Below are 144,179 nucleotides of genomic sequence, written 5' to 3'. Positions count from 1 at the left end.
TATTTCCCTCTATAAGAGGTCTTGAGATTGGTTCTTGGATCTCACCAATATTATAATTATCTACTTGTTCCTTTCTCTCTAATCTTAGGATATTCTTTAATTTCCACTAATAGTGGATTGGATGTATCAATCAACACGTCTTTAATAGATTTTGGATCTTGATCTCCTTGCTTTGACTTGGAAGATACTATTTTTTCTGGCTTGATTGACACTGGGGTCACTTTAGGATTTTATTCCTAAATGGTGACTACTATTGACATTATAGTCATGTTTGTTATTAGTGATATACACTTATTTAGATTGTAAGTATCTATCAAGCACATTTTACACTTAACATCTTTAACCAAACATTTCAATATTTGCCAAGTTCTATAGTTGCTATCGAGTCCAAGGGACAATTTACAATTTATGCTGAGTAGTCATTACCATGGTGATGATCAATAGTATAAATTGAGCATCTTAATGTATGCCAAGTTTATTAGTGAAAACTAAGTTGTGTAGTGCTTACCGAGTTCATAGTTGATGTAATGTGAGTCTAGTGTTAACTAAGCCACCCAGTGTTAACCAAGTGACTCGGTTTATATCGAGCTATGCAGTTAGAATCAAGTGACTTAGTCTATATGCCAAGTTTCATAGTATTTGCTGAGTCACAAGTGTAGACTGAGTTCAAGACTACTTGGAAGTGATCAGTATGGACTGAGCTTCTACATCTATTGAGTGCATGACAGTGTCAAGCATTGATAGTGGATGTCAAGTATCAAAACCTCACCAAGCTAGTCTTCAAAACTCGTGGTCCTGCAGTTTGGGTGACTTTGTAATTTTTGTGTAAACTTGTATTGTGGCCAACTTTGTAATTTATAATTGGATTGGTATATATGTAATGTATTGTATCGCATCCAATATATGGTATGAAGTAATGTAATAAGTAGAGAATAGCAGAAGAGAAAATTACAAAGGCTACAATAGTATAAGGAGCAGCAAGGATTTATCTGTCACAAGGTGATTACTACATTCAAAGGAAAATCATTTAGCAAACCAAGTTGCAGATTAGAAACCAACTATTGTTTCATCCTAACAAGTGGATCAGTCAAATCCTTTCACAAGGTAGACTTAACACTCTTATGTAAATCTCTTTATCGAGTGCATGCTTCATTGTATGTTTGTAAATCCTTTTGCAAGGTGGGCCTAACAATCCTTATTGGTCCTAACAAGGTAGATCATCAAAAGTGATTATTGTAAGCCTTAACAGGCCAACTTTATACTGCAATACTAAAGCTTGTGGGTATCATCCCCACCCCAATTTTACTTTCTATTTGGAAGGTTTTTGGGTCCCCAAATTGTGTGTCAAAATGTTATGAATACTTTAATGTTTTTAGTTTCTCATGCATGCAATTATTTCATAATACTGAGCATGAAGGATTAATTGCTAATTAAGGATTAATTTTTATTGGTTACTAATTCACCTCTCCCCTCTCAGTAATTTAACCTATCATAATATTTCCAACAATTGGTATCAAAGCTTTGTGGTTCTTAGAGAAAATTTTAACAGCTTGAACAAAGATCAAAGGCTATGGAGGTATTTAGACTTGACAAGACTATTAATAATGAGAAGCTAGATTTAGAATTGGCTATTGGAAAAATCAAGAAAGAAAAAGAGCAACTCTCTCAATCCCTAAAAAGAAGAAAAGATATTGCAATCCAAATGAATGATCAACTCTACATTGAAGAAAGAATTGAAGACATTCATTCAAGCAATTCAAATGAAGCTAATGAAGCAATCAAAGAACTATTTGAAAAGAATAGTACTCTTTAAGAAGAAGTAAGAAAACTAAGAAGAAAGCAACAAATTCAATCAGTAAGATTGTGTGAAGTCATGGAAAAGAAAAACAAGATAAAAGAAGAGATAGAAAGAAAGAATGATGAAATTCAACACTTATCCCTTTAGTAGATAGACTTCATTGATTAGCTCACCAATGCAAATAAAGAGAACATAAATCTAAGGTCATAGAATGAAATATTGTAGAATGATCTAAACACTGAAAGAAAAACCAATGAGAGGATGATGAAATCTCAAGCAGACATGAATTAATTGAATGAACAAAGCCAGATCATAGACAAAAATGAAAAGCAAGAATTGGATATATAGAAGAAGGTGAATCATCCAAGCAAGGAGCTCAAAAGAATCAAAGACCTACTTGCAGTCACTGTGGTAAGATAGGTCATACATCAAACAAATTTTGGAGCAATGGGAAAGCTAAATTCAATAGAAAGTGCTACAATTGCAATCAGCATGGTCAAGAAAAATGAATGCAAAGAGAAACCTAAGCTTGAAGGTAAATGTCACTAATGTAAGAAGAATGGGCACAAATCCTCAAAATGCAAAACTAAGATATTGAACCTATCAAAATAAATTGTGAAAGCTATATTTGGTCAAGACTATAATACTGGGTGCAAATGTCATTACTGTGGAGAATTTGGACACATTGGAATGAATTGCATGAAAAATCACATGAGGACAAGAGATACTACTAGAAGATGTTTCATTTGTACAAAACTTGGTCATCTTGCCAAGAACTATATGAATACTGGAAGAATTAAAGATGAAAAGAAGGCCAAACTTGATAACATCATAAATCAAATGAGAGAGCAATGGGTTCCAAAATCTTCTGAGAATGCAAGTACAAGCAATGATGATAATGTCACTCAAGAATTGGGTGACTCCACCATTTCCACTTGATCTCTCATAAGACAACTAGAACTAGGATTCTAAAGATATATCACATCAGTTCTAGTTAGCAAAATGAAAGATTCAAATCAGCATTCAAGATGCAAAGGGATCACAAAGTAAAAGATGTCAATAATTATTGAGTATGGTTGTAGACCTTACCGAGCTAGGTTAGGTTGTAAGACCTTATCGAGCAAGGTCGAGAGCTATTATATTTGTTGTATGGTTACTGAGTCATGGAAGACTCTGCTGAGCATTCAATGCAAGTGAAGTGGATGAAAGTTTTTAATTTGAGAAAACAATTGTACCAGGCATTTATGGCAAAATTTGATGAAAAAGGGTGAAATCAAGTCATCTCTCACTATGAATTTTTGAGAGCTATCTGTGTAGAGTGAATATTAGATCATTCAAGTGATTTGAGTGAATTATTATTGAAGGATTTTCATTCTGTCAAATCCTATTGAGTGAAGATGGCATCCACCAGCATCAAATCAAAGAAAGGTTCTAAAATGTTAGTTCAAGGCATGGAGTGGAAAGCACCAAATTAAGTTGTGTCCTACTATTGTAGAAACCCTAGATCCGAGTAGAGCTTAATCATAAGTACCACCAAAGGTATTATTGATAAATGATATCCATTCACATTTTAAGTGTGTTATTTAGGACATTGGAACTTTGGAAATGGATAAATCTTTAAAGGAATTATGCATTAATGGTGTGTTGAAACTGAAACATCAACACCTTGAAACAAAAGGTTTAACTCACATTCTGCATATGCCACGATATTTTCAAATAAAATGGATAAGATATATTCTTAGTCATGTGCACAATGGTCAACTATGGTTGGAATAACCTATTTTGATAACCAAGAAGATGATCCACGAGATCATTGGTCTTCCTATGTTGACAAAAGTGAAAATGACCAAAACCCTAAGTCAAGTCAAACTGGAGAAGAAAACCCTTGCCGAGTGGGATGGAAGGGGAATGAAGATCAGTTGTGTCATAGACATGGAACTCAATTTTGGGATACATGTCATCACTCACAAGATTTATAGTTTGAGCAGATTGAACAATGTGTTGTGTGAAGCAATGGATTTAGCATACAAGGTGGTCAAGAATAGCCTATCACTTGACCTTGCCAAATTGATGTTGAGCTAGTTCAACAAGAACATGGAGAGTATAAGCCATTTCCAAGAACAATCCTTGTAAGTTTGGTTCACTTTTAACTTGTTTATTTTTCTATGTGAAAATTTTTTTCCCATCTAAAGGTACAGTAGTTTGGAGGAAGGATGTACCTATTCTTTATCAGATTAATGAGTATATAGCTAAAATGGGAGAGATCTATGTAATTATTATGGGAAACTACTTGGATGCACTCAAAGAGAAGATGAATAATAGATTTAGGATTCCTAAGAAACTAGTGATGATTACAAAGATAATGTTTGTTTCATGGTTGATAGTGACAAAGTATATATTCAAGCAGTTAGACTGAGGACAATATGGGTAAAACCTCTTGGTTATGCAGTAAACATAGATGAAACCAAGGACATTATTGAGACACTAATTAATGATCTTGTTGACCCTAAAACTATATACTTTGGCACCTATGACGAGGCAAAGGCTAGAATTGAACTTGAAATCAAACTCCCTCAGGCAGTCAACAATGGATAGAAGAGAATTGCCAAACTGAAAACTAGTTCCACTCTTCTATTGATTGAAGGCAAAGGAGATGATATTGAGGAAGAAGAATAGGGACATGAAGCTACCTAGGAATATTTACCAAATGTTCAAGATACTAAGGAGAATGACCCAGAGATAATTGCTATAGTAGTCATAGCCTCACTTCCTCATTCTCCAAGAAAAGCATTGAAAACATCAAGCATGGAGAAAGCTTCAGCAAGATTGATTGTTAGAAACATAATTAGCACATGCACTCAATAAATTTCTACACTTATCCAGCTCAGTACTTCATTGATTGAAGTGACAAGCACTTCATCTACTGAGCAGCCAACACTTCCCTCTACATCAATTTTGGTAACTCTAGGTATTTCTACTATTGGTATTTCAGCAATAAGTGTAGTATCTACCTTTTCAATGAGTCCTACCATTTATATACTTGTTTCCATCCCTAGAATGCAATTAATAAGTACAAAGATAGTTGAGACCAAGTTTTAATCAAGTACAAAATTTTTGGGTAAAGGAAAAGAGAAGGAAGAAGTCATAGATCTTGATGAGGAGATTGTTATTCCTAATTGGGACATCTCAAATCTCAATCCTAATTAGATGCACATTTTTGGAGAAATTATTTAGAAGAAAGGTAAGTAGCAGAGGCTTAGAGAAGAAAGAAACAAGGAATTCCAAATAATAGAAGATGCAAAGAATATCCTTGTAGAGGCTCTAAACACAGAGGTTGATACTTCTCAACCAATTTTGAATCAATTAGTAGAGGTAGTCTAGAAATTCAATGATGATTTGAATGGACAAGAGAAATTGTTGCAAAGAGCTAAGAATAAGTTTGAGAATAAAGTTTTGGAACTTATTGCTCAACAAATTTCTATCCATCAAGTAGAATTATCTACTATTCTAGGCTCACTGGTGACCTCCTACAACAATGTATCTTTACTATTTGGTAAACTCTACAATATTTCAATTTTCACTAGTTAAATAAGAGATAAACTGTCAAAGATTGATGAAGATCTGAAGGTGAGTGCACAATAGTTGCAACGTAACTCAATCTATAGCTCTACCCACTACAACAAGATCATATGCCTAATTGATATGCAAGTAGAATTGCTAAGAGAAGAAGTAAGAATAAGAGCTACATTGATAAATATATAGGACATGATTCTCCCAAACATGGATGCATTGCAAAAACACATTGCACATGCTAAAATGCTCATCCATGACAGCAACATCTCCATTGCAAACCACATGATAGAACTGCCAACAGAAGTGCAAATTACATTGCACACATGCAAGGTGTTACAAGAGAATTGGGACAAGACAATGGCATTAATTTTGAAGGTACGTTTAGATTTCTTGTCACATTTTGGCATTATTGTATAGTATATATAGCATACATCTTTGGAATTAATGTCAAAAAGGGGGAGAAGATGTATATTGTAGATAAAATGTATATTGTGTAAAGGGGAGAAGATATACAGAAAAGAGGAGAAAATATATATATCAGATGTGAAAAGATATATAGTATACTGAATATTTTGTATGGGGGAGCATTATCATATTATTCATGTATAGATAATTAGAGGTACATCTCTTATAAAACCAATTTTTTGAAAAATCTCAAAATAGTAATACTCTACCGAGTCAGAGATATAAGGTGATGGATAAAAGATGTTCTTGAATATTTTTTAATTCAATTTTAACTGATAAGTGTTTTTGTCACTGATGCCAAATGTGGAGAGTGTTGACATTACAGTCATGTTTGTTATTAGTGACGTACACTTATTTAGATTGTAAGTATCTACCAAGAACATTGTATAGTTAACAATGTTAACCAAGCATTTTAGTATCTACCAAGTTCTACAATTGCTATCGAGTCCAAGGGATAGTTTTATGTTTGCGCCAAGTAGTTACTACCACGGTGATGATCAACAGTATAAATTGAGCATCTTAGTGTATGTTGAGTTTATTAGTGCAAACCAAGTTGTGAAGTGCTTACCTAGTTCATAGTTGATGTGATGTGAGTCTAGTGTTAACTGAGCCACCCAATGTGAACCAAGTGACTTACTTTATACCAAGCTCATAGTGATAGTATTTATTGAGAAATGTAGTCAAAACCAAGTGACTCAGTTTATATGTTGAGTTTCATAGTATTCATCGAGTCACTAGTGCAAATCAAGTTCAAGACTACTTGGAAATGATTAGTACGGACCAAGCTTCTACATCTACTAAGTGCATGATGATGCTAAGCATTAACAGTAGATGTCGAGTATCAAAACCTCATTGAGCTACTCTTCAAAATGTGAGTTCCTACAATTCGGCCAACTTTGTGATTTTTGTGTAGAATTGTATTGTGGCTAACTTTTTAATTTTTTATTGGATTAGTATATATGTAATGTATTGTATCACATCCAACATATAGTATGAAGTAATTTCATAAGTAGAGAAAAGCAAAAGAGCGAATTACAAAGGCTATAGAAGTATAAGGAGCAACAAATATTTATTTACCATAGTAAGGTGATTACTACATTCAAAGGAATCTCATTTAGCAAACCAAGTTGTAGATTAGAGATCAGCTACTATTTCATCCTAAGAGGTGGACCAGTCAAATCCTTTCACAACGTAGACTTAACAGTCTTATGTAAATCTCTTTACCGAGTGCATACTTCATTGTATGTTTGTAAATCCTTTTTGCAAGGTGGACCTAGTAGTCCTTATTGCTCCTAATAGGAAAAATCATCAAAAGTGATCATTGTAAGCCTTAACAAGCTAACTTTATAAAGCCTTAACAGGCCAACTTTATACCATAGTACCAAAGCTTGTGAGTATCATCCTCACCCTAGTTTTTCTTTCTGTTTAGAAGGTTTTCGGGTCACCAAATTGTGTGTCAAAATGTTATGAATGCTTTAATGTTTTACATTTCTCATGCATGCAATTAATTCAAAATACTCATGAAGGATTAATTGCTAATTAAGAATTAATTTTTATTGGTTACTAATTCACCACTCCCCTCTTAGTAACTTAGCCTATCATAATATTTCCAACAACTACCTTTGTCTGATTTTATTTGTCTTCAGCCATATTTTCTACAGTTTCTATAAACTGTTCAACATCACTATATAGATCTTTTATACTTTCCAACTCTATTTTCTCATCTTCTTTTTCTTCTTCCTTTGTAGTTGGTGCCAGCAATCCAAATTCTTTCTTCCATAGCAACTTACTTTCTTGAACTACTTCCTCAATTTTGTTTCTCAAAATTTCATAATCCCTTGTCTTGGGCACAAACTTCTTGGCATAATCCCTTAGGGCTATAGACATATGTGTCCTTTCTAAATCTTATGTTTTTTGGGCTAGACTTGTTTCCCTTATTTTTCTCTCAATAGACAATGCCCACTTCCATTTGGAATCCATTTTATTATACAACTTCTCTAGCAATTATTTGCCTAACTCTAAAGGAGTACACTTCAAATTTATCATCATATCCAAAATTTCTTGTACCACTTTCTCTTTGTCACCTTTATCTAAATAATCATATTTTACATGTTTAGATCCTAAAAGGCCTTCTAAACTTTGAATTTTTTCACATACTTTGTCTATATCTTGAGGATCCCACCTAAGAACAATCTGAAATTTTCTCAAATCATCAATTTTTTTGTCTTTCTCCTTCATCATCGGGCTTTACAATCAGCTTCCTCCTTGGTCTCTTCTTTTGACCTTGCTCGGTCTCTTTAGACTCTAGTTTCCTTTTCTTTGGATACTTTCCCTTTATCAGCTTAGTGATCTTTATAGTTCCTTTCTTGGGCTAGACACTTGCAGGTTATGTTGTCTTTTTACCTTGTCTAATGACTCTTCTTTGAGAAGTAGGTGGAGTAAACACTTTCTTCAAACTCCTCTTAACCTTAGGATCAATAATTACTATCTTCTTGCCTTTTAGTTCTTGAGGCTTGGAAACCACCAATTATTTTCCCTTAGACTCATTATCTTCTTGATCGTCTTTACTCTCTTGGTCTCCCCTTTACCTTTTGTGATTTGCAAGGGTGCCTCACCAAGTTTTCCCTCTAAATATTCAATCATTTTCTTTCGCTTTCAGTCCATCTTGGGAATTTTTGTCTGCATCATCATCTTTATATTAGCAATTTCATATGTGTCGAATGGCTCAAAATTCTTATATATTTCTTTTGATAGTAAAGTTATCATACTTGGAGACACTTCGTCAACATTGACTTCACATTGCATAGGCCTCAACCATGCAACCCTTGGTAAAACTACTTATGCATAGGTGTAGTCAGTGTCTACCATGAAAAAAATGTGATCATAACACTAATCCACAACCGACTTAAGGATTCTTATCACGTTCTTCATCTTTCTATTGAACTCATCAAAATAACCATCTGAGATTGTTTCAAAATTCTAACCCACTTGCTTATGTAACCATTAACCTACTTAGTTGCAAGCCTGTTCTTATCCTATACTACTTCACCAGTGGTGGGAAATGAATTTTATACATAAAATAATATGCATAAAAAAGTGATCCAAACTTACATGAATTATTCTTCTCATTCCTTATGTCTATTGAATTTTTTGCTAGTTGAACCAACTACAACTCGTCCAAATCATAGTTGTGGCTCTTCTTGATAATTTTGTAACCCAAATCAATAGATACATAGGGTACAATGTTCAGTAAGCTTGACTAATAGAATTTATGAGCAATTACCCTCACTACAAACTTTATACTAGGATCATCAATACCATCAATTAACATCTCTCGACCATTCCATTTTTCCTTTATAAGTTCCTATTACATTCCTAGCTAGACATATCATAGTCTTCACTCAGTCCAGGGTAGGATAACCAGTGACTTGTTGAATTATCAATTTTTTTATCTTCACTAGCCCATTTCCTAGCCATAACTTCATATCATGACCTTTTCTCAAAAATGTTTTGATCCATTCAACCTTGAAAACTTTTGGGAATGATAGGGTACAAGTAAGCCCTTTCTCGACAACTACCCTATTCTCTTCCTTTGAAACTCTATTTTTACATAGCTTGTTGTAAGCATTCCTCAATTCAAAATTTCCAATTTCTCATATCTTGTATATGTAACAAGATCACATGTTGTGTACCATGATAACATGCAGAGGAATAGATGACAATGTGCTAGATGAGTCTCCAGTCATCACGATCTCAAGATAATCCTTGAGCTCAGATGGGGGGGCATGTGTCATTTCTCACAATTTGTGTATTACTATCCTTCAATGCTTCCTTTCTACTCACATATGCAATAGATGTCAATTCGAACTAGGTTTTTGAAACTTAAAAATAATTTCACAAAGCAACCAAACTTGGTTTAAATATGTTTCACAAACTTTACTTACTTTTTTGATGTCACCCACAAGATATTTGCACACTTCTCCCAAATTGCTCTAAATCTCTTGGGAATCTCTCTAAAAACTCTAAATCATTTGGTGAGTTAAGAAATGAACACAAAATTCACTATATACCCTTAAATAGTTGAAATACCCTTGCATTTATTGTTGTGTTTGTATAGTAGGTATACGCATAGCGTATGATAGCTGTCTTAGCATCCAAAGATAACTTGGTGTTTATTCTTCACTCACTAGCTTGTTAGATATACCAACTCGATCTTAGCTTCATTTCAATTATCAATCACATCTCGGTCAACATTGTGACTCGAACCTCGGTCACTATAGACATCAATATTGATGCTCGGTATCAACTATGCTTTAGCTCGGTATATGTGCACTTTCTTGATTCATACTTTATAATTGTCCTAATGCATCTTATCTCATGTAGATATGGACTTCACCTCATCACATGTTAGGAAATGATGTATGATAAATCATTTAAAATATAATCCCTCACATACCTTCTTTTCTTAGTTCAAGGTAGTGTGATCACTTGATCCATTGGATTGGTTGATCTCTTCTTCATTATTTTTATTGTTGTTTCCTTCTTCCTTCTTTTTCCATGTTTGATTCATCTCATTCCTTGCCTATTCTAAATCAACTTTTCATTTTCCTTTTTTTTGTTCATTACTAGGTGTTGGTGCTTAGGTCCTGTAGTTCTTTCTCACATGTCCAATATTGTGACAACTATAAAAAAGTAAACTTTCATTCATCCAACTCTTGGATTTACCTCTAAAATGTGTCATGATGCAATTTACTGCAACATGACCATACTCACCACATAGCTAACAATTGTACCATGTTTTGTAATCCCATCTGATTTTGTTTCCTTTCTTAGGTGCATTTTCTTTCTTCGTAGGTGTCCAATTAAGTTTAGCCTTTGATCTACATTATTGAGCTCTATGTTCATACTTTAGACAATTGTAGCAATGTCCTTCAAATCTAGGTGCAATTGGTATATTGCTAGCTTTGGATCTACATTCATGTGCTTGATGTCATTGATTCTTGCAATTTAAAAAAATACCAATGAATTTAGGCTTAGGGTTTTGCATAGTAGTCTTCCTTCAACAAATGTTTGATGTATGACCTAGCTTTCCATAATGATAGCATGCAGGTTTGTTCTTTGTCTTTTCATTTCTTTGTTCTACACTCTTTGATGACTCTCCTTCCTTAGAAGATGGCAGGTTCTTGGTATATCCTAGTCTAGATGTTTCATGGGGTCTTCTCTATGATCTCATTAGCTCTTTATAATATATCACAAACTCTTTAGGTTTATTCAACATTTCAAAAAATTATTTTTCATGTTTCAGTTCATTCTTCAGATGCTCATTCTAATATTTTAGATTTGCAATTTCCACATCCTTTCTATTGAGCTCTTAAGTTGTAAGGAGTAGCATGTTAGCTACGTTAAAATAATTTTGAGAAAGCCTTTGCACTTCAATTTTCTTTTTATCAAGTCTTGTAGATACACAACTTTTTTCCTCTTCAACTTTCTTTTTTTGCTTAGTCACTTCACACAATCTCACTGACTAGATTCAATGTTCTCTCTTTAGTGCTCTTACCTCTTCATTTAGTGTGTTGTTCTTTCCAATAGAGCTGCTATTGTTGCATCATTCTCACTGGAATTTTCATCATCAAGTAAACCTTCAGTTTCTTCTAATATTGCGCATCATTCTACATGATTTCCAAATCTTTTCTTTTCTTTAGGGATTCCCTCAATTCTTTTCTTGTTGATTCAAGTTGATGTGTTATAAGTTGTATATCAAGCTTCTGGCTTTCAATAATCTTTCCCAGCTTGTAGGCCTCCATCTCCAAGATCTTGTTTATCAAGTCATTAGACTTCTTCTAAGAGAACAAAGCTCTAATACCAATTGTTGGAACTCTATTGGAAATTAAGATATTGAGAAAGGGGGGTGAATTGGGATCTAAAAAACTTTTAATCTTCTCAAGAATCATCAAACTAATAACTTTCACCACTAACCCTTATCTCATCAATATCATAGATCATATAAACATCTATTGCAATGATGTAATAGATATAATCTACTAATCAAAACCATAAACATAAAAGTAAATGATCAACACATAACACAAATATTTGGTTACCCAAAAACCCTCCAAGGTGAAAGTAAAATTGGGTTGGGAATGAGACCCACAAATATTCACTAGTGCAATAATAAATTTTGCTTGTTAGGGCTACAATTTTGATCAATTCTAATGATCTACCATGTAAGGGATCTTCCCTACTAAGAGCTTACAAGACGTATTTAGTCTACCTTGATTAAAGGATTTAAAACTTACAACAAAGTAAGCACTATGTTAGGATATCTACATATGCCTATTAGGACCACTCTATTAAGATATTTTCCCCGATTCACTCTGCTAAAATGTATCAATACATGATCCTTCGGTTAGCATTATAATGGTTCATTACAGATCTCCTCTTTCCAATGTCTAATCCTTCTTTGATCTGATATGACTTTGTTCTACACTTCACTACTCTTCTTGGTCACTCTACCTTGCTTCACTTTCAAACTATTCTTAAGAATCCAAACTTTTCTTCTCACGCATACACTTTGAGAATTACACTAGATATTGAAATTAGGGTTAAGATCCTCCTTATATAACCAACTAGAAAAGGTTCTAGATCAAGATTAACGATCCATATTTCTCCCTTTCATCCCTTAAACCTTCCATTTTTTTAATTGGTTAAAAACCTTTTATAGGGATTAATGATCCATCTCAAAACATGTAATCAAATCCTTACATTAGTCCATGCTCATTAAAACATGAAATAAGTCAGCCAAAAATTACTTACCTTAATGTTTGTGTAATTCCAAATAAATATGTTAAAATTGGTTCACTTGGCACATGAACACTCTAACACTCAATCATGACTAGTTCTTCATGCTATCCCTCAGCTTCTGAATGCTCAACATTCACTGTATAACTTGGCATGAACTAACTTTGTGTTGCTCAACATAAACTGACTTATGTCTTACTTGGAATGTATAGGGGCACTCGGTGACCATAGAATTGCTTGGCAATAATAATTTCTTGGCCTTAACTAAAATATGAACAATTATAAATACATTTATTGGCCTTAGTAGGATGGCTCAATCACAATGATGATTGATCAACACTACCAAATAAATGACTAAGTGTTTAACACTAATAGACAACAAACTATAGGGATTGTCATATAACATATTAATACAAACTATAGTCACAACTTATAGTTTGTGTCATAAAAATTTCTTCTAGTCACAACTTCAAATTCAATTGCTTCCCGTACTCACTTTTGTCTAATACACATTAAATATTAACATGAATAAAAGATAGTAAACACAAATTGTAGTCACAACATCCAATTTGATTCACTACAATTGCTTCTAGACACATCTTTAAATAAATTTCTCACTATAATCACTATTTTTTCAAATTTATGCTACAAAATCATAATCATCCTTGCACAAGTTTGGCAGAGATCTCTTGCATATAAAAAGATGATTATTTACAAAGACTGGAACTCCCTTATATAGGAAAAGGAGTGAGAGAGAAATGGAGAAAAGGGATGGAGGGACTCAACGACATTGACTAAGTCAAATAAGAAAGAATATTTATTGGATTACATGACTAAAGATTCATGCAATTGGGTTACATATACATGGATTACATACAACCTATCTTCAAAAGCTATAAAGCTAAAAAATATGTAAACAAGTTCCAAGAAAATGTTGATTCAATCTTTACATATTGTCAACAAAAGTCTTGTATTTTGTGATGCAATTATAAAGTTTTAGCCCCAACTCATAGTGTTGTTAATGTATGTGTAAGATTCATATCAATTGTTATGCTTTTATTGATGTCAAGCTTTAATTGGTTAGACATTATGCTAATTCAATAGAGTTCCAATTCATTTGGTTGATGAAGAGGATTTGAAGAAAGTATGATGTTGTAAGTGTTGAAGTGTATGGTATTCAATGGGAACTTAGATGAGTTAGACTCTGACAGTATAATGTTAGTTTGATTGCTTTACATGATCTCAATATAAATGTATAAGAAAGATAGTATAGTCAGTAAATGAAGGGATGCAATATTTATTGAGCTACTACAACTTTCATTGAGCACCCGATAAAGAAGTGAAGGAACATAGTGTTAACTAGAAAATTTCAATGTTAATTGAGTCTAATATAGACCAAGCAAGATGTAATGTTCATTGAGTCTGAATAGGAAGAACAATTTTAGAAAAGTTTTAATCTGAGGTTGGCATTTGATGAAAATTAAGAATGTTCAAGAAGTTTCAAGGATAAGGACAAAGTTAGTTATGAGATCAATGGCTAGATGAATTCAAAGAATATCTGATGAAGGATATTTATCAATTTTAAGATGGAGCATAAGGTGGAATTTTATATCCTGAGCATCTAGATTCAATGAATTTGAACCTAATATAGATCTATGATTGTGATTAAGCGAAAAACATGGAAGACTCTAGAATTGCAAAAGTTTGCTATTCAAGAGATAAAATGAAAATTTTATTGTTGTTGATTTATTATTTGATGTTTTTGATGTTGGTGACTAGAGTTGAAGAAAGAATAAGGTGAATCAAGAAGAATAGTATTCTAAAGATCAAGCAAAGCATGTGCTAAGTTGATGTGTGAAGTGAGTGAATTGGCTTGTAAGAGATTAAAAGAAAGAGATTGGGTGAAGTGAAGATCTGAACAAGAAAGGTGTAGTGCTAAAACCTAATAGAACATTTCATTGTTACTTTATTATCATTTTAGCACAAAAATATCTTAACTAAGTAGACATAATAGTCTTTTGATATCCTGTATGGTAGTCTTTTGATATAATAGTCTTTTGGTAGACCTAATAGTCTTTTCATAATATTTTGTAAGTCCTTTAAAGCAAGTCACTCTTTAGAAATGTCAAGGAGCGTTAAGGTTTAGATGATCTTTGGTGTAAATCCTCTAACAAGGTCACATAAAAAATGTGTATGTAAACTTTAACAAGGTTGAATCCTAAAAAAGTTCACTTTGGAAGAGTGAAAATATTTAAGCTATCGATTCCTAGGTGGTTTTTCCCTATACAGGGTCTCCACATTAAATACTTGTGTCTAAATGTGTCAATGATTACTATGCTACATGTTTATTTTATGTTAGCTATTTAATGTTGCAACTTAGTATAAGTTGGATGTTTACTTCGATACTTAGTGAATTAAGGAAGAGTAAGTTGATAGTTTGATCCAAAGGTTTTATAAATTTAAATTGTGATGTTAGATTGCATTACCAAGTTAACGATCTAGAAGTTTAAGAAGTTCAAGTTGGTGAAAAGTATTTTTAAGCCCTGTACAATAATTGGTTATAAATGATTCAACACCCCCCTCTTGATCTCAAATTGGTTTTGATGATTGAGTGTCTATAAACTTAAGTCATTTACTTAGTTCATGTTGAATAAGTAGCATATGCCAAGCACAACATGTATAATTTAGAGCATGTCGAGTCAACAGTAAGTGTCGAGTCACTCATGTGCTGAGTCACTCAAATGCCGAGCAGATAGTATATGCCAAGTGATTTAGGAGCCAAGTAAGCAATACATGTCGAGTCATTTAGATGCCAAGTCACAATATTGAAATCAATATATGCGAAGCATTAGGGACTTCAGGTGTCGAGTAACACAATTTGTCATAGTTGTTTGTATTTGCACAAACTACCAAGTAAACCATTTTTTTAGCCAACTTATAGATTGAATTATGATATTTTGTTGATAAGAAAAAATCTTAAGTTGACATCTCTATGTATTACATGAAGCCAATCACGTAAAAGGAAGGTTTAAGTGGCAAAATGGGTAGATCACAACTGTTGATTCACACATAACCTTAATTCACCTAGGTCTTCTTAAGGAGAACAAACCATAAAATTTCTATGATAGTGAAAGGGAATGTATAAATGATCAAGGAGATTTTTTCTTGTGCAAACCAAGACATTCATGGTGACCAAGGTATTATGATCTGAAATTGCATTGCAGAATCAGTTAAAGGAGAATGGAGGAAGGAAATAGTGAACAATAGAGAGACAACTGATCTAGAAGGATCAAGTATACATCAACTTAGAGGTGAATTTTCATCAAGAAACAAAGTGCTAACCGCAGGATCAATGCTGAGACACTCTAATAGGTGAATCAGTTAAATCTCTTAATAGAGTAGTCCTAATAGGCTATATTTAAATTCTCTAACAAGGTGCTTACTTAAATGTGAGTTGAAGTCCTTTAATAAGGCACACTTTTAATAGGGTGTTGAAATCCTTTAATAAGGTAAGACCTAATAGTCTTTGTAAGCCATTAACAAGGTAGATCATGGTTCATGATCAAATATTGTAACCTTCATTGGATACACTTTATTACTGTAGTAGTGAAGATTCATGGGTGTCATCCCCACCCCAATTTTACCTTCTCATTGGAGGGTTTTTGGGTAATCATATCTTGTGTCATATATGTGAATGCTTATTTTTTTACATGTTTTAAATGTACATGGTTTACATGGTATTATTGAATATGTGAGATGGATGTGTGGTGAATATTTTATGGGTCAAAGTTTCAAGCATTGATTCACAACTCCCTGCCCCCTCAGAAGTTTACCTTTCCTATTGTAATTCCAACAATTGGTATCACATCCTAGTTCTCTGAAAGAGAAGTTTTACACCTTTGAGGAAAGATCTTGGAAATGGAAGTCTACAAGTTGGGAAAGATCATTGAGAATTAGGGAATTGAAATACAACTCATTCTACATTAGTTGAATGAAGCAAGAGATTATCTAAAGAAGTCATTGAAGAGAAGGAAGGAAATCACCATTGAGGAGAATGAAACACAATACAAAGAGATGGATACTACTAAGCTATTTGCAAATGGAGACACCAATAAATTTGATGTAGCAATTGCAGATCTAATGGAAAAGAATAGAGCCCAAGCTGAAGAAATCAAAAATCTCAAGTTAGAGCAAGAATCACAAGGCATATTACTATGTAAGGTGACCGAATAGAAGAAGAAAGTAGTGGAAGGCAAAGCCATGATTGAAGATGACAAAAGATTTTTGACCATTAGATTGGAGAGAGATCATCAGAGGTAACTAGGATTGCTAACATGCACTTAGAAACTTTGGGTCAGCTAATGAATGTCAACCATGAACTGAATACCAAGGATATTGAGATAACAACACTAAAGTTTCAAAATGTATAGTTGAGAAATGTCCTAAAAGGAGAAAAGGAGTTTGTTGAAAGTTTCAATAAACCTAATGAAGCCATCAAGTACTTTGAACAACTAATGAGATCCCTAGATCTAACAATGATACATCTGAACCAGGATACACAAGTACTAATGGAGGAGAATCATCTAAAAGTGCTGAAGAAAGAAGCAACAAAGGTAAGAACTCTAAACCTATTTGCAATAATTGTGGTAAGAAAGGACATACTGCCAATGTGTTTAGGAGCAAAACTATAAATCAAAACGATAAGCAAAAGAGCATGGGTTACTACCATAAGTGCAACAAACAAGGCCATCAGGCACATGAATGTAGAACCAAGAGCATGCACACTCAAAGATTTGAAGGATATTGTTACAACTGTCAAAGGTATGGACATAGAGCTTTTGAGTGCGGATCCAACCCAATATGGTCATCAAACAAACAAGAAATGTTAAAGAACAATGGAAACTTTCATAATTGGGACTATAATACAAGGCATAGTTGTCATTATTGTCAAGAGTATGGACATATTCCTAATAACTATATTAGAACACACTTCAGGGTTGACTAAAAAAGTGGTTGAGTTAAACCAAATGTTTTAGTTGTTTGAAGACTGATCACATCAATCGATATTGTCCAACAAGGTCAAAGGCACCAAATTGTGAGTTCAATAAAGGAAAAGGCAAGGCAAATATTGAAAATGTTACAAATGAAATGAACAAGACATGGAAGAGAAAGGAGGATTGTTGCACATCAAATGGAGAAGGGATCACTTCACCCAATGGTTCAGGTGATCACACCTAGTCAAACTAAGGAATAAAGAGGTATTTGGGACTGGTATTTAAAAGTTATAACACACATCATTTCCAAAATATTTAGTTCTAAAAGGATTACATAAGCATGAATAAAGATGCAAAGTGTTATTAAAAATCAAATAAAAATCTTTAATTTTTGTCAAACTTTCATGTTACTACCGAGCATGAAAAGTTTCCTATGGTTACGAGTGAAATTCTAGTGAATGTTGAGCCAACAAATTGGCTGGTTGATGCCAAGCTCGTAATGTTTGTTGAATGAATGGAAAGACAAGTGGATGCCAAGTGAGCAATAAATTAGTTGACGTTGAGATTACAACTATGTAAGCACTTAACATTAATTGCAACATTTTAAAGGGGTATTTGATAAATTTCTTCTCATTTAACATCTTTCAAATTTGAGAGAGAGCAAGAAGAGCTAGAGGCGATCTAGAAATTTCATCCGAAGCATTAGTAGGAGATTCAAGTAGTTGTGTGACATCATTTCGTCAAGATTTATAAGGTATTTATCGTGCACTAAGCTACAATGTTTCGAGTTTTATAAACCCTAGATTTGTAAAATTGCATCTAGTTCTTCAAAAGTAAAAGGTATAGAGGGAAAAGAAGTTTTAAATGTTTATTTGGTTAGAAATGTAAAACAACCTATTTTGGAGGCCATTCCAGACATAGCATACAAACAAGATCCCTCTAGTGCGCTCTTTATGATACCATCGATAGTTTTAATGATTCAAGATGTCAGAAAGTGTTATAGTTGTAAGATTGGTAGTATTGGTGACATGGAAATTAGAGAAGAATTTGGAAAACTATGTGAAAATGTTGTTAAGGGAAGAATTCAAGATTATAGAAAAGAAAGGGTTAACTCATGCCCTAGATTTCCCTAACATTTTCAAAATTGAATGGATTAGGATTGTCTTGAGTAGAATTTATGATAGTTTAGTGTGGTTAGGTAATGGGCCAATAAAAATCACAAAGAGAATAATCCATAGGGTAACAAGGTATCCAACCCTAGATCAACCAAATACTATGAGAACTGAGTCCAAAGAAGTCAATGAAAAGAACACGAGAGTTGTATGGAACAAGAGAGGAATGACCATAGACACCAACATAGATCCTCTAATAGATTTTGTAGTAAGAGTAATTGCACATAAAAATTTTCAATCAAGCAAATTGAATAGTGTACCTTGCATTGCATTAGATAAGGTTACAAGATTGTGAAGAAGGATCATACATATGATCTTGTCGAGCTCCAGCTACAACAATTGATTAAAAACCTAGGAGCAATAAGGAAAACAAACAGTGCTTACTATAAATTCAGAGCTATTTTGGTATGTATCTTCTTTTATGTTCAAGAAATGTTTCCAACATTTGTTATTGTTGTATGGAAGACAAATAGGTCTATTGCAATTCAAATAGGAGAGTTCATTGAATAGTTAGGTGAAAATTTTGAGTCAATAATGACTAGTTACTTTGAGGATTTCAAACAATCCATGAAGAAGAGATTAAGGATTCCAGTTTCATTAGTGGAAAGATATCATGATGATGCTTGTTTCCTAGTTGATGTTGATCACACATTTGTTCAAGCAACAATTCGGCTAAGGCCATTAGGTTATGAAATTAATGTTGATGAGGCCTCTATAGCAATAACAACATTACTTGCAAAAGAAGTAAACAAAAATGCCAAAGCTTTTGGTAACTATGAGTTGACCAAATCAAAAATTACTATGGATTTGAAGACTACCCCCATCATCAAAAAGAAGGATAAACTGGTAAAGAAACTATAAGAAAAATTTGGTGAAAGTTTCTAGAAAAAAGATGAAAAGGAAGAGGATGAAGAGGAAGAAGACACTCATATTCAAGCATAATTTGCATTGGCACAAGGCTAGGGTGAGGATCAGGAAGAGGAAAAAACATAAACTATAGAAGGTGCCAAGGAAGAAGAAGCCGAGTAAGCACATATTTCCACTGATCAAAAAGAAGAGAAAGTTCAAGGCACAAGCAGTGACAAGACCTAAGAAGGTTTCTAAACCAAGCCAATCCAAACCAACAACACCTACCACAAGGGCCAGTACATGTGTTAGTACAAAAACGGCTAAAGAGAAAGCCAAGCATACAAAGGAGGAAGGTGGAGCACAGAAAAGACCAAGGAGAAAATATATTGCCTAGGTTGAAATTGGTGAGGAAAGAATTGAATCTAATGACAATAGCCAATTCAAAGTGGTGGGTCATAATCCATCTTCATATCTAGAAAAGTTATGTGAGAATGTTAGAAATAATGTAAATTAATCAGAGTTTTCTCATATTGATTTTTAAAATATTGGAAAAGTTGAAAAGAATCAAGTGGAGGAGGCAATATATTCCGTGATGGCCAGTTTAAAGAAAGCTCCTCTAGAGATTGCCAACTCCATGCCTAAAAGTTTATATGAAAGAGTTGAGCAAAAATGGCATTATTGTTTGAACTTAGAAAATAAAATTAGGGAGACATCCCTCGTTCAAGTTATTCTAGAACTTAGTAAGGCACAGATAGATAAAGTCATAAAGAAATATGTTGTTAGATTTGTTCCTAAATATAGAGCATTCAACATATTACAGAACAACATAGAAGATGTTGTAAAGAAGACCACACAAACATGAAAAATTACATATGGGCTAGCCATAGTCAAAGCAGGAGAACAAGAACCTATTGAGGTTAAAGATGATGAAGATGATTACACTAATGAAGGCACACTTGAGGGAGAAACTTAAATGAATATAGATTATCAGGAAACAACTGAGAAAGGGTAAAAACAAGAATAAAGTGTACAAGACACAAAAATGCCAAATGTCAGCCCTCCATAGATAATAAGTGTAAGTACTAAAATTGTCATAGTAAAGGATGTTTCTGATCTCAATGTTTAGAGCATTAATCCCCTAATAGAGGAAGACTTGAAAAAGATACTTGATCAATCTATACTATAGGCTAAATTGTGTACCGAAGACTACAAGGGAGGGGGTGAAAACACAAGAACCACCTACAATCATCCCTCAAGTCACTAGTTTACAACCTTCACAAAATGTACCAGAAGTTGCACCAAAAAAGGTTGAGACAATTAGAGAGGATAAGGCAGAGACATAGAGTCAAACAGGTTAGGTAGATGTACCTACACCTGTAGCACAAGATCCAAGTACAACTACAATCAACAAGGTAGAAAAGGACAAGCCTGAAGAGCCACATTTGATAGCCCAGCTAAAGGAGATAGAAGCAATTCAGACATTGGTAACATTATCAGTATCTGGAACTCCTTCCATTCAAACTCTTCAAAGGTCGAGCATAGATGCAACACCTTTGCAATTCTCAATGCCAAGTCCTAGTTCATCAAAGGAAGAAGAGGTAATAACATATGAAGATGTAAGCCTAGATGAAGAAATTTTTTTGCCAAATATTATTATGCAACAATAACAATTGAGCATATGGGTATACTTCAAGAATCCCTAGTAAGAAAGAAACATCAAGAATTGCTTAGAAGGGAGCATAGGCGGAAGAAAGCTTTGCTTGATATAAAAGACACCTTCTTAGATGTATTCAATCTGCCTACTCCAAATGAAACAAAGCCAATTATTGAACAATTGACCAACATAGTGGAAAAGATAAGTGATATAGACCTTGACACTAATGAAAAATTATTAGAATAGTCTGAAAAGAAGTTTCAACATAAAGTGAATGAAAAGATATCTAGCGATATAGCACTTACACAAGTTGCATTGGTAACTAAGGTAGAAAGTGTGAAGAAGGTACTCGAGGATATTTTCTCTCTATACACCAAACTATGTAATCATAAACTCTTCACTGAAGAAATAAGGAATCACATCCTGAGCTTGGAAAGTCAAATGTAGTCATCTAGAGCCAAATTGTCCATGACTCCAGCTCAAAGTGAGAAAAACTTCAAGACCCTATTGCAAACCTAGAGTTAGTTAGCAACACTATCTACAAATGAAGCCAACATAAGGGCTAAACTGATAAGCATCAAAACTACATTGACTCCTCACATGGAGATTCTATATAAGGAGTTAGGCTATGCAAAAACTCTTACGAAGAAAGACCCCAATCTTTCTACATTAGATGGCCTAGTACACCTTGTTGCCAAGCTAGCCATCCAAATCAAGTCTCTGGAGGTAGCTTGTGACAATTAGGATGCTGCTCTTAAGATTATTCTTGAGGTCCATGAATCTTTGTTAGACAAACACACCATTAGTGTATAACCCACTGACATCACTATCAAAAAGGGGGAGTAAGAGCAAGCATATAAGAGCATGCATGAGGGAGAAATCATGGGAGAGCAAGAGTAAAGGAGGAGTAAGAACAACAAGAAAGTGAAAGAGTATCAATTGAGGCAAATCTACTCAACAAGAGACATTTTGGTTGCAGAATATAGAACATAACAGATAAAACAACTCAGGGGGAGTTATAATATTTTTAAGGTATAAGTTGTTGCAAAATTTTAATATTTTTGAAATTTTGTATAGAAGCCAACTAGTTATGTTATGTTATGCTCATAAGAATAAAAGTATTAATGCATGACCAAGTTTCACTCATGTCAAAGAGGGAGATTGTTGATCTCAAATTGGTTTTAACAAGTGAGTGTCTATACACTCAATTCATTTACTTAGTTCATGTTGAATAAGTAGCATATGTTGAGCACAACATGTATAAGTTAGAGCATGCCAAGTCAATAGTGAATGTCAATTCACTCGTACCGAGTCACTCAAGTGCCGAGCAGATAGTATAAGTCAAGTAATTCAGAAGCTAAGCAAGTAGTGCATGCCAAGTCATTAAGATGCTAAGTCACAATATTGAAATCAGTATATGCCAAGCATCAGGGACTTCAGATGTTGAGTAACACAATTTTTTCATAGTTGTTTGTATTGGCACAAACTACTATTTAAACCATTTTTTAGCTGACTTGAAGATTGAATTACAATATTTTGGTGATAAGGATGAACCTTAAGTTGGAATCTTTATGCATTACATGTATCCAATTAGGTAAAAGGAAGGTTTAAGCAGCAAAATGGGTGAAACACATCCATTGATTCACACCTAACCCTAAGTCACCTAGGTCTTCTTAAGGAGAAAAAATCCTAAACTTTCTATGAGAGTGAAAGGGAATGTATGAATGATCAAGGAGAGTTTTGCATGTGCAAACTAGGACATTCATGGTGACCAAGGTATTATGATTTGAAATTGCATTGTAGAATCAGTTAAAGTAGAACAAAGGAAGGAAATAGTGAATAGTAGATAGACATCTTATCAAGAAGGATCAAGTATACATCATTTTAGAGGTGATCTTTCATCAAGCAACAAATTTTTAACCATAGGATCAATGCTAAGACATTCTAATAGGTGAATTAGTTAAATTTCTTAACAGAGTAGTCCTAATCGGTTGTATTGAAATCCTCTAACAAGGTGCTTAATTAATTGTGAATTGAAGTCCTTTAACAAGGCACACATTTAACAGGGTGTTGAAATCCTTTAACAAGGTAAGACCTGACAGTCTTTATAAGCCTTTAGCAAAGCAGACCTTTCACAGGGTAGATCATGGTTCATGATCAAACATTGTAACCATCATTGGATACACTTTATTATTGTAGTAGTGAAGATTTATGGGTGTCATCCCCACTTTAATTTTAACTTCTGATTGGAGGGTTTTTGGGTAATCATATCTTGTGTTATATGTGTGAATGCTTATTTTAGCTGTACATGGTTTACATGGTATTATTGAATATGTGAAATGGATGTGTGGTGAATATTTTATGGGTCAAAGTTTGAAGCACTGATTCACCACACACCCCCACCCCTCAAAATTTTACCTTTCCTATTGTAATTCCAACACACCCCCACCCCCTTAAAAAAATCTAACAATTGGTATTAGAGATGAGTGCTTGAAGGAAGAAGTTTAAAGGGACTTAAGCTAAAGATCTGAAGGTGTATAAGAGAGAGGTTCCAAAGCTTAACAAGGAGAACTTCTCTTCATGGAAAAGTAGGATGAGGCTTTATCTATATGGGATTGGTGACAATGCACTATTATATCAAGACAACTAATACACCCATCACATTGGTCCTATGATGGTTGAGGAGATGAACTAGAAGAAAGAACACAACAGTCTTATGATTGAGATTTCTTCCACATTGAAAAATGTTGAGTTTGATGATGTCAAATATTGTGGTACTGCTAAAGAAATGTGGGACAAATTGATACTTGTGCATGGTGGAGATCAGAATGTATTGAGACCCAATGAAGAAAGTATAAGAGACAAATATGACAAGATGAAGATGAAATATGGAGAAAATATTGTTCAGTATCTCAAACAAATCAAAGAAGTCATGAGTGATATCAAAGCTACTAGAGGAGTCATCAGTAACAAAGAAGTTGTAAGTAAAGTTCTTAGAACATTGTTTTTTATTTATAATATAAGAGTATCTTTTATTCAAAAATCCATAGATATGCTTGGTAATGAGCTTACTCTTGATGGTTTAGTTGGTCATTTGAATGCATTTGAACTAAGTAACTTTGATAATAGTGTGCCTGAGATTGAGAATGCTTTCAAGTCATCACTAAACATTGGAATTTCAAATAAAGAAAGGAGAAGTAAGGATGAAAGTGATTCAGATTCAATGGAAGGCATAGATGAGATTAAAGAACTCTATGCAAGGAGGCTACTAAAAGGTAAAGGAAAATTCAAAGGTAAACTACCTCTAATATGTTATAAATGCAATGAAGTTGGTCATATTATTCCTATATGTCATAAAAATAACATGAGTGACAAATATCACAACAATAAGAATGAATACAAAATGAACAAGTACTATAAGGACAATGGGAAGAATCCATTCTATATTGCTAAGGAAGAGCACCCCAAGTCAGAAATGGATGATGAGAATGAAGGAGTAGAAGTGGCATATATTTTTGTTAAAGAATCTCCTAACGAGGAAAGGCATGAGGAACAAAAGGCTCGTATTTCTCATGTTAGTAAAAGTGATACATGAATTATTGATAGTGGATATTCACGTCACATGACTGGTGATGTAAGTAAGTTTGATGATTACAATAAACTTGTCTATGTTTATATAGATAAACCTTCTGTAGTAGCTAAGAAATAATAGAAAGCTATTGAATATCTATCTACATTACCCAAGCCATGGACATAATGACTCAAGCTGAATGTAAAGCCCCAACTGAGCTATGATAACGCTGGAGATCACAGGTTTGAACTTGTCTTATAAAAGTATGTGAGAAGGAATTATTCACCTAACAAAATCATTAGAGATAAGAGTGTTGGAGTCATGACAAGAAATAATTTGAAGGATAATACTTGTTTGATTATTGAATTTGAGCCAAGAACTATGAAAGGTGCACTTGATGATGAAGATTGGGGAGATTCTATGAAAGATGAGTTAGATCATATTGAGAAGAACAATAAATGGACATTGGTGCCAAGACCTACAAAAAAATAATGTAATTGAAACCAAGTGGATTTTTATAAAAAAAAATTGAAGGAGAAGGGAGAATTTTTGAGGAACAAGGCCAAAATTATTTGTAAATGTTTTTCCCAAGAAGAAGGAATTGATAATGGTAAGACCTTTGCACCTGTAGCTATATTGGAAGGAGTCAAAACTCTATTGGCATATGCAACTTACAAGAAATTCAAGGTATATCAAATGGATATTAAACCTTCATTTCTTACTGGAATATTTGAAGAAGTATTTATTGATCAACAACCAAAAGAATTTGTAGAGCTAAATCATAAGCACTTCATATGAAAGTTGAACAAAGCATTGTATGGACTGAAGCAAGCACCGAGAGCATGGTATGAAAGCTTGCATTCATATTTGATCAAGATTGGGTTTGTGAGAGCAAGTGAGAACAATAGAATTGATATTGTACATACAGTTGGTATTGTTGCAAGGTTTTCCTCTAATCCTAAAACACACATGATTGCAATTAAAAGGATATTCATATACCTAAAGGGGACATAAGACTATGGATAGTCTAGTATAAATAAGAAGGTAATTTTGAACTTAGAGTTTACACTAATGTTGATTGGTTTGGTAATATTTGATAGAATAAGAACTAGTGGTGGAGCTTTCTTTTTAGGAGAAAGATTGATTACATGGTTGAACAAGAAATAAAGCTATATATCATAGTTTATAGATGAATCTGAGTATGTTGTTGTTGTTATTAATTATTCAATCATAGTTTGGATCAAGAAATTATTGGAAGGAATGCAAGAATAATTTACCAAACCTATTATAACAAGTCAATAAATAATCCAAGAATCTTATGATGCATTTGAAAACCAAGCACATATCTATCAAGAATCATTACTTGAGGGAGCAAGTACAAGATAAGCAAGTGAGATTGAAGTATGTGAATTCTAAGAAGAAAATTGCAAATATATTCCAAAAGAGACTTCCTAAGGATGCATTTGAGTATCTGAGAGGTAAGTTAGGGGTTCTTTCCATATTCAACACTAACTAATTAAGGATGCATGTTGCATCAACTCATGGATGGTTACACACACACACACACACACACACACACACAAGTGCAACAAATATATCCAAGAATCTTATAATGCATTTGAAAACCAAGCACATATTTATCAAGAATCATTACTTAAGGGAGCAAGTACAAGATAAGCAAGTGAGATTGAAGTATGTGAATTCTAAGAAGAAAATTGCAGATATATTCCAAAAGAGACTTCCTAAGGATGCATTTGAGTATCTGAGAGGTAAGTTAGGGGTTCTTTCCATATTCCACACTAACTAATTAAGGATGCATGTTTCATCAATTCAAGGATGGTCATATATATATATGTGTGTGTGTGTGTGTGTGTGTGTGTGTGTGTATGTGTGTGTGTATATATATATATATATATATATATATATATATATATATATACATATGTACATATATATATATATATATATATATATATGTACATATATATATATATGTACATATGTACATATATATGTATATATATATATATATATATGTACATATGTACATATATATATATATATGTACATATGTACATATATATATATGTATATATATATATATATATATATATATATGTACATATATATATGTACATATATATATATGTACATATATATATATGTATATATGTACATAGATATATATATATATGTACATATGTACATAGATATATATATATATATGTACATATATATATATATATATGTACATATATATATATATGTACATATATATATGTACATATATATATATGTACATATATATATATATACATATATATTTATTTATTTATTTATTTATTTTATTTTATTTTATTTTTATTTTATTTTTTATTTTATTTTTTTTTTAAAAAAATTTAGTGTTTTTTTTTTAATTTTTTTTTTGGAGTTGATGCAAGAGTTCACTCTTTAGGGACTATTTCTTGAAGTTGTGAAACCATAATGAAAATGATGAAATAAGTACATGCAAGGTACAAGGTATTACTTCAAGATTTTATAAGTTTCTCATTAGAACTTATAGTTACCTTTGGCATTAATGTCAAAGGGGGAGTGATATACTATATGAGAAAGTCAAAGGAGGAGAGTAACATGAGCAACAAGAGAATATGTCGATGAGAAATAGTAAGTGTTTTATAATCAAACGGGGGGTTCTATAAGCTAATATGAAAAGTGAAGTACACCCAAAGGGGGAGAAATCATCAAAGTAGACACCAAGTTGGAATTGTTGAACCTATTGTAGAAAACCTAAATGAAGTCAAAAAGAAGAAGATTTATTGGCATTTGATTCTTTTATGTTGTAATGTTATGTAATGTAATATCTAATGTTTATTATTTCCATCAATTGTAAAGGGAGAGATTGTTAGCCCCAATGGATAATTATGGTAATGTATGTGTTAGATTCATATAATTTATTATGTTTTCATTGATGTCGAGCCTTAATTTATTATACATTATGCTAATTCAATAGAGTGCAATATCATTTAATTGATGAAGAGGATTTAAAGAAAGTATGATGATGTAAGTGTTGATAAGTGTATGGTATTCAATGGGTACTTGAATTAGTTAGACTCTCATAGTATAATGTTGGTTTGATTTCTTTACATAATCTGAATATAGTTGTATAAGAAAGAAAGTGTAGTCGATGAATGAAGGAATACAATATCAACTGAGCTACTATAGTTATCACCAAAAACCTGATAAAGAAGTGAAGGAACATAGTTTTAAGTAAGTAATTTCAGTGTTAACTGAGTCAAGTATTGACTGAACGAGATGTAATATTCACCGAGTATGAACATGAAGCATAAGTTTAGAAAATATTTAATCTGAGGTTGACATTCAATGAAAATTAAGAATCTTCAAGAAGTTTCAAGGATAAGGATGAAGTTAGTTATGAGATAAATGGTTGGAGAACTTCAAAGAAGATATGATGAAGGAGATTTATCGATATGAAATGGCACACAAAGTTCAAGCTGGAAGTTTATTTCAAGAGTGTTTGGATTAAATGAATCTTCACCTGATGGAGATCTATAGTTGTGATTAAATGGAAAAACCTAGAATGTTTTGGAACAATTTTTTTATTTATTTAAGAGATGAAATGCAAAGTTTATTGTTGTTACATGATTATTGATATTGTTGATGTTGGTGATTGAAGTTGAAGATATAATATAGTGAATCGAGCAAAATAGTATTGTGAAGATCAAGCAAAGGAAGTGTTATGTTGATGTGTGAAGTGTGTGAATCAACCTATAAGATATTAGAAGAAAGAGATTAAGCAAAAAAAGAGATCTTAACAAGCAAGGTGTATTGCCAAAGCTAACAGATTATTTAACAGTTACTTTCTTACTATTCTAGCATAAAAATCTCTTAACTGAGTGGACCTAATAGTCTTTGGAAATCCTATATGGTAACATTCAATAGGAATATTTTGCAAGTCCTTTAGAGCAAGCCACTCTTTAGAAATGTCAAGGAGTGACAAGGTTTAGATGATCTTTGGTGTAAGTCCTCTAAAAATGTCACATTAAAAATTTGTATGTAACATTTAACAAGGTTGGCTCCTAAAAGAGCTCACTTCAAAAGAGTGAAAACATTTGGGTTGTCTATTTCCGGGTGGTTTCTCCCTTCATAGGGTTTCCACATTAAATGGGTAAATAATTACTATGTTGCATGTTTATTTCATGTTACCTCTTTAATGTTGCAACTCAACATAAGTTGGATGTTTACTTTAATACTTGTTATATTAAGGAATGGTGAGTTGACAGTTTAATGCAAAGTAAGAGCTCACTTCAAAAGAGTGAAAATATTTGGGTTGTCTATTTTCGGGTGGTTTTCCCTTCATAGGGTTTCCACATTAAATACTTGTGTCTAAATGGGTAAATAATTACTATGTTGCATGATTATTTCATGTTACCTCTTTAATGTTGCAACTCAGCATAAGTTGGATATTTACTTTGATACTCGGTATATTAAGGAATGGCAAGTTGATAGTTTAATGCAAAGTTTGTATAAGTTTGAATTGTGATGTTAGATTATATTACCAAGTTAATGATATAAAATTTTACTAAGTTCAATTTGGTGAAAAGTGCTTTTAAGGCCTGTAGGATAACTGTTTATAACTAATTCACCCCCTGCACCCGCCCCCCCAACCCCCCCCCCCCCCCCCCCCCCCTAGTTATCAAACAAAATCATTGGAGGATCTAGAGTTCCCATCTTCTGTGAAATTTCATTAACTTTGACTATATGGTGTGACACTTCTTAACAATCTAGTAGTTTCTTGCAATGGACTCTCATAGGTGTTTCGCTAAAAAATTGTAAGTTGGGAACCATTTCATGACTTGGACTCTAAAATCATCTAACTCAAATTCAAAATTGAACCTATAGGTAAAATCCAAAGTCATGTCTTCATTTGTCACCATGTTTTTGTTCTTAATGAGCACTATGCAACCCATTTTCTTTAGATCATTCAAGACATCAATTTCTTGTACCTCTATCCCCAACCTTTCCATTTCTTGCACCTTATGACACATGATCGCTTGCTATTCATAGAACCATTTTTATAAAAGTAATGATGTCATATGTGACCAAGAAATCCAAATCAATTTATGACATTTTGTCTCGTGCACCCACATCTTTGTTCAAGGTTTTTAGTTATTGATTGAAAGAAGAAAGCATATCATTGAGTCTTTCTTTAGTACCTATGAGATGTTTAAGAACTTTAAGGGAGTTCTTTATGGATTTAACTCCATTTGTGATGATTTTTTCAACCAATTCCTTTGTCACTTCAGCTCTCTAATTAACCTATTCCAAATATAGTGGGGTGACAATAGATTGTGAAGATTGTTGGTGAATGATCTCATCAAGGCAAGCATTCTCCAACTTTAGTTGGTTCTTCTCCAAGAGTTCATCATTTCCCTTCGACAAGGTAGAAACTTCATCTTATGCATGCCTTTGGCATCCTACCCACATTTTTTTCCCAACTTCAATTTGGTGAACTAGTAATCAAGGCGATGAAGCTCTTTAGGTGGCTTGTGTTTGAAATAGGAAATATTGTGAGGGAAGTGAATCAATATTTGAAAAAAAATTCCTAAATATGGATATCTTTTACAACCTTAAATTATGCACATGTGAATATACTAAAAAGTAAACATAGCAATAACAAAATCCAACTCATAACACCATTATTTGTTAAGTAGGGAAACCCTGGCCAATGGAAACCCCAGTGGGGATGATACCCACAAAATGATCCACTAATCAAAAGTTGTTGGAATTACAATAAGAAAGTTAAACTACAGGGGGGGGGTGAATCAGTAGTTTAAACTTAAACCCATAAAACTTTCACCACACATCCATCTCATGCATTTAATGAGTAAACTAAAATAACATGTAAGCATTCACACACATAACAACAAATATGATTACCCAAAAACCCTCCAAGTGAGAAGGTAAAACTGGGGTGGGGATGACACCCACAAATCTTTACTACTATAGTAATAAAGTGTATCCAATGAAGGTTACAATGTTTTGACCATAAAATATGATCTACCCTATGAAAGGTTTGCCCTATTAAAGGCCTATAAAGATTAGTAGGTCTCACTTTGTTAGAGGATTTCAACACCCTGTTAGAAATGTGCCTTGTTAGAGGACTTCAACTTACAACTAAGTAAGAACCCTATTAAAGGATTTCATACAATCTGTTAGGACTACTCTGTTAAGAGATTTGACTAAAATCACCTATTAAAATGTCTCAGGATATATCTTATAGTTGGCACTTTCTTGCTTGATAATAAATCACCTCTAAACAATGTCTTCTTGATCCTTCTCGATCAGATGTCTCAATTTTGTTTCCTTTTTTCTATCCTCTATTCTTCTCTAACTGATTCTGCAATTCACTCGCACTTTTAAGTCAGCATGAATGCTCTGCATGTGAACTATCTTCTTCATTCCTTGAATTCCTTACACAATCCCTTAAAGAGTTTAGGGCTTCATCATCCTTAAGAAGACTTTGGTGGCTTAGGGTTAGGTATGAACCTATGGCTTAGATTCATCCATTTTTTTCGCTTAATCCTTCCCATTTTCTGATTGGTTACATGTAATTGCATAGGGAATCCAAATAGAGATTCATCCTTATCTCCAAAATATTGAAATACAATCTTAAGTTGGCTTTAAAATGGTTTACATAGTTTTTTTTTTCCATGACAAACAAATACATCAAAATTGTCTTACTTGGCATATAAAATCTTTGATGCTTGGCATGCACTTTGGCATCCATTATTTACTTGGCTCCTAAATCACTTGGCATGGTTTATCTGCTTGGCACCTGAGTGACTTGGCACTCATTGCAACTCGGCATGGTCTAATATTTACATGTTGTGCTCAGCATGTATTACTAGTTTGGCATGAACTAAGTAAATGGCTTAAGTGTGTTGACACTTACTTGTCAGAACCAATCTGAGATCAACAATCTCCCCTTTTGACATGAGTGTCAAAAACACTTGAATATACATTATCATCTTAATCTCTCAAGCATAACATATGCATGACTCGGCTTATATACAAAACTTCAAAATTTCAAAATTTTGTAATAACTTGTATACCTCAAAATTTAATAACTCCCTCTGAGTTAATATCTATTTTTTAACCAAAATTTTGTGCTCCTTTCTGAGTTTATGTGCCTCTACTAATACACTTTGACTTCAATGCTCTATTTTCTAATACTTATTGTATACCTACTCTTCCTTAACTGATATCTCTCTCTTTGATATATCTCTGCTACTATGCTCTCTCTTTCTGATTCTCTCTTATTCTCCCCATTTGCTTATACTCCCACATATTATTTTTCTTCCTTCATTTTATTCTCCCCCTTTTTGACACTTATGTCAGATGGGCTATATGCTTATTATGTGTTTACCCAAAAAAATTTATGGACATCCATTATGATCTTGAGGGTTGCATCCCAATTATCACATGAAACATCCAATGAATTAATTTGGATTACAAGCTCTGCAACAAGGTGAACTAGACCATCTAAAGTAGAAAGATTGGGGTCTTTCTTCAGTAGAGTTTCAACATAACCTAGCTCCTTATGCAATATCTCCATATGTGGGGTGAGGGCTTCTTGTATGCTTGTCAGTTTGGCTCTTATGTTAGCCTCATCCACTATCAATATAGCTAACTAACTCTGCGATTGAAGCAGTATCCCAAAATGCTTCTCACTCTAAGCTGGATTTGATGGTAATATTGCACCTAATGCAGATATTTGGGTCTCTAGACTAAAAATGTGATTTCTGGTCTCTTGGGTGAAGAGTTGAGGATTGCATAGTTTTGTGTACAATGAGAATATATTCTCAAGTACCTTCTTCACATCCTCAACCTTAGGTCCCAATGCAACTTATGTAAGTGCTATATCACCAGATATTTTGTTAGATTGTGGTGACTGATCAGGAAAGTACTGTACATGCTTCATAAATAGTGGGGTTCGGGGCACCGCCCTGAAAAAAAATTTTGGGCAGTAGCCGACATGGTAGCCGACATATTATGGCCGACATGTTATAACTGTAAAGCGATTTAATACTTGTATAAAAGGGCTTAGGGTTGTGTATTTTTTATAATGTTGTGATACGAAATTGGTTCTTATGGCGGTATTGAGCTGTAAGGGATTACGGATTGTAATCAGGTTGTAATCACTGGATTGTAATAAGATCAGACTTGTTGTTTGGTGGACATATCCCAGGGATTGGGTGAACCATGTTAAATCTTGGTGCCTTGTGTTCATTTCTGTGTTCTATTATTTTCTGTTATTGGTTATATTTGCATGTAGTTTTTATTTCTGTCTGTGGTTTATCCTAACATATTTTCTCATTTACCTTATTTGGAAACATCTTTTCTAACAATTTTAAAAGTTTAGCATTTGTATTAAGGTCTTCATTACTCCCCTTCTCCACTATTTTTGTCAGTTGTTCTATAAGTGGCTTGGTCTCTTCAAAAGTTGGCAGACTAAATGCATCTAGAAAGATGTCCTTAATATCTTGAAGGGCTTGCTTCTACCTATGTTCTCTCCTAAGAATTTATTGATGTTTTTTCCTTTCTAAGGCTTGCTATAGTATGCGTATTTGTTCTAGTGTCATAGTATCTTAATCATACTTAGGAATAATGATTTCTTCATAAAGAGTGATATCTCCATAGTGAATTACTTTTTCAACTTTTGATGAGCTTGGGCTTGGTACTGAGATCTGCAATGGAGTAGCATCTATGCTTAGCTTTTGAAAAGTTTGTGTAGAAGGAGTGCCAAATGTTGGTAAGGCTACCAGTGCTTGGGTGGCAACTTGTTCCTTCACCTTTGGTGTTAGCTCACTCTCTTTAGGCTTTCCCTGGTCTATTACTATGACTTGACTAGTACCTTGTCCTTGTGTTGTAGGTGCAAATGAGTCTATCTGACCTTTTTCCTTCTATTATGCAATGGTCTCTTTCTCTTCTGATGTTTTCTTCCCAATTGTATCAAATTTAACAATTGTATCAACCTTGGTAGATGTAGTTTTAGGCATTTGGATCAAAGGTTGTACATGAGTAACTAAAGGGATGACAAAAGGTGGTTCTTGTGGATTCACCTTTTCCCTTGTAATATCAGTTATCGCCTTCTGTAGTTCATCTACACTAACCAAAGTAGGATTGCCACTAAGTTTTGCTTGCAATATAGATTGATCTAATATTTTCTTCAAGTCTTCTATAGTAAGAGGATTGTTGTTCTGAGCTAATGGATCAGTGACATCCTTTATAGTTATAGTTTTAGTAGTTTTTGTTGTGTCATGGGGAGGACTAACACTTGGCAATTTTGTATCATCCACACTCTATTCTTCTTGTTGCTCAGGTTCAACTATTGCCTTGTCATCTTCTTTCATTTCTCTCTCTCTTCCAACTGTATTATCTTTGTCATCATCTTTAACCTCTGAACGTTTAGTTTCTCCTTTCTTCGCTATAGTTAAAACATAAATGAGTTTCCATATTTGTGTTGACTTCTTTACAATATCTTCAATATTATTTTGTAGAATGCTAAAGGCTTTGTATTTAGGTGTGAACCTAACTACATATTTCTTTACAGCCTTAGCAATTTGTCATTTGGTCAATTTAGGCATTACTTGGGCAAGTGTGGTCTCCCTGATTTGTCTTTCCAAATTTATATAATAATGTCATTTTTGCTCAACTATGTCATATAGACTTTTAGGTACTGAGTTAGAAAATTCTAGTGGTGTTATCTTTAACTTTTCCATCATGGCATATAGTGCCTCTTCCACTTGGTTTTTCTCCACTTTACGTAATTTATCAAAATCAACATGACTAAAACTTAATCAATCTGCATTGTTCTTTACATTTTCACATAAATTCTCAAGATCTGAGAGAGGATTGTGACTCAACACCTTGAATTGGTTATTGTCATCTGATTCTATCTTCTTTTTATCAGAATCTAGTTGTGCCACAGACTTCCTTCTTTGTCTTTTCTACTCCTGACCTCCTTGCTCCTTTTTCTTTGTCTTTTCCTTATCCTTTTGTGTTGTAGCATGTGTGTTGGCTCTAGTTGTAGGTGCAGTGGACTTTGGCTGACTTGGTTTGACAAGTTTCTTTGTACTTTCCACTGGTTGTGCATTTGCCTTCCTTTTCTTTTGCTTAGTAGGAGTAGGTGCTTCCTTGGCTTCTTCTCCCTTCGTACCTTCAATCTCCTCCTATTCTTTATCTTCTCCCATGCCCTATGTCAATGATAGAGGTTCTTGAGATTGATTTCCTTCTTCCTCTTCATCCTCTTCTTCTTCTTCCTCCTCCTTGGCATCCTCTCTAAATTTTTCTTTCAACTTCTTTACCAGCTTGTCCTTCTTCTTAATAGCTAATGTAGTTTTCAGTTCCATGGAAATATTGGACTTTACCATCTCATAATTTCCAAAAAAAATTGTAGTTTTGTCCACTTCCTCTGCTAGTAGAGTTGTTATAGCTGTTGAGGTTTCATCTACATTTACCTCATATCCTAAGGGTCTCAACCATCTTACCCTTGGTGTGGTAGCTTGTACAAATGTATAGTCAACATCAACAAGAAAACATACATCATTATAATGTTTGTCGACTAAAGATACTGGTATCCTAAGTCTCTCCTTCATTGACTTTTTGAAATTTTCAAAGTAGCTAGTCATTAAATATTCAAAGTTGTCTCCTAGTTGCTCAATGTATTCACCAATTTGTACTGCAATTGATATGTTAGTCTTCCATCCTACAGTACCAAATAAGGGGAATGTGTTTTTTACATAAAAGAATGTAAAAATCAATATGGAACTAAATTTTTATCGTGCACTCCTGGTTTTCCTAATTGCTCCAAGGTTCTCCATCAATTTTTGTAATTGTAGTTCTACTAGATCACATGTATGATCTTTCCTAACAATCTTGTAACCAACATCCAAAGCTATGCAAGGTACACTATTCAATCTACTAGATTGATAGAACTTATGTATTATTACCCTTATAGAAAAGTCAATAAGATAATTTTTGATTGTATTTATAGGCATACCTCTTTTGTTCTAGATTGCTCTAGTATTCTTTTCAATCATCTCTTTGGAGTCACTTCTTAGTGTGTTTGGCCAATCTAGGGTTGGGCAACCAATAACTCTATGAATTATTCTCTTGGTAATCTTAATAGTTTCACTCTCTAGCCATAAAGAACCATCATGAATTTGGCTTAGCATTATTCGTATCCATTCAATCTTAAATACATTAGGAAAATCTAGGGCTTGTGTTAAACCCTTTTTCTCAACAATTTTGAATTCTTCTTTCAAAACACCATTTTCACACAACTTGTTGTATGCACCTCTGATTTCCATGTCACCAATGCTTCCTATCTTGCAATTATAGCATTTCCTCACATCTTGTACCATTATCACATTTGGAAAGATCATAAACAATGCTCCAGAAGGGTCTTGTTTATATGTGATATCAGGAATGGCTTTAGACACGAGTTGTTTAACTTCATTACTAACTAGTTGAACATTTAAAACTTCCTTCCCTTCAACATTTTTTGAGCTTGATGCCATTGTGTCAAACTAAGGTTTGCAAAAATTTAAACTGCATAGCTCAACTCTTGATAAATACCTTAGGAAAGCTGATGAATTGGTGTGCGATCACTACTAAAATCTCTTGCAACTACTTTGAAGGAATTTTTGAATCACCTTCTACTTTGCTTGCTCTTTCTCAAATTTGAAATAACAAAAAATGGCCTATAATTGATCATATACCTTTTGAAAACCTTGTATTTAATGTTGAGTGCTTACATAGCTATAAGCTAGGCATTAACCAATTTCAAGTTCACTCAGCATCCTTTGTCATTTCCATCACTTGGCAACTACTATGAGTTCGGCATCAACTACCTAGTCTGATAGCTCGACATCTTCCAACATTCTACTTGGCACATATAGGAAATTTTTCATGCTTGGCAACAACATGAAAAACTTAAAGATTTGTCTTGAATTCCTAACAACATCTTGCATCTTTATTCATGCTAATGTAGTCTTTTCAGTACTATCTTCTTTTGGAATTGATGCATGATATAACCTTTAAATATCAATCCCACATATCTCTTGTTTGCCTAGTTTGATGAGGTGTGATTACCTGACCCATTGGGTGAAGTGATCCCTTCTCAATTTGATGTGTTGCAAACATCTTTCTTTTTCCATGTCTTAATCATCTCATCTCTAATGTGTTCAACATCTACCCTGCCTTTACCTTTATCAAATTCACAACTTGGTGCCTTTGACCTAGTTGGATAATACCTACTAATATGACCAGTCTTCAAATAGCTAAAACATGTAGTTTGACTTAACCATCTTTTGTAATTACCACTAAAGTGTATTCTAATACAATTCTTGGGAACATGCCCATATTCTTGACAGTAACGATAGTTATATCTTGTATTATGATCCCAATTATAAGAGTTATCATTGTTCCTTACCTTTGTTTTCCTGTTTGATGACCACATGGATTTGGATTTTTCATTCAAAAGATCTATGTCCATACTTTTGACAATTGTAGCAATATCCTTCAAATCTTTGTGTATGCATGGTCCTGGTTCTACATTCATGTGCCTAATGACCTTGCTTGTTGCACTTATGACAATGAATCATGTTCTTAGGCTTGACATTCTAATTTTTAATCTTGCTTCTACACACATTAGCAATATGTCCTTTCTTACCACAATTATGACAAGTAGGTTTGGAGTTCTTACCTTTGTTGTTCCTTTCTTCTACACTTTTGGATGATTCTCCTTCTTTAGTGCTTGTGTAACCTAGTCCTGATGTATCATTCTTAGATTTAGGAGATCTCAATAATTGTTCAAAGTATTTGATGGCTTCATTTGCTTTGTTGAAACTTTCAGCAAATTCCTTTTCTCTCTTTAGGTCACTCTTAACTTGTTCATTCTACAACTTCAATGTAGTTATCTCAATGTCCTTGACATTCAATTTATAGTTGGCATTCATCATTTGACTTAGAGTATCCAATTGCATGTTAGAAATCTTGGTTAACACTATTGACTTTTCTTCCAATTTGTTGGCCAAAATTCTTTTGTCTTCTTCAAGCATGGCTTTGTCTTCCATAGCTTTCTTCTTTTTGTTTAGTTACCTCACACAGCAGTATAGCTTGTAATTCTTGATCTAACTTGAGATTTCTTATTTCCTCAGCTTGGATTCTATTCTTTTCCATTAGATCTGCAATTGTTGCATCAAATTCATTGGAGTCTCCATTTACAAAAAGGTTAGTTGTAGTGCCTCTCGTGTTTGTAGTTTGTACCTTATCTATTTTGATTTGAGAGATACTTGATACTCCTTTTATATGTACCTTGAGATGACTTGAGGGTCGAATGTTATACTTTGTTTTAGTACCATAGATGCTTTACTGCTATGTTGTTCAGTTTATCATATTTGCATGTTGATGCGATTTTGAGATGATAGTTGATCTATGAGGATATCTTATTATCTAGTAGTTAGACATATTTTTGATTATGTATGTGATGAATTTTATGCTATGGTGATTTACGTCATTCTTGTCTCTTTTTGCTTTATGCAAATGTGAGTGATGTAAATGGATTAATTGAGTATTTAATGCATTTTTCTTCGGCTATGATTTATATACAATTGTACTTGATTGTGTGTTTTAGTGTGCAAGAATTATATCCCTGGCAGTGTTACATGGAGTTAGTGATTCGGCTATTCATATATTACCAATGTCATCCCTATATGGTTGATGTATCCTTATTTTAATTGTTTAAATTAAAACCTTTCGATGATTACTAAAGCTGAACTCATCTACATTATGTGATTAGACCAGTGAGCATGTTTGTGCATTTAGGCATTCGCATTGTTGCAAAAGTTATTAGTGATTTTCTATGATTTTGGGTTTTCGAGCTTTAAATCTTCTTGAATTTAATTTTTGGTAGTTTTTCCTTAGGTGAATTCTCATTATGAGGAATAACCTATTTTCATTTGGGTTGATTTGGAGTCCAGCTACTCTAACTGGCTATTTGTCGCAATCAACTATTCACTCAAAAAGTGAATAAGTATTGAAAAAAGGATTTTATTATTCACTTCTCACTTTTTGAAAATAGAAATTTGGAGAGCTTTTCTAAAATCCTCTTCTAAAGGATTTGATTTTTGTTCATTATGGGAGCTATGAGCATGGGATTTTCATGAGATCGGTCTCATTGGATCTAGCTCGAGGAGACCTTGCTTTGCTATGTTTTTTGGCAGTATTGATAGGGTATTTATTTTATTATGCAGGTTTCGAATTCTTCCCCTTTTGCTATTAGGTAGGGCCTTCCCATTTTATCGATTTTGCTCCATTTCAAATTTTGTTTTTGGTAGCCATTTGTTAGGAGGCTGAGAACTAGTGTTTCCCTCTATTTTTGTTTGTTGGTTTTGCTCGATTGGTTGGGTATGAATATTTTCCCTATTTTTGTGATGGGGTTTTGGGGTTTTGGACCATTATGCTAGTCATTTTTGCATAAGGTGTTCGAACTCAATTATTATTAGATTTTTGGGGTTTTTGTACCCAAAGGCCAAATGGGTTTTTATTTTGAAGTTTTCCAAATTTTGGGATTTTTACCTCATTTTGTGTGCCGCCCTATTTTCTCGAGTTTTTTTGGCATGAGTTTAATTGTGGACCTAGATGATCTATTTAGATGTTGGTTGGATCTTTGTTGCACTTTTATTGTTGCATCTATCCTCCCGGGTCTAGTTTAGATTGAGTGACTTTATGCTTGTGTTCTCATCCAATCCTTGTGTTATGATCTTTGTGATGGTGGTGGGCCACACATGAGTACGTGTGCATACATTTATTGGGTGACTTGCAAGTCTCAATCTTCCATGGTACTTCTGGAAGTTATGATCATTTGGGTTGGGTTGGGAATCTACATGCCTACGAGCACTCATCATTAGATGAGCATGGGTAGGATAGGGTAGCATATGGAAGGGGCTTCTATCTCATAGCCCGGTGATCATTGTACCTAGAGGGTTGGCAAAAGAAGTTTTAATTAAGTGATAACTAAATAAAACACTACATGGTGATAAAACTTAAGATAATAATCTGTGCTAGAGCCTTTCCGTTGAGGGAGTTGAATTTGCACGTTCAGAGTTTGGGCTTGTCAATGCCAAGCAACTCTCCATGATGCTAGCCCCTACTTAGTAGCTCATTGAGTGTCTAACTAGGACCTGTAGTTTATGCATTGTCTTTGTCTTGGTTTTTGTCATCATATTGTCTGGCATATTGTTAGCGATGGACGTTTGTTTTGTGTGTGTTTTGTTGGATCATTATCTCCATCAACATGATGAGTGTGGACCTATGGGTGCCATTTGGTTGGGAGGTGTAGCTACCTACACCACTACTAGGGATCGGTGTATAGAAGTGGTATTTTTTCCTAGTGCGATTGTTGTTAGATATTTTCACTTCATACTTCAGGTTCCAAAGTACATTTCCTTGTGATTTATGATTTCATTGGAATGCTTGTACATCATGTTTAGATGATGTTAGTTACCATTGCATTTCCTTATTATGATGATTAGCTTATGATAGGTGATGTTATCTACTTTATAGGATTTTCTTATGCTTACTTCTATCATGTTAGATTTCTTTATGCTTATGTTGTAGCATGTTTTAGTAGTGACATCCCTATTATGATATTATTGATGATCTAATCAGTGGCTTGGGATGTTACGCACAGGGGATGGCTAGGGCCCACGATAGTCTTATGATGCTATTGACAGTAGGGAGGAACCACATATTTAGTTTGTTTGTACTACTCATTGTGATGTTATTTCTATTCATTGCAATGTTATTTGTGTTTACTGTAATGTTTCTTTTAGTACTCTGTGATGTTTCCCTTCTATTCTTTTCCTTTTTTATATGATTAGATGTTAGTTGTGTTTCTATTTTTTAGTATTGTATTCAAGTGTTTACACCTTGAATTATGGATTTGATACTCCTCGGTGTGGAGGAACTTTGTTTCTTAGTTTTCTTAGCTTTCTTCTATGTTTTCTATTTTTGTTTCTTGGCATGCTGACTTGGGATCCCATGCAAAATTGCACTTTCTTGTTTGAGATTGCATGTCCTCGTGTGGTGTAGTGGGTTTCTTCACGTGGAGTGGCACTTTTTTGCACAAAACCCTACACCAGTCTTAAGTGTTTTGGCTATATGGAAAAAAACCTCCTTGTGCCACATTGAGCACATCCTCATGTAGAATGCACTTTCTCACGGGGTATGCTACACATCTTCACGCAAAAACCTATCAATCTATGGTCCTCGCATGGAAAATAGGGGGCACCTCCATTGGTTTTTAGGGATTGATTTTTGGTGTTTCTAATACCCTTTGGGTTGACTTAAATTACCATGCTCTGAAAGATATTATATTATGTGTTTTGCTATCATTTTGGCTTTCAGTTTCCTATTATGTGTTTGTCAGTTTAGGTAGTGGTGTTCAGAGATTTGTCGGTTGCCAAGATGATAGTTAAGTCTTCTGTTGTGATCTGTATGATCCGTGTATGATGTGTTCATGTGCACTCATACTTGTAAAAAATTATATATATTGGCTTGCATTTCATCCTTGTTCCAAGGATCTTTGGGTGAGGCATTACATTAGTAGTGTCTATCTCTTTGAATTATGTGTCATTCTCTACAATAGCAATCTTTTTCCTTCTCTTCAAGGATTTCTTTTGTTCCTCTCTTGCTTCATTCAGTTGATGTAGTATGAGATGTATCTCATTCTCCTGGTTCTCAATAGTATTTTCCAACTTGTAGACTTCCATTTCAAGATCTTTCCTTAAAGCTACAAAGCTTCTCTTTTAGAGAACAAGGCTCTGATACCAATTGTTAGAATTACAATAGGAAAGGTAAACTTTGAAGTGGGGGGGGGGAGGTGAATCAGTAGTTTAAACTTTGACCCATAAAACTTTCACCACATCCAACTCATGCATTCAATGAGTAAACCAAAATAACATGTAAAGCATATACATCTAAATCATGTAAATATGTAAGCATTCACACACATAACACCATATATGATTACCCAGAAACCCTCCAAGTAAGAAGGTAAAATTGGGGTGGGGATGACACCCACAAATCTTCACTGCTGCAGTAATAAAGTGTATCTAATGAAGGTTATAATGTTTTGACCATAAAATATGATCTACCCTGTGAAAGGTCTACCCTATTAAAGGCTTACAGAGACTGTTAGGTCTCACCTTGTTAGAGGATTTCAACATGTTGTTAGAAGTGTGCCTTGTTAGAGGACTTCAACTTACAACTAGGTAAGCACCCTATTAAAGGATTTCATATAGTTTGTTAGGACTACTCTGTTAAGAGATTTGACTGAAATCACCTATTGAAATGTCTCAACATAGATCCTGCAATTGGCACTTGCTTGGCTAATAACAGATCACCTCTAGACAATGTCTTCTTGATCCTTCTCAATAAGATGTCTCAATGTTGTATCTTTTTCTCTATCCTCTTTTCTTCACTAACTGATTCTACAATTCACTCTCACTTCTAAGTCACCATGAATGCTTTGCATGTGAACTATCTTCTTCACTCCTTCAATTCCTTATACGATCCCTTAAAGAGTTTAGGGCTTCATCCTCCTTAAGAAGACTTTGGTGGCTTAGGGTTAGGCATGAATCTACGACTAAGATTCATTCATTTTGCTACTTAATCCTTCCCATTTTTTGATTGGTTGCATGTAATTGCATAGGGAATCCAAATAGAGATTTGTCCTTATCTCCAAAATATAAAAATACAATCTTAAGTTAGCTTACAAACGGTTTAAATAGTTGTTTGTGCCATTACAAACAAAATGTCAAAATTGTCTTACTCAACATATGAAGTCTCTGATGCTCAGCACGCACTATTCTTTATGCTATGACTCAGCACCTGTATTGCTCGGCATCCACTGTTTACTTGGCTCCTAAATCACTCAGCATGGTCTATCTACTTGGCACTTGAGTGACTCGGCACCCATTGCAACTCGACATGGTCTAATATTTACATGTTGTGCATGGCATGTATTACTAGTTCAACATGAACTAAGTAAATGTCTTAAGTGTGTTGACACTCAGTTGTCAAAACCAATTTGAGATCAACAAAAGTATCTTGTGGAACCTATTAGGAGTTTATTACATTTGTATAGTGTTTATGTCCTTGTTAGAGGAATAGGCCTTTTTAGAAACCTCAACCCTATTACGAGTTGTTATACAATTTTAAAAGGATATGCAAGACGAGCCTACTTCCCAAACATGCAATTACAATGATATATTCTCTACACAAAGGTATAGACACAAAAACCTTTTGTCAACATTGATATTTGTAATATTTGTTTTGTCCTTTGTAGATTTTTGTTCACAACTTGCATATATTGTCCTTCCTCTTCTCTAACATAAAATTTTTTCATGATATAACAAGTGTATTATCAACCACAAGAGCATTACAAAACTTCACATCCAAAACTCTGTCCTTTATAACAAGTTAGTATGTCCTATTAGCCTTCATGTCTTCACATGTGATCTAAAAATCAAAACTAATTCTTTCCACTTAGAGTTAACATCTAGGATGACATCCCTAAATATTCAAGCAATTATTTTGATGAAAAAAATCCTTAACATAAATTACAATTTCCTTCATTTTTTCATGTTCTTCATGTACATGACTGTAATTGGTAAATCTTGAATAACTATATTTGTACTACTCATAAGGACTTTCACTTATAGAGGTAGTATCCTTATACCTTGTTTTAGCTTCCCTTACATGTGCACATTCCAAAACTACGTCTGTGAAGTGTACCAACCAAAAAGGTATCTTTGGTGACTATTTGTCTACACAACACTTAGACAATTTTTAAGGCTAATTCCTCCAAAACTTAACTCCAGTATTTTCTCACTAAGTATATCATATATGTTTCCATAAATGACAACCTTCAAGTATTTCTATACTCACTTAGCCAATTTTCCAATAGCTTGTCCACTAAAGGTACTACAATTTTAGCATACATAGTTTTCTCATAATCAACAAGGATTCATGAGACAACTTTTTCCTTACATACTAGAATTTTAGATTTATTCTTCTTTGAAAGAAGATTAGATTGATCTTTCTCCTCTTCAAAGTAATATTTCCTAACCATGCTCGCAATTTGAAATCATATTCTACTGAGATTGCTATGGTGGCTATGATAGATATTGATCGTTATTGTATCTCTTTTTCCATAGTGCATGCCTCTGTTTGTATGGATGGAACCATAGGTGCCTATGTGATAACTCTAGCTTGAACATTTTGAATCCTATAGCCAAGATATCAAGTTGGGAAACTTGTCCCTCTTCTAGATCTGGAAAAAAAAAAAAAAGTAACAAAGACATTCTCCAATCTTTCACATTGTTCTAAGGTGACAATAAGAGGAGCCGCAAAAAAGATAAACAATGTTGAAGTATTCACATCAAAAATAGGAATGGTGGGGTTGAATACCATGGAGAAATAGTCCACATCAGTATCTGTTCCAGCCAAGAATGGTTCATCTGGGATGGATGGCTCTTGGTCATTTGGTTGATATGGGGGAGAATATATCACTACTTGTTCTTCCTCATCTAATTCTTTCACTTTGAGAGGAGCTAGAGAAGAATGTGATTTAGGAATGACAATCTTTTCTCCCTTGAGTTTCAATTTGAAACCCTTTTCTAATTTTGAAGTAGATGAATTGTCATTCTTCTTACCTTCAACCTAATATTTCCTTCCCATAGGACCAAAATGGTTGCAATCTACACCTTCTTTCAGCTTGATCCTTTTTAGACCCTTACTTTTCAGCTATGAATTGGTGTTCATTAGGATGGCTTGAAATTGATTAAAAATAGAAGTTGATTCTTTTTGCTACCATTGGATGGGAATAGGAAGAAGCTTCTCATATGTATATTGTGAAATTACTTATCTAAAATCATGTCGTCATCATCAAGCGCTTCTAGAATAGGGACTAGGTCAAGATCAATGATCTGCCACAAAGTAAGCTGGCAATAGTCCATTCTAGCCACATCTACCTTACTCTAAGATCTATCCATACATCCTCCATGTGGTGAATATGGGTAATGACCTCTTCATTCTTGAATTCATACCTTTGAAATCAAAGACCTCAAAAGAATTGAAATTGTTCAATGTTATTAGTTGAAGTTAGGGTTCCATGGCCTTGGCTTTATACAATGTTGTTAAGGAATACTTGCTTATTTGAAGAGGATTAGAGGAGTAGATCCCAAATCTTGGACTATGTTAATTGATTTGATATGTTTGCACTTCCATAAGTTGTCTTTCCAATTCTATGAGGATTATCCTATCATTAGGATACCTTGATAAGGTGTACAACTTTCCTTTGAAGTAGCCAACTCTCATGTAGGTGAAAGTTAAAAATTTTAGAAATAGGCATTTGTGTTGACTCACCTTTTCTCATCCTAAAATGATACTTGAAGTGCTCTTAGAATGCATCTTGTTCCCTTCTGTTGTAGTACTTACTCTATATAAGAGTAAGCTGCTCATAATAGCTCCAGATAGGAACTAGGACCCTACCTCCCTTAGTGGAGAGTCCTAAAAATTTCCACACAGTTGCAACAATGTAAAATAGATACAAATTCGTGTGGAATGAGAGAGAGCTCCTCATATGAGTCAATTCATCACATATTGTTGTACTTATCATATCACCCCAATCCCTCCTTTCAATACTTTGGTAGAGAACTTGTACATCCATGAATCAAACTGATTGGACTCTTTGAGTTCACACACTTTTCTTAGAAGAGTGATCAAGTCATTGACTTCCTAGAAGAAATCAAATCTATGTATCATCTTAGGCCATTTAGAGAAATTTGATCTCTTGTTGGTCAACCACTTGTCATTAGCATGCCTGAGGTAATTATTCTTCTTCAAATTTGACAATTACAAGGAGTTTTTTTTTGTAAGATCTATGCATTTTGGAGTTTCAAGAACCTTGAAGATCTTATCCATCACATCTAGATGCAATTTGAAAACTATCTCCCCATCAAAATCTTTAACCATTCTTGATTTGGCATCAAAATGGTTTCCATGGTCCCATACAAACTTAGGTTTGAGGGTCACCATAGGAAAGGTAGAGACCAAATGAATGTTACTTATTTTGATCTACAACATGACTTGGTTGGAAGATGTCTCAATACTCTGCAAAAAATTAGTCATGTCAACATGACCAATCTCTGTTTTTGTGATCTCATCAAAGAAAGATGAAACTTGTGATGGAGTTGTATGTGCTAGTTCCATGTTGTATTGATATTTCATTTTTCCTTTTCCTTTTGACGTGGATTTCTTGGATATATCTCAAACTACAACATGAAAGTTCCAAAAGGTGAAAACATCATCTGACGGGATTGGGTCCATGAAAGCTTTGTGATTTAGTCATAATGATGGATCTATGAAGGATAAGTGTTCAAAGTATGAGTTAGATTCTTACTGAACACTTTAGAGGGCTTGAAATGGTTGGAAAAACTTGTATTTTGGCCAATAATGATCAAAATTGGGTTTCAAAAGGTGGATTGTATGTAGGAAAATTAGGGTTTTTTTGTTTGAATGGCTAAGAATACAAGTTGGAAGCATATGGATGCATGTAGGGTGAGAGTTTTTATGTTAAAAAATGTGTGCTTTCACCAAAGTTGGGTTTTGGAAGTACATCTACATGTGGAAGGAAACCCATTATTTTTACAATATGTAAATAAGTAATTGGGTTATTGGGTTTTAGAAGTTCAATTATATATTTGGGAATGTGGAGTTTGGATGCGTTTTGAAGATGGATTGGATATGGAAAATGGAAACATTAAGGATATTTACATCCTTTTGATGAAAAATCCAAATTTTCTTCTCAAACAACTAATAACATACAATAGCAAGCAACCAAAGTACAGACAAAAATAATAAATGAAAAAGAAGATCATACCTCTAGTTTTGACTCAATCTAATAAGTTTGCACACTTCAATCTTGCATGCAAATTTGGTTTTGATTTGAAAAACTTTTTACTTTTGCAAGAAAGGAAAGTTTTAAACTTATTTAATAACTTGGAAAAAAAAAATATGGCTTCATTCAAACAAATGAAATAAAAAGAGAAAAGAATGCAACAAATAAGCAGCATGATCAAGAAATGCAATCAAAACTGAAGTCTTACACTTACTTGGAGAGAAAAGAGTAAAACTTGGAGCAAGAAGTTTGAATGTATCTCTCTTCTCCAAAATCAATCTTTAGAGAAAGGTTTGCATGAGTAGATCAAATGCTTTGAAAAACTCAAGCTCTAGCCCTAAATCATGGTTTCCAAGTGCAAATGCATGGACATTTCAATTATGTAAATGATGTTGTGAATGCCTTCTCAAATGTAGATTGCACTTGTCCAAGTATTTTGCATGTTTAAAAGAGTCTCTTCAAAGGCAAATCATGGTTTGAAGAGGTAAACGCATGTGTATAAAATGATGCAAATGTTCACACCAAAAGCTTCTTCCTCCCAATGTCTAAAAAATTGGGGTTCTTTGTACATTTTGCATATACAAGATGGAGATCTTGATTTAAATTGAGCTTTATTGGCCTTTCTATATGCAATTTTTTTTGCAAACACCCAAATTAGGGCTTGAATGATTAGACACATATGTTGGGAATGTGATATAGATGTCCACACCAAAATCTTTTGACTTAAATTGAGCTTTACCAGTTCATTTACATGTTGCATTTTCCTTCAAACACCTAGAAGGTGGTTCGAATAACAAATGCATGCTTAAAATATGCAATGGCAAGTGCACAATTCCAACGTCCAAGCCAAAATTGGGGTTTGAATGGTTGATTATATATTTAAAATATGATTCCTTAGAAAGAACATGCACTAATAAAATTGGATGCCTAAGTGGAGAGGAAAGCTTATGTTTAAATATAAACTTGTGGTGAAAATTGATGTTTACAAGTTCATTTACATATTTAAAAACCTCTCTAATGCAAATCATGGTTTTGAATGCATGTTACATTTTGCATATTTGCTTTTCTATGCAAATCAATGTTTAAATGATGCTTTACATGTTGCATGTTTGTCTTTCCATGCAAATCATGGTTTGCAAATCAAAATGCATGTAAAATCACCCAAACAATTTATTTTGATGAGAAATGAGTAGTTTTGCAAGGCAAAATGTGGTTTAAGAAATCATTTACACATTGCATATTTAAAAACAAGTAACATGCAACATGTAATTGATCCTCTAAACCACAATTTACTTCTTTTTGTGAGAAGATACAAGCAAAGGATGGTGGGGTAGGGTTCATGGGGGAAGTTACATGTGCATAAGACTTGCATAACTTAAAGTTCTAATTTAACACATGTTCATCTGATTCAGTTAAATGAAACTCACTTTATAAGGTCCATTACATATTTACACTAGTATTTTAAATGTTATGTATAAATATGTTCAAAAGTAAAATTTCGACTAAAGTGATTTAAATAAAAACATTAAAGTGTAACTCAACATTAAATTAGATAAAAAAGTGAACTAGATAACTAAAATCACATAAGTTATGAATTAAAAGATCAAAAAGTCCAAGTCTATTACTTAAAGTGATTTTAAGTCATATATTTGAAAAAGTGCAACATAACATCAAATTATAAGGTCCAATGTTTAAAATATGCAATGGGGTTTCTAAAACTCCTCACACATTCACTTAAATCTTAATAACTTTTGACTGACAACTCTGAGTAAGTCTCAAGTTAACTCAAAACAGGGGCATGGACAAAAGCAAGATATTGAAGGAAACAAAAAGATAAACACAATCCAAACAAACACTCAAAAATACAAAAATGACTTTAAATGCCTCAAAAATCAATTATATGCTAACAAACCAAAAATAAAAGGACTTGGTGAGAGTCTTTAGTAAAAAGACTCATTATATGAATTGAGGATGATTATTTGATCAATTTTTGCCAATCATATAATGAGTTACCTTAGAGAAATATGAATAATCAGAAAAATTTCATAGTGTTGCCTCCCTTTTGTGATTAAAAAAATAGACAATACATTTTTCTAGTCACTTTAAGGTAAGTAAATTAATAGTAGTATTCCCACTACCCTTGTACTCCTAACATCATCATCTTTGTATTTGTGCACCTCATTCAAAAGAAATAACCTTCCATCAAGAAGTTGATCTTTTCTTTTTCTCTAACTCGAACTAAGCAGAGACATGCCCAGTTTTGAAACATTTACAACACCTAGAAGGCATACCTTCATAATCAAGCAATTGAATCCAAGCACCAAAAGAAGAGGGAAATAATTAGAGACATCCACATCAACCAAAATCTTGTTATAAGTGAAGTGAAGTATTTCATATGACTCTTTATTTAACATCAAGTAATCACCCAAAACATTACCCACTTCCTCCAAAAGAGAGTCAATCCAAAGATGAAGGAGAAGGAAGATTAGAGGACCTAACACTTTTGGAAGGTTAGAGGGCCTAACACAAATAGAGATCTTGTTAAAAACAAATTAAAAAGGGGTCAACTCTAAATGTCATTGTTTAACAATCAACATAAACTATCTTTCAAGATGAAAAAAAGCTTAGAAAAAATCTTCATCCTATCATCCACATTATTGAACTTTTCAATGAAATGTCCCTTAATTATTAGATTAATTTGAACATAGAAAGAAAGAAGGGGCTCCCAATGCTCTGAATTCCAAGCATATAGTCCTAGAAGACTTGGCAAGAAACCCTGAAATTGAAAAATTAGAAATGGGCACAAAAAACAAAAGTACTATGAGCAACCTCCTTCTTTGTATCGGTGAACAATTGAAGTGCTAAAGATTTACAAACACTGAGAGGATCCCTAGATGGTAGAGACAAACTAAAAACACCATTGACGAAGATGGAAGAGCTAGTTGATGGAGGAAAGGTAGAAGATCTCCCAACAGTAATAGACGATGTAGTGCCTACCCTCGTTCACATCTTTTCTGCAAATTGTTGTTGTTATTATCAAACTATGATGGACTAGTTTTATGTTGATGGATTTATGGTATTGCTTTGAGACTATCAGACATTATGTTATGGATTCAGAGATTATGTGATGAGATCATTTAGACTTTACATTTCATGCATACATGATGATCATTATATTGTTTTCAGCTATGGTTGATGATTAGTTGATGGTTATTATCTCATGTGTTTTATTATGGATACTTACCCCATACTTGCATGTGTATGGTGTGCGTGTTTTCTTATTGTATGGCGTTTCTGATGTGGTTAAGGAAGGGAGTCGTAGTCACCTACTTAGTCGGGATCTACATGATGCACCACTTCCTGTTATTGTTTGTTTAGCTTAGCATTATATATTGTATGTACATGCATAGTTTTTCTGCAGGTTGTAGGTACCGGGTATCGACTTCCCTGAATTGCCAGGATGAGCGTACCCTAGTATACTATCTTAATGATAAGAGAAGGGAGATGAATTCTCGAGTCCAAATCCCAAACTTTAAAGCCAATTGTCCTAGTGAGGTAGGACAAGTATCTGGATATTTTACCCACCGAATGTGTCGGATGACATGATTCGTGATTTTTAACCCTTTAGACTGATTTTGAGTGATTTGCTCTATGATGGGTTTTCATATTTTATTCTTGGAGGTTTATGGTGAATTTTCTATTAATTAAGTCTTAATAAATAGATTTAATTAATAAATTAATTATTTGAGAAAATTAATATAAAATATCATGTTATTTGATATTTTGATTATAATTAATTAAATGAGAATTAATTGAGGAAAAAGAATTAAATAAAAGAAAATTAGAAATTAAAATTAATAATAATAAGTAATATATAAATAATAATAATAAAAGTTATAAAAATTAAAATGAAAGTTATAAAAATTAAAATAGAAGTTATAAATATTTAAATAGAAATTATATAAAAGTGAATTGGAGTTATAAGCTTGTACACGAGTTAACGCACTTTTCTATTTCTCATATGTCAACAACACGGGGGTTAGTGCATCAATTAAGCACATGGTGTCTACAACCCTATGGCTCATCTTGAAGGTTGGAAAAGACCCATGCTTAGTTGGTGACACCTTCCAGCTGTTTCTAGAAGCACTCTAGATGTTTCCTGAAAGCTCTTTATAATCAGGCATTCTTAGAAGCTTAGATATAGCGGTTGGAGTGCAAATTGGAGCATTGGAGGACTCGAGAACTCTAAAGAAGGGAGGAGCTTGCTCTGTGGGTTTCTGAGGAAAAGCGAATTAGCATCAGAATCTGGGTAGATTCTTGTGATTTTACTTATGCTATTTCAGCATCATGCATTCCCTGTCTTCTTCATGTCTTCCATATGTCTTCTAAAGAATTTCATAATTTATTGTGCATTCTCAATATGGGTATATTAATTTATTTGAGAATTTTTATATGCATGGATCTAAAAGAACATGGGGCTAGGGTTGAGATTCATAGTCAAACCCATTAATTTAATTATTGGAAATTTTGGGAGATCAAAAGTTTATGGAGGAATTCTGAAAATTGAAGTTGTATTGTTATATTGTCAATTTGCTTATATATATATATATATATATATATATATATATATATATATATATATATGCTCATATATTGTGATATTATTAATTCTGCATATATATATATATATATATATATATATATACATACATATATATATATATATACATACATACATACATACATACATATATATATATATATACATACATATATATATATATATATATATATATATATATATATATATATATATATATACATACATATATGTATATATATATATATATATATGTATATGTATATATATATGTATGTATATATATATGTATGTATATATATATATGTATATATATAATATATATTTGTTAAAAATTGGATAACATACCCGTGGGTGAAAACGTTTTAATAAACGTTTTAAACCAAATCGCAAATGAAAATTGCATTAGCGATTTTTTTTTTTTAAATAATATAAACATTTTATACATTGAGTCAGGGGGGACGAGACCCACATCCCCCCACTGCGGTCGCAGTGTACCCCGTCGTAGGTACTGCGACGGCAGTGGTACGCAATACCACTAACGTCGCAGGCCCTGCGACCGCAGGGTCCTGCGTACCGGCAATCATATCATATAATGTGTCATTTTTTTTTAAAAACGTTTGCCATATTCAATTTGGCATTAATCGAATTTGATTAATTCAATAATTTATATATTCATATATGTATTTGTATGTATATATTTTAATAAATATATATATAAGTATGTATATAATATGTAAATACGATTATATGTTTTATAATTGTAAATTGATAATTGATTTATATCAAGGCTCATGATTAAAATTAATTGTTCTATTAAGTATATTGAATTAGTGAGGGACATTTGGATTAAAATTATAATTAAAGAATGGAATTGTATTCATGTATAAATGTTCCTTCAAATTCTTTTTCTAAACTTGGAAACGTAAACCGAGACTTTTGCATTTAAATTCAAATTGTAAATTTAGCAAAACCAAAACATGTGTTTGCATTGTGTATTCTTTATGCTATTGTTTTGGGTTTTGGGTTGACTAGTGTTGACCAGTATAGGACGTCTACTAGAGGCTTGGGAGTTATGTGATTGTGATGTCATGATGATGTTTTAATCTCGATCTTTATAAACCCAACCATGGTTATGTGATGGAATGCTCTATGTATTGTTTGTAATTACTGATTGTTATAAGTTGAGATTCTTATGTATGAGACACTTGACTTAACCATTATTTTTGGTCATTGATCAGTTAACCTTGGTTATTTTCTAGTCGCCATGATGGGACTATGATGTGGATTTATTCTTGATGATGTCATGTTGTGACATGTTTGACTCAACCATTTTTGGAGTCTTCGATCAGTATGATTGAGATATATATTTTGGTTATTGAGAACCATTTGATACTTTGATTATCAGTGATACTTCAGTTGCCAGTAGAGAGCTATTGTGTTCATGATTTTCTATGGATGTTTGCTCGTGGAGAATTGATGCTTTTATGCATATTTGATGATTTTATTATGGATTATCTTTTTTGATTTTGAGATTTATGATTCCATGAGCATTAGGGTAGGATATCTGCATGTAGTGACGGGAAGTGGCTTGCAATGGGGGTTGGGGCCCTAAGAGGCTGCCAGGGTAACTCATTGTAAGTTGGATTAATAAGTGATAACATTCACACCTAATACTAACTGAATAAACCTAAAAAGATAAGTGTTTTGTTCTCGCCCATGCCTTGAGTGCTTGTACAGGCTAGGATGGGAGTAGTGAGACGCATGGTTGCGACCTTGCATTCCGTAGTATGCCTCGTCAGTATGAGAGGATACTAGTGGCCACATGAAATCAGTATGGACCCATGGAGTTTAGCTAACTGCCAGGGTAACTTGTACATGATAATTGTGATGACACTTTCCCACTTGCATAGTAGGTTCCTACATGTCATTGTGTGCCTCTGGAGATTAGATGTCAGATTTTGTGTTAGGAACCTTTGAGTTAGTATACTTTTAGGATTCCTGGACTTATAGAGATTTGTGCTATGTGATTTTGGATAGCCTGTTTGGGACTTGAGATTATCTCCTTAGCACGGTGGGAGTGGACCACTTAGGTACCACGCGGTCGGGTGGTAGTGTATTTTTCACTCTTATCATTTTGAGATTCATTGAGACATCGTGGCTGACACGTCCTTCATGATGATGGTGGATATGTATCCTTTTCATTAATGATTAGCATATGTTAGATGATGTTATCTTATGCTTATATTTGCATGTTAGATTACTTTCTACATATGATGTTGTATATATTAGGAGTGACATTCCTACTATGTTAATTTCGATGATCTCCTCGGTGATTTGGAATGTTACACACGGAGGGATGGCTAGGATCCATGATGGTCTAATGATGCTATTAACGGTTGGGAGGAACCGTGCACTTAGTTTATTATGTTTGATCTTTATGATGGATGTATATATCTTCTATGATGATGTATCATGTGTATCATGTGATTATCTTTACTTTGATGTATCATGGATTAGAATAGGATGATGTACCTTATTCTATGTATGTATATTCTTTTGAGCTTGTCATACCCTGTGACATGTACAGTGGATGATTGAGTATTTGAAATGTAATGTATAAACATTGGACTTATCATTATTATTTCATGTGGATGTTGTACTAGATGGATTCATGTATGATAGATGTTTCTAGATGTAATCCAACGTTAAGGGATCTTAAAGAATGTAATCTGTTATGTATGTTATGTTTACTTTCAGATGGACATTGCTATTGCTTCCGTTATTGTGCATTAGTTATACGTGGTGTTTACTTTCATATTAAAAAAAAAATGCTGCTAAACTTAGTGAAATTCTAGGTTAATTCTTTGGATCCCTTGGCGGGGCATTACAGACGACGCATGGGAGGGAACAATTTGTGAGGCAGGGTTGGAGGAAGACACTTGTAGAACTAAGCAAGGACCAGAAGTCACCAATAGCACAAAAGGCTCGTCCAAGGAAAGGAAAGGAAAGTTTGTTTTATAGTCCACAACACCAGTCCTAGGTGTATGGGTTAACATATGGTCACAGTGTATGGGACTACATCATACTCCTTGCGGGAGGTACCTAATTGCACTATAAACGAGGTGTACATACCCTACCCCCCAGTGGGATTTGAACTTGTGACCTCTCCACCACTAGGCCAACTCAAGTTGTACATGAGAGGTTGAAGCAGACATTTTAACTTTCTCAAGACTAGAGGGGAAGGAGATTGTTTCTATTTCTATAAAGACATTATATTTTTAATCTTTACCAAATATTGAATACTATTGCTTTTTCACATTATAGTTTTGGATTTTTTTGTGCCCATATTTCTAGAATATTGTAAGGATTGTTTATTCCTTCATTTTGGACATTCTCTTCACAAGAGTAACAAATTGATTTATTATATTCCAATCCTTCTCATGGACCTAAGACCATATATAAATCTTGAGTGATTTCTTCAAGACATGAATGCAATGTGTAGATGTCCATATTAGCTTAACGAGTTATAAAAAAATTAGTTTAAACAATCCCAACTACCTAAATTTAGTTTAAACAATCCCAACTACCTATTTTTGCCTACTATAAAGTCCATACCTGTTATATTCAAACTAAATCCTTCATCTTCCAAAGAACTTTTATTAAATATTTTATTTATTTACTTTTGTTCCTCACCTAATAATAAGAACTCTCTTGGATATGTTTAGCTATCTGGCGTGTGTGTGTGTGTGTGTGTGTGTGTGTGTGTGTGTGTGTGTGTGTGTGTGCGCGCGCGCGTGCACGTGTGCGTTTGCGTTTGCATTTGCATTTGCGTTTGCGTGTGCATGTGCGTTTGCGTGTGCGTGTGCGTGTGCATGTGTGTGTGTGTGTGTGCGCGCGCGCGTGTGTGTGTGATGTTTGTCAATATAACTTCACATGTTCACTTCTCTCTTTCACAACGTATTGGTCATATATTTCAATCAATTATTATTCATATTTGAATAATTTATCATAACTTCCTATATAATTTTCTTATGTATTTAGACTATTGAAAAAACCATAATGACTATCCCCACCTTTTATCTAATCCCATATGTCGTACACTTGTTTATTAGTCCTTATTGTCCTAGGATTTGATATTTGTGTCTTTATTTTTTATTATTTTTTCTTAGTCACATATGCATGTAGGATAAGCAGACAAACTCAATTTGTATCTTCTATTTGACTCCTTGTATAAATTAAAAATTTAAATTACAAATTTGGCCATTCTTTTCAAGCTCCTAAGTAATCCCAACTATCTTTTATTTTTGAGATATAGGTATTTTGAAGACTACAATCACACAAAACCTTTATCCTATCATTTACTTTTACTTTTACTTTTTATTTCTATTTATCATTTTTAAGTACATTTTTAAAATTAATTTCAAACAATTATGTATAGTCCAGTATCTTATAATTTTTTATTTTCATTAGGTTTTTTAATTGTAGAAGGTGTTGACATACATTCAATGCTCAACTAAAAAAAATTATAAGCTTGATATACCCTTTTGGTCATAATTTTAAATCTTCATATTACTTTGCACTCCTATTTTATTTTTCCAAAATCTTTTATTTAAAAGCTTATATACATTTTCAAAGACCATTCAAATTGTTAAATTGTAAAAAATAATAATTTTAAAGACTTGTTATAGCTTGTGCAAAAACCCTCACAAGGTTGATCCAAACTTCGTTTTGCATGTGCTTGGCTAGTTTTAAAACCATATCTTACACTAGCTGAGATATAAGATTTTTTTATTCTAGTAGTTTTTTAAATGGTTTTAAAAATAATTTTGAATATATGATGTTAACGAGTTAATAAGTTTTTTTTCCAAAGTTGTGATACATCATCTAATTAACTTTCAAACAAAAATAAGTTTCATGTTAAAACTTTTAATTTTTTTAATTTCTTATTATTGCCATATCATTGCTAAACAAAAGATATTTTCGAACTTACTTTCTAAAGATTAGCACTTCATTTTGATTTAGGAAAATCTCAAAATACATTTTCGGAATGAAAAGAAAACCTATATGTTTTGTCCATGAAAGAAAAAATTAAATTGTTAACACTATCAAAATCTGACAGGATTGTCACAACCTAATCGATGCCCAAAGGAGTTGAGTTGTCATAGCCCTCAAAATCCCTGATGTAAGCTTTTGAGGTACTCAATTAAATTAAGCTTTGAACTCTTTAAAACTTTTATATAGCTGTAAAACTCTCATAAATCACTGAAATGGTTGTCACAACTATTTAATAGACTAAATTTTCCTACAGAATAATACAGCTATTAACAGTAACTTGGAGTAACTAAAAAGATCATCTCACACTGATTCGTTAAAACTTACATATCGTATGAATACAAATTCAATTCCAAAACTTTTTTTTACATTGCACTCAATACACCATACAAAAACTAATTATTTTGCACTCAAATATCATGCAAATCTAACAGAAGTTTTTCTAGATATGTGTTGAAGACAACATGTTTATGACCATCCTAGAACATAATCCAGGACATAGACTATAACAAGAGATAGAGGATACATAAGAAAACCAATGGAACTCATCCAAAGTTTATATGTGGTGACGATGCTGCCCATGAGCCCCGTCACTGCAATTGCAATTAATATCACCAATACTTCAGCTGAAAAGTTCCAATCCAATCCTCGAAGATAGACAATGGCCAAGAAAACGCCCAAGCACAATGTATTGTTCATTGTCACTGCCCCATATATCTACAAAACAAGATCTGAACATTGAGAAATCTATCTGAAAATTAGCGTTTGCATGTCAATGTGCATGTGTATGAGATAGAGAAAACAACAGAGTAACATGCAGAACTTAAGCAAGAAAATATATCTGGTATACTGAAACAGCGAACGCAGTGCCCTAAAAGGTGCCCATATTGGCAAACAGAGAGATCCCATGAACAATTCTCGCTTTTCTATTCCCAGTGTCGTCCCCATTCTCAGTTTTCGAACTCGTCAAGTATCTTCATGGATCAAAGAAATTGAAAGACAAGGAAGGAGAAATGTACCTCAGAATAAGTCAAAGAAGCAGTTCGTTTTTTCTTCCGGCTTGCAAAGATAAGTGCTGAAATGGCCTCACTGGAGTTTGTAGCGAAGGGCATTGCTATGAAAGAAATAAAGAAGGTAGGGATGTTTGTGACATCAGAAAAGTTGTCAACAGCGTCCACAAGTGGATCAGCAACGACGCCTGCTATAGCTGCTCCTGCCACAAGTAGCAAAGTAGCTTTCAAATAGACTTTATATTTGCTGCCAACATTTTCACTTTCTCCAGCCGTATCCATCAAAGCTTCTAGTTCTTCCTTACTCTTCTGCAACACCAGATACAGAAAATTGACTAGTGTTAGAAAAGTTCTAGCATAAAACCTTTACTTGAGTCTATCAAGAGTGCCTAGCAAATGCCATTCAATATTATGTAACTAGGGTATACCTTATGAAAAGTGGGTACAATTGAATCCCGATCTGATTGATCAACACTATCAACTGCAGTTTGAATCCATTTACACATGCCATCTCTAAATTCATCTATTGAAATCTGATTATCTTGAACAACATCCAATTCTGACATTACTCTATTCATACTCTCTTGAATTTCATTTTCAGGAGCATCGATTTCAAGACCAACAATGAGACCGCGTAACTCTCCTTTTGTCAAATATCCATCATGATCAGCATCAAGTTCTCGGAAAACTCTGTTTCTCAAGCAAAGATCACCATGGAAGTTAATCAGAACCTTATAATGCTTTATATCCTATATACAATATTCAAGCCAAGAATTAAACTTACCTTTCAATGACTGTCGTATTAGGGTCACCATTATCCTTAACAAGTCCTCCATAACGCTTATGATGCTCAGCTAGAATGGATGATATGATATGTCTATGTTTTAAAAAGTCCAATCGTCTTTTCTGAATCCAAGGTTCCATTACCTGCATTCAAAAAACCCCAAGGCAATTAGAGAAGAGACGAGCCTATCATTACTAGGAGATCTCGGAATTCACTTTTGTTTTAAAAACTATGATAAATTTTAATTTTGTCTTAAACATAAAAGGGCAAAAGAGTTAAGGTTCTAATCAAGCTTAAAATTTATTAACCAGAGTATCCCAGAAAATAACTAGCCGCAAATATCTTGATTCCCTCTCAAATCTTATCGACAACAAAAGTGTAAGACTTAGAATTCCCTTCAGCCCTGGAATTTGACTACTTCCAGTTCCTCTTACTTGGGACTTGGTGCTGATGCCTGCCCAGTTTTGGAGGAAGTGTCTTGTTGTTGACATAATTTTGCTAGAGGCTAAACCAAAGCAAGGCAATAGTCATTTTTGTTATTAAATGTGTTCCTTTCCATGTATATAAACAGATTCCATAAACAAAAGTCAAGGAATGAGTATATACCTAATCTCCGTCCCAAATCAAGATGTTAGATTTATATCTGATGATAGTTTGGTGGAACTGCGTGCTAGAACAAGTTGATAGTTCTGGTTTATAGTATAGTTTGTGCTAGCATATATATAAAACAAGAGCACGTGCTGGTGACATGTTCCTACCATAATGCATTTGTTTTGAAGATGACATTTTAAAAAATATATATAGTAATAATATTAAAGCCTAAATTGTTGAAGAATAATTTGGAGTGTGCACAATTATTAGTCATGGTAATAGTATAGTAAATCTGACAAATAGTGTTGAATAATGTTTAATATTGAAGCATCTATATTTAAAAGTTAACAGACATCTAATCTAATAATATATCAAGTTTAATTAAACAACATTGCAAAATCATATAACACATCAATCTTGTACCTGTCAATTAGCAAAATCTATAACACAAGGTTTAGGTAAACAACATTGTGAACTTATAAAACACATTTTTAAATCTAGTACCTATCAATGAGCAAAATCTATAACGTATTGTTTAGTTAAACAAATAAATAGAAGGTGGATGTGGGTTTGGAAAGTAAGGCAGGCCACCCATCATAGAGAGTCTCAAGGTACAAGTAAATGGCAAGGTAAATTGCTAATGGTAGGTAAAAGACCTTGGATGCAACCACCAAATGTTAAAAAAGAAGTCCGTTTTATGGAGCATAAGAGGGTTTAAATAGTCCTCATAAGCAATATGTGCTGAGAAACTGTATTTTGGAATTAAAGGTAGACATTCTTTTATTACGAGAAGTAAAAATAACTACACACACACACTAGTATAGCAGACAGAATTTGGCCAGGCTCCTCCTTCATAAATGATGCTAATGGGAGGGAGTGGTTACAATGTGCAATCCTAATAAACTGAAAGGAGATATCTATTCCTTCTCTCCCAATTACCTAATTAATTTCACTATGGCTAACTGTTTGTGATGCTTATTCAACGTGTATGCTCCTAATACTTGTTCTATGCATAGGGAGGTTAATAAGATTTCGATTATCATACTGGATTACATGGACCCACTTTGGATGGTGGCTGGAGATTTTAATCCTTCCTTCTTCCCCTCTGGAAAAATGAGGGGGTGGATGGACTACACTAATACCATCGCAGATTTGACAGACTTCATCTGCAATATGGGGATTTTTGATATCAAGTTCATGGGTCAACCTTTCACTTGGCCGAACAATAGGAAAGGGAATAACCTAATTCAATTTAAACTTGACAGAACCCTGGATTCTACCAGATGGGCCATTGGATGTAATTCCACTCTTAAAGCTCTTCCAAGAATAGTTTCAGATCATTATCCAGTTTTCCAAAATTGGATTGACAACCTCTCACTGCACCCCTTCCCTTCCATTTGGAGATTATTTGGAAATCTAACTCAAACTCGAAGGAAGTGTTCAAAAGTGATGGAATACCCCTGTCAAGGATTCTGCAATGTATAGGGTGTCTCAAAAGTTGGACCTAAATAGAAAGAAAGACAAAGGTTGGACCAAAATCATGTTTGGGGGAATTTTCATCCAAAAAAAAGAAATAAGCTCCAACTACAAGCAATACAGAAATTTAATTTCTAAAGGAGATTACTCTCAAACTTACAATATGAAGAAAAAAATTGAGGAAGAAGTGGAAAGACAATCTAGGTAAGGAAGATATTTACTGGAAGCAAAGATCAAGAGCGCAAAGGTTCAAAGAAGGTGACATAAACTCAATCTTTTTCGACAGGTCAGCAAGTAGACACAGGAAGAAGAATGTTGATCAGGATATCAATGAAGGCTCTCAACTGGGAGAAGTGGTTGTGGACTAATTCAAACATGCTTGAGGACGACAGAAGTGATTCACATAACCTCAATGAAAAACTTTAAGTTGTCTCCCACATGGCATTAGGCCGGCTGACAATGATCAGTTCCTTGCTCCAGTTACAGAGGAGGAAGTGTTCATTGTTGTCTTCTCTATCGATGCTTATAAGGGGCAGAGTCCAGACGGATTCTCTCCTACCTTCTTCTAGGAATAGTGGGATATTGTGGGATATGATGTCATGGAAACCAAAAATTTCTATATAACTGGTAAGCTGCTGAAAAACCTTGACAACACTTTCATTGCTTCTAATTCCTAAAACTCAAGCCTAAAAAGATGAGTGATTTCAGACCTATAGCCTATGGAACACAATATACAAGATCTTCTTTAAAGTCTTAGTTAACAGTATTCTTTCTAGATAATTTTATTAAGTGTAACCAAAAAAAAATTTGTTCCTAGAAGGCAATCTCTTAATGTTGAAATATCAACCCAAGAAAATATCCACTCTATGGACAAATGTCGCATGTCAGGTATGGTCCTAAAGCTTGTTATTTCTAATGCTTGTGATAGGGTAAGATGGAAATTATTTGAAGTTCTTTTACAGCTGAGTTTCAATGGAAGATTAATTGACTTTATAAGAGAATGTGTGGAAACTGTTTGTTTCTTTGTCCGTGGTTAATGGTGTTACTAGGGGAATTTTCAGAGATGAAAAAGGCATCAGACAAGGGGGCCCACTGTCATCCTATTTATTTATTATACTTGCAGAGGTTTTGGCCAGAAATTCTCTCAACATGATTTATTTGGGGAGAATCAAAGGACTCAAAGATGCTTCTACTCTTCCCCCTTCTTTCCTATGATAGTTTGTTGATGACACTATCCTCTTTGGAAAGGCTTTGATTGTTGAAGCAAGAGAGTGGAAGGCTTTTCTTGCTGATTATGCAAAAGCCTTGGGCCAGCACATCAATTATGTGAAAAGCAGTATATACTTCTTCAATACCAAAGAAGACCTACAAAACAAAATCAAATTATCCTAGGTTGTCAGAATGTTGCTCTTCCTCATACCTGTTGTGAAATTTTCACACCATCGCCCATTCCAAATGTGGACCCTCTACTTTTTGCTTTGGTAATAGTAGTGGTCTTAGGTTCTTTTAGATGGTCTTAGGTGCTTCTAGTTGGTAAGAGAGACACTAGAAGGACAAAAAAATAACAAAGTATAGACAGCAGATTGGATAAGGAAAAATCCTCCAGGTGTGACAGATTCCACCAGCCCTCAAGGATTCCATAATCCTCTGACCTCCACGATTTCTGTCCCCTCTTTATGGTTTGTAATTCTTTTCTAGCCCTTAAACTCACCCACGAGAAAGTACTCAAGCCACTAGATGAACCAAGAGACATGTTTAGAGGCCAAAATCTCAAAGAGAATGATGAAAATCAGAATGAAGCATGGAGATAAAACATTTAAATCGGGCTTCTAAGTTGCCCAAGTCACCTTGCATTGAATATAAAATTCACCTTGGAAAGGAATGGGAGACTTGATTGCCTTTGAGACAATGAGAAATTTCTATAAAAAGGCGGAATTTAGGGAGACGAGTGCAACTTTGAAGGTACAAGGCAAAATGGTAAGGATGAAAAAGCATAGGAGGAAAATCGTCAAGGCATGGCAGAATCTGCCCTTAAACATAAGTAAGGAGAGGCATCATGAAAATGGACAGATTCATTTTTTCCCCAGATTTGACATGAAGGATGTGAGCTTGAGACTCAAGAGCTAGATGGATAGAGCAAAATTTGGGTGTTGAATGTGAGCAAAATCCTCTTTGGGGTACAATTTCCACCATTTAGAGGAAGACAACTTTTAGTATAATAAAGGATGAGTTCAGTAAAATAAAACCATGAATTGGAAACTTCTTCACAAAACAAAAGGGTGGAGTAAATGAGTTTGAAGTTGAGAAATGAAATGAGGGAGATAGTAAGTGTAAAGCTGAATCATCAAGGCATGGAAAAATATGCCAACCTTTCAGGATTCCAAATTCCTCTCCTTACCTCAATTTTCGCCTTGTGTGGAAGGCAATAATAACTCAACCAAGCTCAAATCTGCATTATGAAAGTGAAAACAAAAGAGAACAGAGATTGAGGAGCATGATATGTGCATTTTTATTGACAAATTTAAAAACCAAGTATAGGCCGAATTAAGAGGGTGCATGATCAGGATTGAATTGAAAAGAAGATAAAGGCAAAATCCTTTGGAGGTGGCGGATTTTGCCACCTTCCAAGGATTATTAAATCTTTTCATCTCCCAAATTTCTGCCTTTCCCTTATCATGATGTAGAATCAAGGTTGGCTTTAGTAATGAACAAAAACACAAGACTGGCAACCAAGGTTTAAGTGGACTGAATTCACTAGAAAAGATGGATCTGAAAAAAGAAAGAGAGAAAGGTGTACGGGGCGAAACTAAGGTTGAGAAAGAAAAATCCTTAAAGCCCTCTCAATTCTGCCTTATAAGAGCTGAAACATACATTAGGCTTGCTCAAATGGCATAGTAAACAACTAAGGTGGGAAGTCCACATTCAATGAAGAAGTGAATTATGGAAATGAAAATGTAGGAAGTGGGGAATCCTCTACACAGGGTGGATTCCACCCCCTATGAGGATTCCATAATCCTCATCCATCCCAAATTTTTGCCTTAGGCTGTTTGATATCATACCTTATTTTCAAGGTGAAATGGTGAAGAAGTGGGAAGGTGAATGAGGAAATTGAAAGGTGGGAAGGTGATGAAGAAGTTGAAAGGTAGCATGAAGGCTTAGATATGGGGACCAAGAGGAATCCTCAAGGGTTGGCGGACTCCACCGTCCCCCAGAGATAAAACCCTTGATCACAAGTGATTTCCATCCCAACATAATGCCTCAGTCAAGAGTAAAACAAGGGTGTGATTTAATTAAAAAATTAATCAAACAAAAGAACCATTATTCCCCCACAGTCAGGTCAGCCTTAGAAGGCGAGAAAAGTGACTAAATAAAATGTTTTAATTGGTTTAACAAGATCAAGTTGGCCTTCACATACGGCATGTCCTTTTGAGATGTAGGTTGCCTATTTAAGGAGGGTGATTAGCATTCATTTCAAGCATCAAATCAAAACAGATTTACCTCTGCCACTAAGGCAGTGATTTCTTCATTAATGCAGCAAATGATTTCCACTGTGGGCAGCAAACTGTGATAAGGGAAAGAGAAATATTCTAAAGGAAGAAATAAATCCTCTTGAAGGAACATCAATTTTGCACATAAATAGCAGTTTCTTCCAAAAATTAGAGGTTTGAGGGTGGGAGAGAAAAAATCTGGGTACGCGATTTTATGAAATTCATTTGTATTTTTTCCAGATTTTGACATGAGTTCATTCATTTCAAGTTCTTGATACAAAATCAGAATTATGAGTATTTACTATTTAGATCTCTAATTTTCTCATGCTGAGATGATTAAATTTTATAAAGGACAAAATTAGAACTGCATAAAGTGAGGCTCCAATTCATTTAAATTTGATTGAATTACTTGAGATAGAGGATTTTCAAAGTGAATTATATCTAGTTTATAATCCAAGGTCTGATCTAAGAAGAAAGAAAATTTTAATCAAATGCCTTTTGCCTCCTTGTTTTGATGTAGAAGAAACTGGAATTTAAATGCAATTTCATTTCATATTTTCTTCACTTCCTTTCAATTTTGTGAACTTAATGAATCTTTCCTTTGTTTTGTGAGGCCATATTCAAGACTTCAAGGAGAGAACAAGCAGATGCTACAAAGTCAACCTCAAAACTTCAATCAGTCAAGCTCGAGGATTTCAACATTGAAAATCAGATTATCAAAAGGCGAATTCAAGGATCAAGACCAAGGAGACAAGTGAAATAAAAATCAACTTATGGCAATGAAAATTTCCAAGAAAGAAAATTGAGAAAATTTGAGAAGATGAAGCAATTTGAGAATATGCCATCACCATTTGGGAATATGCTTGATAATGTTGATATCGAGAGAGATTTTTTCATCACCAAAGAAATGATCAAGTCTACAAAATAAGGATGTCAAGATGGCACCTATTTGTCTTCTACCAAACAAAAGATTCCAATTACACATGGTCATGCAAATTCAATCATATTAGGCCATGTGTACAATTTTCTCATTGTCTCTCAAAAGCATTGTAATTTTCTTATTGGCCCATTGGGTGGTGCCTTCATGTAATTGGTTGATAGGGTGGCAACCCTAATAAGAGTTTGTAGGGATATATCTAGTCCCTTGATCTTGAAGTGATCTTGGCCCTTCATTGTAATTGAACAACCATAAAGTTTAAGGCCTCCTCATTTGTAAAGGGTTAGACACCAAGATTCATTAGAGAAGTTAGTATTAGAAGTAGAGTGGGAGGGAAGACTTGGTGAAATTATTGCAATAATGCTATAAAATTAATTGATGATTCATTGTTGCTCTTCATGGTGGATTATTCAATGTTGCTTTGAAGTATTGCACAGTTTCTATTCCTCATTTAGGATTTCATTTTATGTTAAGTAGAAGTAGATGAATGGAAAATATTCTTAAATAATGATTAATGGTGAAGCTATTGTTACATATTTTTTGGTATTTGCTGATTGTAAGTAATAGTGTAAGGTTAGTCTGGGCTTAATTGCAAGTGTTTGACTTCTATTGCTAACGTTCATTTAGATTGCGCCTTAATAGGGTATTTAGATTTCTTAAATGTAAAGGGTTAGACACCAAGATTCATTAGAGAAGTTAAAATTAGAAGTAGAGTGGGAGGGACGACTTTGTGAAATTATTGCCATAATGCTATCAAATTAATTGTTGATTTATTGTTGGTCTTCATGGTGGATTATTCAATGTTGCTTTGAAGTATTCCATGGTTTCTTCAATTCCTCATTTAGGATTTCATTTTATGTTAAGTAGAAGTAGAAGTACATGACTAGAAGATATTGTTGAACAATGATTAATGGTGAAACCAATGTCCATATTTTTGGTACTTTATGATTGTAAGTAATAGTTTTAGGTTAGTCTGGGCTTAAATAGCAAGTGTTTAACTTCTATTACAGATGTTGATTTAGATTGCACCTTAATAGGGTTATTTGGATGAAAATTGACAATGTGAAAATTATTCTTGCATCCATTGAAGATAGCACTTTCCTTTTCCTAGTTGATACGACAAAGCAAGGTTCCATTAAAGGATCACCCCATCATCAGCATTATCCTACATTCTTAGAGTTAAATGGCATTTTATCTCTTTGCAATTTGTCTGGTTGGAAGTGATTGAAGAAGTAAAAGTTAAGTTGATATCCATTGAATGAATAGTGTAATTCCCTTTGTGATAACAACCATATCACATCGTAAAACTACGTCCACAATAAAGGAACCTTGAGGTTTCTCATTTGATCAAACAATCTAGATACATTGTTTAGCATATGTGCATCCTTATTCAAGAGAGAGTTGGACATTTGGTGTTTCATCTTGAAATACTAAGTATTTGATTTCGCATGTTGTGTTGGAACAAAACTCACATCAATAGAACTTGGCACTAGGAGGACCTAAACAAAGTCCGTTCATGAAGAAAAAACAGAAAATCCATAAAAAAATTGTTTCTCAATGGACAGATAGGTTAATTGATGTTCTTCCATTTTGGTTTGATTTGAAAAAGCAATTGCATCCACTAGGGTTATCTCAACTGGCAGCATCATGACAATGTAGAATACGTGGCACCATTGAGCATAAGGAGATGCATTGTTTGGTATTTCTTTTGAGGGTGGAGTTAGCATTGCAATGAAAAATCTCTTTTTCAGAGGGACATAAGCTTGCTAATTGTGAGATTAGAATCTTAACTCCATGAATTTAATGAGACCATTTGGGAAAAATTAGAAAGCAGATATGGAGGGAATACTTGGCACCATTGTTCATATAGTGCATGTGACTTATCATACTCACAATTCATTTGTCCATCATGTCAAGATACAATCAACCTAGTCAAGTTTCAAATGGGGTGGTATGAGGAATTGTCAAAGGAAGATGGAGAAGAAAGGAGTTAGGCACTCCAGCTGGACATCTAATGAAGAGTGTGTTGCATCACCATTCAAGGAGAACAAATTATAGGATGATATGTTTGAGCATAATGACCAAAACAATCAAGAAGAAGATGAACTTTCACACATTATACCTCAACGGGAAGATGTTGAGAAGAAAAACAAGGAGGCAATTGGATTCATCCAAGAAAGGAAATATGATAGAAAGTGAAGATAAAAATTTGGAAACTCTTAAGGGTGGAGAACTACAAGCAAGTCATCACAAGTTTGAAGAAAAGGAAATCCTTGGCAAACTTCCACTCATGTCACAAGAGGAGGTTCTTGAGGATGAGTTGCAAGAGATTTTCATTTCAAACATCCTTGGATAGGAAGACAATCAAGTGGATGTGCTAAACAAGGAATTACAAGATATCATATAGGTGAATCAAGATATGAAGAACAATTTGACAAGGCACTACAAAACATCATCACTTATGCAATTTTATTTTTTTTATTTTTTTATTTTTTAAGCCGGGAGGTTGAAAGATCTCATGGAAGAATTATAGATGGATTCATAACCAATAAAATTTTAACACAAAGAAGTTATTGCAAATGGCATGATTCACCATCATCTTTGACCTCCAAATATGTTGCCACTTAGATGAAATTTGATGATCCATTCATGAAGATGTTTAATAGTCTGCCTATCAATTTTAAGAGACTATGTTCAATGAGATTCTACATGAAGAATTGCAAGATTTTCCTGAAGAGAAATAAATTGGCATATTCATGTTAGATGATAGAGTTTCAAGTGTACTTGGTGAAGATATGTGAGATTTGTTTGAGAGATGAACAAGTTACTCTCATGGAAGAAGAAAATGAAGAACGGTTTGGATGGGTACTACAATTTGATATTGCATTTGTGCACCTTGAAGAGATATTTAAGGAAGAAATCATCACAGAGTCTCTTATTTTTGAAGATGCACTTAAGGATACTCACAAGGATGCATGGTGCATGGTACACAAGGACAAGACTCCAAAAGAAATATTACAAGGGCTTGATTTCAAAACTGATCTTGCTTTGACTACACACAGTTTCAATGTTGATGCTAGTGGGAGGATTCATCGCCAACTTCAGCCCTAAATTTGTGGATGCTCAACAAAGATTTGAACAAGAATTGCCCTTTGAGACACACCCGGTGTCTCTTTACCTATTTTTACTCTTGAATGTTATGAAAATTCTTATTTTGATTATGGATATTTAGGAAAGACAAATTGCATTTAGAATTTGGATTGATCAAGGTCCCAATGAATTGCCTTAACTGTTGATATTACACGATAAATTTCCTAAGTTTGAAAACAACGAGACAACTTTTTTCTTGGAGTACAACAATAAGTTTGCTAGATTGAGAACCATCACCCAAAGCCTTGTTGATCTTGAAAATCTTGAAAAACAATGTGAGATCATGTATATATTTGAGTCTTTTGAGTGTCATCCCTTTAGAGTCTTGTACATAGTTTGACTAGGTTTATCTTGAACTACTTGGTTCAAGAAGCTTAGTGTACATTTACTTTATGTTGGTATTCGTTGCTTTATTGAACCTAAAATTAATTTGTTATAAGTCAATTGACTTGGGATTTGTTTGAGGGGCCTAGTTAGTTGCATTAGCTTTTTCTTTAGAGCATTAGTTTGTAGGTTTTCCTTGAAGCATTTGACCCAATTTGATTTTGTTAGGAAAGCTATATGTGGAAATGCTTTCCTAATGCCAATTTATAGGGGAAATAAGAAAGATTTCAAAGCCACTTCATCAACATTGAGATGTTGCACAAGAAAAACAAGAACATTGAAAATACAATGGACACAAGATAAACATGGGAGACTACTTTTAACATCATTTTACTTATTCCGTAAGGCAGAGACGGGGCAATGCCCTTGTTTTTTGCCTCAAGGTGCGTCTAGGCGCACCGATCCGGGGTGAAACTATGAAAATTAGGTTGATTGTAAAGGCAATCTGAGCCTATGAGCCTATGCTAGAAACCAGAGTTGTTGTATGTAAATTGTTTACTATAAGACAAAGTTGCTTAGGGGTTTATGGGTGGTGTGTTTTTTCCCGAAAGGGTTTAGGAATGTAATGGGCTGAAATGGTGAAAGTCAGGTTGGTTGTAAAGGCAATCCGAGTCTATGAGCTTGTACTGAAAACTAGAGTTTATTGTATGTAAATTGTTTACTATAATATAAAGTTGCTCGGGCGTTTTTGGGTGGTGGGTTTACTTCCCGAAAGGGTTTACCACATTAAAACTGGTCTCATTTATTCATCTTGTTTTACATCGTATTTTCAATGTTCTTGTTTGTCCTATGCAACATCTCAATGTTGATGAAGTGGCTTTGAAATCTTTCTTATTTCCCCTACAAATTGGCATTAGGAAGGCATTTTTGCATGTAGCTTTCCTAACAAATTTCTTGTTTTGCATAATTGTTTAGTTTTCTTTAGTTTAGGTGTTTTCTTTACTTAATTTAGTTTAGATGGATCCTATTTTGTGTGAAGAGCAAGGTATCATACAACATACTCTACTATGCTCCCAATAGATTTGTTTTGTTTACTTCCTAGATATTTCTAGGAGGCTCTCATGAATTGGAGATTTATCCTAACAACCTTATCTTTTGAAAAGGATCAGTCCTAAATTTGGATGAAGTCATAAATTGTGTTTTAGAGTACCTAAATCTTTCAATTACAACAATTCACTCTCTCTTAATCGTTACGGGTTCTTTGGGATCTCTCAAAGTGAAGTTGAAACTAATGAAAATTATACACCTACTTCATCACCACTGTAGTTTTTCCAAACCCTCTACAAGCTTCACTGCTTGTAAACTAAAATGAAATTTGAAAAGAAAAGGAAAGGAAAAAGAAAAGCAAAGAGAAAAAGAGAAGAAAATGAGAAAGTTAATAAAAAGTAAAGATAATTTGGCTCTGGGTTTGCAAATATCTCTATATCTCTATTGGTGTTGCACAATATAAAACCACTAAAAGCATAACAATGTTTGTGGTGACCCACAACAATAACCTCATCGGGTCTATGGATGCCTAATTGGCATCTAGGCTCTAGCCATCTGATGCTTTTGGAGTATGGATACCACAATAGCCAAGTTTAATGGATCCAAGAAGCTTTCCAAGTTCTTATCGAGCAGGGAATGAATGCAGTTGCGCATGCATGAGTACTTAAGGACAACGACTCTTAACTCAATTTGTGGTAGCTTCCATTTTGAGTGCATTTCCTAGTTGTTTCATAGGTGAAAGTGGAATTGATCAAAGGTTCTTGGGTCCAAACAAATTTTAAACATTTGTGAGGTTTTCACACCATCGCCCCATTGCAAATAGAGAGCCCCTCTTTCCTCCTAATCAGTAGGAGTGCTGGTCTTAGGTCCTTTAAGATATTCTTAGGTGCTTCAAGTTTGTAGCATTTTAACTCCAAATCAGGAAGAAAGAGCAATGTCATTCAAGTTCGTCAAGTTTGGGTTTAAGGAAGCACACGTAAGGATAGATAAAGTAGAGGATGCAACATTCAATTTGGTCAAGTACAATCATTAGAAAAGCCTCCCCTAGCAATTTCACCTTAAGAGAGACATTAGAATAGTGAAACATCACTAAGCATTAACTGAAGATTGGATTTAAGGAAAAATCAAAATCCTCTAAGTATGATGTATTTTGCCAGCCCTCGAGGATTCCATAATCCTCTGACCTCTAGGATTTATGTCCCCTCTTTATGGTTGGTAATTCTTTCCTCACCCACTATCTTGCCCAAGAGGAAGTACTCAAGCCACTAAAACCAATAGACATGTTTAGATGTCAAAATCTCAAAAAGAAAGATGAAAAACAGAATGTAAAATTCGCCTTAGAAAGCAATGGGAGACTTGTTTGCATATGAGAAAATCAAGAATTTCTATAAAAGGGGGAATTTAGAGAGTCAAGAGAGCAAGTTTGAAGCTACAAGGCAAAATGGTAAGTATGAAAGAGCATAGAAGGAAATTTTCAAAGCATGACGGAATTCCCTAGTCTTGGAGGATTCTTAAATTCTCTCCACCACTTAAATTCTGCCCTTAAAAATAAGTGAAGAGAGACATCGTGAAAATGGACAAATTTATTTCTTCTCCAATTTGACATGAAGGATGGAGCTTAAGACTCAAGAACTAGATGGTTGGGAAAGTATTTGGGGGTTGAATGTGAGAAACTCCTCTAACGGGTAGAATAACTGCCATCTAGAGTAAGACAACATGAATTATGATGAAGAATGAGTTTGGCAAAAAACAAACATGAATTGGAAACTTATTCGCAAGATAAGAGGTGCAGTACATGAATTTAAAGTTGAGAAATGAAATGAGGGAGATAGTGAGTGAAGAGGAGAACCCTTAAGGCATAGCGGAATCTGCCAGCCTTTGAGGATTCTAAAATCCCCCTCTTACCTCAATTTGTGTCTTGTGTAGAAGACAAACAAAACTCAACGAAACCCAAATCTGCATTATGAAAGTGAAAATGGAAGAGAATGAATATTGAGGAGCATGAACTGGGCATTTTTAATGGGCAAATTTGGAACCAAATTAGTATAGGCAGATTGAAGAGAATGAATGATGAGGGTCGGATTGAAAAGAAGATCAAAGGAAAACTCCTTTGAGGGTGAGGGATTCTACCAACCTCAAAGGATTATAAAATTCTCTCATCTCCCTACTTTCTACCTTATCCTTATCGTGATGTAGACTCAAGGTTGGCTTTCAAAATTCATAAAATGGTCATAAAAAACATAAGAATTGCAATCAAGGCTTAAGTTGGACTGAAGTCATTAGAAAGGATGGATCTGAAAAATGGAAGAGAGAAAGTTGTAAGGGGTGAAGCTAAGGTGGAGAAACAAAAATCCTTAAGGCCCTCTAAATTCCACCTTATAGTCATAAGAGCTGAAACATAAATTAGGCTCCCTCAAATTGCATGGTAAACAACTAAAGCGCATAAGTTTGAATTCAATGAAGAAGTGAGTTATGGAAATGAAAATGTAGCAAGAGGCGAATCCTTTATACAGAGCGGATTTCACCCCCCTATGAGAATTCCACATAGATTCTCCATCCCAAATTTCCACCTTAGGCTGTTTGATATCATGCCTTATTTTAAAGATGAAGTGACAAGGAAGTGTGAAGGCAATGAGGAAGTTGAAGGGTAGCATGGCGGCATAGAAATGGATCAAGAGGATTTCTTAAAGAAAGGTGACTAAATAAAATGTTTTATGTGGTTTAAAAAGACATTGTTGGCCTTCACATAAGACATGCCCTTTGAAGATGTAGGTTGCCAATATAAGGAGGGTGATAAGCATTCATTTCAAGCATCAACTCAAAACAGAGTTACCTCTGCTAAAAATGATCTCCTTATAAAGGAAGAAATTTCTTCATAAATTCAGCAACTGTTTTCCATGGTGGGCAGCGAACTGTGATAAGAAAAACAGACATATCTAAAAGGAAGAAGTGAATCCTCTTGAATGAAAATCAATTTTGCACATAAATAGCAGGTTTCTTCCAAAAATTAGAGATTGAAGAGTGAGAACAATAAAATCTGGGTACATAATCTTGTGAAATGCATTAGTTTGTACCTAAATTTCAAGAGTTTAACTTCAATTGGAGATGTTCATTTAGAGTGGGTCTTCATAGGGTATTTAAATGAATATTGACAATTCAAAAATCATTCCCGCATCCATAAACATAGCACCCTCATATGTCTAGTTGATATGGTAAAGAAAGGATTGGTCAAAGGCTCACACCATCATCAACAATATCCTACGTTCTTAGAAAGCTTTTATCTCTTTGCAGTTTGTTTGGTTGAAATGATTGAAGTAAAAGTCAGGTTGATCTCCATTGAATGAATAGCATAACTCTCTTTGTGATAACCAGCATATCAATCACATCATAAAACTGAGTGAAAGTTCACAATAGAGAAGGAACCTTGAGGTTTTGTAAGTGCTAGCATAGTCCAAATACATTTCAATTTTGCATGTTGTATCGGAACAAAACTCACATCAACAATACCTACTATGTCATTCCCCTTACTGTCAAGTATGTTACCCGAGCCTTTTAGAGCTCAAACTTGGAAGGAATGCAGAAGAAGCTAGCAAGATGGAAAGGTATACTAATGAGTAGTGTGAGCAAGCTCCAGGTTCCAGATGGGTCACTTCAAGGTATTCTAGATTATTTCCTCTCCTTAATCAAAATTATAGGTTATATGGCAGATAAATTAGAAAGAATTGTGTTCGTATACCAAACAGCCAAGGAGGATTCGACATTAGGAAATGGCTATCGTTTCTCATATTGATATAGCTCAAAATCCAATCTTCCAACTCCTCCTTGCACAAACTTCCTTTTGCACAATCACCTATTTGCACATCACAAATGATGTTGGAAGCCAAAATAAGCTATTTACATTCACTTTTTAGGGATGCAGAACTCAAAACAATATCAAATATGTTATTAAAAATGGCTTGAAATCTGCCCACCACCGAAAATTTTCCTCAGTTCGAATTTCCAACCTACGGGTTCAAACCACCCCCTTCAAATGGAACCCAGCTCGAATTTGGGTCGAACCGGACCAATATTTCGAACAAGTTCAAACCCAAACGTGGTACTGGGAGCAAACCATCGAACCCAGAACCTAGTACTGGGAGCAAACTAGGGAACCCGGGTAACTAAGCTTTTAATATAAAAGACAATGATGATTTATGCATATAACAAAAGAAAGATATGTATAGCAATGATTTTTTGAAAAACAAAGTATTTGAAATTAGAACTAAAACTCTATACACAATCACTAAATTGAAATCAATATATATCTATTATAATAATAAATGCATAATTAGGTTATCAATCGAAAAAATACATAATTAGGTTGTGGTCCCATGAGTAGGAGCTTCCTAAAACAATCAGTAGGTGCAGCTAAGAGTTTTTTGGAGTATTTTTAACCTTAAGGTCCCATGAATTCCATATGCAAGTTTGCTTAAACATTTAAGCTCCAAAATTTAAGGAAGCTTGTAATACAATTAAGTGTGAAATTTAAGTTGAAATTTTAATAGTAAAATAAATTATAAAAAACATTCAATCTACCCAAAAAAAAACTTGAATTGAAGAAATATATATTCCTAATATATGTTTGTATTTCATATTTTTCAAATTAGAAGAAATGACCACAAAATATAAGTGAAGAAACCATTATAAAATATTTTACAAGAGACATAAGTAAAAATAACATAAATTATGAATAAAACTACAATATAAATGAATTTAGTATATTAAATAATTAAAATGGATAAACTTGATTTTCTTTCTAAAATTTTGTTTGGGTGAGAGCTGTTTCTGGAAGCATTTAAATTTTTAGAAGTTTGGCAATTGGCAACAAATCTTCTAAGCTAGTGGGGCAAATTCCAGCGCCCCCCCCCCCCCCCCCCCCAAACCATATTTTTTGTGCCCAAATATAAAGCCCTTAAATATAGGGGGTCATATTTTCATGGAGAAGATTCTGAATAATCCTATAGCAATTTATTTTCTTCTCCATAGGACCTCTTCTTACTTGAAAATAGAAGCTTAAGCCCCTTCGTGGGACCCCACCCTTAGAATAACTATACAAATATTATTGTAAACAAATTACATATAATATTATAATAATAATAACAAATATTGTAAAATTATTCCAGTAATATATAATTATATTGAGTTATTATTTATTATATATGTATTTATTTCTTATGGAAATGGAAAGCTCCTTTCTCTTGATACTTCCTTTGTTTTTAGGTGAGGTTCATTTTGGTTTCTTGCCAAGAATTTTGGGGTCTTGTGATACTAGTCTGCAAATGATCTTTAAAGGAACTTCAAACTAGTATTGGCCTTAGGCTAATTTTGTTTGTTTGTTGCTTCTTCTTGTTGGTAGAGTCCAAGGTGGCTCATTTTAATTCTATTTTATATATATATATATATATATATATGTTGTCCATACTATAGTTTGTAGCTCTCTCTAGGCAAGCAAGTTCTTACACTACTTTTTTGTTAGTTGCTTCTTTCTGTTAGCTGAGTCCATAGAGGCTCATTATGTCTATGATCTTCATCTTTACAAATCATACCATAATTTGTAATTATCTCCTTTTATACTAATATATATTTAGGTGGTGTACCTATTGCCAAACAAAAATGTTATAATTATCTACATGGGTGGATTAAAACTGTTTATTTTTGTATGATCAATAATTAAAATTGTAAGTATTCTTTTTAAATGATTATTCAAAACTCAAGTGGCTTTATCACTCATTGCATTGTCAAAAGAAATAAGACAAAGCTAGTCGCTATATAGTAGTGATATTACAATAGATGGAAATGCAGACAAAAATACAAACGTTAGGGAATTCAGCCAATCTAATTTAATTGTTTCTCATTGGTGGATGCTTTCACTTTTATAAGGGTGACTTTAAGCTACTAAGACTATGGAGTACTATTAGCCAATAGAATAATACATGAATCAATTTGTGTACGAATACATTTGACAAAAATATAAACATTAAGAAATTTGGTCAATTTATTTTGATTCTTAATGCTGAATGCATGATGCTTTGTCATTTAATATATTTAGAGTGCACGCATAAGTCTTCCTATCCTGGCATAAGTCTAAAAAATATTGATAATTATGAAATATGTATGAATATGAAAATATTTTTAGTGTCCTAATTTTTATTTTCCCACGCACCTAGTCATTTTAAAACCTAATATTAGATTTCTAAATTAATAACTATCATTATTTTGATTTATTAGTTTATTAAAAATAAATTGAATATAAATATAGCTTACTTAGAGAAAAAAGTGATTTTAATATTACTCAATAAAATATATATATATATATAATAATTTAATATATTAAACAGTTTTTATATCACTGTAATTTATATTGTATAAAAATATATTAATTATTAGCTAGATAATTTTATATTTATATGTAATAGATATTGATATAAAATATAATATATAATAATATATATTACATGTATTGGTTACTTAAATTTTGTTATTGGCTCTTTCTGATAATGCATTTTCTAAAATAATATTCTCATTAATCCTTGGGCCAATTTTTTAAATAATTAAACAAAACACTTGCCACAATTTTATAAAACTAACTGAGCAATTTATTATATGCATTAGAAATTTTCCATAGCCTAACAATAAGTTAATGAATAATGGTTTTAGTTCAAGTTTTCAATGTTTGACTTAGGATTCAGAACATGCAGCCAATGTTAATCAAACATTGGACAGCACAAAATGGGTAACCTCAATAAAATTGGTAAGCATACACATTTGGAATGAAATTTAAATATTCAACACAGTTTGCCGATTTTGGTGGCGAGGATTTTGACATCATTGAGTTGACTATCAATGTTGATTATGCTTCACTGTGTTACTGTGGACTATTATTTTTTGGTGGGCTACATGCTTGATTAATTGTGGTACAATGTTAAATTTAAGTGTGTCTATTTTGCTTACTTTAGTTGAGGTTTTTATGTTGGACTTTTCTCTTTGATCAGCCTAGTGGTTTTTTGGTGGCTGCTTAAATTTCTCTTCTTGTTTTTTGTTATGCTGTCCTAGCCTGCTGTTTTGCACTTTGGAACGTGGCCCTTCCTTTGCTAATCCAATAAAAAAACATAACACATACATAAAGGGTTTGCCTAGAACATAATTGAACATAAGAACATTTGGAATCCAGTTCAATTGATGTAACCTAAGTCACAAGGTTTGAATTTGAATTTGAGTTCTTCAATCATAAAATTTGGATTTAATTTGGCAAGTGTAAAAAGTTGAAAAAAATCGACATTAAATTTACCTTATATAAATTTATTTATTTCTAAATATAAATAATACATGCACAAAATTGTCAAAATAGATGGACATTGCTATGTAATTAAAGTAAACAACTCAATATTATTTTTAAATGATTTTAATATTATATTAAATATCAGAAAATTCAAATGAAGTTTTGAAAGGGTGCAAATTTGCTCAAATTCAAATTTAATGGATGAAATTTGACATAACCTACGACTTAGGATGCCACTAAGGCCACATTGCAAAATAAAGTGAATGAAATGCTTGCAGCCACTCAAGAGATAGGAATCGTCAAGAGAAATTATTGGGAAGTAATAATTGATGCAAATCTCAATGTTAATCTTGATGCCCTAGGACTGACAAGCAACTAGAGGATCATCTCTACTGATGAGTTTGTACCAAGGAAAATTTATTTACAACTTGACACAAACAAATTTACATAAGTTTGATTGTACCCATCAAATCTCTGCCATCTAGAGATCGAGAGGTTGCTTCTATCTATAAGGTTGCATTTAGGGAGATAAATTTAGGTGAAGAAATCCAACTCTTGCCTTGAGAAAGTTTGACCACTTCATAGCTTCAAAAAATCATAATATTTCCACTCTTCTCGACAAATATAGAAAAATGTGTTGGCGGTATCTACATGCTCAAGACTCAATTTACTTGCACCCGTTTCCAATTAAAACTCTCCTAAGTATCTTTTATTTATATTTTTCTCATTTTTCATTCAATACTATCATGCTATATAATACATTTTATAATTTATATTTTAAGTTTTGATACTTGAACTAAATACTAAATGTTAGCCAAACCTAGCTAGTTGCAAGTTGCTCAGTTGAGCAAAATTGGAGTACATTCACAATCCACATAATCATTTTTTTGGTGGTAAGGAAGTAAAAACCCTAAAATAGATATCCGTGACATTAAATCCGATGCCAAGTTTGCAAATTACAAAAACCAGAAACGTTTTTTGAGGAGAAAATTTGTCCAAAATCAAGCACAATTATTGAGGAGGAAAAATGATCAAAACCAAACAACTCAGATTAGAGTACATTCTCAAGACTCAATTTACTTGCACCTGCTTCCAATTAAAACTCTCCTACGTATCTTTTTATTTATATTTTTTCTCATTTTTCATTCAATGCTATCATGCTATATAGCATATTTTATAATTTATATTTTAAGTTTTGATTCTTGAATTAAGTACTAGATATTACCCAAACCCAACTAGTTGCAAGTTGTTCAGCTTAGCAAAATTGGAGTACATTCACCATCCACTCAACCATTTTTTTGGTGGTAAGGCAGTAAAAACCCTAAAACAGAAATCCGTGACATAAAATCCCATACTAGCTTTGCAATTTACAAAAACCAAAAATGTTTTTTGAGGAGAAAATTTGTCCAAAATCAAACATGATATTTGAGGAGGAAAAACGATCAAAACCAAACAACTTGGATGAGAGAATACGAAATAGATAAATTTTGTGGAAAATTTTATTAAAACCCAACAAATAATTTTTGATGAAAAAATTATAAACCCTCTAGATAACTTCCTTAAGATAAAAATTACTGAAAAATCCAACACAAAATTTGTGAGGAAAAAATTATAAACCTTCCAAATAACTTTTTAATGAAATTAATAATTGTTATAAAACCCAATAGATAATTTTGAGAAAAATATTATAAACCCTCCACATGATTTTTTTTTAAGGATAAAAAATTTATTGGAGAAACCTTAAAAGAGGAATAATTAGAAAAACTAATCCAGATATTTTTTGGGAAAAAATTTTAGAAACCCAAAACCAAATCCACAAGAAACCCATGAGCAAATGGCGCCATAAGTTGCACAATAAGATCCACAAAGTGTAGTTGTAGGAGAAAAAATAACAGTGATTTTTGCTGTCAGAAATCTAGGCTTTTATGAAAACAGAAGTCACAACTAGAGGTAGACTAAATTGCATGGAAAAAAAACAAATCATGAGGTGAGATGAAGTGACAAAATTGCATGTTAAAAAAGAAGATTGTGCATGGGTTAGGGGGTTGAAAATCTCAAAGACAATGCGGCCGAAAAACAACAAATTTATCAATAGAAATATAGTTGAAAGTTGTAGTATTAATCGCCAGCTTAGAAAAGCGACATCTAGTAAAATTGTGTGCAATGAATGCAAAAAAGGCAGAAATTTTGCCCAAAAGTTTTGGGAGGAACAAAAACAATTTTAGGAGGAGCAAACACACGAGTTTTAGATGAAACAAAGACGAATTTTGGCAAACCAAAAAAATTGATGAATTTGATTTGCAAAAAACCCTAGATAGATTTGAAGCAAATTGCAAACAATGTTAAAAATATTTTTCAAATTTAATCCCTCAAATAATTTATACCAAAAATGAAGTCACCACTCTTGACAAAATAATCTGCCCAAAACAAAAACATTAAAATCTCTTCACAAACTCTCAAGAAAACCCTCAATTCTACTAAAAGGTGCCCTGGAAAAATTAACCATGAGCATGGTCCCTCCTATGAGGGAATCATACTCAGACTCTTTCTTTGATACCATGTAATAATTAAAAAATGAAATGAATTGTATTCTCAATAAACACAAAATTGATAAGAATTTTACAAACACTAGAAATATGACTGACTAAAAAGCAAGTTGGCTAAATAAAAACAATGTCTAGCAATAGACCAAATTAAGAAATCTAAAAACTATGACTATATGATCATTAACTAAGGTTCTATAAAAAGTAAAAACAAGCTATTTAGCAAGAACCTAGGATATTAAAAATTAATCTATAAAAGGTTGTGCTAGCATGTCCAAACTGAAACCAAAATCTTAGAGATTTTAACCTACCAAATTCATAATCAGCCAAACAACATCATGTTTGTTTCAAATAATCATGTAGGCAGGCACGTACCCATGCAAACATGTCTCATATAATACAAATTAATAGACAAATATGGTTCCATGTGAGCCAAAATGCTTGGAATTTAAGCTTTTCTATCTCCTTACCATTTGGATCTAAATTTTGGTATTCCTCGAATCCCTCTCTATGGCAATGCATGTAACCTACTTAGTTGATCTTACATGAAGTGTCTAAAAAAGTCTCCAAAATCAAAGTGAAAGATCAACTCAAATTATCCTTTGAAAATGCTTTACAGTTTCCGGAGAAAGTGAATTTAATTGCTCTAAGTCTAAGCCTTTCTCCGATGTAAGTCCAAATACTTTGAGAAGTAAAGATTAAATTATTCAATTTTATTTATAAGGAAATAATGGTTAACAAATTAGCCTTCTCAAAGATTTAATCAAACTCAAACTATGTTACCCCAAATGAGACCAATACCATTAATCAACAATTAAAAGACCTAGCATATAGTTCCTCTCTAAATTTTGGTGTAAAGGTACAACTCCCTTTGTAAAGGTAAATTTTGTTGTAATATAGACATCTATTTGTCTAGATTAAGGGTATCCTCATCTCCCACGAGACTACATAGCAAGACAACTACTATATATGCAATTCCTCCTTTGATTGAAGTGTTATAAATTGTGACAAGTAATTTGGATTGTCCCTTCCTTGGGGATGAAAACCAATTTTTGGCAATCTAATTTTGTAGACCCATTTCTTCATGCTAGATTTGCTCTAAGTTGACCCAAAATTCCAATGAGCATACACCTCCTTGTTAGGCAAGTTGAAGATATTTTGGTATGTTTCTCTATCAAGAGTAATCAAGATTTATTTATCATTTGTCTTGATCATTCTAGTATGGGGTCATGCCTATTAATGCATTCCATGTCCTAATTGACACACTACGTGGCTATTGGTTACCCTATGGCCTAAACTAACCTTCTTTCCACTATCTTTTGAGTTATCGAATGTCTATTACTCTATTATTCTCCTCTAAAAATCATTTAAATCAACATATCCTAACTTTGTGTTTATATTTAGAAAATAGAGTATTTCAGACCATTTAAATGATCATACCTAGATGTTTGAACTTCATGGCTTTGGTCTATTTATTCAATTTCAATCAAGTGCATACTTCAACTAAAATCTACTGCAAAACATAGACAAAACAATGCTAACAGAAATTGGAGAACTTATTGGTTCAGTGATGTCGTTGGCCTGGAGAATTTTGATGCTCTATCTACTCTTCTTCAGCTATTTTTGTTTTAACTTATTGCAAATATGCTAAATCCAAACTATTACAGATTAAGTATTCAATTACAATGACTTAACGAAGGACATAAAGACTTAAAGAAACTACCCAAAATATTAAGCTTCAAGGTGGGGGCTTAAACTTAAGCAACGAGGAATAAAGACTCAAATAGACAAAATGCCAATCAATACTCTAATTACTAAGGCCAGGTTTACTCAAAATACAAGTGCAAAGGGTGTCATGAGTTGAATTTGACAATCTTGAATGAACCTCATGAACATATTCTCTAAGGCAGAAAAAGAGGTGTATTCAAAGACTTCGGTGGTACAAGATAAAAAGGTCCAAGAATTAAAGATGGCTTAAAAAACAGACAAAAAGATGTCAAACTATCTGATCATTAACCTGATGCAAATTGAATAAAATTGTCAGCAATGTATAGCCAAATTCCAAAAAGTTCCATTGTTTCATTTTTCCTCATGCTGTTTTCCTAGTGATGTATGGTCTATTCATTGTCCTGGGAATAACAAACTAATGATGATGCTTTGCCCATCAAATATGTGTTTATTTGGCTCTTCCACTATGTATAAAGGTGTTGGCAGTGATCATTTTAAATGTTTCTCATATATTTTCCATTAGTTTTAATCAGATTAATAGGAGGTTGAGTTATCATATTAGAACATTTTTTTAGATTCCACAACAGATGCTCAAAAATTGACAAATGTGCACTATACTGAGTTGATTCATTCTATAGGTCTTAGTTAGTTCTGGGTTGTGCAGCGATTTGGCATAGATAGGTTTAAACATGTCTCTGAGAGACACATTATATTTGTTGTCATTGTTTGGGTTTAGTTATCTCATGAGGTAATCTTAGCTTCATATTAATTTACATCAACATTTATGTATTTGGTTATACTAGTTTAATAGTGTTTGTTTGTTGTTTTTGTTACTGTTTGTTTTTCTGTTTTTTCTTTTCCGTGTTTTATAATAAGCCCTTTGCAGATTTTGGTAGCTTGTGCATTGGCTACCCAAAACAGTCCCTATGAATAGAAGTAGCACGTTTTCAACTTGATGAACAAAGAGGCACATTAATGCTCCTTCCTTTAAGGCACCTAATTAACTTAGAAGTGTACCCTGTATTTAAAATGGTAGTTCACAACACAATAGCAATCACATTGAAAGATCTGAAACTTAAAGATACTAGTTCTCTAATAATGAAAGAAACCCATGAACAAATCAATATGAATCTAAAATGCAAAAAAGAATTTCCACATTGATTTATGCAAAAGTAAATGCACAGATAAGAAAAATCAGTACTTAATGTGGAATTACAGAGTCAACTATAAATACATAGAAGATAAAATATGAAAAATCCAGATGTGGGAAACTATATGGTTATTTCGTTTGAACATATGTTAGTTTCTTTAATAGGAAATGATATAATTATTTGTTCAAAGAGTCATTGCATAGTAGTGTTGTGCTACATGATTCCAAGCTGAAAAAGAACACTAAGCATATAAAGAATCAATAGAACTGGTGTAACTGTAGACAACTCTAAATGCATAAGAAGTTGCAAGATTAAACAATCCCCTCTTATACTGCTTACATCATCATACAAGGAAAAAGGAAACTTCATGAGGGAAATGAAAGAGATAAGCATACCTGAAATACACAATAAACCAACAACGACAAAAGTGCCACAATACATGCAACCAAAACACTTGCATGCTTTCCTGATTTCAATTTGAAAATCAATGGGATTTGTGCAATAATAAAAGGCACTATAGTTGCCATCATGATCCAAGAAGCTTTGCGAGTTGACTCATCAACGGTGACACCAGATCCTGCCAATGCAGAATTTTTTTTTAAAATGCATGCATGAAAATGTTTCAACATGTTCCCAAGATGGTAAAATATTTTACATGCATCAAGCATTTAAAGAAACAATGAATCTAGCCAAGGGAACTTAGATGAGTTCCAAAGAATCAACCATGTCAAAACATTGATTTAAGTTTTTCAAACTACAAATATTTAAAAATAATCTACATTGAACATGTTTAAAGGATATAAAAGAAAATAGAAAGCCCCACAAAAAAATCATAGCTCTTAATCCCAAAGCTGAAGATAGGGGTTGTCCAATGTGACTTTGAGTCTGCAAAAGTTCTAACAGAGCACAAAATTTTATATGGTATGAGAGGAAACGGTTGCTAGAAAGAAGAATAAAATTTATTTTGCCGGCATTAAAAATTAAAGTTCAAAAGAATGAGATTTGAATTGTCTTCAATGGTTTCTCTTACTAGATTTTGCGTAATCGCGAGCTGAGAGAAAGTTCCATTTATAGGGATTTAATCATGTCTTTTAGTAATTATCTTTATCCTTTCGTTGTCACGATAACCTCAGAGAACAATTTATCTTGGAAAGAAGGGATAACGAATCATTGCCTTAACTAGGATGCACTGCCCTATCTCCTTGGACATGTTCTCGAGCTAAGCAACTTTGAGCAGAAAAATAAATGGCTGAACAGTAATGACAGGGTCTATGGACTCATATGTCTTACTAATTTTTAGGATATTATGCATCATATAGATCACACTAAGAGCCCTTTCATTGCTTGGATTATCATCCAACAATTGTATGGAGACATTAGTTCTTCGTTTGAAAGTGATGTTTCCTTGGAAGACCAAGCTTCTCTAGATGATACCAAGATTTCTATTGCCCCATCTTGCCTGAACACATCCAATCTGGATGATCAGTCTGTTGATAACTCATGTACTGTTACTTCTTCAGAGTTTGAAGTCACTTCATTGAATCCTATGATTCTATGCAATAGGAAGATTCTAGTTTTTCATATTCATCAGTGCTTGATTTCATTATGACAACTTTCAAAAATCAACATGGAGGGACTACAAAGTAGTTTTCAAAGACATAAATCTTATCTTTCTACATATCCCTTTCAGGATTTGGGAGACTATATCCATACATCTTTGGTTTTATTTCTTCCTTAAGGAAGGAATATTGTTCGACAATCATGGAGCATCTTCTACATCTAGTTTCAAGCATCTACTATTTATTACACTTTGTGGAGGGATCTATTTCACTTTCGGCAAGACCTCAAAGTGAAGGATATTGCAGCATAGCCATTGTCATGCAGATTTAGTGTGGTTTTTTGAGGGGTGGTTTTGTTCCCATTGGGTTTTCCCTCTTTCCTCTTTCCTTTTTCCTTTCCTTAGGCTTTTCTCTCCTTAGTTAGACTTAAGGGACGGTGTTAGCGTAACTTGCTATTTTTTATTTTCTTAGATTTTTGGATTTATTTTATGCATGCTTTGTGGATAATTGTTACTATTCTAGATAAAACTGTAGTTGCTTGAATAGTAAACTAAGGAATATTCCTGTTTTCCACTTTTATTCCTTTGTTTTTGTTTGCTTCTTTCTTTGAGGAAGTCTGCACATTGTAATTGTATTAATTTGTAAATTAAGGAAAGAGTATTATTCTTATTCTTGCTCTAAATTTTTCTTCTTTCATTTGTAAATTTGCTCTTTCTTTTATAGCTAGATCAATTGCGAGATGCATGTTAAGCTAGACTTTATATGCTTTTAAACCTACATAAAGTTATAGAACCCAGTTCCTTACACTCCAAAGCAGAATGATGTAGCTAAGAGGAAGAATCAATCATTGAAGGAGATGACCAGTTGCATGCTACATGCAAGATCTTTTCCTTCCAAATTGTGGGATGAAGCAATCAAATGTGGCTCGCATTCATTCCTATTGAAAAGAGAGAGACTTTAGAACCTCACAGAAAAGAATTATCTTTCTTGGATATCCAAATGATGTTAAAGACTACAGACTTCTAGATCTCTCAATAGAAATAGTCTTCATTGAGAGAAGTGTCTACTTTGATGAAAGCATTTCACATACATCTTAGGAACAACATGCCACCACTTTTGTACTTCCTTCTCTTAAAAATCTTAGAGATCATACATATAGTTATTTTGATATAATTTATGGTGCTTCTGAATCTGATTTAGATGAACATAATAATGCATGTGCAGATCCACATCCAGTGCCTAATTCAGCTTCCAATGATGATTTAGACTCCCCTGTGAGAAAATAAAGAACTAGGAGCTTAGCTGAAATATATGATAGCCCTCATGCACTTTCAGTTATTAAGCTTGTCATGCCAATGCATGCCTATGCAGTTCCAGGATCTGAGCCTTTGACTTACGCAAAAGCTGCACGGAATCCACTTAGAGAAGAGGCTATGAATGAGGAGTACAACACCCTCATTTCAAACCAAGCTTGGGACTTGGTTCCTCTTGCTTCCAGTTGCAAGCTTGTCAGATGTAAGTGGGTCTATAGGGAAAATAAAGTAGCAAATGAACATGTGAATAGATACAAAGCAAGGTTGGTAGCCAAAGGATTTCAACAAGTTCATGGTATTGATTATGGAGTTCTTTCTCCAGGAGCAAAAATGGACTCCGTTCAATTGGCTCTTGCCATTGCAGCAGCAAGAAGGTGGGAGGTTGACCACATGGATGTGAAGTATGCATTTCTTCATGGTGATCTTGAGGAGGAAATTTACATGGAGCAGCCACAAGTGGTATCAGAGCTTGGTCATAGGTTTGAATCCTTACATGTTACGGCGAGTAATGTTGGGGGGGGGTGTTTGTTAGCAATGAGCTAGTGTCCTCGCTGGATTCACAACATGGTTTAGCAGCCTCTTGTGTCTTCCTTTCCCATGTTTTCCTTTCCTTAGGTTTTTCTCTCCTTACTTGGACTTTAAGGGAGGTGCTAGCATAACTTGTTTTTTATCTTCCTAGATTTATGGATTTATTTTATTCACGCTTTAAGGACAATTGTTGTTGATCTAAATAAAACTGCAGTTGCTTAATTAGTAAGCTAACTAAGGAGTATTTCTTTTTTTCCACTTTTATTCTTGTTTTTCCTCTTCTTTTTGCTTTGAGGAAGTCTATATATTGTATTTATATTCATTTGTATATTAATTGAAGTGTTTATTATTCTTATCTTTGCTCTAAATTTTTGCTCTTTAATCTGTAAATGTGTCCTTCCTTTTATTGCTAGATCAACTGTGATGTACACATTAAGCTAAATTTTATATGGTATTATAACTCTATAAATTTTACATTCTATCAATGCACAAAATTTTACACACAACACAACCTGTTGAGCACACCAACCCAGATCATCAAGGCATCAAAACAGGACCTCATCCAATCAGCCAAAGTTGTTGACATCTATGACAACCATTAATGACAATAGCAATCAACATGACATTCCGACCATCTCTCCCTTGCCATTGATGGCAACATTCATCAACAAAAAACCAAACAATTCAATATTAGCATTAATATCAGTATTAAGACCTCTTTTCTTCTCCCCCTTTGACATCAAAGACAAAGGCAAAAACTCCCCCTAATAGACCTACTATGGTTCCCTTAAGAGGAATTTGCCAAGCATTGATCCAAATAAGAATGAATAGCTAAAAACCCTTTAATTCTATCAGAGATACTCGAAAGTATCATTGCACAATGGTTTTGTGAAGATATCTGCAATATGCTCTTTTGTAGGTACATATTCAAGTCTTACCTCACTGTCCAATACCTTCTCCCTCGAGAAATGATATCTTATAGATATATGCTTCATTCTAGTGTTGTACTAATTTTTTGGAAATGTTTATTGCAATGTTATTATCACACATAATTGATATTCATCATCAAATGATATGCCAATATCTTTCAAAGTTTGTTTCATCCATACTTGAGTGCAACATGAGGATGCTACAATGTATTTGGCTCTGGGAGTAGATAATGATACATAATCTTGTTTCATACTTGACCATGCAACCAACCTAGACCCAAGGAAATAAGCTCCACCACATGTACTTCATTTTTTGTCAACACATGAGACCCAACCAGCATCAATATAAGTTGTCAAAGTGAAATTTGAGTCCTTTGGATACTAGAATCCAAAATCTTCTATACCTTTCATATATCGAAAGATCCTTTTAGTGCAACATGCAATTCTTTTAGTACTTACTAAAATCTAATTGCTAAACAACCAACAAACATAATGTTTGGTCTAGTAGTAGTCAAATGTAGCAATCCTCCAATCATTGACCTATGCATCCGTGTATCAGCTTTAGATGAACCATCTTCTTTTGTCAACTTACATTGGATAACAATAGATGTGCAAACCGGTTTACAATTCTCCAATCCAAACTTCTTCAATAATTCTCTCACATACTTAAACTAAGAAATTAAAATTTCTTTGTTGTTCTAATTTACTTGGAATCCAAGGAAGAAATTCAGCTCGCCAATTATAGACATTTTGAATTCCTTCTACACATATCATCATTTCCTCCAAAACTATGTCATCAAAACAAATTACAACCACCAAAATTTGATCTGAGTAAACTTTGTAGCTTAATTTAATATCAACATATCCGTTTTGAAATCCTTGTCCAATCAAATACTTGTCTAATCTCCCATACTAGGCACTACGTGCCTACTTTAATTTGTAAAATGCTTTCTTCAATCTGTAAATGGCATCAAGATCACTTCTTGACTTAAATAATTAGATTGCTCAATGTAGACTTCTTCCTTTAAATCACCATTTAGGAATGTTGATTTTACATCCATTTGATAAACCTTGAAATGTTTAAAGGTGCTAAATATATCTAGATCACTTCCATCCGGGCAATAAGGGCACGTGTTTCTTCAAAATCAATATATTTAATTTGAGTATAACTTTTGCAAACTAATATTTCCTTGTTCCTAATTAACTTTCCATTTTCATCCAATTTGTTCCAAAATACCCACTATGTTCTAATTCCATTTTTGTCTATTGGTCTAGAAACAAGTTCCCAAGTTTGACTTTTCTCTATGTGATCAACCTCTTCATTCATTGCCTTCACCCAAATCTGGTCAACACATGTTTCTTCCACAATCTTTGGTTCAATTTACAAGAGTAAATACAATAATACTTGTTCTTGAGCTATTCTACTTCTTGTGATGATTCCTTTATTCTTATCACTAATAATCTGAATTTATGAGTGCTTTCTATGTGCATACCTTAAGGTTTTAGTTGTAGATGTCAAAACCTCCTATCTTTCTTATTTCTTATCTTTTTTTCCTTTGTCATCAGAGTCGTCTAATTTATATTCAATGTCTATCAAGATTTCTTTGACTATCTTCATCAACTTTCACATTCACACTTTCAACTATCTTGTTCAGTCTCTTGTTGTAACATTGATACACTTTGCTTCATGTAGAGTAACCCAAAAATATGGGTTCATCAGTTCTACTATCAAATTTTCCAACATTGTCATCATCTCTCTAACTGTAGCATGTACTTCCAAAAATTTGAAGTACTTTACTGTAGGAGCTCTTCCATGTCATAGCTCATATGATGTGTTTCCATACCTCCTTCAGAAAAGTACTCTATTAAGAGTGTATACTATTGTGTGGATTGCTTCTCTCCAATAAACCTTCAGTAAGCTTGCTTCTATATTCATTGTTCTAGTTCTTTTTAATGAATGATCATGTTATAAATACATCAAATGATGAAGAATTCAATCCATTCGCAAATGAAAGAATCACAAAGGAAGTTCCCATGTATGCATCTATAAAGACTGAATAGGTCTCTCCAAGCACATAGCTTTCATCATATCATCAAAAGTGACATATGAAATGTGACGAACCAAGTGAAGGACAAGAGTTAGGAATTATAATCTCCAAAGATGAAAAAGTATCTCCAACTATGATGCTATCATTATAGAGAGGAGAAACCCCCTCAAGTATGTTTCCCAAATCTGCAACATACGACTCAACAAACAAAGTTGAAATGTCATCCAAGTAATCATCCCACACTGCAAGATTTGAAGCACTACGATCATCACGTTGAATAGTAGATGGCATGTCTGAAGAAGCAAGAGGTGGAGCGGGAATATCAACACTTATCTCAAGAACACAATAATTCAAGTGTCCAAAGGTTACCCTACTTACAAAATTTACCCTTGGTAAAGGGGTGGGTACATCATGAATATTTTCATCATCAACAACAAAATGTGAAAAAGAATACAAGCATAATGCATGAACAACTCGGATAGCTATACATATCTAGTCTCCATGTCTCTAAGGTAGACATAATCAGAAGTAAACTCAACAATTTTACCTTGTGCCCCATGAGTAATTTAATAAATGGAAATGAGATTAGTTGTCAAGGAAGGTGTACAAAGAACATCATTAAATGTCCCCTCTCTCATAGTAATAGAACCTTTCCCATAAACTTGCATGCATGTGTTACCCTTCAATCTATGAGGATTACAAGGCTCAATGGGATAGATGATATCTGTGGGATTTTTATACAAAACCGCCCACACTTAGTACCGAAGTTGAATGATGCGTAATATTCTCAAAGTATAAAGTGATGGCTCCCAAATAATATTATATGAAAAACTACGACACTTGGAATGCAAGTACGATGGAAGAATTGTCAAAAAATATCCTTCGCAATCTATTAGATCTAATAGAAATATGCTCTACACAGATAAAACGGGGAACCTCTAAGGGTAGCCTTAACAAATCTTGCCATCACAACACAATAAAAAAACTCCAAAATATAAATTGGAAAAACTCTAAAAAAAAATTTTAAAAATTGTATTTTTTATGATAAATTGTACTATACAGGGGCAGGTCGGGTCATACAACGTGGTTTGCAAAAAAAATTTGCCTTGATTTTGACTTTCACCGAGTATAATCAAATGTATAGCCAATTTTCACTAAAATGGTCTCTTGAACACAATGGCGATGTCTTAATTGCTAAATGCTGCAATCACGACTGAATCAATCCAAGATTGCATTTCTTGAGAGGTCTTCACACCTTGAAAACTCTAAAAGAGTTTTAGGTGACTCTACAACACCCCTAGGATCAAATGAAAGACCAAGGTAACTTCCACAAGCGAATGGAAAGACAATTGCATTAAGATGCAAGAAATATATTATAAAAAATGCACATGTTATCAAATGTACATAATAGGCCGCCTTATATAGGAAGGGCAATAAGAGACAATGATAAGAACTAGATAAGCTATCACCTACACAAGGCGAAATTGCATGTCCACCAAAGGTGCATCATCCTCCATCATGCAACAAAGTATGTGTCATGATGAGGATGATAATGTGATATATGCACTAAAGGTGGATCAAGATAACAACTATCACCACTTAGAGTGAATTCTCCAACATCATGTGCTTAATTGAGGGGCAAACTCCTAGGTGTCTCAATCACAAACTACTATGCAATGCATTATCCTAAGTAAGCATAATTAAAGTGCAATTAGTGAATATTTAATTACACCAACAATTCTTTTCACAACACAATTTTGCTACGGTGTTCTAGTGATAGATAGTTATCTTTTAATGCCATATTTCTAACAAAAAATTATTGAATTCATCAAAAGTGAACACTCTCTATTAGATCTTGACAACTTCATTTTTGTGTCAACTTCATTCTCAACTCTTGTCTTAAATATCTTGAATTTTTCTAATGTCATTGATTCTCTTAAAAATGCTACTCAAATTAGTTTGGAATAATCAAGTGCATGTAATATCCCTCACCTTGTAAGCTTCTTGTTTTGTATGGACCACATCATTTAACGTGTACTAGCTTCAATAATCAAGTAGATGATTTTTTTTTCCCTCTGAATGTTTCTCGTCTTTTATCCTTCTTGACATCCTTTGTAGATAATGTTATCTAGTTTTATCAGTCTTGGCAAAACTGTAACTATACTTGTTGAACTTATCATTACAAATTGTCGAAGTCAATGTAACACATCCTTTGGTGCCAACACCAATTGTCATTAAGCTAAGATAATAAGAATCTCTTTGTAGCTCCTTCTAGCTCATACATGTTTCCACTTGTTCTTTTCCCAACTAGAATCTCTTTGTAGCTCTTTCTAGATAATAATTTTGGATCTCTTTTGGATCTCCCAACCATAACTCTTGAAATACAACATTATAGCCACTTTCACACATCTATCGAACACTCGAACAATTATGATATAAACCCTTCACATAGTAAACATTGTCAAAATTATGTTTTTCATCAAAAGTAATATAACCAATTCCAACAATCTAAGTGGTTTTATCATCTAAAATAAAACCAACGTCATATTTCTCAAGTTCCACAAACTTACTTTTGTTACCAGCTGTATCATTTGAAAATTATCAATCAAGCATTCATCTCTATTTCTTCTAACATTTGATGCAATTTCAATGTGGTCATTAGATTCCAGGGAAATACTAGAGTAATCAAATCTAGGTTCATCTTTTTCTACGAAAAATAAACAATCTCCTTGATTTGATTTATCATCTAATATACTGGCATTTTCATTGACATAATACGCTTTATTAATTTTTTTTAAGTTACAGCTTTCTGAAAACCTAGTTGCTAAATGACCAATCTTTCCATATCTAAAACATTTAATAGGTAATATTGTATTTTTTTGGGTACCTTTCTTCAGATTTCTTGTAAAGTTTCCCAACTCCTCTGAATTGTCACTATCTAGATCATCTTCTATCTTTGTGACTTTAAAGGCTATTTCAGAATTCCTTTTTTCTTTTCCAGATTTCCTCCTCTCAAATGCAGCAAAAGTGCCAAAGAGTTGCTCTCTACTGAATTTATTTGGATCATAAACTTCCTCAATGGCTGAGATCTTGTTACAATAGCTCTCCAATAAAGTCATCAAAATCTTCTTCATAACATCTTCATCTATTTGAGTGCCTCCTTGTTTTATTACTTCATTTACTACATTATCAACTCTCTGAAAGTAGTTTTCTATATATTCACCTTCTTTCATTCTCAAGTTTCCATATCTACACTTAGCTGTGCACTTCCTTGATAATTTCACTCTAACATTTCCTTCATAGATCTCTTTCAACTTTTCCCAAACTTCATAAGCAATGCTTAATGAAATAACTTTTGTTAACTCAGTCTTTGACAAAGCATTATAGACTACATAACTTGCTTATTTTTCACTTCATAAGATAAAATCTCATCCACAGTAGTAGAACCATTTTCCAGTACAAGATATTTTGTCTCAACAGCTTTCCAATTATTGTAGTTTAGGAAAATAAGGTAATCCATCATCTGAACTTTCAAACAAAATTAATTGGATCCATCATGATGGAGCTTAAAAATTTTGCGAAAAATTAAGGCTTCCATTTATGCAAAAATGTTGGAAATCAAAATACATTGCACCATCATCTGCAGCAATACCATCTGGAGTGGAGGATGAATCAAAGCTAATAACTAAATATTGTAGAATCAGAAATTAATTTCACCAAAACTGTCCTCATATATGTGAAAGAGTATTCTGAAATTCCATAGCTCTTCAGGCCAATAACAGTTAATCTTATACGAAACTAATCAGAGTCTGCTGATAGAATGAGTACTCCCAGGTCTACAGGGGCAAATCATGTACGCTGACAATCATACTGTTAAGAAAAAACATACAAATAGTGCAGCCGACAGTCAAATTAAACAGTATCAATTATTAAGGATTCATTTTCAAATAGTGTTTGGAAGGTCATGTAACAGAAAGAAAGTAATTCAAATCAAGCAATAATTCAGCCATGCTCTATGTATTCAGTGATTAATATATACAGCAGCGGAGGAATTCAGAGTATGTATAGTTTGATAATACTGCAGCAGTAATGAGAAAATATGATCCTGTTAGCAAAGTATAAGGGAGTTGTATATAATGGAATATCAAGTCCATCGTTATTTCTCAGGCAGCGATAATTACCATTATTTGAAGTCAAGAAGTTCTACATAGAACAAACCTCGCAGGAATAACCAGCCACAAAGACAAGTCTGATGATTTCATATGCACATGATATATATTTTTTTCTTCTAAAAAAGCAAAGCTATTCTATATCTGTAAGGAAGAAACTATCATGTTTGAGGGGGTCGTCTTGTTTCCAGAACTCACTGAAAGAGGAGATGTGTCTGATTATTTGCAGATATCATGGAAGAAGAGACTCAAGCCATATGGACCCCTCGATGTACACCAATTTCATATGATGTTCGAAAGTTGCAAGTCAACAATATTGTTCCAGGTATGTGGGATGTGGGATATGGCGGCAGCAGTACAGATCAGATTGTTTCCCGAGCATAAAAATGTCTGGAGAAAAGCAGGCATCGTCGGAAGTTTGGCACATCACAGATTTTCTATTCCAAAGGATCATGTGCATGATAATGGGGACTTCAACATCTATCTTTCACAAGGCTTCGTTAGCGGGGAAACTATGATATTTATTATCGATCATTTTTTAATAATTACCTAATAACATCTTTTTCTTGGCACAGGTTTATGGATGCATGATAGCGGGAGAACTGTGTCATTAATGATAATGGTTTAAAAAGATTAATGTGCAGTCAAGTTATTCCCAGTCCGAGATATTCTGGGTTGCGTCAGGTTCAACACTTGTGAGGTGCACATCTATATGGAAGAGGAAGAGTTCAAATGATAGGAGCCCTTGTCTGTCTTATATAACTTAATTCATGCATGATTTAAGTTAATTCTGTGCAAAAAATTGAGGGAGTTATCCATTAGTTATTTGTTATGAAGGGTCACCTTGTTATAAGGAGAATTTAGTACCCTTTCATGGTTTATAAATATATGACATGTAAAATCAGACAGACCACCGTTCATTATCTTTTAAAAAACTCTCTGCAATTCATGAAACTTATATGATATTTAAATTCCTTCCTTGAAAAGATTGAAGTTGAACTAAGCTCTTGGACAGCAAACTATTGGGCACATATTTCGATATTGTATGAGATAAAATTGTGTTGAGTGGAGCATCAACATTCGAGTGTCATCAATACAAATTTCTCTACAATATAATCAGTAAGATTTTTATTTTCTTTAGAGTTAAATTACTATATAGTTCCTCCTTTGTGATCATCTTTATTTCCTGTTAATAATTTGTTATTTGGATAAGCGGATCAAATTGTTCATTGCCATTTAAACCCGACAAATACAAATATTGTGAAATATTGTTATTGTTTTCTTTATGTGTATCTATTTTGTCCATATAAGGTTTAAAACATCATAAACTGGTTTAAATACGAATAAATACAAAATACTTTGACACATCCTGATAACCGAATTGTTTATAGATTTAATATACATAATATCATAGAGTTGTATGTGAAAACATATAGTTTTGACTCTATCGCTCTTTTTAAATTTCAGCACTGATCATTAACTCGCTCATAATTTTCAATCTATATGCTAGCAACATTCTAATCTTTTTCTTTTAAGGGTTTGATATCTATTTGTTTTAATAATTCACTTTCAATCTTATTTCAGCATTCACAAATGTATTAATCATATTTTTCGGAGATTAATACTCACTATTGGCAATTTAGAAGTTTCCTTGACCTCTTGCCATTTTGGGAAACTGTTTTTGTATTGAATATATCTGCTATAAACGTCTTAAATCCAAGTTTGTTATCCAGGATTAGGTGCACCGGCCTTGGTTTTGCAGTGCCAAAAGTGCAGAGGCTCTAGATCGAATTGCTTGATCCTGTCAAGTTGGCCACAACCGATTAGATATCCCAACATCGAGCAGGCAAGGCTCCTAAGATTCCAATCTGCGGTTTTAGGAACCAACACATCACACACAAGAATTCATGTTTAGTTTGTTGGTCAACATATCTACCTCAAGTGGTTAAGCTCTTCTTCAAGGAACCAAAGCTCTAATACCAATTGTACAAAAAATTGAATAATTGAAGGGTGGGGTGAATCAGTTATATTAAAATAATTTTCTTAATCTTAATTGATTCGGAGCAATCTTAAACCAACAAGATAAGTAAAACGAATATGACCATGAAAGCACATAAAAACACCATACATCATGATCACCAAAATTTAAGTGGATAATAGAATGCAAATTCTCAATTACAAAACACCATCTAAGGTGACACCGATTAAGTTGATTTTTACAAAGGGTGGCTTCACTGCCAAGTTTCCCACTGTATGCAAGCTCGTTGCCAATGGGCCCACTACCCAACTATTATATCCAATAATCAAAGGCTTGTTGCCAATAGAAGAATGATGTAAGGGAATCCACCACGGAAATGATTGTCACCAACACCACCAGAAGAACCATACTATTTGTTGCCTTTGGTTACACACTCTTGCATACTCAACAATATATAGATTTTTCATTTTAGGTTAACATACATCACACACACGTACACACCTACATTGAATAGAATCATCTTTTACTTATACAATTTCATACCTCCATAATCTTCTAAATCAATCAAACACAATTTGAATTAAGTCACCACAAAACATTCTCGTAGTGAAAGGAATGAAACATAGACCACATAGAAACTCCTCGCTCAAAACAACACACTACACATTTACCATGATATTCGAAAAAGAAGAATAGGATTTGCACATTACAATGCATACAATGTTTCTGAAACACATTAACCAATTTCCAGATCGGTCTAAGACCCAATAGAGTGTATCTCATTATGTTGCAACATAAATGGGACCAGGACAAACATGGCTAAAAATAGATGATCACAGTATATCTTCTAAAGCATGCCAACAGAATCACCAAGGCATCAAAACAAAACCTCATCCAATCAGTCAAGCATGTTGACATAAATGGCAACCATTAATGACAACAACAATCAAAAGCATCACACTCCAATATATACATGCAACAAGCACTTATTTCTTATATTATACTCATCAATTTTATTATCCCAACCACTAGGAGAGCTCAATCTCCCCTTCTATAACAACAAAAGACCAATACTTCACCTTTCCCCATCTATCTATATAGTTTTCCCTATCTCAAACAGGTTTTCTATGAAAAATGGTTTGGTAACCAAAAATCACAACCCAACTATTTAAGGCTAACAAGAGTCCCCTCTTATCTACCAACCCCAAAGGACCTTACATCATAGAGATAACACATCATAACGAGGTTCACCATTAAAACAAATCTTGCAACTTCAACCCTCACCCCATCCCATACACGAGCTATGAGCACTAACCTAATCAATTGGCTAGTCATTCCCCTTGAATTTGTTTTGACAATTCACCTCGACTCTGCTGCAAAAGATTGAAAGCGACTTGTTATTTGTAACCAAACTAGACTAGAGTTATAAAGCTACACAATGAGTGACAAAAATTCAATGTCATATCCCCATTTTAAGATAAAATTTTAATAATAATTAGATTATACAATTTTAATATATAAATAATGATAATAAAGTTATATTAAGACTAATACTAAAATATAAAACTAGGAAATAATAATTATTCAATCTATATTATTAATGAAATAACATTTAGTGCTATACTTTAAATAATAAAATTTCAATGAGTAAATAAAGAAATAAAATTAAATACAAGAGAGAATATTGTAGAAAGTATGTTAACTTTTTAAATATAATTTAATTATAAATAATAATAAACACAAATAAGTAAATAAATAATATAATATAGAATAATACAAATTAACTAAATCTAATGAAAAGTCAAGTGATGTTAAACAAATAGATATAACTCATTAAAATTAAGATATAAAAGGGAGAAGAGTTTATTTTACAGAGGAATAAAGAGGAGGAGAAGCTAGGAGTTCAAAAAGGAAAAATGGAAGATGAAAGCAATATGAAGAAAATACGGGAGTGATTTTCTGAAAAGGTGTCAATGATATTGATAGGATGTGAACCTTCAAAAGGGTCATAATTATGAATAGTTGTGACTCTTCAAAAAATATTGTAATTATAAAATATTGAGACTTTTCCAAAGGATTTTAGTTATGAAGTGTTGTGATTTTTCGAAAGGATTATAATCATGAAGTGTTGTGACTTTTCAAAGGATTTGTATTTGAAAGGTTGTGACTCTTGGAAAAGAAGAAACAAAGGGTATATTTTATCCTTTCCTTATAAATAGAAAACGAAGAATTTTAGAAAGCAAATATAGTTGAAATAATCTAGAAGGACTAATTCATTTTAAGGGTTGACTAATGATAGAGCCACATGGATTAAGCAAAGAGGGAGGTAAGAAAGGTATGTTTATGGATTATATTTGTTTAATTATATTTATGAATTTATTTATATTAATGAATCATACTTGTGGATAATACTGTGTTAAGCTCTGGGGTTAGCACCATGGATATTAATGAGACTCGAAGCATGGAGCATGTGAGATGTTAAAATCTCCATTGTCCGCCATGGCCAAGAGTCAATGTGAACTCGAAGTATGCAGCATGTGAGATATTAAGATCTCCATTGTCTACAAAGGCCGAGAATCGATATCAAAGCATGGAGCATGGAGATATTAAGATCTCCATTGTCCACCATGTCCAATAATCGATGTGCCAAAATATTCTAATGTTGTCAACATATGCATATGTAAGTAGCCTTGGACAGAGGATGCCCATCCAAGAAGAATCTTAAGGGGTGCACTCCCAAGAAGGCGACAAGGTAGCTATGAGCTAGGAAGCCTGACTTGGAGACGTCCTTATAGAGGGTGGAATAATATAGTTAGTTTTGTAATTGTTGTGATTCTAACCATTATTTAGCAAGTATTACTTGTCCCAAACTAACCCTAATAGTGGGGACATTACAGTGGTTTCAGAGCATGATCTTGCCATCCTGTAGGGTTAAAGAGGATCTAGAAAAATAATTAATATGAAAGACTAACGTGGAAAGTTAATGACTATTAGAAAGGATTCAAACATATCTATGATAGCAACCCAAGAATTTGGACTAAAAGAAATATATATTTCAACTCAATAGAAGAAATTATCTAATTTCTTGAGAACAAGCAATTTGAGGAAGGGCAGACTGTCATATACCCATTATAAAATAGAATTTTAATAATTATTAGATAATACAATTTTATTAAATAAATAATGATAGTAAAATTATATTAAAAGTAATACTAAAATATAAAACTAGGAAATAATAATTATTTAATCTATATTATTAATGAAATAATATTTAATATGATATTTTAAATAATAATAAAATAATACGATTTCAATGAGTAAATAAAGAAATTAAATTAAATACAAGAGAGAATATTGTAGAAAGTATGTTAACTTTCTAAATAGAATTTAATAATAAATAATAATTCACTAAAATAAGTACGTAAATAAATAATATAACATAGAGTACTATAAATTAAATAAATCTAATGAAAAGTCAAGAGATGTTAAACAAATGGACATAACTCTTTAAAATTAAGATATAAAAGGTGGGAGAGTTTATTTTAGAGAGGAATATAGAGGAGAAGATAGGAGTTCAAAAAGGAAAAATAGAAAAGGAAAGTAATATGAAGAAAATAAGGAAGTGACTTTCTGAAAAGGTATCTATTACCACCCATATTTGTCTTGCCACTGTTATTACTGATACCCAAATTTTACCAAATCGAAGTTGAACTTGAACCTTTTTCCCTTTTACTTCAACTTCAAGTTCAAGTCGGTATCATTTGTGAAGCGCAAAGTCCTCCTTTCGGTTTTCCTATCAACCCAACATGTCCTGTGCAAGGAAGAAGTTGAAGTTGAAACAAGAAAGTGTCGCTTCAACTTCAACTTCGTTTCCCCTTTTTCTAACGGTTTTCTCTTGCTTTCTTCTCACAAGGATTTGCTATGTAAAACAAGCACATTTTTCTAAAAGGTGGCCCCACATTCTTGTTGGATGCCCAAGATGTAAAAGGCAATAAATGCAACAGCTAGGTGGCATGTGTCAAAAGTACAAGTTATTTTCGGGTAAGTAAAAGTAATGATCATCTGGCCTCATTAGAAGTAAGATCGCATGTTGATTTGATGGGGATTATTCAACGAAAATGGTTGAGTATTGTCAAATAAATACACACACTTGATATTAACAATTTCCCACTCTCCATATCTGTCCATGATTTCCCAAAATCTTGTTCTTTAGATTCCTCCCATTTTCTAGTTTAATTGTTTATCTTACCTTGTCAAAGCTGAAAACATCAAGCTGGTATGAATAGAACTGGAGTGCTTGACTTTGCAGAAACTGGTGAATGCATAATTCGACTTTCTCTATATATTTTGTTTTCTTGCTCTTGCTTTTTGATAGGTTTCTTTTCAGCATTTAAGTTTGCAATCCACTGTTAAAACAACTATTACTCTCTTTCGAACTAAGCTTCCTAAGCTTGAAGAGCCCTACTTGTTAAGCCCCTTATCTGAGATTCAGGACACTTTCCTAGTTAATGTAGACTCAACCAAACTGGTAGAAAGAGTTAAGAATGCAGAAGGTGGACCCATATACCAAAAACTCGCCAGTAGTGGTTTGGTAGAAGCTGCAACATTCCCGACTTCCATAGGATGCCCAGAATTGATTGTTGACTGTGCCAATCATTATGACCCTCAGACCAGATGTATCGGGAAGTTCACAGGTGAAGTTTTGGCCAAAATTGATAAGGTTACAGTCAACTCATCCTAAAGGATTCCTCACAAAGAACCTTATGAGCCATGGACATTTGAAGAGGTTGTTCGCTTGTATGAGAAAAAAAGAAGGATTATGATTCTATTGTAGCACAAACCTGGGTTTTAAGACCAGCACTAGGAGGCTCACGGTTATCCAAACCATTGACCACTGAGCATTTTATTAAAGAAATCGCCGACACAATTTTTCTGCTTAATAGAGTAAAAGGAAATGAACATGCCTTTCTCTAGGATGATTGGATGTATCTGTTCATTCAAAAAATTGTTGGAGAGAAATTCATTGACTAGGCAGACTTGATAGTTGAAGGGTTGCACACAGGCCTTGTGGTTTGAATAACTTAGGCCCGTTCCTCATGTCCTCCTTTTAGATTTACATCCTAGTTGTATCTAAAGAATGGGAAGGTCTCCCACATGAGCCTTGGACAAATGACAAGACTATTTACCAATACTATAGAAACCTATAGGCTAAGGAACCCTATAAAGAATTTTGGAGAATTAATGATGTGTTTCTAGGGAAATTGGTTTTCGAGCTCCGAGGTCAAGAGAATTGTAGGATCTCTGAAGAATCTATACATGCTATTAAGATTTATGGTTGTTATTATATCCAATTTCCTAAATTCACTTATATCGGAATCAGAGCCTTCACTGATGAACCTTTTAAGCTGCCTCGCTATTACCTAGATAATGTCATCCTCTCTGAAATATGTAGGCAGCTCATCAATGTTACGGATTTGTCCGAGACTATTAAGAAGACTCATGCTTCTCTGTTTCCTATAGAGATTGGCCACTACAAATGTCCCAATATTAAACAGGCTATTTTGACAAAGTTGGCAATTTCCAATCTGTGCCTCAATGGCTACTTTGCCAAAGAAAACTTTGATTACATGGATTTTACCAAAGAAAACCTCAAACATGCATCCTCCATCAAGCATATTCCTCACTTAGAAGATTATTGGGCCAATTGCTCTGATGAGTTTGAAGTAAGGAGAAGATTGTGGTCAAGAATGATTGTAGCCCAAATACAAGCATTCAAAATTAATCTTGACACCAATGGCATAGAGGAAGGTAATAATGAGGAGGTGGTTGAACCCTTGTTTATTGAACAAATTGAGTGTCTCTCTATTCCTGAATTAGATTGGAACAAGAGAGAGGAAGATGATTTATGTTCTTGGATGAGACGTGTTTTGAAGAGGATAGAAAATTGATTGAAAGTAAAGATGAATCGAGTGTCTACTCAGAAAAAACCTAAAAAGCACTCAAAAGTTAGACAAAGGAAGCTTTCCAAAGAGCTAAATGTTCCCTCTAACTATATCATTGGTGATTCTATTGCAGGTCAAAAGGAAGCTGAAGTTGAAGCATTTGTTCCTCAAGTTCAACTTTAGGTAGAAAAAAAATAAGAGAACTACTCGTTCAAATACCAGAAATAAGAAGGCCACACAAAGCAAAGCAAAGAGCGGAATCACAGTAGACTTGGATTCCTAGAAGCTAAGGCAGTAATAGAACAAACCGTTGGTCCTGATATGTCTGATACAGTAGGAGACCAACAGAAAATGGCTGAAAGAGGAAGTGCACCAATAGATACTCTGGCCTTAATTGGTACCACTGCCACACCTAGAAAGGAGCCTGTGACACCTAAATGGTTAGAAACTTTTTGTAGAAAGGAAGCAAAGTATGGTACCACTCTCCATGCCAATGGATGACTTAGTAAATGCCTTGGAAGATCTTGTAAAGTTAAGAAAGCAAAAACAGAGTCTCAAATCGACTTTGACAAGAACACAAGGTGGTGGTTGGCGAAAATCACCAAACCTTCACTGGATAAACTTCAGGAAGAACTAACACCTCAAGATTATCAGGTATCAAAAGTAGACCTGGGGAAAGGTAGCAGAGCAGTGGATATGAAAATATTTGAGTTATCTAACAAAAAGATTGTTGACTGAGTGTAGAAAGATGCTAAAGACAAGCATGACATGAAAGAAGCTATGGGAAGCATGGCCCAATATATCAATGCCATTCTACACCCAGAACCAAAGCCAATCAATGAGATGTCCCCATTATTGACATTAAGTCCCCAACCAATCAACAGTTCTTAGATAACTTACACAAGTGCAAGGCTACTGCTAAGACATTTGAAGAGTGGGTTCAACCTGTGCAAAATGAAACAATAAAGCAAGTGAATCTTATGAGTGGTACCCAGAAAGAGACCTCTACTGTTGTCAAGAAGATTAAATCAAGCATTGAAGAATATGAGAAAGAAAAAGGTAATTGGGTGAAAAGTATTGTGGATTGACAAAATACAAGAGTATGGTTTGCAGAAGTTTCTCTCTAAGTGCTCGGTAACTTGATGATAAAACTTTCTATGTGATCCGGGAATGTATTGAATGGAAAAATGAAGCTATTACGCAGGGGATAGCTGAAATCAAAGAAATACTGTATGGCCTTGAGGTCATAGATGACATAATCCTTGGCGACCTGAAGTGGTTTCATAAACAATGTGTAGCAGAAGAAAGCAACTTTGTTGCACCAATAGAAGAAAGTAAGGAAGAAAATAAGGAAGTGACTTTTTGAAAAGCCATCAATGATATTAAAAGGATGTGAACCTTCGAAATGGTCATAATTATGAATAGTTTCGATTCTTCAAAAAACATTGTAATTATAAAGTATTGGGACTTTTCCAAAGGATTTTAGTTATGAAGTGTTGTGACTTTTCAAAAGGATTATAATCATGAAGTGTTGTGACTTTTCAAAGGATTTGTATTATGAAAAGTTGTGACTCTTGAAAAAGAAGAAATAAAAGGTATATTTTATCCTTTCCTTATAAATAAAAAAGGAAACATTTTAGAAAGCAAATATAGAATTGAGATAATCTAGAAGGACTAATTCATTAAAGGGTTGACTAATGATAAAGCCGCATGGACTAAGCAAAGAGGGAGGTAAGAAAGGTAAGTTTATGGATTATATTTGTTTAATTATATTTATGAATTTATTTATATTAATGAATCATACTTATGGATAATATTGTGTTAACTTATGAGATTAGCACCATGGATATTAATGAGACTCGAAGCATGGAGCATGTGAGATATTAAGATCTCCATTGTCCGCCATGGCCGATAATCGATGTGCCAGAATATTCTGATGTTGTCAACATATGCATATGTGAGTAGCCTTGGATAGAGAATGTCCGTCTAAGAAGAATCTTAAAGAGTGCGCTAGCAGGAAGACGGCAAGGTAGCTATGAGCTAGGAAGCCCAACTTGGAGACGTCCTCAAGATTGGGGTTAAGTTAGAGGGTAGAATAATATAGTTAGTTTTGTTATTGTTGTGATTCTAACCATTATTTTACAAGTATTACTTGTTCCAAACTAACCCTAATAGTGGGGACATTACAATGGTATCAAAGCATGATCTTGCCATTCTATAGGGTTAAAGGGGATATAAAAAAATAATTTATATGAAAGACTAATGTAGAAAGTTGATGACTATTAGAAAGGATTCAAACATATCCATGATAGCAACCTAAGAATTTGGACTTAAAGAAATATATATTTCAACTCAATAGAAGAAATTATCTAATTGCTTGAGGACAAGCAATTTGAGAAAGGATGGACTGTTATATCCCCATTCTAAGATAGAATTTTAATAATAATTAGATAATACAATTTTATTAAATAAATAATGATAATAAAGTTATATTAAAACTAATACTAAACTACATAACTAGAAAATAATAATTATTTACTCTATATTATTAATGAAATAACATTTAGTATGATATTTTAAATAATAATAATATTATAAAATTTCAATGGGTAAATAAAGAGATAAAATTAAATACAAGAGAGAATATTGTAGAAAGTATGTTAACTTTATTAATAAAATTTAATAATAAACACAAATAAGTATGTAAATAAATAATATAACACAGAATAATATAAATTAATTAAATGTAATGAAAAGTCAAGTGATGTTAAACAAATAGACATAACTCATTAAAATTAAGATACAAAAGGGAGGAGAGTTTATTTTAGAGAGGGATAAAGAGGAGAAGAAAATAGGAGTTCAAAAATGAAAAATGGAAGAGGAAAGCAATATGAAGAAAATAAGGAAGTGACTTTTTGAAAATATATCAATGATATTGAAAAGATGTGAACCTTCGAAAGGGTCATAATTATGAATAGTTGTCACTCTTCAAAAAATATTGTAATTATTAAGTATTAGGACTTTTTCAAAGGATTTTGGTTATGAAGTGTTATGACTTTTCGAAAGAATTATAATCATGAAGTGTTGTGACTTTTCAAAGGATTTGAATAATGAAAGGTTGTGACTCTTGGAAAAGAAGAAACAAAGGGTATATTTTATCCTTTCCTTATAAATAGAAGGGAGAATTTTAGAAAGCAAATATAGAGTTGAGATAATCTAGAAGGACTAATTCATTGAAGGGCTAGCTAACGATAGAGCCACATGGACTAAGCAAAGAGGGAGGTAAGAAAGGTACATTTATTGATTATATTTGTTTAATTATATTTATGAATTTATTTATATTAATGAATGATACTTGTGAATAATATTGTGTTAACCTATGGGGTTAGCACCATGGATATTAATGAGACTTGAAGCATGGAGCATGTGAGATATTAAGATCTCTATTGTCCGCCATGGCCGAGAATCGATATCAAAGCATGGACCATGGAGTTATTAAGATCTCCATTGTCCGCCATGGCCAATAATCGATGTGCCAGAATATTCTGATGTTGTCAACATATGTGAGTAGCATTGGATATCGGATGCCCGTCCAAGAAGAATCTTAAGGGGTGCACTCCCAGGAAGATGGCGTGGTAGCTATGAGCTAGGAAACCCAACTTGGAGACGTCCTTAAGATTGGGGTTAAGTTAGAGGGTAGAATAATATAGTTAATGTTGTCATTGTTGTGATTCTAACCATTATTTTGCAAGTATTACTTGTCCCAAACTACCCCTGATAGTGGGGGCATTACATTCAAACACAATTCATAATATTTACCAACCAGGAGCTAGATTCCACCAAGGCTGCAACATATATTTGACAATAATAAAATTAAATTAAACCAACAATCTCATAAAGCTCGAGCTGCTTATATGACTTCATAACCTCTACTTGCCAGAGGTTGAGGTCCCATGTTCCTAACATTGTGCTTGGAACTGATCATCCTAACTTCCTAGTTCAAATCTTTAACACAAGTTCAATGACCCTCTAAGGATTTCATGATTCCAGATTTCAATGTTCATGGAAGAAATTAATATTGCAATATACACTTCCATTTGCACTCAAAATAAATATTTATTTTCAAGTATCTGTTGTTTCCTTGGTGTATTGGCACCTACTTTTTTGGGTGCAATTTTCCATCTAACTAACAAGTTTGTATCATAATGTCCAATTTTCATTTAAAAGCAGCTGAAATATTTAAAAATAGATACAATACGCTGAATTTGCATTGGCAATGTTTCCCCTTCTAGGTTTTTTATGATATTTCGCATAGTTTTCCTAAAAAGTTAAGCTTTTTCTTTTAATACACCAAATGGAATGGGCTATCAAGTCCTAAGAAGGGTTGTCATGTTCATGTCATGAAGTCTGTGGTATCTGTTGGACATCAAAGACGTTACCTATACCCATAGGGACATGACCCATACAAATGTTGATTACTACTCACAAAAAATAGTGAAAGTCTTTAATAATTATCAATTATCAATCATTCTATCTTAAGTTTTCCATCTTTCCAAGCTCAAAAACTTTGTAATATATTAGTGCCAAATATTAATCTATGACCATTTTAATTTATAGTACATAAAATTTAAAAACTTTCTTACATTTATGAGGATGCATACAACGTATTTGTGGCTCTCCAAATTTTGCATGCTATGCTCAACGAAGACACATCCCTTGCCAAATTTCCCCCACACCTGTCTTGGGGAGGGTACAAGGATGCAAGGACAGGAATTTCCCATCCCCAGATTCATTCCCTTTTTTGAAAAAGGGGATGTTTCAGAGATGGCACTTTGAGAGTAGAAAGGTACGGGGGTATGGCTAGAAGTCCCCAAGAAAAACTAGGGGATGACAAGTCCCCTTCCCATCTCAAGGACAACTTGTCATCCCCTATGGCTCAAGTCAGTTTTGAACTATCAATATTAATAAGACATTTTTAAATTTGAAAAAAAGGTTGGCTAGTCCCCAAAGACACCCAAACCACATTTAACAATACCAAAACCTAATCTAAGCATAAAATGACCAAAAAATTGAAAAGATGTTCAATTTCACATTCGTAAAAGACGATCAACAAAAGGAGGAGAAGCCGGTCAACAAATGAACGATAGTGGAAAAAGGAGGTTTTGGCATCAAATTTACTTGATTTAAAATCTTAGACATATCATCTACTGATTATGGACAGCTATATATTATTATGAACTTCTATGTTTACTGTTTAGTAGTTTAGTTATAGTAGTTACATGTGAATATTATTATAGGCAACAAATTATGGAGTTGGAATTCTATGTTATTGTTTAGTGTTTAGTGTTTAGTATTTTAGTTATAACTGAATGTCCACTGTTTACATTTCAATATTTTATGTCATTTCATGCTTGAAAGTTGAAATCTATAGGCATTTTTGCTATATGTATGCCATATTTTTACAATGGAAGTGTTTGGTATTTTGTTAATATGCTGTGTATTGAGCTTGTAAAATGTCTATGCTGAATGGTTTATCAATGTTATGATATGCATATCTGAATTCCCCCCATATCTATATATATATTCTCCTTTTTTTTTTAAATAGCCATCCCCTGACGTCTCATCTCCTAAATTGTTTTTTTGGCATTGAACCATACCCATACCAAAAACACATCCCTGACCCCTAAAATGTCCCCATCTAAGAAACTCCATGGAACATGGTTTGTATGTGATGCATTTTAGAAATTCTCAAACTATCTCTCATACAACAATGCTTGAATTTCAGTATTAAGATGTACTAAGAAAAATCAAAATCATTATTAATAAATCATTGACATTCATATATGGGATCAACTCAACAGATGGGCATAATTTAATTTCTGATGTGTGCTCATATAAAACAAAGAATCAACCACACTGCTAAGTATTTTTAATACTTAAATATATTAACTCAGAAAACATAAGTGGTATATGAACAATGAACATTAACAAACTGACCGATATGTCAGCTGAAGTGACAGAAAAAGAGTGCAGAGGCAACTAATAAAAAAAATTAACACAAGAAGGTGATTAAGAATCGTCTGCTTTAAAATGCAAAAAATTAACAGTTTATTCTTAGCCTATCATATATATGAAACTTCTAAGATTTGGAACACATTTACCACAGAGACTGAGGCCTTTTGTATCTCGTGAATCAATTGCCCCTGATGTTTCAGAGAGATCACACTTTCCAACGACAAGACAGGACCCCCATAAAGCTGTCAGCAGCATAACAGTTGACCCAGCAAGCAGACCCATTCCAATGAGCACTTGTTGTTGAGCAGTCTCCTTACTTCCAGAAATACCAGACACTGCACAACATCAACCCACACTAAAATGATTTAAATTTTAAAGTTTGACATTTCATGCGAAACCCTTATCTGCAAAGTGCAAAAGGTAAGCCATGTGACTGAATTATCTTGCAGAGTGTCATTCTCCCCAGTTCAAACAAATGCAAGTTCATTTTCAGTCTATACAAGAATAATCCCATCCAATTTCACAGTATATCTTGTAAACTGAGAATTTTAGAAACATTAAACTTGTAGGTCAATTCAAGCAATCCCACCACTAGAATTCAGAATTTTCACTGCAGGCCACATTTATCTGAATAAGATTATACCAGCAAATGCATTGAATAAACAGAAGCATTTTAGAAAGACTTGTCTTATCTTCCAAAAGATATTAGGCATTTCTCTTCTATTGATGTAAACTGCTCATTATAGATGAGAGTAAAATGTTCATCCAATGAATATAACAAATCTTAAATCTTAACAATCGGAGAAAAATTGATTAAAAAAAAAAAAATAGCTGTGCGCAGTTTTTGAAGTACAAGACAGTCATAGTTCCTCTATTGCATTACATATATAAATGAAAAAATATGATTGACATAATCATTGTAGAATATTGATCCAGGATCTGACCTGTCAAGAGAGAATGATAATGTGGATGGCTTCAGAATCAGAAAAACATGACAAAAAGATGTACGTACCAAATTATTATTTGATTTATCGTAGCCAAAATATATGAAATTGATCAAAGTACAAGTCAAAAACATGTTGTTTCCATGAACAGTGACTAACAAATATATAGCAAATCCTACCATAGAATTTAATCTGTCATTGAAGGATTCTGCAGGTTAAAAATGTGTCTTAGATAACATGTTCTTGGTTACTTGTTCAATCTACATAAGCAGTAATTCCTAATAACTTCCTCGACAATATCAAATGTCAAGAATGCACGAAAGGAAATCATAACAGTTGGGAGAAGACAGAATCTCTTTTCACTCACAATTACTTAGTCATCATAACTCTCAGTATCAAAGGATATAGAGCTACAATATCAAAAGGGATATATAGACAATGCGCCCAATCTGGCCCTACCCAGTCACTACAAACTACAAGACATTAATAAAGTTTTTGAAAACATGACTCCAGAAAATAATACTGTTTTCATTTACTCGCTATAGTCAGTGCATCAGAAGGAAAACAATCAGATCAATCTCATAGAAAGAAGAACCACAGATTAAGAAACAAATAGATGGGACAGGATAGTCGCAGAAATGCCATGCCTGAGCAGTTTACTATCCAACAAAGATGAATTATTGACAGCTCAAGGATTGATCTGTTTAGAAGTGAAATGTCCTGTAACTTTAAGATCTGATGATTATTCCCATACCAGTCATACATCTAGCAATGAGCTCCAAAAACTCTTCGCAAATAAAATCAAAGGAGGCAACGAGCTTTAGCACTAAAGGAATAACCAGACATTTGGATAAAAGCCTCCAGCTAAGATATCTACAATACAATTTGATAATGTATAATACCATCAATACATTGTTGAATTGAGCAATTTCTTGTGGTCTTGCTTGAAAAAAAATATATGCTGACAGACAAGGTACAAAAACAAACAAAAAAATGCTAGTGTCTTGTTGAGTAGGATTCGCGAAAGTTTGCCACCATTACCTCCTAAACTTCATCAGTTTAAACAAATAGAAAAAAATATGGATGAAGAATTCATCAACAGAATTAATCATAATGTCGATAAACTTAGTATGTCTAAGAGAGAATATATGCCATGTTACTCATTTCTATGTCATTCATACATGTACCATATATTGCAAAAAACATTTCTTTAAAATAACAGGAAGAAAAGATGTAGAAGTTGGTATGATACAGTTCTCAAAACTAGAGCTTTCATCATCTGCACTAGGAAGCCATAAAAACATGATCATTAATAAGGGACATACTTGCCCCAATAATATTATAAATAAATAAAAGAAATGCCTAACCAGAGAAATGCACGTGACTAAAAAAGTATATGTGTGTGTATCTATGTATAGGTATGTATAGGTGCGTATGTGCATGTGTACATGTAGATCCATATGCATATGGATGTGTATGCATAGGCAGATGTGTATGCATATACATGTGCACATCTCTGTGTGTTTGTGTTCTATTTCATCTTTGTTATGGAAAATTGACTCTTAGGTCATGCCACCTTCAAGGATTCATAGAAGATTCTAGTACCAAGAGTTTACAATGAGTTCCAAGAATCACGGCGATTCATGCGATTCACGCGATTCGGCGATTCGATTCAAGCCAAACGATTTTTTGTGAATCGGTGAATCGAATCAGCGATAAAGGGTTTATGAAATAAGTTACTCACTAAATTTCAAGGGTTTTTTAAATTTTCCGATTCATGGCCGATTCGATTCCGATTCATGGCCGATTCACGATTTGATTCGGCCTTGCCGATTTTGATCCGATTCCGATTCTTGTTACTTTGTAAATTACATTATAAATTACGCAACATATGGTGTCTGATCAAACATTTGTTGAGGAATTGATTGAGGTTTGCATGTTTTGATTTTGGATAGGTCTAATATAATCTCAAACAAAGAAATGCCTTGTACTTACAAAAGGTCATTAAGGGGAAATAAAACAGGGTATACTCTGCTGTCTCTGAAATCTCAATTCCATGATGGTTCAGATATTGAGCATGTACTTATATCTGCTCGCTTATTGCAATAACAATTGAAGGTCAAGTCATGACAGAGGAGTTTTCAGCTTGACTTCAACCGATTCCTCATCCAAGAGAGCCATGACTATGTGACTAAATTCAAGTACAATATTGTCTGTATAAATACTCTAAAAATGCTCCCATGTAAACCATTGTCCTTTTCTTTCTCTATATTGTTCACAGTTTCTTTCTAGCCGGAACTGGTATTGCTAGTTTCATTATTCTGTTTTGCTACCAATCCAGAGATATATAGGTCAGCAACGTTTTGTCAATTTAACCCTCTCACAAGAAAAATATTATTTGTCTTAGTCCTTGAAAGGGAGAAGATGCAAAGAAGAAACATAGCAACCTGTTCCTTCCAAGTTTCCCTTGCAAGAGTGAAGTGTCCTTTTTTTTATCAGAACTTTTTTTTGGATCAGCATGAGTGAAGTGTCCTTGCTTAACAATGAATTTCAAAGTTGCAGAATGTCTGTCTGATTAAATAAGGATATCATAGTTTTGTTGCAGAGCAGATAAAATGATTAAACGACAACTAATCAATACTTAATATGGAATGCCAACTGAGGTTAACCACTAAGCATTCACAAATTACCGCATACACAATATCAGGAATAAAAATGGGAAAATGGGCTAGCTTTACATCAAGTTTATGCAGAAAAAGGTTTCTGCAAAACAAATATGCATATAAAATTCCAACTCGCCAAACAACAAATGCACTGACAAAAGCCAAATTTACCCATGCACAGCCTAATTTTTTGCTAACCATGCTATTTTTACTTTTTTGGACTTTCTAGACACATCATATTTCACGCACTCCTTTTCCCATAACTTTACAAAATTACATAATAATGATGTATGTCTCATATTGCAGGCTTATAAACTGCATGATCTCCTTATCTTACAACAGGTTAATTTCTAAAATGTAGATGAAGGCCCAACTATTTGAGGGGATCTCTTGGAAAGGCATAATTTTGTTGAAAAACATAGGCTTTCATGAAAGTGCATGATTCTTAAAGCTTCTGGATAAAGCAGAGTTATCCAGGGTAAACAAATCATGTCAGCTATAACTGTGAAACTAAGATATAGTTAGTGAACAGCAGATTTTACAGAGATTGATGTATGTTAGTAGTTATTGGATATCCTACATGACTTTTTTTAAACGTAGCATTTTGAGTGAGTTCACTCATTTATCTCCTTGAGGATAAGAGATGTAGCTTACTGAAGCTAATGTACCAGGAACAATTTGCAGTTTAACCTGAAATTATTAACAAATTGATTTAGTTTATATAACTTTAATGTAACTTGAGCATAGCTGCCTCTTAGAACGAAGCAAAACCCTCAGATCAAATATTCACTATTATCAATAGCTCAGACACTGATGAATAATGACAATTGTGCAATTCAGGTACTGTAATGCAGAGTCTCGTAAGTCATCCTATTGTTAAAAAGTGTATGTAAAAATGATGACCCAAGTTGAAGCCCACCAGGAATGACCCCATGACTTCAAGCATTGATACTGGCTTCCAAACTCAAGATGTTCAAAGGTTGATTGCATGATTCGGGTACTGAAATTCACAAGTCAGGTAGGCTATGCTGTATGTAAGAAAGAGTGCCCATAATAATAAAGACCCAAATTGAATCCTGCCAGGATAACCCTATGAGTTATAATATGATTAGTGGCTTCCGAACACATGATGTTTCAAGCTTGATTGTGCAATCCCCAGGTATATTTCAGATTTCAGAGCTGTTTTGAAGGTTAAAATTTATCCATAATTATAACTTAAGAAATAGACAGAAACCAAGCCATGAAAATGCAATCTAACAAAGGCTCAATCATAGGAAACAAATTAGGTTAAAAACCTTCTCTAGGACTGACATCATCTAAGATTAAAGAACCTAACTTCCTGTGCTTTCACTTTCCTTCAAATTGATTGCCTCTTGCTGCTGCTGTTTATGCATGGATCCGAATTCTAATTTCCTCATCCTATCGCAATACCAATTTTGTTGCATGAGCTTCAGAAAACTTTAATAAGTCGCCCAATATGACAAGGATCCAACATTTCTTATAGAATTAATCACAGGACAAAAAGTACAAAGTACAACAATCCTTTTATTCTAGCATCTCCTTGAGTGAATTGTCTATGTTTAACATTAGATCTAACCACTTTCAGGATTATGACCTGAAATAACCTATTGCACACGGAGGAGTAAGTAGTGGGGCTTTCTTTATATTATGAAACAGGGTGTTAGCGTCACTGATCTCGACCAATACCAGGCAATGGCTCGTTTTGCCATTCCGATCCCTCCTTTTCCCTACTTTGAACGTCACCATATGCAAGGACTGCGAGTAGCACATTCAGGCACATGAAATGGCTAATCATAAAAGATGGATCATTCTAAGAATGACTACTGATGACAGACTGGTTGTCTAAAACTGCAATTTGATAACCAAACAGCACAATCACTTCTATCTACACGATGCTAGCGCTAAGGATCAAGGTGCTACGGGATCAAGTTTCCGCGGAATCTTGCCACCATAATGCAATTAGATTCTCTGATTAGGCTGTAGTATACATTAGTTTCTCTCTCTCTCTCTCGCTTCGTCAATGGCGGACAACTATCCTCTGCAAATGGAGTCTCCGAGAACGAAGCTATCTCTTCAAACAAAAGTCTCAGATCCAATGTCTGCGCTAAACTTTAAAAGAAATGCATTCCTAAAGCTGAAATAGCCACAAAGCTTACCCAATATAAGTAGGGTGTCTGGTAACGCTCCAAGAATTGGAAGAAACAAGCCACCCACAATGCCAGGGCCCATGATATTCAGCAGAAGCTCGCTCCCATCGGACAGAAGGGAGGCCGCCTTGTACATGAAGAATCCATACACCCCCAGCAAAAACAGATTCCCAACAACAGTAGTCGTGCATGGCAAAAACCCATAAGTCTCTTCACACGTTTCAGAAGAAGATTTGGCTTTTACAGTTTCTGACTCAATTAAAAACATCTCCGGCAATCCCGCTCGATTGGATTCATCAACTCCGTCAGATACCAAGTTTTGTTGGGACGTAAGGCCTTGAAGAACAAACCTGTTTGGGCCTCTACAGTGAGCAAGCCCACATTGCAGAGCGAACAGAGAAATCAACAAAAGCTTCATGCAAGCCATGGACGATGAAGATCTCATGACATACAGCTCCTTCACCAAATTAGATTATGGAACAAACAGATCCAACTGCAACCACATGAATCAGATGAAAGGGTTCGTATGCCTCAAATCTTCACGTTGACGGTTAACAATCTCCGCGTAACGTAATCTTCATTTTCAAATTTTTTTAATCATTTAAAAAAAACTCACTAACCAAATTTGGCAATACAATGTCAGATTTTATCGGAGTATTAATTTCATTTAATTTATTGCTAATTTTTAACAGACTCATTGACCACTGACCAAGCTGGTGAATTTATTGTCGCAAGAATTATGATTTTAATTAGATCGGAGGGGACCTAATTAACCCGATATACGGAACTAGGCCTACCACAGATGTTTAAAATTCACAGGGAAAAGGAGTCTTTCAGAACACCGTTTCTTCGCCTGCGGATTTGACCTTCAAACCGTCACTTCTTTTTAAAATTTGGCCTTACTCCATGACCTGATCGATTCTGTCAATCCTGAAATGACACCTTTGTCGGCATGAAATAGTTTATAGACGTCCACGTGACAGTCACGAACAAAAGGATTGGGAGATATAAAAGTACAATAAAAATATATATACATATATGAGGCGGTTATTTATGTACGGTTGATAATGACTTATAGAAGCCTTAAATACATTTATGTATAATATGTCAAATTAGTTCGAGGTTTTTTAACAAGGACTAAATACGGGGTAAACGTAAAATAAAATAGGTGTCATTTGGTGCGAGTGCTATTTGTATAAATTTATATATATATATATATAATTATAAACTGGACAAGTCATTTGAATTTATATATAATAATTAAATTTAATAGGATATTTTTTGAGGGGTCAAGACTGCACAAGGTGGTCATCTTGCTAACAGACATACAAACAAAATGGAATGGAGCATTAACAGGTCTTCTTTTGGTCCCTTAATCTTTCATTTCATTTAATTCAAATATTTGTTAGGGAAAGAAATTACCATAAGTGCCATATAATGGCTTAGTAGTTTTACTACAAATCTAATTTTCATTTAATAAATTTATTATAGTATATATAATATTTAAATTAATAAAAATATTATATAGTATTTATCTATTTATAATATATAATAATATCTCTTAAAAGATTGTATAATTTAGCTGATAGGCTATTTGTGGGAACTTTGTTTCCAAAAATTAAATTTTTGATAAAAAATTTGCAAGTTGGTCGAGAAAGTTGTCTGGCCAGAGTAGTTTTTATCTCCCTCCACTTTTAATTCTTGTTTAGATATTTATTAGTTGTCATCTTCACTTTTAACTATTGTTTTTCTTTTTCTATATATTAGTTATGATCTCTATATTAGTTCATGTTGTGATCTATTCATTTAACTTTTGATTTTTAAAATTGATTTATATTTTAGTTTTTTATTTTTTTTATTTTTTTTTTTATATTAGTTTAATTTTTTCTTTAAATATATATTTTTCAGTTTCTATAATTTATTTAGTCAATAGAATATTTGTTAGGCATTTTTATTTTTATTTTTGTATTTCTCTTATTAATTTTTCATAATAGAATTTTTGATGGGTTTTTTTAAATGACTATTTCTTTCATATTTGATAAATTTAATTTAAATAAATAATATTTATTAATCTATTTAAAAGATTTTAGTAAATATTATGTTATTTAAATTAAAAATTATTAATAATATAATTTGTTCACATAAGATTATATTTTAAGTATCTACTTTTAACTTTTTCTTTTCTTTTCTTATTTATTTAAAAAATAATTACTTGTGATCTCCACATTAGATTATGTTGTGATCTCTATTTATTAAACTTTTGATTTTTTAAATTGATTTAGGTTTTAGTTTTTTAATTACTTTAAATTATTTTTTATATTAGGTTAGTTTTTTCTTCAAATATTATTTTTTCAATTTCTATAATTTATTTAGTCAATAGAATATTTGTTAGAGATGTCGTTATTTTTCACTTTTTTTTTTGGTATTTCTCTTATTAATTTTTTTTAATAATTTTTTTTTTTTTAATGATTTTTTTTTCATATTTGATAAATTGAATTTAATTATATAATCTTGAAATTATTGAACATGTTTTTTAAGCAATATTCAAATTTCCTAAATATTGTAAATTTTATATCAATGTTTTAATCTTCGACTTTTTATTTTTGTATTTTTATTTTTTTTAAATTATATTTACATTATTTAATGTTCATTCTACATTTTTCTCTTAAATCTCATATCATATTGGCGCACTCGTTGCATGTACAAAAGCATGCAACTGCTAGTATAAGTATATATAATATTTTTAAAATATTTTTAATTAAAAAAAGTTGTGTGAAACATAATATTAAAAATCTTAAGAAGCATCAAAGGAGTTAAAATTATATAAATCACATTAATAAAAATATAACTCTTAAAAACTATCATGTTTTACAATCCATGAAATCTGCCCATGTAAGAGAAAATGATTCATCCAATTCATAGAAAAATATTTTATAAATTTTATTTAAGTCAAAAGTCTAGCATCTAACTACTTGAAATGACTCAATTTTAATCATGAGTTAACACATGAAATGCAAAAATTCTCACAATAGTTACTTAATTGAAACAAACTTTTCAAATGAATAATGGTTTCCCTGTAAGAGGTAGAAGTCAATATTAATTATCATGATGTGTTGTGATTAATTATTATTATTATTATTTACTAAGCTCAAGTAGGATTGAACCCCCAAGTTTTGTACAATGAGCAAAATGGCTCACAAATGCTAATTGGAACATTAAATTTATTGGTTTTGTTATGTTTTATATTTTTATAATGTAAGTGATTAGTACAACAAATGAATAGTGAAAAGTTGAGTTATCAATGAAGAGAGGGAAAAAAAAGATAGAAGAAAAGTGTACGCTTTATATTTTTATAATGTAAGTGATTAGTACAACAAATGAATAGTGAAAAGTTGAGTTATCAATGAAGAGGGGAAAAAAGATAGAAGAAAAGTTTAAAAACAATGTTCTCGTGTAACGCCCCGCCAAGGGATCCAAAAGAATTAACCTAAAGTTTCACTAAGTTTGCTACACATTTTATTTTTTTTAAAGTAAGAATGTATAACATACACATCAAACACATAGTAGCGGAAGCAATAATATGTAATTATCGATAACCATACATAGCAAGTTACATTTCTTAAGGATCCCAAGACGTTGAGTTACGTTTAAATTTAATTAATTCTAAGTCTAACAATTATCACATACATATGAAAGAATAATCAGAAGTCCCATGTCCATATAATACATTTGTTCCGAATGCCTCTTGGCAAATTAATTCGGAATGCTCAATCATCCACTGTACAAGTCACAGGGTATGAAAGGCTTAAAAGAATATACATATGTAAAGATAAAGATACAACATCCTCAAATCCCTGATACAAAGTACAGTAAAAATATATGAAACTATACACTATACATGATACATCCATACATCCATAATGATAAAACATCTATCATAAAATCTAACCATCCATCATAATAATCCAAGAACATAGTGAAGATAAAGGCCAATCACGAAAACTCCAGCCATGGTGACCACGGAATGGATCTCAATGGTAAGAGTAAAAAGCACTACCACCCGACCGCGTGGAACCTAAATGATCCACTCCCACCGCGCTGAGGAGATAGTCTCAAGTCTCAAATAGGATAACAAAACCTATAATCATAAATACTCTCTAAGTCCAGGAAATCCTATAAGTATGCTAACTCAAGGGTTCCTAAAAAGATCGACATCTAAACCCAGAGGTACCACAAGACACGTAGGAAACCTAATATGCAAGCGGGAAAGTGTCATCGCAAATGTCATGTAGAAGTTACTCGAGCAATCACTTAGGAATCCTGGGTCCCTACTGATCCCTGCGGCCACTAGTATCCTCTCGTACTGACGAGGCATACTATGGAATGCAAGGTCATAACCAAGCGTTCTCTCTACCCCATCCTAGTCTGTACTAGCACTCAAGGCATGGGAGAGAACATACAATTATCTTGTTAGGTTCATTTTCCCTTATTTAGTGTAAATGTTTTCACTTATTAAAACAACTTACAATGGGTTACTCCAGGCAGCCTCTTAGGGCCCTGATCCCCATTGCAAGCCACTTCCCGACACTACACATAGATAACCTACCCTAGGCTCATGTAATCATAAATCAAAGAATCATAATAAAACCACCTCAGTCCTATACAAGCAACTGAAAAAATATCATAAAAGATAAGCCACAAAATTACATCAGTTCTTCATGAGCAACAGATAATATCAAATAATAATCATATGATCACGACAGTTCTCTATCAGCAACTGAAGGCATCAATGATAAATCACAAAATCCAATGGTTCTCCAATGAGCAACCAGAAAGTATCCCAATAGTAAATTACAATACTAATCGAAGACTCCAAAATGGTCAAGTCAAAACATGACATCATCAAGAACATAACAAACACTTCAGTCCTCTCAAGCGACCAAAAAGCAATCCAAGTATAACTGATCGAGACTCAAAAATGGTTATCAAATATAACTGATTGAGACTCAAAAATGGTTAAGTCAGGTATCTCAAATACATACATCTCAGCTTCACACAAGGAAACTGGAAAGCAATAACAAATAGTAAACACAATCATGTCATAGAGCACTTCATCACATTACCATGGTCGGGTTAAGAAAGATCGAGACCAAATCATCATGACATCACATTCACAACCCCGAGCCTGTGGTAACAACCTAAACTGGTTAATACTAGAACTACCCCAAAATACAGAGAACACAAAGAAAACATCAAAGTCTCAGAGATTGGATTTGAAAGTATATTATTGAGTTAAGGTAAGGTTTATGTTTCAGTTTAATGTCGAATTCAAGTAACTAAGTTTTCACAACTACCCCTTATGATTAACCCATTTCTATAATAACTTCCATTAAGTCAATAATCTGAATCTACAATTTAATCAAATAATATTCATTATTAATTAACTTTAATTAAACTAATTTTAATTAAATTAATCAAAAATTACTTGTTCTAATTACTTATTTTAATCCATTCACTAATCGTTAATTTATTAATATTTAACCAAAATTATTAATAAATTAATATTTTTTTAAAAAACTATGTTAAATACATTAATATTTAATTATTAAATATTAATAAAGATTAAAATATTATTAATTAAAATATATATATATATATAAATTTATTAATTAAAATTTTAAATAATAATAAAAATTTTATAAATAAAAAAATTATGGAAAAACGAAATTAAAACATAATATATTATATTCATACGTTTTAAGCCCGTCGACTTCAAGACCACCTGCGGTCCGCCATAGTCCTGCAGTCGCAGGGCCTACGGCAGCAGGTACCCTGTACCTATCGTTGTAGTTTTGTCGGCTCTGCCGACAGTGGGGGTGGGTACGGGGTAATTCCCTCCCCCCCACTATAATATATATATTTTTTATTTTATAAATTAAGTTTTTTTATTACTTTATTTTTTTTTTTAAATACAATTTGTTTATAATAAAAATTTTATTGATAAACCAATTAATTAAAGATATATATATATATATATTTATAAAGATATTAAAATAATTTCTTTAATATATATATATATATAAATATATGTATTGAAAAATTGATTCCTTCTTAATATTGATATAGAAAATATAGTCAACCATCTGAACTTCTAATTTAGAATTTCAGTCTTAGATTCAACCCTTCCCATTTAAATCTTATGTATACAGAGGTTTATTGACAAGCATCTGATAAATCCTAATATTGTAATGTTTAAACATTCATCATAAAGAATTCAGATTTACAAACCCCAGACACGAAGAAGACAGGAAAGGATAATTGCGTATTTTAATCGATAATCAAAAAACACAAGACCCTACCTGATCCTAATGCTATTATGCAATCTCCAGGAACTGTAAGAGAATTCGCTCCTCTCAATAACCTTCCTCTAGAAAACTTTCTTGGTATCAGCCTTCTGAAATTCGCTTCCAAAAATTGTCTCCCAAAAATTCCCATCCAAAATCGTGTCCCTCAAAAATGAACCCCCAAAGTTGTGATAAGCAAATTCTCCTCAAATCGGGGCACTAATTGTCCGTTCACCCGAGAAGACTCATTGCATAACTCAGTTAACTCCCGAATTAACCTTTCTTATCTTTTCTTTTAATTTGCATTCATCTTTTATGCACATTAAGTTGATTTATTAAATAACTTTATTTAATATTCCACTTGACTTCTATTTTAAATTAATTTATTACTTTAATCTCATGTGCACTTCATGAAATTAAAATAACATTATTAATTTCTATTATTTAATCTTTTAATTTAATTCTCATATTTAAACTCATGCTTAGATCATGCGATTTAGAATTCTTAATAATTTTATATCTTTCAACTTTTAATTTATTTTAGAACTTAATTGATAACATATTTAATTAATTTAAATAACAATAATATTTAGCATTTATTTAAAAATGAACTCCAAATATATTATTATTAAATTAAATAAATATTATCCTGTTCTAAATTTATCTTTGAACTTTAACCTTTAAATTTAATTCTTTTATTTAATTAATTTTTTAATTAATTAAATATTAAAGATATCATATTAATTCTCCATTAAATTAAATCTTTAATTAATCTTTTTAATTAGACTTTAATTAATAGAAAACACATCAAGGACTCATATAACAACATACGAAAACCCAACATAGAAAAACACATACTAAATCAAAACAAAAAGGGTTATAAACCCGAAATTACATCATTTGATGCATTCGGAGGGTACTTAACTCAGATACTTGTCCTAATTATCAATTAGGACAATTGGCTAAAGGGTTTAGGAATTGGACTCAAGAGTTTTTCTCCCCTCTCTTACCATTGAGACAATGCGCTAGGGTACGCTCATCCTGGCAATTCAGGGAAGTCGATACCCGGTACCTGCAACCTGCATAAAATCCATGCATGTACAAACACAATATTCTAAGCTAAACAGACAATGGCAGGAAGTGGTGCATCGTGTAGATCCCGACTAGCAGGTGACTATGACTCCCTTCCTTAACCACATCAGAAACACCATACATAAATAAAACAAACACGCACACCATACACATGCAGTATGGGGTAAGTATCCATAAGAAGCACATGGAATAATAAACCATCTAACTAATCATCATCGATAACTGAAACCATTGAATAATCATCATACATGCATGAAATATAGAGTACAAAGTAATCTCATCATATAATAAACTGAGTGTAAATCAACATCTGATAATCTCTAAAATAATAATACTAATCATCAAACATAAATTGGCCTAAAAGAGTTTGGCAATGATATCAGAAATGCGACTTAGGGGCAGGCACTACATCTCGCAAGTGCAATTTCAATTAAAACAAAAATAAATTTGCGTTGTAAATAATATTGTGTTGTTATATAAACTATGAAAGTAAAATGTAAGAGAAGTGTGGTGCTACAAAATGCAATTTTGATCTTGCTTCAACCAAATCAAAGGTCATAGTATCATAAATATCAAGGAACATCAACATTTACAACTTTTGGTGTAAAGAAGATAGCAAATATTTTTAGGCATTGGAGATTGACTATGAAAGCTTTGAACAAGTACTGATGATCCAATTAATTCAATCTAGAAAATAACATTATTTTGTGTCATAAATGGGACACAAAATAACATTCTTTGCTTTGAAAGAGAAGGGTAATATGTCATATATAATGTATGTGTTTATTGCAAAGTAACGAAAGAACTAGTACAAGCTTAAGGAAGCTTAAGTTTGAAAATCTTATTGTAAATTTTGTGATCAAGGTTGTCATAAAACTTTTAAAATCCTCCATAGGTTGTAGTTTTGAGTGAGAGGTAGCACATAAAATCAACCAAAAAAACATGAACCCAATAATTGAAGTGGTTTGGTTTGATCTACAAAAGAACATTACAGGTGTGAAAACTTTTTACTACATTTTTGACAATTAGTGATCTCTTATTTAGATAAAATTATAAAAAAAGTTGGATCAATCTTCTATATAGAGATAAATAGCATATATTTGCATAAACTACTTGAAGGATTTGATAAGAACAAATTCACAAATCTTGTAGAACACTTGTTATAGAGAAGCAAAAGACAAAAGAAGGCAAGGGTTCAACTCTGAAAATATGCAAGAATATGTTATCAAACCAAAAAAAAAGTCAAATATACAATGGATAAATCTTTATAGAAGGAGATTGTAAAACCTAAAAGGGAAACCTTAAGAGGTAAATGACATTCAATAATTTATATTTAATTATTAAATGGAAATACATGTGCATAAAGTGAAATCTTAAGTAGAGAGTAAAGGTAAATTTAATAAATGTCATTAAATTAATCATTTACTCTAACACCCCCCCCCCCCCCCCCCCCCCCTCAAGATGAGCAACAATGTAACTACAAAAAATGCATGAAAAAGCAAGGAAACTATAATGCTGAAAGCATAAATGAGTCCCAGCAACATGGCCTGATGAGGTACCCAGCACAACCAAATCTTTGAAAAATGGAGAAATAGGAAAAATCACATGGAAAAAACCTACTCCAAAAAGAGATAGAAGAATGCTAAAAAATAAGTAATGATTCATCACTAAGACCCCCCAAGGACAACTTCCTTCACCCCTAGCATAGAATGCAACTGGAGATACCATAGGGATGCAAAAGCTTTAGTGAAGACGTCTACAACCTACTTAGTAGTGGGAATATACTCCAAGCTAATAGAACCATCCTAAATCAAATGTCTAATGAAGTGCATACGAAACTCAATGTACTTGGTCTGGTTGATGCTCAACTAGGTTGTGAGAAGTGTGTATAACACTCTGATTATCACACCAAAAAAAGGTGAAACTATCAGGGGGAAATCCAAACTCTATCATCAACTATTGAAGACATAAAACCTCCTAATTAGCTAGCACATTTTTCCTATATTTTGCATCTATAGATAATAATGCATAAGCATGCTACTTCTTGCAAGACCATGTGATTGGACCAGAACCAAGAAGGAAACAAGAGCCAAAAGACCTCTGATCGTCAATATCACTAGCCCAATATGAGCCTGTATAACCAACAATATGAGAATCCCCTAATGTGTAGTGAATGCCATAACATGTAGTACCCTAAATGTACCTCAAAATACATTTAGCAGCTTGTCAATGACTCTCATGAGGATCATGTGAGAATCGAGAGACAAGCCCAACCACAAAGGATATATCAAGACGTGTGTGTGTGTGTGTGTGTGTGTGTGTTTCAAGTACAATAAGTTATCCACAAGTTGTCTATATAAAATGGAATCCATTGTTGGAGTGGAGAAAGTGGTAGATAAAACGACACTTGACTGAAAAGGTGTGGGAGCAGGCTTGCAATCAACCATATTGAATCTCTAAAGCATATCAAGAGCATACCTTTACTAGAGGATGGCTATCCCATATGAAGACTAAACAACCTATTGGCCCAAAAAAAGTCGAAGGTTTGACATTTCAAATTGCTCTCTCAAATCTTATTGAACACTCTAAATCTAGAGGGTGAGATACCTATAATAATGAGATCATCAACATATAGCACAAGTATCAATAGATCATCCCCATGACATTGAATGTACATTGTATGATCAAAATGACAATGTGTGAAGTGTGATGCAAGCAAGAAGGAATCTATCTTCTCATACCAAGCCTAAGGGGCTTGTTTAAGACTACATAAGGACCTCCAAAGTCTACACACCGTAGAAGTGTCCTACACAAAACCCTAAGGTTTATACATATAGATCTCAGCATGTAGGTCTCCATGCAAGAAGGCACTCTTCACATCCATCTAAAATACTGTCCATCCATGAGAAGCTGCAAGAGAGAGGACAAGACAGATAAATTCATCTTAGTGACAGTAGTAAAAGGTCTTGGAGTAATCAATACCCTCCACCTATGAGAAGGCTTTTGCAGCAAGATGTGCCTTGTACCTATCAATAGAACTATCTCCAGCATACTTGGTATGGTACACCCGTTGCACTAAACCAACTTTCTTCCTTTTGGAAGATGACAAAGATCCAAAGTGCAGTTCTTCATCAAAGAAGAGTACTCCTCATCCATATCTCTATTCCAATCTGAGTGTCCTATCACATGTAAAAAACTCTATGGATCATCTTAAATGGCATGACTTAATAGTCTAGTACCAAATGTCTGAGCACGATTGTGACGAGAACATGAAGGATCTCCTTCCATAGATCTAGTTGTATCAACACTATCATGAGCCCACTTGGGCACTCATGGAACATCAAGGGGAGGAGGGGAAGGTGGATCATTGTCAAGATCTTCCTTAGAGGATAAAGAATTGTGTAGAGAAGAAGAGGAAGTAATAGGCAGTAAGGGAGAAGCTAATGATGGAAGCACCATCGGAGGATAATGCTCATCAAATTGGACATCTCATTGAAACAATACCTCTTTGGAATTAAGATCAAACAACCTATATGCCTTCACATCCTCACAGTAGCCAACAAATATGAGTGGTCGTCTCTTCATCTCCATGACTTTCCTCTAAGCATATGGAATAAATGCCCAAGCCTCACTACCAAAAATAATGAATTTAGAAACATTGGGCTCGACACAAGTCCAAGCCTCCTTAGGAGCCAAATGTCACAATGCCTTGTGAGGAATCTGATTCAGAATATAGTTGGCACAATTGATAACCTTAGTCCAAAAAGAAGACTCATATCTCAAGACTATATCATACAATTGTGTGATACCCTCCTTTGCTACCATTGTAGACTTAGTTGTTAAAGTTTTATATAACTCTTCTATAGACGTATTAACCTTTATTTGATATTTGAAATGCAATACTTTGATATGTTGAGTAATTGACTATGTTAGGTTATACCAATTTCCTACTTGCAATGATGAGGCTATAATTGCTCTTAGTTAGTTAATGAAATTACTTTTATGATGATGTCATATGATGTGTCTTAGAAAGATGTTTATTATGTCCTCACGATGATGAGATATTCATGTTAGAATATGATATTATTTATATTTATGATTTACTATTGTACTTACCCCATACTTGCAAGTGTATGGTGTCTGTGTCTATTTTACATATATGTTTGATGTACCTAATATGGTTGAAGGAGGGAGTCAGTCACCTACTAATGAGGATCTAAATGATGTACCCAGCTATCATTTATTTAGCTTAGATATATATGCACATGTACATACTCGTATTTAATACAAATTTGTAGTAGTGGACATCAACTTCCTTGAATTGCCAGGATGAGCATGCCCTATCATAATAACTCAATGATAAGAATGAGGAGATAATGTTTAGGTCCAATCTTAACCACAACCTAAATACTTGTCCTAAGAAGGAGGACATGTATTTGACTTTCCACCATTTTTAAACCCATGAGTTTATCTTTGTCTATGTTGTTTAATTTTGAGTTTTGGTAATATTATTTTTATGTGGATTTTGCTATGTGATTTATTTGGTAAATGATTTAATTATGATATTTGGGTTAATCATATATTATTGAGAGTTATTAAATATTATTTGATTAAAAAGAAAATATTAAAATATGAGAATATTTAATTAATTAAAAACAAATAAAATGTATGCTTTAATTTAAAAGACTTAATTTGGAAGTCTAGTTTGGAAAATTGATTAGAAATTAATTAAATATGTGTTATAGTTTAAAAGTTTTAATTTAAAAATCTAATTTAAGAAGTTGGATGAAAAAAGAATTAAAATATTAAAAGGTTAGGCAAGAGCCTACAACACAATGGTAAATTGTGAGCCTATTACCGAAGAGGTCTTGGGTTCAAATCTACTCACGCTTAACAAATAATAATAAAAAATCACAACACATAATAATTAATCTTGGCTTAGGCCTCTTATTGATCTATATATATATATATATATATATGTTAAAGATTTTTTATTATTTTATTATAAATATTAAATAATAAAGTATGCTTTAAATAGTGCTTGCACTAATTAATAAAGTGGAGGAAAAGAAAAGAAAATAATATTTTAATTTAAAAAGTTCTTAAAGTATGCATGAAAGGATTTAATAATTAATGTAATTATTTAATAAAGTTAGTGGCTTTTGAAATATTGAAGAATAGAAACCCTAGTTAGGGTTATGGTTCTTTATTAGGGGGTTTGTAGTTCATTTGAGAGACATGCAAGCTTTGGGAAGCAAAATTCACAATTGGATCAAAAGAATTGTTGACAGTTCCAAAGTGTGGATTTGCATGCATCCACAGATTGTTTCATATTTTAGTTGTAATTTTGAGGTAGGGTTTGAAAACCTATTGTAGAATTTTATTGAAAGATTTGTCTACTTTGTGTCTTCCTGGGTGCTTGCATAATGCTTATTAATTTATTGTATTAATATTTGGATAAAGAATTATGTTGTAGATTTTGAAAATGAAAACTTATCGATCAAGAAAACTTGTCTAAGGAAATTGTTGACACAAAAGTATGCACCCTTGCTTGAGGTATGACCCTCAAGGGATCTTATGTAACATGGAAAATATCTCCAGGTGTGCGACTTGCGCTCTAAGGTTGAATCTTTGGAGAAGGTCAACTTCCTCACTATTGGGGTGCACCTAACTACACCTTGAGAGGAAAAGGGAGAAAGAGAACATAAATTAAATGTAGAAAGGGAATGGGGGTGATGCACCGAGATAGAACTAGGGTTACAAATCTACCTATAACTACACAAAACATCAATGAAACACTTGAATACACAAATCTTGACTCTAATCTACCTTCAAAGAACTCACATATAGGTTTGGAATTGATTAAATACCAAAAGGAAGGATATTTCACAATACAACAATTATCAATAGATTAAACACAACATATAACTCTAAGAAGTATTATAGAAATATTCAAAACAAGGCAAAATACATGAACAAATAATGAATGACAAGAAGAGGTAAGAAATAGAGCTATTTCATTAATAGAAGGCAAAAGTTCCAAAGCATAACACTGCTACAAAATACAAATAGAGAAGAACCTTAAGAAATATTTACAACTTGCCTTTATGGAGTGCAAACATAACTATGATCTAAAAATGGAGTTCAAACCCCAACCAAGGTGGAGTTGAGTTGTAGAGGAGAGCAATAACTGAACATCAGAACGAAATCTAATCTTGAAGTGCAATCTGCTCATGAAGTGATAAGAAGAGCCAAGAATGATGTAGTCAGTTGTAAGAGGTCAAATCCCTAAAGATCTTATCATGATATGCATTAAAGAGGCATGGAGGGCATTGTTGTCATGTAAACAAGGCCCAACAAGTCGCTCGACATTGAAGAACTAGCCTTGATGGCATAAAATGGTCGCAAGACGCTGGTTCATGTTGTTGGCAAAAAAATTGGGGAGGGTAACAAGACTTGTTATCCACCCACAACATGTAGGGTTTATCATGACAGGGGGGATTTGATTTTCCTAAAAATGAATGTTGGTCGTCGATGAAGATCTTCCCCTCAAAATGGATGACCCAGATGTTGCAGGAATCTCACAACGAAAGATTAAGTTGCAGCCATCGATGTAGATCCTCCCCACAAGATGACCAACCCAGATGTGGCAAGAATCCCCCAACGAAGGAAGAAGATAACATGAAAGGTGGGGACCCTACTATGTGGCACAATTTTGGGTCTCGGAGCCTTGCGAAAGCACTATAAAGTGAGGAAATGTCAAAATGGCAACACATGGTAGTGTGATGCAATTTTGGGCTTTATAGTGTTGAAGAAACAATGCATTATGAGGAAACATTGGAATGGAAATGCATGGAAACATCTCACACTTTCAAGAGGATGGGTAGATGTATCACACAAAATACAAGAGTCATTAGATGTCACAGCATGAGTCAACTCGACCAAGGAAAAATTGAGTCAACTTGGTCAAAGAAGGGACCAAGCTAACATGAAATGTTAGCCACCAACTTTAGCATGATGTTATCCCTCTACAAGAGCCCAATGAAGATCTCTCAAATTGGTTACCAATGATGGGTTGAATGGGGGGCAGAAATGGCCAACATTCTTGGCGACTCAAAGGGGATGCTTGCCTATTAAGCATAGGATCGGTGGCCTAAAGCAATCCATTGGGCATGGAGTCACCAAAGAGATTGACACATTGTCCCAACTGTAATGTCACAAAAATATGCCTCTACAACCAACAAACTACAAAATTTTCTATATCCAAGAGGGAATAGTTGTACTCATGCACTTCTTGGAAAGTTGAAAATTATCTACTCTACTATGTATATGTATTTTAAAACAAAATAAATCAAACAAAGCCATTGACTGACTTGTTGAAATAATTGCCCCTTCTTACAAGTTGATTTCTTCTTCCATGCATATGGGTAGCTAAAAACATCAAAAAGCATAACAAACATGTTGTTGCATGAAATGCCTTCTTCCCAATGCTGAAAAATAATGAAGCTTTCTAGCACTGGGACATTTTCAACTTGAGCAAGACATACTTGCTCCTTCATTTGAAACTCACCCTCATGCTCAAAAGTAAGCATGATTGGGAGCAATTTGCATTGTTGTAGAGCTAGATGCCTTACAGGGCATCCTTTTAATGGTGCTTAGTCCAAGGAAATATCCTTGACCACATTGTTGTGTTCCACAATACTCAAATACTCATGGCCAATAGGCGTTGGCTCTATGGTATGGTTGTTAATGTGTGTGTCTCCACCTACTGCAAAAGGGGAGCAGGGCTCTATTTGAAGTGAGAAAATTTCCTCTTTGCGGGTTATTTTGCTTTAACTGCTTACAATTGGGCAATCTTGAGCCTTGTCTCCTTTGTTACTACAGCAAACCTTCTGTCAAGGTCCTCCACAAATTGGGCCATTCTCACCTTCTACTCTGAAGAGTGGACAAGAGCCACAAACTCATTTTCATTCTCATAATATGGAGGGCAAAAAAAGGGGTCTCTATGAAGTGGGTCGATGCTAAAGCAATAAAACAAAAGAATTTGTTGGTCTGACTTTTTGTGTAGTAGAAGTTTTCTGTTAAATCATAGAAAAGTCAGATGTTCTATTCCTAAGTGAAGCATAGGGTTTTGGATAATCCATCCATAAAAAGTAATCATCATGTAAACCCTATATCCTCTTTATTCATAAATTGTCGGGCGCGAAATTTTGATTTTTCAAAAAGAGACGAATATGCTGTCATATCCTTTTTTCCTTTTCTCCTGGGTTACCTTTCTTCTTATTTGTCCCAGACGTCATATCCGATTAGATCTACCGTTGTCGTTACCTCACTATGACAAGTTGCATGCTTATTAAGTATGGCGAGGTAACGAATGCTGAGTATTTTACGAGGCAGGACCGTAAAGTAAAGATACGTCGATCAGAGATTTTCTTATTAAATGATTTATTGTGCAGGTACACTTTCCAAGTTACCGTCCAAAAAGGATAGGGACCCACTAGAAATATTTGATATCAGAGCCGGAATGATGGTTTTTTCGGACATTCTGCCACCTCGCTATCGGAAAAATTAGACACTTCGCCGTTAGCGAAGTAGCGAAGCCCCGTAAAATGGTAAAAGGTCGGCAAGATCTTTGGTGACGTGGAATGATAAGTGACTACAGTAAATTTTGACATGTGCCAACTATGCAGAGATCCGATTCTCATCAATGCCTTTCTGACTGAATGTACAAAAGATCTTGAACGTCAGCTTGGAATGGATCAACGGAGCTCGCTACCTCGCTATGAAGAGTTGCGAGGGAGATAATTATAGCGACATAGCGAGTTGGGCCCGCCGCCTTCTTTCTTAACAAGCCCTATAATGTATCTTTCGATCATTTCCAGATTAGATCCACGATTGTCGTCGCTTCGCTATGGCAAGGTGCTCATTCTTTATGCATAACGAAGTAGCGACATGTTGACATGTGTTCTCAGTCGTCAATGGGTCCAGGTATAAGCGCCATCAAAGAAAGAATTCTGTACGTGGCGAGTTCTCATTGGGTCAATTGACTGACATGACAAATGCAACTCCTAGTTGTTCTCTCTGCACCACATGATCGTAGGATTTTTGAAGATCGACGGTGCAGTTTTAAATGAAAAATGTAGTGCCACTCTCTGTATTAATTAGACAAGAAAGCTTCGTCCATGAGGAAAAATAGAGTATAATACAGAGAGATTTCATCAGTTTCATCTTACGCAAGCAAAGATTTGGAGCCATTCTTGTGCAGAAGCAATTACTGAAAGAAAAGCGTGCCAAGGTCTGGTAGAAATTGTGAAGTTCTCTGTTCATGGAAAATTTGTAGGAATACAGAGGAAAACAGAGACAAAATTCAAGTAAGTAATATTACCATAATCTTCGTAAGCTTTTCAGTTCTAAAAAGATAGTCCAAGATGCCTCCGAAGAAGGGATTTTTAGGTGCAATAAACTACTTGGATAGAAATGTGCATGATGATTTGCTTGAGTTGCTTCCTGAGTCTACTGTAGAAACGGTGTAAGTTAAGAGGTTAACCTCACTGAACCCTAGGCTAAGGATAGCTGATGGATTGTATGATAAGGGTAATTGGGTTCAGGATGCTCAAACTTCTCAAACTGGTTTGAGTTTATTTTAAAAATGGTTTGCAAAAAGGAAGTTATATGCCCCTCATGCCAATATATGGAATTTTGATCTTGGAAAGCTTGTTGTTCCCAGTGTGTTTATGGATTTTGACCTGCTTGAAGCTATAGCAAAAAATTATGATCAAGCCACTAAGGTAGTGAGAAGAATGCATGGTGAGGCTTTAGTTACCATCAGTCCAGAGGAGATTAGGAAAGTTTTCAGTCTGGGACCTCTCACTATGTATCATGTGCCCATTACCTTGATAGAGTTGGAAAAGGAATATGTGTCCAAAAGGGATGTAGTTAGACAAGGTGCACTGAAAGCCCACATAGGCCGAATTGGAGGCCTACCAACAATAACATCATCTTCTAAAGAACCATTCAAGAAATCATGCTTTAATGCCAGGGCAGTAGAGATATATAGGACCCTGTGCAGAGTCTTCAGAGAGGGCGAAGAAGATTTTATTCCGGTGAGCTTCATGTATATGATCACCCAAATCTCCTCTTTTGGTGTGGAAATAATTTTTGATTTTGCATCTTACCTAGCTAATGAGATTCACCAGGGATTGGTGGGGATTACAAGGGGCAAGGTGGAAAAGGTTTGGGGTCAGTACTCCCTATTGATGCATATGTTTCTTTTTAAAGGGGCTACTTATTTCGGTAAAGAGATGGTTTTAAATAGGGAACAAGAGGGGGAGGCACTGCCAGTCCAATTATGGAGTGCAGACATGACTTGAGAAGCAGAAAATGCTAGCTTTGTTAGATTTGATAGGCACTTTGCCTCTAAACTAAGATGCTTCATGTTGAGTGACAATCCCAGAATTCATAAGGCATTAATGCATCTTGTCAGACCTATGGACAAACCCCATAGTCTAAAAGTTTCACATAATTGGGGAGATATTATCCCATATCCAATCTCAACTGTCATTAGGGTCTATGGATTCAAAGGGACACCCCATGTACTACCCTATCAGGTACCTTTAAAGGTAGGGATAGCTGAATTTTTGTGGCAGTTGGGAGGAGTGGAGGAGACCTTTTTGCACAAAAGGGGAACAGGATCAATTTTTCCTACTTGCACTATAGCTCACCAATTTGTGATAACTAAAGAAGGGTGGATCTTTCTCCACAAAATTTTGGATCAGTATAAGATGGCAGTGTCTCATGCTCATTTTTGTGACACAGAAGGTTTCTTTAACTCTGCTCTTAGACTTAGGATCAAGCTTTGTCCAAGTCAGCATGATTTCTATTTTCCTGAAGATATAATAAGGAATGAATATTCTCTCCATGAGCAAGAAATAAAGAAAGAGAAATGGAGAGTCTATTCAAAAGTTTTGGAATTCATTAATTGTTTTGACAAAGATTATAGTCCTCTTAGTAATGCTGCAACCAATGCAGATAAGATAAATAAGCTCATGAATACATTCTCTGAGATAATGGAAGTAATGAATGAGAAGAAACAACATTTTATTGATTCTTTTCCAGATAAAGCTAGAGAAGTTATGAGAAAATTGGGTTTCACTCCCAACATTGGAATGGGTCCACTAGTTGTACGAAAGAAGAAAGGATATATTGTTGTTCAGCAGCAGATGCCCATTGTAAACAAAGAAAAGCAGGTAGTTGAATCTACTAGTATTGTCCTGGAAGAAAGACCCCCTGAACCTTCTCCCAAAAGAAGAAAAATAATAAGGGAAGAAGGATCCCCTGATGAAGGTTACTCACCTTCTCAAACTCCAATGAGAATTGAGGAAGAGCAGCTCACCAATGAGCAAATTGAACAAATGGGGTCACAAGGAGAAATTTTTGTTACTTAAGCAGAAATTGATGAAGGGAACCCCCTGGAACCTCCTGTGCCAAGTTTTGAATTAACTGTAGCAGATTTTAGAGGAAGGGAATTGGACCCTGTTTTGGAGCAAGCCAGTCAGCAATTTTTATTTGATAACAGTTTTGTAAGATCTAGGGCTTTCCATCAGTTTGTATGGAGGGTAAACATGCACATTTTTGAGCAAAGGTGTAAAAATATGAAAACAGAGCATCCAGAAATGGATGAGGCCTCCATTCAAAATCAAATAAAGGAACAAATGATGCAAGAGTTCCAGAATATAACCCCTAATGAGGGTAGACAGATGGTAAAAAGTGCAAATATTTTATTATTGCCCAATTGGGATATTGCTGATGCATTAATTTTTAATTCTGTATCAAATAATTTAGGACTACAGGATCCAAATAAAGAGAAATTCTTGGGAACAACATTCAGTAATGATCAAGCTGCCCTTGTTATGTGGTCACTAAGAAGAGGATCCAGGACTACTTCATCACAGCCTGACGATTCAGGACTAACAGGGAGTATCATTGTAAGGAGAGTTGCTGATACTTCAAATGTACAGGCAGCCCACATGAATGTGGATTATTCTAAATTTGCCTTGGCCACTGCAGAAAGAGAAGAAAAGGAAATGATTGATTTGCACAGTAAATATGAAATAGTGGTGGATGATTACAATCAAGAGGTAAAAAAGAGAATTGAGCTGAAAAACAGGGTATCTCAATTGGAGAAGATACTTTGAAAAAGGAAAGTGGGAGAATCCAGTACACTGAGAATTGCATACCCTTCACAGTCATCTGTTGGATTAACCCCTATCATTGAAATACCTGACACCCCTGAAAGGCCCCAATTTTATACTGCAGAGGAATTTGAAGCAGAAAAAACCAAATTACATGAGTGGCAGATAGAATTTAGAAATCAACAGGAAGAAAAGTGGAAGCAAGGTGTGACATATCTGAGGGATAAAATACAATGGTCAACTTTTTATGATCAGTTGACAAGGATTGTAACCCTCATAGATGAGTTGAATAAAGAAAAGGATGGACTAACTTCTCTTGTGCAGAAATGGAGAGAGAGAAATAATGATATTACAATCATATGTATATCTGCAGTCCAAATGCCTTATCATCAAGTTGAGAAGATTTTTGATTTATTGAATAAGTTAGAAAATTTTGAGAATGAAAGAGATTCTTTACAGAGAAGATTGATACTCTGTTTTTCAAAATATCTTGCTGAAAAATTCACCTTATTTCCTTGCGCTTTAGAATCTGTTGATACAGTAAAGGAAAAAGAAAAATGGAAAAAGGAAATGGATGAGTTATTCGATAACAGAATAATAAACATCATCAGTGAGACTGGCCATTGGTTTTGGGCAAAGACAAACGAGGAGCTAGTAAAAATACAATTGTATTATACTGATATGAGAAAAGAATTGGATGATTTAGAAGAAAATGCAAATTCTTTAATAAAGATACAAAGAGAAACCCTAAGTTTTGATTGGCCAGATGATGATACTTTTAATAAATGGAAAAATCAGTTTAGGGAACAGATGTTAGAAGACAATGAGGAAGAAGATGCAAAAGTAATAGTTACCTTTGTAATTAGCAATGATGACATGGAAAATCCCCAGGTTAAAGTGAGTTTGCAGGTAACAGAAGATGATACATCACTTACAGACCTCATGGGTATGTACTCCGACGATGAAGAATGATTGTAAGATTAGATCACAACAACTAAGAAGCATAACAAAAAGGGACTCGCCAAGAAATGTTGTTGTAATTAAGCTTTCTGTTATTTTGTTTTTGTCTTTTTTTTAGAAGGACACCTGTCACCTTCTTTTAGCCTGAAGCTTGTTGCATCTCACACTATTTAAGTGAGATCCCAAGGTTAAAGAATGCTCCGAATTCTGTTTTTACTAAGTGTTGTGCTTAGTCCTGTTTTTGGTCCAAACATTTGAAAAGCAAGTTTGTAGTATACTTTTCTGTCAAAATTTCTGAGAATACATGAATGTAGAAAGAGTTGTGCTTCTTTTCTGAAGGTTTTTCTGGGTCTATTGTAAAGGATATAACATTTTCAAAGAAAATGAATACAAATTATGAACTGTCCCCATATCAGTTCTTTTTGAATTTTGTCTCCTTTTAAATACTTAGCTACCTTGATGTTGTGTGAGTAAAAGCTTATGCAATTGATTGCAATCTAGTAGGGTTTTATATCCATTTATTATTGCCGTTAATTCAATGGATTAAATAAGGGCTCTGATGAATGTGATGAGATTTCTTAGGTATTGAAAAGGATTTTTGAATGATAAATTCTGATAAGAATTGCTGATAGAATTTGTTGCAAAGCAACAAATTAGATCTAAGAATTTGCTATAGACTCTGAACCCCAATGGATTAGGCACTGATCGAAATTATTTCAGCCAAAAGAGAAGTATATTATAACTGGCATCATGAAATCAAAATTTACTTTTATTTCTTGTAAGATATTCAAAGTTGGCCAGCACTTGCCTGCATGGAATGTTTTAGCTTCATTTAGCCATTGCTGTTGAAAACATCTACAAATCTATAGAAGATTTCTTGGCCATATCTGTTCAAGGGATGTGTTTACCAATTTGGTAAGAGTTATGTATATGTTTGAGGATTTAGAGATGAAAATCAGAATGAAACTAAGAATAATTCTCATACAGTTGTTCCATTTTTGAACCATCCCCGGGTACACCCGCCCTAGTTTTGCAGAGCCAAAAGAGTAGAAAACCGTCTATGGTTTTGTTTGAAGTTGGGTCCTAGTACTTTGCATATGCAAGTGTTAATGAGAATTGGCTATTCTTTAGGTTGTATATGTACTGGTATCTAGGTATTAAGCCTTTTGTCGCTTAGTAGTTTTAGCACTGTTTTATAAATCAAAAACACCAACAGAATTCATAGAAAGTCTGAGAAGCCCAAAAAAATATCAAAAGATCTTTACACAAATCAACACTTCGTCTATTGAAACTAGTGAATGCATAGGGTCTCCATGGTAAATGAAATGCCTTTAGATGATGATTTTACTAAGAATAACACCCAAATTTTCAATGGATAGAGATAAATTGGCTAACCAACAAACTTATGAGGCTAAATTTGTGTACCACCAGGTGTACCAAAAGTTGTGGACACAAAAGTCTACTCCCTTGCTTGAGGTATGACACTCAAGTGACCTCGTGTAACATGGAAACAACCTCTGAGTGTGGGGCTTGCACTCTAAGGTTGAATCTCCAGAGAAGGCTGACTTCCTCACTATTAGGGTGCACCTAACTATAGCTTGATAATATAAGGGAGAAGGAGAACATAAATTAAATGCAGAAAGGGAAAAGGGGTGATGCACTGAGATAGAACTAGGGTTACAAATCTACCCACAACTACATAAAACATCAATGAAACACTCAAATACATAGATCTTGACTCTAATCTACCTTCAAAGGACTTACATGCAGGTTCAAAATTGATTAAATGTTGAAAGGAAAGATATTTCACAATACAATAATTATCAATAGATTAAACACAACATATAACTTTAAGAAGTAGTAAAGAAACATTCAAAATAAGAAAAAATACATGCACAAATAATGAATGGAAAGAAGAGGTAAGAAATAGAGCTATTTCATTAATGGAAGGCAAAAGTTCTAGAGCATAACATTGTTACAAAAATACAAATAGATAAGAACCTTAAGAAATATTTACAACTTGCCTTTATAGAGTGTAGACATAACTATGATCTAAAAATGGAGTTCAAACCCCAACCAAGGTGGAGTTGAGTTGTAGAGAAGAGCAATAACTGATATCAGAATGAACTCTGATCTTGAAATGTAATCTACTCATGAAGTGATAGGAAGAGCCAAGAATGATGTAGTTAGCCATAAGAGGTCAAATCCCCAAATATTTGATCATGATATGCATTAAAGAGGCATGGAGGGCATTGTTGTCCTATAAACAAGGCCCAAGAAGTCGCTTAACATTGTAGAACTAGCCCTGATGGCATAAAATGGTTGCAAGAAGCTAGTTCACGCCGCTGGCAAAAAAATTGAGGGGGGAAAATAGGGCATGTTATACGCTCACTACATGTAGGGTTTACTATTGGGGGGGGGTTTTGATTCTCCCAAAAATGAATGTTGGTCATCAATGAAGATCTTCCCCTCAAAATGGATGACCTAGATGTCACAAGAATCTCTTAACAAAGATTAAGTCACAACCGTCGATGTAGATCCTCCCCACAAGATGATCAACCCCAATGTGGCAAGAATCTCCCAACAAAGGAAGCAAATAGCACCAAAGGTGGGGACCTTGCCACATGGCACAGTTTTGGGTCTTAGAACCTTGTGAAAGCACTACAAAGTGAGGAAACGCTAGAATGGTGATGCATGGCAGCACAAAACAATTCTGGGCTTTAGAGTGTTGAAGAAACAATGCAGTGTGAGGAAACAACATAATGGCGACATATGGAAGCATCTCACACTTTTGGGAGGATAGGTAGATGTATCGCAAAAAACACAAGAGCCATCAGATCTCATAGCATGAGTCAACCTGACCAAAGAAAAATTGAGTCAACTCGGTCAAAGAAGGGACCAAGCTGACATGAAATGTTAGCCACCAACTTTAGCACGATGTTATCCCTCTGCAAGGAATCCAACCCATTGAAGATCTCTCAGATTAGTTATCAATGATGGGATGAATGGGGGACAAAAATGGCCAATAGAAACTTGTTGAAAAATCTAAAAAATTATTATGGATGTATTCTTTTAAACCCCTTTCTAATATAGGAAAAATTCAATTATAGAAAATTGGAAGACAACACAAATTGAACAACTAAAGTTTCAACTTTGAATTTGTCATCAAACCATGTGATTATCATGAATTTTCTAAATAAAGAAAAATATTATTCTTACATCTAAAATAATTTAATTGTAATTTTTTTGGTAAAAGAAAAAGATTAACTGAGAGGAAAACGTATTGTAGCTAAACTAATGCATGCATGTAAGGCTTCGGCCACTTACCGATAAAAATAATAATAATAATAAATTGATGCATGCATGTGAAAACAAATATACTAAAGATAGAAAACTAAGTATATTATGGTTGCATGATTTGAGAGATCAAAGGAATGCGAAAATAGTGATTGCATGTTTATTTTTATTTTATAAAAATATAATTTGATTTTCAAATTTATTTATTTAAAAAATTATTAATTATTAATTTCAAAATTGAAAAAAATTATTAAAAATAAATAAATTTAAATTTATTTATTTTAAAAATTAAATAATTAAATACTGTTAATTTTCTTATAAATGGATTTTTAATGTAAATTACTTTTAAAACTCTTAGCGGGTTATAACTTATTATATATTTATTAATGCAAGCAGTGTTACAAATTAATAAATATATAATTGTGATTTAGTTATATTTTAAGAGAATTTATAGTGGAGTTCACTATATAATCATCTAGTTATGAATATTTTAATATTATGAGAAAAATTATAAATAACTAAATTAAAAATATAATTTCAAGTTTGAGTTATCTCTAGTTGCATTATGAATTAAAAGAAAAATAAATATTAATATTAGACTAAATAGAAGTCATATTAATATTTTAAAAATAGAATTGATATTAATTTTTAATCTAATAATATACATTTGTATTTTAATTAAATCATTTATGATTTAATATTACTTAAATTAATAACATGATAATATTGCATGATATTTTATATGCACAAAGAGATTTGGCATTGAAATACTTATTGATTTAAATAAGTATATTAGCATAACAATTTATATTAACATGTATATTCTTACTTTATTTTTAAACACATCTTTATGGCCCAAACTAAACAAGAGAAATTGATGGAATTAAATCATATGGCTGAAAACTATGTATTTTCTTATATTCTATTTATAATTTTGTGATGTTTATTTATATGATTTTTTTTCTTTGTGGGTTGTTTAGTTGACCAAGTTAGGATGTGCACTAGAGACATCTTTGAGATTTCTTTTTTTATTATTTTACTTGATGTCATTATGTACTTTATGATTTGAATTGAGATTTATGTTTTATGAGTTTTATGCTATTGAGCATTTATGAGAAATTGGGTTTTGAGAACCAAAGTTGTTTTCAGGTTGCCTATTAAGAAATTGAATTCAATCAATTTTTTTTGTGGTATTGGACACAATTATGGTTTGTGAGTTTTAGGAAGGTAGTCTATATGCATGTCTATGGGAGTGGCTTGCAATGGGGGTCAAGGCCCAAAGTAGTTGCCAGGGTAACTTATTGTAAGTTGTGTAACAATTGATAACATAGTAACTTAAAATATTTAGATACACATTAAAAAGATAAGTTAGAGATATTTCCTCGCCCATGCCTTGAGTGCTTGTATAGACTAAGGATGGGAATAGGATGATGCCTAATGGGAGGTATGAGTAGTTTTTCTTGTCTTCATGAGAGGGTATTCTAGTTTTGTATGTGTCATGTCGAGGGTTCGAGGTCCAAAGTGACCAATCTAGGGTAACTCAACACTTGAGGGTCTAGGGTCTAATAGACCAGTCCAGGGTAACTCATGTAGTTTGACCATGTGTTGACACTCCATAGTATGTAGCTTGAGTCTCCTTCATGGTGTTTTTTATATTTTCCTCTAATGGTGTACTTATTGGATATTAATTTTGGTGGTGTTTTATGGTTGGATGTATTTATTACTGATGATTTACTTCCATTGATGACGGTTGTTATTTGTTGATTATTTTTCTTGCACATGTGGTCTTTGACTTAGGTAGATACCTTTCATTGAATTTATCTTGATTTATACTTAGTATTTGTATGTTGACTTGGTATGTGATGTTGATTTGGATGAGTGCATTTTTTACTTGGGTTATCTTTTCTTTATCAGTAGTTTGTGCTACCCTTGATGTAGATTTGGCTATTAGAATTCCTTACCTAGGATTGTTTTATGATTTGATTATCTATGTATGGATCGTACATTATCTCTCCTACATGGTGGGAGTGGGAACTTGATTAGGTGACCCCATGGTCGAGAGGTAGTGTATTCTTACCATTTGGGTCCCCCTCAAATTTGTGAATGTTGGATGCTCATTGGTGCAGTTGTACCCTTTACCATTTTATTCTTATCTTGGAGACTTATATTCATTTGATCTATCTATGTATCATGTATTTTGAGATCCTACAGGACATTGTATTATATACTAATGTATTTGTATCTATTCTTGCATACCTTGTGACATGTGTAGTAGATGTTATTCAATTGATGTGTTCTCATTGTATTAGTTGTACTTATGCATTTTCTTATGAGATGATGTATATGTTATTTCCTTATGATTCATGAACATGTATTGAAGACTTAAATTAATTAAAATTAAAATATTAATTGTGACTCTATGTGAAGGAACCCTTGAGGAATGGAAACTATATTTGTAATTACTTATGTGCAGTTGATGTGTATGTGTATACTGCTTCTGCATTGTTATTGTTTAAACTTTTTTTTTAAAAAAATAGTTCAGTAAATATTGTAACATGCTAGGTTTATTTCTCTTGGGTTTTCGAGCGGGGCATTACAAATTGGCCATCTCTAGTAATTTTTTTTTCTTTCTCTTAGCAACCCCATTGTGCTGAGGGGTATCAGGAACTATGAACTAATGATGTAAACCAAGTTGAGGAAAAAAAATCTCTAACATGTTGATTCACATATTCCCTGCCATTGCTAGTGCATATACACCTAATAGAAACACTAGAATGGTTCTATACAATGTCTTAAAGATTCAAAATGAATCAAAGAAATTAGACTTGTACTTCATTAAGTACACCCATGTGCATCTAGAAAAGTCATTTATGAAGGTTAGCAAGTCATTTATGAAGGTTAGCACATATTACACACCTAAAAAAGATGGAGTGAGGAGTGACATATGATCACTTTGTATCAACTCTAATGGTGCCTTAGCATGTGTGGATATACCTAACAAAAAAGAATCTATGTGATGTTTACCAAGTGCACAACCTTTACAATCATCATCAGTACAAGAGATCTAAGGTAGCCCAATCACTAGCTCTTGTGTACACATATATTATAGATATGTGTATTTGACATGGCCAAAATCCTCATGCCAAAGTTTTCTCACCATGTTTGCATGAGAAATAAGAGAAACACATGTAGAATTAGAGGTCCCCAAGCCATCAAACTGATATAAGTGAGACTGTAAATAAGCACTCCTAGTAGCAACAACCAAATTAGGATCGTGGAGCTCTCGAATAACCACATCATGTGGTGAGAACTCAATTGTCTTACCAAAGCCAGAATGATAAATCTGACACTCAGGCAAGAGGTTTGTAGAAATGGTCAGAACCAATAGAACATCATGTAGGGAACCACCCTCTAAAGATATAGTTCCATAACTTGAAACTAAAAGTTGTGTGGAGTCACCAACTCCAATCTATGTAGTAAAACTCTGAGAAAGTGAGGTAACCAAATCAGGTGAGTGTGTCATATGGTGTGAAGCATGTGAATCAATGCCAAGTAGAAAAAGAAGTCAAAACTCATGCAAAAAGAGCATGTCCTTTCCCTAAAGGAGGAAGTGGTGGCTTTAAAGAAGCAACATTGTGATGTTGCATAGCCTCCTCTAAAGCCTCAAGATGTTTCCAAAACCTAGAAACTAGATGTCCTTCCTCATCATTAAAAATGTAAGGATCACCTATAGACTTCTTAGTCTTGGAGGAAGACTCACTAGACTTGAAGGTTTACCCTTCAGTGTGGATTTACATGTATCTGATCTAGGAGATGGCTTGGAAGAACTCTCATTGCCGATCAAATCTACTTTGAGCTTCAAGATCTTCTTTGGCTTCCTTGTAGATGTATGAACAACCAATACCTAGTTCTCTAATCATGTTAGAGAGTCCAACTGTGTAATATTGGTCTACTCTCTAGTCAACCAATCACAAAATACCTTAAACGTGGGCATGGTAAATCTAGGACCTAAAGCATTCATAATGGAATGGAAGGTAGTAGAGAAAATCTAAAAGTTTCCTTAAAGTTTTTACAAAATCAAGTAGATGCACTTTGTATCAATCTTGTTCTTCCCACAACCCTATAAAAATGGTCTATGTTATTTAAATCTCATCAAAAATTCCTCAAATAAGGGAAAAGAATCAGGTGTAAGTGATGTAAGCTTTGCCTCAATCTGAAGTGCTCTAAACTCATTGATGGTATCAAACAAGTTCTTGAATTTGGCCCACATCTCTCGAGGAGCATGACACCCATGAAGATGAAACTATAATTTGTCTGAAACACTCAAGGAAATCAAACCCATGGCCTTATCCATCTTATTCCTATGATGCAAGGTATGATAGGTACTCTAAAATACTGGTTGCACTTCATCTAAAAAAAACCACAAACCCTTTAAACAAAGAATTTGTGTCACATGGTAGTTGTCCATGTGTGATAGTTATGTGGGTTTAGAGTAACTAGACAAGAAGAGGTCTCAACCATTTTTTAGAAGGTTTTTTTTTTTTGATATAGTTATGGTTTATTGATGTAAATGACAAAAACAAGAATTAAAAACATGCCCACAATGTAAAAAATTGAATCGTAGATGCTAAAAAAAAGCGTACACAAGTAAAGAGAAAAAATAGCTTCGATTGAGTATTATCTATACCTTTGAAAAAATCTAGTTAAAATAACATAGAATATGGAAACATCTCAAAATGAGCTTTTTGACACTTATTCTGGATTAAAAAATAGAGCTAAAATGAGCAATTTAGGCCCCCCAGAATGCAAAAATAATCATCGGACTTAAATAGAAAAAAGGAACCATATTGGAAACAAAAACTAGAAATAACCTGCACCATCACATCCGTCTTGAAATCATCTTTCCAGTGATATCTTCTTTGCCCAAAAATGTCTCTGTATGCTCAAGATATTTCTAAAAAATGATAGGGTACTACAAAAGGAAATAAAAAATAGTTTAAATACCCCCTTGGAGCTAAAATGTTAAGCCTATAGGCTTGCATATGACCACGATTGGGCAATTGGGGGTTGGAGGGCTGCAAATGGTGCTTAGAGGTGGTGGTGGCGCAAAGGTGGTGGGATTGAGCACAATGACAATGCTTGGGTGGCATGTCATCTACAGGATAGAGGATTTGGCGATGTGGGGGCCACTAGGCAGAGCCTGGGTGGCCGCTGGGCAACGCTTGGGTGGCCACTTTGTGGGGCCTTCTTTTACACTATGTACACTTTTTTAAAAGTATTTTAATTTATTTTTTAATAAAAAATCAAATCGTGATGCATGTAAGGGGTTGTATGGCCCTAATATGCAAAAAATTTTGCCTTCCTTATCAACCGTGGCCAAAATTGAACTGTTTTATATGAAAATAATGTTTTTAACATGCTTTTAACACCTTCACATAGCCACCACAAATATGAAGGTCGCTGATCACGAATAATTTGGAAATGAGGTGCTCATGCATTTTGACTATTAGCTCTACAAGGTGTGAAGTAAAGGATTTTTAATGTATTGTTTATAAATTCCCAACAAAAGAAGAGCTATTGCATGAATACAAATTTATCAAGTGTAAAAAACCTAGAGACCACAAAAGAGAATGCATCAAAAGTGACACCACAATGTTTCAACAAATAGTTTTAAATGTATACAATCTAGTTAAATTAAAAATAGCAACATATGCTCTAAATATAATGTAAAATTGATTTTTCTATACAACTTCACATAGCCACCATAGATATGAAGGTCATTTATCATAGAGGAAATTAGAAATCAGATGCTCACAAATTTTAATTACTGGCTCCACAAGGTGTGGAGTAAAGGATTTTGAAAGTATAATTTATAAATGTCTGACAAAAGAAGAGCTATTTCATGAACAAAAAGTTATCACGTAAGATAACATAGAGACTACAAAAGAGAATGTATCATAAGTGATGTCACAACATTTCAACAAATGCTTTTTAAATGTATACAAAATAGCCAAATTAAAATTGGCAACATATGCTCCAAATATAATGTAAAATTGAATTTTCTATATGTTGGAGTACTTTTAGAATAATTGAAGAAGGGCGGGGGGGACGGGGGGTGGGGGGTGGGTGAATCAATTATCCAAGGTCCAAATGTATAAATAAAACTTATCACAACTTGGTGAACCCATAAAACATTTATCTTCATGCATGCATCCATAAGATTATGCAATCACTTAAAACTTGTAGGTTATTGTCAAATCAACTTGTAGAAATGTAAACATGAAACACAACAGGTTCATCAACACACTTGACACAATGATTTACGTGGAAACCAAATTTGGGAAGAACCACCAGTAACATGTTATATTCTTCACTCTTCTAAAGCGATGCCCTATGAAAGGCCAACATTGTTAAAGGTTATAATACACATTGTTAAATGTGACCTTGTTAAAGGATTTTAATCACCTTGTTAGGAGTGAGCCTTATTAGAGGACTTTAGACCATTCACTTGGAACGTCACCTAGTTAAAGGATTTACAAATGACTATTAGGTCAACTTTAATCCAAAGGATTTACCCTAGATTGATACACTTATTAGAAAGTAATAGAAAGGCTTGATCTGATAACAAATTGCAACTCCATTTGCAGATTACAGATCTTTATTTTAGTCCTCCATTCTGCCTGGCCTTCATACATTTAAACTTTGGTAGCTTGTTCACTCTTCAAGCATTCATATCCTTAAGCCTTCTTGCTTAACATGCCAATGCAGACTCTTCTCTTGGGTCACTTGATGAAGCAAAACCCTTGACTCCTTATTTTCCTTAGGTTGTAGCACATGACACTTTACTTCTAACCAACCATTCCTATAAATAAAAAATTAAGATATTTTTCCACTCATTTTCCATCATCCAATTTAGGGTAGGATGGATTAGGTAGGACACAATGAATCTACCCCACATTACATATCTCTTCTAGAGACTTCTCCTTAAATCCTCTTTGAATTCACCTAAAAATAGTTTACCTTGAATTCTGTGTCACTAGCTCATCAACCTTATCTTCCACCTAGTTCACACATTCCAAGAAAACAAAATTGTTGGCTCAAATTCATCAAATTCATGATCTTTTAAATAATACAACCACTCAACATTATCTAGCTTCTAATGCTCAATACATACTATGTTGCTTGACGTCCTCTATGAAATTACTCAGCACATACTAATGTTTACTTGCGTTTGACATCAACTAAACTTTACTCGACATCCACTGTTCCACTCAACATACACTACAGTAAACTTTTACTTAGCTCCAACTGATTTTCTACTCGGCTTGCATTAACTTTGCTTAGCACCTGCTATCCACTTGGTCAAGCTTAGTACACAAACTCTGTGTAACTTGTTCTTCTAAAATTTCTTAGTGTAACCAACCTTTGTAACCTTAAGTAGATTATCAATGCATCATGTAATCGTTGTCTTAACTAATTCTTCTACTTCTTCACATAATCATAACTTGAACTTCCCTCTAGGAGCTATTATTACATCTTTTGATCAAATCCTCTTTATCAATTAAATAAGTGATAGTACTTAAATCATATAAGCAGTTGTCTTACTAGTAAATAACAGGTTTGACATCAATGACAAAACAATGATTGAAGCATATTGATCATACTTGTATCAATCTGTTCTCAACAATCTCTCTCTTTAATAGTCTTCTTCAATCTATTTTCAACAATCTCCCTCTTTGGCATTTGATGGAAAACTAAATTGATAGACCAAACTAACTAGGTTAAAAGAATAAGATAATACCAAAAAGAAAATAATTCTTTGTACTAAAATCTCTCCCTCTATCAACAAATTCCATCTTCTAAGTAGGTTACAAAATTCTTCCTTATAACTCCCTCTAGATTTCTTCTTGCT

The 144,179-nt window shown here is 33.6% G+C and overlaps 1 protein-coding gene across 1 annotated transcript; it reads right to left on the bottom strand.

Moving 5' to 3' along the window:
* Window positions 1-56,860: 56,860 nt before the first annotated feature.
* LOC149572715 (sodium/calcium exchanger NCL2-like) lies at window positions 56,861-113,308 on the bottom strand. Its single transcript, XM_089813802.1, has 7 exons — window positions 112,393-113,308; window positions 106,755-106,943; window positions 82,523-82,704; window positions 58,375-58,517; window positions 58,019-58,280; window positions 57,600-57,899; window positions 56,861-57,297 (listed from the first exon to the last, which is right to left on the bottom strand). Exons 1-7 carry the CDS (start codon window positions 112,826-112,828, stop codon window positions 57,049-57,051), a joined length of 1,761 nt encoding a protein of 586 aa, XP_089669928.1. The 5' UTR covers window positions 112,829-113,308; the 3' UTR covers window positions 56,861-57,048.
* Between the last annotated feature and the right edge of the window lie 30,871 nt (window positions 113,309-144,179).

The sequence above is a fragment of the Cupressus sempervirens genome, chromosome 2, assembly GCF_028749045.1.
Source record: "Cupressus sempervirens isolate cs-2001-9-10 chromosome 2, ASM2874904v1, whole genome shotgun sequence".
NCBI lineage: Eukaryota > Viridiplantae > Streptophyta > Pinopsida > Cupressales > Cupressaceae > Cupressus > Cupressus sempervirens.
Note: the sequence above shows the minus strand (reverse complement) of the source record. Positions and strands in the feature narration are given on the sequence as shown.

Coding starts and splice junctions, on each gene's coding strand:
- LOC149572715 (XM_089813802.1), bottom strand. CDS start 112,828: ATGAGATCTTCATCGTCCATGGCTTGCATGAAGCTTTTGTTGATTTCT. Junction 58,281..58,374: donor AATACGACAGTCATTGAAAG/GTAAGTTTAATT, acceptor CTTGAGAAACAG/AGTTTTCCGAGAACTTGATG. Junction 57,900..58,018: donor TTGTACCCACTTTTCATAAG/GTATACCCTAGT, acceptor CTGGTGTTGCAG/AAGAGTAAGGAAGAACTAGA.